This window comes from Fringilla coelebs (assembly GCF_963513975.1).
Source record: "Fringilla coelebs genome assembly, chromosome: 2".
In the NCBI taxonomy this organism is placed as follows: domain Eukaryota; kingdom Metazoa; phylum Chordata; class Aves; order Passeriformes; family Fringillidae; genus Fringilla; species Fringilla coelebs.
In genome coordinates, this window is record NC_140029.1 from 8,987,756 (window position 1) to 9,092,005 (window position 104,250).

Below are 104,250 nucleotides of genomic sequence, written 5' to 3' on the forward strand. Positions count from 1 at the left end.
GCTGTATAAGTTTCATCATGTGGTGCCCCTGGTGCTTGCTTAGGGAAAAAAAAAAAAAAAGAATATTCACTTCTTTAGCCAAAATTCTGCTTGGGGAATGAAGATCTAGGGGAGATAGGCACAGAATGAACCGGTTCCTTCTGGCTGTCTCTCTTTCTGCATCCAGGTCCATGGAAACAGCTCTATTCCAATTCCACAGCAACATCCCCCTGCACCAGCCCACAGGAATGTCATGCAGGAGGATAATGCTCACAATTCTCTATATTTTTGGTGTCACACAGGAGTGGGATTTGGAGGTTGGCTGGAGAACAGAAACAGGAGCCAGGGTGCCCAGGAGATGCCGACAGCCAAGGCGAACTGCAGCACTCCACACACACTTCCTGAGACCAGCAATTTAATTTTATGTCTGTCATATTGCTGCCTTTCCAAACAGAACTTTCCAAACAACATTAAGAGTGGTAAGATAAAAAGCAATTCTTTAATGAAAGCTTTCAGGTGCACGAAAATGGCTCTGTGCATGCGTGATACGGGATTTCTACAATTTTTCTAAAGTTAATTTATTAGTACATCTAGCAGGTACATCCAGTCAGAGATCAGTTGCCCCAGTAACCCCACCCTTGTGTCTGCACCTCTGGAGCTGGTCCAGGGGATTTTTTTGTCCTATATGTTGTTATGTCTCTCAAATACTGGTGAAAAACAAAATGTCCTTGTTAGAAATTCCCTTCTTGAGAATAAGACTAAACAGAATTTCAAGAATGTGTTAGAAAGGGTTAGCTTATTGTCCTAAAATGTGAGAGAGGGCAGGAAAAGCACTAGAAACTATACAACAATATATTGAAAATCTACAAAGCCACAAATACATGAAAAAGCTAAAAATCTTTAGGCATCAATATCACACAGTGCAAGCCCACCACACCTGCACTTAGACTGTACCATGCCTGTGCTGCTGGTAGATCCAACCCTTAAGGTACAACCTTAGAATGCTTTCCATGATGCTGATCCCCAAAAAGGAGGGTCAGCTTGGAGCATCCAGATGAAAAGCAGCTTCTGCAATGGTGTTTATTGTCTTGAACATTTTCAGAACTGTAATGTAATATTATACAGCTAACTATATGGTTTTATTAAAAAAATCACTCATTGCCTTGGTCCTTTCTGAAGAAGATCTATGTGTTTGCAGACCAGAATATTCTGCTGATGAGGAATATTTTTCTCCTGGCAGGAATCCAAGCATCAAAATGTGGGTTTTTGTAGCTGTGGTGAGTAATCTGTCAGCAGGGAAACCATGACAGCCTAGAGGAGGAAGAGAGGAAAAAATCCAATCACATTGGAAACAGATACTCCATAAAAATAAATAAGGGGGAAATATTTTCCAGCTCTGAAGCCTTGTGTTGAAAGTTATTATCCTGACAAAAATGGTACACTTAGATTTATTTGCTAGAATTTCTTATGATGAATCAGGCAAGAACTGAAAATCAGTTAGGATGTTCTGTATTGTAGCTGATAGATTTTCTCAGTGTGGACAAAATATATTAATGGACAGCTTAGGAGCAATTCACACAAGCATTTAGATCAAATGCTGAGGCCTTTTTGGCATGTTGTGATGTATTCTCTGCTGCTTCTAGGAGATGCTGTAGGTACCCAGGCATCACATGGGCTGGTTTGTGGATTCCAGCACTTTCCATTAGCATCAGTGAGAGCCACACTAGAACACGGACTCTGAAATTTCTCCCAGTTTAGCTGCACTTTATGTAGTGAAACATGGAAAATCCTCACTGAGTTAAGAGTGTGCCATCCACTGCTGCTGCCCTGCTGCCCAGCCTTAGGCACAGCTGTGAAGTGGCAGTGATTTAGTCAGCTAAATGAAATGTGGTGTGGCAGCAGCTCTGCTGTCCCTCCCATGCCTGTGCTCACAACAAAGCCCACGCCTGCCTGACCTTGACAAGGCTTTACCTGGTTCTTTACCTGGTGCTGTGATTTCACAGCAAGGTCTGACTGCACATTGTTATTCTGGCCCAGCACTGGGCTCGTGAGGGTTCTCCAGGGGCTATGGTCTTGCTGCCTGTCCTTCCTTTCCACTCATCACTGCCAGGTGTGGAAACCCAGGGCACTGGGAATATTTCTCTGTCTGCTCTGGGGTGCCCTGACCCCCAAGGGAGCGCTGACTTTGACCCTCATTCATGGAGAAAGTTTCCCAGACTTCAAGATAGACTAGAATCCGCTAAAGTGAGAAATAGATCATAGAGAGTAGTGTAGGTGTATCACTTGGTGAGAAATTTAGGTTTTGGGATTTTTAGTATGTTGTGGATGGAAGCAAGATGGAGGCTTTGGGTGGAGGCAGGTTGTTCTTCTCTACCTTCTTCTTCCTTCTTCTTCATGGGTTTGGTGATGTTTTGTAACTGGGCAGAAAAGTCCTCATTGTGGGCTTTGAGGGATCAGTTAGTGAGTTAAAAGGGAAAATAACCTAGGTGTCCTTTCTTAATTGGACAGTTTAGTCTTGAAAGACCTTGTAACAAGAGATTGCTGGCCATTTTGTGCCTTCTAATGAAAAGCTGCTGAACTCACAGCAGTGAGACTGCTTTACTGATAAGAAATAATAAACACCTGAGTCTGAACATAAACTACTGTCTCAAGTGCCTTCAATCCAAACCCAGAGAAACTGATGGCCAGGGCCAGCCAGGCACACAGAGGTGCCTGAATTACAGCTGTGCAGCCCCTCAGTGCTGCACTCAGCCCTGCTTGCATCTCCAGCTGAGCAAATAATCTATTCTTCAGTTTGCTCTCTGTGCTACAAGTGGTAGAAAATACTACATAAATAAGACCGTACATACATTATTTTTATAAGTTGATAAAAAACAAAGATGACATTTTCCTTTCAACCCCCCAGCCCCCCCCCAAAAATGTGCATCTGGAATCCAAAGTAAAGGGCTTATTTTCTTTTTAAAAAAATAATATTTAGGACAATTAGAAACATTGCAAAATTAAAACAAAAAATCCAAGCATTTTGTTGAATTTTAAGGACAAAACCATGAATTTAAGACAAATTTGTTAGTAATTTTGACTGTGTCCAATGGATGAGGTTTTAGCAAACCCAACACTAAACCCCTTATTTATTCATTTCGAGCACATCTAGACTTCATCTCAGAACTATGACAATGCAATCTCTGTTTTCCTTTTCACCTCTGAAAGTTTTCACTAGCTTTTGTCAGCTTGGTGGATCTAAAGCCAAAAATAAATAATAGGCTACTGAGATCTGGCAGTAATTTCCTGAAATTCCAGGAATGCTGAGAGGGGAGTTATGGTTTATATTAAATGCCAAGTGTCCCCTCATGGTTCCCGTGATCACACAGCATCACACACACAATTACTTCTCAGGATCTTTCAAATCTTTGCTCTTCCAGCATTTACTCAGGGAAAGTTCCCATTGGTGTCAGCAGCAGCTTTTCCTGAGAGAAAATAACTGGCTTTAAGTGTTTGGGAAACTGCAGTTTCTAAAACCAGACCCTGGGACCTCAGCAGTTAACATGTTTTAATTGAGAAGTTGAGTTAATCATTAGAGTAAATCCAGTGATTTAATTACCAAAAAAAAGTGGCAGTTTATATTGTAGATGTCACTTAGTGATAAAACCTGGGTCAAGCAACAGCAGAATATCACCAAAATAGACCACATTTGTGCCCAGAAGTATTTGTGCTACTAATGTCGACTATAGTCAAAATTGTGATGTGCTCTGGGGTAAATTTGAAACATATGTTTTAACATTCACTATTTATTGTGGAACCAGGTTGAATTCAAACCTGTTATGTAAGGCAGAACAGAATTGACCCTAACCTCCAAATAATGTTATCTTCTTTTCTGTTTTTTCTTACCATAATTGTCCATTTTCTGTTTTCAGCCTCCTGGAAGACCAATGACTGTGGAGAATAAAATACTTCATCATCAACTTCTTCAGGCTTTCTGGGTAAACAGTGTAAAAAAGTCCAGTTGGAAGCAGCAGATTTTGCAGTCTGTAGATTAAAAAGCACATAAAATACAGGCATATGTGAGGACATTACTAAAATCCTTAACTAGTTAAAAGGTTAACAAATTTTATATTAACTCGCACTCTGGTTACTTGGATGATGAACTCAGAAGAATTCCACAGACTTCAAAAGAATTCCTCATCTGTGAATAAGATGGGAATATCTCCATGCAAGTCTGTAAGAGTTCAGTGCTGACTTCACAAAAGTCAAAAAGTCACTCCAATTTCTCTGGGTTTAGAAGTGGAGTGAAAACCCCTCTGCTGCACATGTTCTGGAGCTGGATCTCATTGGGAAGCTCTGAAAGAGGCCAAGCCATGTGGAGTGTATGACATAAACTTTTTTATCAGTGAGTTTTCTAAGTTGGAGGGAGGTTTGCATGTGGCTTTTCCATGCCTCCACTTAAAATCCCCCCAAAATCATGCTTGGTTGATGTTGATTCTTATAAATGCAAAGTGTAAAAATGTAAGTAAAACCCAAAATCTCAGTTTTTACCTGCATTGTAATCTGATAACCTTGAAAGGCCTTTAGTCTTTCTTTCTTCTCCTCCTCTTGTCCCATGCTTATCCATGTGTCTGTGACTAAGACATTGGCACTGTCTGCAGCTTCCAAAGGGTCTGTGGTGAGAAGTAACTTGGTGCCATACTAAAGGTAATAAAATAAGGAAGATATCTAAGACAAGGAACTTAATTTATAATGAAAATAAACTCTATCCAAACTATTCTACTTGGCTGTTTCTTAGGCTCCTACCTCTTTGGAGTTCTGTTCAGTTATTTTAGTTATCCTGAGGTCTGGTTCAAAACCCTGACAAAAGAGATGATGGGTTAGACATCATGGAACATGTGTAAAATCTTCACTAATTAATAAGAATGGTTAGAAAAATACTTATTGAACCATTGGCCATGGAAGAAGAATACCTTTCAGAACTGTAAAACTTGAGGAAACTATGATGATTTTGTTGAAAGTTTATTTTGGAGATAAAGTGTTGAAAAGTATTCTAAAAACATAAGGAAAATGTATTTCAACAATTACAGACAAATGCATATACAACATTTAATTTTTTTGTTCTAAACTGATTTTTAAAAATATTTTCTATTGTATTACAATGCAACATTCTAAAATGCTGCACCACCAATTTACATGAAATGAGAGGCAACACTTCCACCTATCTGAAACAGGCTTTTTTTTTCTTTTAATGGAGAGTACATTGGATGGCTTTAAAAGGCTTTATCTGATGGAACTGTGATCCTCCATGATTTATACTCCTGTCATGTATTCCCATTTCTGATGCTGGACTCAGAAGAATCAATCCTGCTTTGCATCCCAATAACTGGATTTTGTACCTTGTCTCTGAAAACAGGTGCTCAAGATAGATGCAGGCACCTCCAGCTGGGCCCTTGAGCAATGCCTGAGTGTTTGAGACAAGCCTGGGTGCAGTTTGCCTTCCTTTCTCCACGGGTTTGCTGTTTCTTACCCTGGGAGTGGCAATCCTCAGGTGCATTCCCAGCTTTGCTGCGCTCATCATGAAGGAGTGCAGGACGTTGTTTCCATCCCCGATCCAGGCCATGGTGAGCCCCTTCAGCCCTCCATAGTGCTCCTGCCAAAGCAATCACAAGCCCTGGGGTTACATTCCAGAGGAGCTGAGCAGGCTGATGGACAGGAGGGAACGATCAGAAAGGTCTGTGCAAAGGCAGCTGGCTGCCTTCAAGCGCTGCCTGCATGGAGCACACCTGGAATTGCTGCTCCTACAGGATGGTCATGGAAGGAAAGCCCCCCTGTCATACAAGAAGGGCCAAGTGCTGCTGCTTCCCCTGGAGAAGGACACACTGGCACATGTGAGAAGGACACACTGGCACATGTGAGAAGGACACACTGGCACATGTGCCACGTGGTGAAGTTCAGGCTGAGATTCAGCAGCAGACACAAAATGATTTTAGCATCACTGATGTATAGCTGTTCTTTGGGCCTCATAGACATCAGTGAATGTTAGAAATTATTAATTTAGAGACAGTCCTAATGCCTGGAATGGAACTCCTTCCAGCTTTTCCCCAGATTGTGAAAATATCCCTTTTGAGGTTTGCTCTGGCTTGGTTGCCTCTGCACTCTGTTCCCTGTGGCCATGGCAGTGGCCAGGTCCTGGGAGTGCATCTTCACCCCCAGCTGCACAGGACAGCAAAGAGCAGCACTCTGAAAGCAGCTGTGCCACTCATGGTCTGCAGCATTTGGTCTCTGTTGTTCAGCCAAAGAGTGCAGGGATTTTTTAAAAAATGTGGATTACCCAAACGTGAAACAGCATTCCAGAGTGAACTGTGGCATTGCCTGATGGCACTTACAGCCTGGCCATGTGCAGTTACTCTGTCCCTCCACCCCAAGCAGATAAGCCCTAAGGAGGAACAAGAGCAACAGGGGTTACATACTTCCAGAGCAGGACAATTTGAGGCTCCTTAATGAGCCTTGTTTTAAATATGCATGTTTATAGGCACTTAAGCTGATACCAAAATTTTTGCAAAGACATAACCAGATTCTCCTATAAGCCTGCTCTGTAAAACTCTATCTCGTGACTTGAAACAATTTCTGGAGAGCCCTTTATTCTTAGTTCAAATCTGGGCCATGCTACAATTGCATTGTAGTAGCTGGAAGCCAGACCGTGTTTCAACACTTTGTGTGACATGATTCGATGTTGTCAGAGAGGATAAGTATCCACATTGTACTAAGTGGAAACCTTGCAGGCAGTTGCAGAAAAGATGCCAAAAGACTGGACAGGAAAAGAGCTGGGACCACCCCCTCCTCTCCTGGCAGCAGCTTCTCCTAAACAAATAGTTTGTGAAGTTGTTCTGGAACAAAGTTATTAGCATTTCTTTCAGTGACCACAATTTTGAGTCAAAAATAGTAGTACTTGAAAATTGAATGACATTAAAGTGCTGTAAATATCTAAACTGGATAGAGCCCTAGACTGTTCCTGTTCAGGTTTAAGGGCTAAAACTATGGTATTGCAAAAACATTCATTTTTCAGTCAAAGATTGTTAACAGCAGGCTCATTGGCAGAGGTTGGATGCAAGGGCATTTACAGGAGAACAAATCAGGACTTTGTGGACATAGAAGTTATTTCAGTATAACCATTCTGCAGGTCTCCAAGGATCTTTCTAAGTCCTTCCACATCTCCTAGCAATGGTGCTCCTAGGAGAAGGCCAAACATTTATTTAAGGTGTTGTTTCCATTTAGAGCTTAGTGATAGCTGAGACCAGAACCCACAGCCAGAAGCAAGTGAGACAGTCCTGAGTTCTTTTCATCTCACTGTTTAAAAATAGACATCTCAGCCTTAATACTCAAAGCATTGACTAGAGTCACAAATACACTGCTATGTTAAACAACTTCACCTTACTGCCAGCTGCTACTCTGAATTAAAAGAAGCACAGTGCATACTAAGTGCTTTCCTCTGTTTTCCCAAGCTACTGGCTGTTACAGATAAAATATGGAGTACTGGACGTGTCTGTATAATGATCCCTGATATGCAGTGCAAATTGCAAACCACATCTGCAGTGACTACTGTGTAGAGTGGACATAGATGAACTGATTTTCATGAAGATGTTTTGCTAATGGAAAGAGTTATAGCAAGGCAGAATCAAGCTGTGTGTATGCCAGTGAAGCCTGTTTTGTATCCTGTGCTAGGCTTTATGCTGCCACTGGTGCACTGCTGCTGTAATTCAAACCTCTTCATCTAAAGCCAGATCACTGTGACTGTACTGCTTATAAGCAAACACCCCCTCAGCTTCCAGCAAAGATGAGGTGACTGTGTTGGTCAGAACCAGAAAGCTTGGAGGTAATACAAAAGCTACAGTAAATGAGACACTCTCCCACTCACTCCCTCTTTTATAGTATGTGCTTACACAATCACACAGGTGAAATCCTGCTAAAAGTGTTCTGCCATGATAGTAAGACTCTAAATTAAATGAGAGCCTTTACAATACCTGTTGATCACCAGAACCTCTGAAGAAATTTCCCCTTTGCATTCCTCCCCAGTTTTTACAAATTATGTCATATTGATGTGGGATTTAATCCTGCATGGGTGTTCTGGAGTTTCACTCTACATTTGGAACATGACTCCTAGTAAAGCCACACAAAAAAATAACACATTTTGAAAGTCTAGAGCCCTTCTCCCTTATGAAGCCTCTTCAGCAAACTAGTAATTGCTGCTGTAGTGCCATAAAACTTGCCTGTGTTATTTTCATGAAAAATCCCAGCTAAATAAGTAATACCAATTTTACATTCAATTTTCTCACCCTCATGTTGCTTTTACAATGCTTCATTCTGTTCTTATCCATGGCTGCAGTGTATCAGTGTAGGAAACTCTGCGTAAAAATAAGTCTGCTCGGTGATTTGACCCTGCTGTATGTGTGGAGAAGACTGGGTTAACTAATTAGGACATTTGTGTCTGCCTCTGCCTGGACTTGCTTCCAGCGAGACTGAAACTCTGACACCATTATAGATTAATTCTGAAATGTTTGACCACAACTGTCATAACAGCCCTCAATTAAAACAAGCTTTTGAATAATGAATCAATAATCTGTCAAATTTTAAAATGGAATGCCAGGGACTAATCAAAGCTTTAGCCCTTTGGGAGACAGTGCAATCCAGTAAATGAGAAATGGGGCAAACTTGGATCTTCTGGTTCTCCAACTCGACTTAGGGCAGATGCTGGGCCAGTTATCTTTCTTATTTCCATGCTGGTTTTGGTCATGGTTATTGATACAGTATATTTTAGAGGTTCTGGACAGGTCTTAGTTGGGATTTCTAATTGTTAGAATAATAAGGATGATGATGGTGATGAATTTGAAAATTGTAATAATTTGAGGTCTTGGAATCACAGAACAAGGAGAATTTAAGAATGTATTGCAGCCCTTTTCTAGCTGGGCAGCATTGTTTGTTATGCTGTTTAAAAAGAAATCACCAATGTATTTCTTATGCCAACCGTTGCTTTCTGAAAAAGAAAATTCCCCCCAGACCAGTGACATAAAAAGCTAGTGGCATATGGATCCACTCTAATTACCAGTCTGGCCATCCTGCAGCCAGCCACAAGTGAGCTGATTTGGCCAGTGACATTAATATCAATTGAATCAATGTCAATACCCGGGCTGTCTCTGGAATACAGATTGTGTGATGCTGCCCTCCAGCCACGCTGAGCAGAGCAGAAGCTGAGCCAAGCTCCTGCCCAGGACACTGAGAGGCACTGGGTGGATTCAGCCTGTGGCTGTTAAAGAACAAGCAGGGGAGTTAAGGGGCTCAGTGTGTGCTCACAAACTCACAGTCTTTAAAGGCCAAATCCCCAAATCCTCAAAAATGGGTTCTTTACGTGTTTGCAACCATTTTGAGTGGGTTATAACTCAAGCACACTCCATTCAACACAACCTTTAAGAAGGAAGATAGTGTATATATAGGCTAAGAAAAACATTTTTCTTGGCTTAATAGAGGGCATTAACCCTGAGCACAATATTTAAGGTCAGGGCCAGCTTAGACTTCAAACACATGAGAGAATCCAGGCTGGTCAAGAAGAAGGCACTGGGCAGGAAGATGCTGAAGCTGAGGAATCTCACCCCAATATCCATAACAGAACCACACTGCATGATCTGAAAAGAACATTTCCAGGATGAGAATTTGCCCTGAATACAGAATGAGAATTGACAGCCCTGAAAATAAACCAGCTGCATTGTTTGGGGGATGCAATGGACCATACTAAAATAACAATAATAAAATGAACCTGTGAAAAGGGAATAGAAGCTATAAGCAAGAAAACATTTTTTCAAAACAAACCATGCAATTATGTAGTTTCAGAGCAAAGAGAAAGTTCTTGAGGAGGCACACAACAAAATTAATAGGATATAGAAAATAGAAGGAGAAAAATGTGCTAAGCATGAAGAGGGCCAGAGTGCATATAGAATTGCACTGGAAAACAGAAAAGAAAAAAAAAGAAAATAAAAAAGTACATTTTGGGTATGTGACAGCAGGGAGGAACAGATCCAGGCAGGAAAATATTTATGGGGATAGGGAAGAGACATTTTTTAAGGAGAAATAAACTGCACAAAATCTGTAGTTACATTTAAATATTAGGCTAGTTGTCTGTGTCACTACTGTAGTTTGCATATATGTATAAATCAAACAAATTACCTTTGCATTGCACAGAAACAGCCTAAATGTTATGTATGGTCTTTCAACTCATTTAAAGAATCAGTGGTACCATTCCACATCCCTGTATTAATCTTCTTCCAGACAGTACTTGGATGACATCTTGCTGAAAACCCCATAAGAAATTGACTGGGGTAAGTGGCAACCAGACCCTGTGGCTCACACCTCTTCAAGAGTTCATCTCACCTGGTATGGTTCATGATATGATTAAAACAGTGTTTCATTACATTCCACTCCAGCCTTCTCCAACTCTCTGTACAGTGCAAAGAGGAAAAAAAGGGAGCAGAGGAACAGAAAGGGAGAGTTCAGGCAGTGCCATCACCCACAGGGAGCTGCTGAGAGCTCTCCCCTGTCTGCCCCTCTCTCCTCCTTTCTCTCTGCATGAGAAAGCAGGAATGGAAAGTGAGTCAGCAAACAGCAGTGCAACATGCCCTTGCACAGCAGGGTGGCCACCCAGCTGCCCTATAAAGATCTCCTGACAAATTTTGGGCTAAGGAACATGCTGGAAAGAGTCAGGGAGAGATGGGCAGATGGAAGAAATGGTGCTCTGCTTATTGCGCTGAGTGTGAAAGTGCTGCAAATTTTGAAAAACCTTCCGTGTCCATATAAAAGCTGAGCCATTCCTTGTGATCTCTGTAAGTGCTCACTTTGTCATGACACCTCTCCACATCAAATATGGCTTTTGTTTGAGCACCAACTGCTATGGACCTGTTTCTTCATCACCAAAGATATTCTCCCTAGTGTTTGGTGCAGCAAAACAGCTGTTGGTGCTGCCCTTGGAATTCAAGCCAGGAAAAAGTGCAGCCTGGGCTCATATTCACCTGGAGCTTCTGCCACAGCTGCCCTATGCAAGGATGCAATGGAGGAGCAGTGGGTGATCAACAGGGCATGTTGTCATCCTGCAGATTTCCTCAGGCTTCCCCTTAAGATCAGTGCAGAAAGAGATGCATCCAGAAGGTGACTGGGATGCTCACTGGACTCTCTTCATTAGCTGGAGGTGGAGTACAGGGCAGCAGCACTGTGAGCCCGGGTGCTGGAGTCAGTGGCCGAGATAAAACCACGTTTAGGGGCAGAGATATCCATGGCTGCGTGGGCTGAGAGCCACAGATTGCTCTGAAGAATGTTACTCACAAGTGATAAAATGCTCATTTATAAGGTGTTTCCAAAACATAACACCCCACAAAACACAACCAGAAGATTCTCCTGACTTATGTTTGCACACAGTGTTTACAACAAAATGATGACATTCTCATTACAGCCTACTGTTTCTTATGCAATTTGAACATTGAGTCTGGCTCAATGTGATCTCACAAATCTCCCTTATCCTGAGATCTGTCAGCATTTTAGTCTCAAGTTCACCAGTTTTAGCTGGTCTCTTCACCATGAATATAAAAAAAAATTACAAAAGAATACTTAAAATAAAGAAGTGATTTTCACCAAACATGAGTCTTCCAGTATTTAAGGGCTAAAGCATGAATAATTTAATATTACTCTCACTTGATCTTTACCACACACTGAATGTCCCATAGCAAAGTCCCCAACAACTGAGAAACATAGCTGAATAAATCAGAAAATTATTCTGCCCTACTCTTTTCAAGCAGTGTGGTTTTTATTCCTTCAGAAAGTAAACAAGGTCAGAGGAGTTCATCATCATTGTCAACCAGCCCTGCAGTATATTAATCTTTTTTATAAGCCAGATCCTCAACTGATTGTAAAACCACATAGTCCTTCTGTTCACAGATAAACATCTGGTATTCTGTGTATAAAATATTATCCTGTTGTCAGATCCACTGTTACATTAGATAAAAAATAAAAAATACAATCTCTTACAACTGTTCTTTGATGTGAGAAAAGTTTAAACTGGTTACAGTGCCTGACCACTAAGCATTTGTACTGGTGATATTAACTGGCTTTTCAAAATAAATTTGTTCAACCAATTTCCTAATACATAAATAGTGATTCCTTTTAAGATGTCCACAGATTAGGAAGGAATCAAGAGCAAACTAGTGAGTGTTTTTAAGCCAACGGAAAAAATCTGCTGGCTTTGCCTGAGCCAGATTCTCATCTTTGTCTTAGTATGTACACCCCTCTGTACATTCTTTGAATTGCAGACCAATTCCAATGAAATACCTAATTTTTTGCTTAACTTCAATCCCACTACAGCTGATAGGACTATGTAATTGTTTTAAATTAAACAGGTCCTTAATTATATTGCTGTATGAAGATCTCCTTAAACAACAAGTGCTACATAATTGCTACTTTGAAAAACCTAGGGATAAATAGATTTGAAGATGACTTCCCTAAATACTTACTAAGAATTAGAAAAAAAAAAAAAAGTTTATTTTTTTACCTGGAGAGTTAGGTAATCAGCTAAAATCTGAAGAGGATGGTATAAATCAGACAATCCATTGATTATTGGGATCGTGGCTTCTTTTGCCATTAGGTCCAGATCATTATGGTTATAAACTCGAGCCAAGATTGCATTTGTCATGCTGGACAGCACCCTAGAGATGGCAGAAAATACTCAAGTCAAACATAATAAATATACCCCTCTTGCACTCTTCACCATGCAACACATAAATATTAATGAGAAATGGTAATGAATCAATATTTTTCAGCTATCTGAATAATTTATCATGCCTGCAGAACAGACTCAAATGTAGTCGTTTAACAAGCTGCTAATAAGTAAGAAGTTTCACTTCCTAACACTACTATAGTAAGTAAATGAAAACTGCTGCTCTATTTTATATTCTTTTCTCTTTAGCATTTCATTGTAGATGGATCATTGATACATATTAAGCTCTCTGAACTAAGATAAGAGATTGTGTGATACTGTAACAGCTGAAGAATTTGATAACCTCAGAAGAGATAAGGTGTATTTTTTTTCAGTCTTTTAGCAAAGAACAAATGTAGCATTGACGGAATATTATAGACTCTGCAGGGTAGCCTGACTTTGTGAGAGTCAGCAATACAGATCTGTCTTAGATTACCACAATTGTTTACTGATCTTAATAAACACAGAAACAGAACAGGCTGGGATTGTTGGTCTGCTTTCTCCTGCCTACACACCTGTGTATTGACTCACAGGGTATCAGCATTCAAGTAATACCCAAATTTCAGACTCAGAGCCAGGGAAGGGGTTGCAGAAGCCCCTGTGCCACTCTGGCACTAACTTCATTTCCTTAAGTGTGAAAGACACAGGGATTAGCATAGTATACTCTGAAATTTTTAGATAAATTAAATATGGATTGGAGCTCTTAATTTTTCTGCATTTCTGTGTTTTAATCAGGCCCTGAAGCCTGACTTTGAAGTAGCGTTTTGTGTGTTTTCATGTTATCTGAAATAGGACCTTAAAACAAAACAAGGGAGGACTGAATTAGAAATATGTGGAAAAAATCCTTGCAGTATCTGCCTTCCTGATTAGCCATGGCAAATTCTTGCATCTCCTCTTGTGGAAATAAGGCTGTTAGTACCATCATCAGCAAGGTCTCCTGATGAAGTCAGTTATAAGTATTTTCTACTGACACCAGACATTCCTCACACAAGCAAAGCTCTCATAAAATGTTACAAGATTACCTGTAGAGCTCTCTCTGAAGAAAAGACTGTCAATAGAAGCTACAGATGAAAAGGAGGAACTGAACAAGGTATTTACTGATTACAAAGTACTGGAACAGTTACTGTTGGTACCATTATTTCTTCTTAGCTCACCAGTTCCTTTCTCAGGGGGAAACCTGTTTTGTTCTCAACTGGTCATCAGGGATGTGATACATGGTTCCTTTTGTTAGCCATCTCACTGGTGGACACCCTAAACAAGACACAGCTAGTCCCCACCAGTCAGGGGAAGGGGGCAATCACATTGGGAAATTGCTCATTTTCCTTATAGCTTTTTTTTTTTTTTTTTAGGATGTCAGCTCAGCTGATTTCTATCTGACACAGCTGATCAAGAAATTAAAGATGGTTCCTTCATAGGGTATGCCATTAGGGAAAATTCAGTCATAATCACCAACTAGTGAAAACTGCTGGATTTTCATCTTTAGTCTGTTGGAAGTAGATTTCAGGTTTATTAGACACCTACCAGCAGGACATCAGAGAGTCCTTCTGCCATCATTTCTAGATGTCATGTTTTACAGTAGGAAAATCAGCTGTAAACTGGCTTTATTCTTTGTGAAACCAAACTGAAACTAAACTTGGGGGGAAAAAACCACAAATAACCCTCACCTATAGGTCTGTGTTTATGGGGGAATGATTAAGTCTCCAGTAATTTAATCAATTTAAAGGAAATTGTGTAAGGCTGGAATTGCATAGGGAAAAAAAAAAAGTCCTGAATATATAAGAGTCTTATCAAAGGTGAAGTTTTGGAAGCTGAGGGCTGTAAGCACAAGTTCATCAGGTGACAACATTTAATGTTCTTATTTTATCAACTACTAGGTCTTTCTCTCTTTTCATTCCTTTTCAAAACCATGAGACTATAAACTTCAAAATCCCAGTGCCTGGAAATATGTTATATTGGAACATCGCTGCATATCTCTCTTTTCAAAGTAATTTTTATTTCTACAGAGAAAACCTGACATTTTTTCCCTCAACTGTATCCTCTGAGGAATCCTAAATGAAACACAGAGTATGCCTTTTTGGTATGGCAGACCTTTGAATTTGAAAATGGGGTATTTGCATATGTTTTGTATAGAATACTGCAATGCAAGGTAGTTTTGCTTTTTTTTTGACAGTTTATATCCATTCAAAAGCTTTAAACTTCTCACAAAACTACTTCACTTTCACTCATAGTCTCACAGGGACAGACAATGGATGTGTTCTCAGCAAAATAAACCTGTTCCCCATAAATGCAGAGATTAATGCCCTAATAATTCCAGTGGACTGGTTAAATCACCCTATGAGCTCTTCAGGGCTGCCACTGAACCTGATGGCCACTGAGCTTTAGTGATGCCCAGTGGAACTGCTCTGCAGTGGGAAATACAGACACAGTACTTATATTTCATTTCAGGTAATAGATCAGACATGTTAAACAGCACTGAAAGGCTCAGAGCTCCTTAATGGGTGGTAACTTTTTGCCACAGTGTCAGCATAAATGTAAATGTCTTGTGAAGCATGGAGGAACTGATTTATGAGCAGGTAATAAGTCACTAAAAATATGTCCATAACAGCAATGCTTTCAACCCTTACCTGCAGCAGTTCTAATAAAACCTGTGACTTTTATGGATCTGTGCCCCTTTTGCTTTAAGTCTCAATCTCAAGTACTTCAAAGGCTTTCAGAGGCCCAGACACATACCTGTAAATATTTGAAATACCCCCTGGGTCTGCTACAGGCATTCTTTTTTCTATTCTTACATTATCTGAATCAGGTTGGGATGTCATCTTTCATTCAGAAGAAGCACCAAGGAATTAAAACTCCAGTTGTTCTTTTGGGTAAAATACTCAGCCTTGATTATGCAGTCAGTAGTATTTCTGCTAATGACAGCAGGAGTGGAGCAGAGCACTGGGACTGTAAGGATTTGGGAAAAGCCCCCTGTCCACTGTAGCAGGTGAGAGCTGTGACTGACCAGAGGAGCAAAATCCCCAGGTAAGAGTCATAAATAGAGGCTTGTGCTAGAAGAGCAAGCAGTGACAGACAAAAGGGGACTGAAGGTTTGCTTGGAAGTGGCTATTGTAGGAACTTTATCCACAGAATGGGGATGGTTTCAGAATGGCTGGAAGGTTTACTTGCTTCTATTTATTGCCTTGTTTCTTGTAGTTTTTTGTCTGTTTTTTTTTTCTTTTTTTTTTTCTTGTGCAAACAAAGGCCATTCAGGATGCTGTAAACAAAAGATTTAATGTCCCTTTACTGCACATTTAGGAAGAAGAAGAAATGAAAGCTAGCCTATATTAAGCATATCTGGTTTTGTGTCAGATTTGCTGTAGGGTTGGCATCTGACTGGCAGAGAGGCTCCAGGTGACAGTCCTGCATGGCTGGTGGGGCAATGCTTGAGTGGTTATTACAGGGAAGTGCTTTGGAAGGGCCCTGACTTCATCCTTACCCTTCCTGAAGGTTTGGCTGCTGGGGTTTACAGCCAGCTTTGCAGTAGAGCAGATGAGGGCTGCAAGGTGATCAGAGGGAGGGAGCACCTTGCCTACAAGGAAAGGCTGAGAGAACTGGCATTTTTCAGCCTGGAACAGAGAAGGCTCCAGACTGACCAAATTGCAGCCCTCCAGTACCTGAACAGAGCCCACAAAAAAGATGGAGAGGGACTATTTAGGGACTTCAAACTGACAGAGAGTAGGTTTAGATGATATTAGGAAAAATTCTTGACTGTGAGGATGGTGAGGCCTGTGTTTAAAGCCATGCTGGATGGGACTCTGAACAACCTGGTCCAGTGAAAAGTGTCCTTGTCCATGACAGGGGGGTTGGAACAAGAGGATATTTAAAGTCTCTTCCAACCCAAAATATTCTATGATTCTGTTGTTGCAACTCACTTTCTGGCAGATTTATGTGTCTAGCAGAGAGTGAGAGTAAAGTACTTCCAGGCCTCAAGGGACTGATTTTTACTTTCTACTATCAACACCATATGTCTTCCATTTCAGTAGTAAAAAAAACAAGGAAGGAAAATTTAGAATGTTCAAATGTTTGATCTCTTTTCTTTAGTTTTTGTTGGATGTCATCACAGAGAACAGCCACACAGTTCTCAAACAGTGGTATTCAACAAGAGAGCTGTGGTGCTCAGCAAAGGCAATGGAACCCATCTGCCTGATTTGCACATTTTGAATTGAGCCTGGTGACCTTGACACTGCATATATTTCACCAGAACAAAAAGGACCACTCAGACACTGCTAACCTTCCAACAGCTGGGCCTGACTGAATTGACCTGGGCTGCAAAAGGGCTGCCTAGAAAGCAGGATAAGGCTAAGGCTGGATGAAACTTTAATAGCTGGCATGCTGTGGAGAACAGCAGGAGCAACACATGACTTCATGTTCTGCCAGCTTTCTGCAACATCAGAGGCTGTAGAAAACCTCTGAGCTCAGGTCCTCCCTGCCACAGCAATGGAGACAGCCCCTGCATGTGGGACTGGGCATGACTGACATCTTCCAGGGATGCCATTGAGGGAAGGGAGCCACAGCCCAGCCTCCACAGCAGTCCTGGCAGTGGGTACAGCTGGGAAGAAGGGTGCAGGAAATCTGAAACTGGCTACAAAGTGTTGGTCCAGCTTCATGCTGCTGAAAGGCCCTCAGTGCCACCCTGTCACAATGGGGATGCCACTTCAGCAGGCTAAGGCCCACCAGCAGCTGGCATAACAAACATAAATTGTATCTTTGCTTTTTGGTTTTGCTCCAAGGGCAGCAGAACCAGAAGGTTTGACTCTTTTTAGAATATATGTGCTGTCATCAGTGGAATTACATGACTACTGAGGTTCATAAATTGTTCCATTTGTAAATGTAGCTCTAATTAACACTCTATATGCCAAAATAATTCTGTGTGGGAAGTGTAGGATAGCTTGAGAGGATGGAATAAAGGCTTACTGAGCTACAGATTCTCTGAGCTGATCTGTAAATATTTAAGAAATTTGGACTAGTTTCTGACATTTTCCAGAATGAAAATATCATCTTCCAAAATTCCGTAAGACAGGTGTCAGCCCAATCAACAACCAAATGCAGTGACCAATCATTTTACCAACCTTGCTGTATCTGTGAGACTCTCATTAGTGCCCAGATGTATATCTTGTGTTGTAAGGAAGGAAGCATGTCCTCCAAGGAGAGCAAATCCTACAGCGCGGAAAAATTAAAAAAAAAAAAACCAAACAAGAAATTAAACACCAGCGCTTCATATTTACAGCCAGGATTCAAAATCTTCTTGATATAAAATACATTTATAAAAATAAAAGTTGAAGTCATCAGGATATCAAAATGTTAAGATGATTAGCATTTGACACACAAAATTTCAAATAAATGTGCTTTGGAATAAACCCACTCAAATGTATTTGTTACTGAAATCCTTAGACATGAGCTCCTATCTGTGATCACAGGAACAGTGAGTCAAGTTCCAGGGCTACACATTGCCACAAGCATCACTGTTGCTCCCTGTTAAGAGCCAGGTAATCCATTCATCATGCTGCATTTCTGCTTCATGGGACTTTGCATCCTAGAAGGACCATCCAAGTCACCTGGTGCACTTCCACATCCTTGCAAGGATCAGCACTGTCTTTCATGTAAAGTCACTCAGATGGGAAAACCCTCCTCACACACTGTAACAAACTTGAATTTGTTCTCAAATGACCAAGTGCCTTAAAAATGATAATGTGAGACAGAGAAGAGGAAAGGTCTCAGGCCCTGCCAGCATCCCTCTACCTTGCAATAATTAGGAATTTGCAATAATTAGGAATTTGCACAGAGGTCCAAAGGACTGGATGGATTAGGTATGAAGATTAAAATCTACTCCTGAGCAGGAAACCATGGAAAGATTTGAGCATCATTTAAGAGTAGAAAACACTCTGGGAAACTTCAAAGGTGTCTGAAGAGTGTTTTGGATGAAGATAAATTACATGTTAAAGGCAACTCTCAGGTTCTCTGCTGCTTTATTTTAATGGCACCACCAGCAGAAAGTTATCACAAACAACCATCCGACACAGACAGGGAAGAAAATATTGTCTTTTCACCAACATCTGAGTCTCTTTGCCTGGTTTAAGTCTGAGGCCTCTTTCAACTGAGTCTGAGTGTAAAGTCCCTCATGGGACAATTTATATCCATCGCTCCCACACATTGGGAGGATGGGGCCTGATGGGGCTGTTTTATGAACTGTCACAGACAGTTTAGCATAATCCTAGCACGGGACACAAGGTCCCACAGCTGGGGATGTACAAAGTGTAGGATTTGAACTGGGCTGTATGTAGCCCTTGTAGGTATTTTCTGTGTGATAAGAACAACTCCCTTTCAGTAGAGATTTTCTGCAGGCAGATCCTGCCCTGTCACTAGCATTTCTGTTGGAGGAAATTTCCAGAGAATGTTAGTATGGACATACCAGCCTTGTTGAGACAGCACTGTGGGGGCATGGGTCTTTTATTGTGACAAAAATCTAGAAAGAAGCCCATCTTTATATTTCCAGGCAGAGAAAGGCTGCACACAGCACAGAAGAGTAGAGACCCCCACTTTGTTTACCAAACTATGATGTCGTGGAGATGCTGATGAATTTCGTTCTGTTAGAAAAGAACAACTTAAAAAGAGAGAAAAAAAGAGTGGAAAAGGAAGAAAAAACTAGAAGAAAAGGTCAAAAACTGCTCAAGCTGGCTGTATCCATTAGATGGCACTGCTGACAGATCCAGCACTGCAGCTTTAGCATGGTGGTTGTACAGGTCTGCCAAGGATTAAAAATTTCATCCCACAGCTACTCTTTAAAAGAAGATTAATCCAGGACTGAACACTGAAAACTTTCACAGATAAACCCAGCAGGTATAGGCAGCAGGTCTGGGCCCCACATCTGGGCTTACACAGAGCAAACCTAATTAACTTCCATCTCCTGCCAGCAGCAGGGTTGAGGGGAGGTCTTCTGCTTTGCATCAGTTCAGCCAGCCTCTGGACTTAAAAATACAATAGATAAAACAATACTGGCAAATCATTGTCTTTGGACTGCCTCAATTTCCTTAAATTTCAGAATAAAAGTAATGATGCTCCAGGTCCCACCTGAAGGGCAAATTTCTGCCCCCCTAACCAGTGTACACTCATTTTATTGAATGGGCCCTTTTAAATTGCTTGTTGTTTTCATTAAGGGTTGCTCCAAATCTCAACAATATTACAAGTCACACAGAGCAAACTTTTAAGAATGAAGCACCATTTATTCTACTGTTACTATTTTCACCTCTCCTCTGCAGCTCAGACACAAACACTGTATTTAAAGGACAGTGTATACAAACTACACATTACAGCCTGTTTATTCAGTGCAAAGTTTTAAGCCAAGACCTCACGGATGAACTGACATTAGCAGTGACTTTTCCTTCCCAAATTCTTGTGGATTTTTTTGGAGTCATTTACAATTATGTCAGTTATTTATTCTTGCAAGTTCTACACAATATAGCAGCTCTGCATTTTAGGATTCTAAATGCATACACTTTGGTGGATGATTTACAGTCCAGGCATGCTCCAATGGACATGTTCTGTTTTCTGGAAATGATGCCCAGGTAAAAAAACTGGAATCTGAACATTCATTCAGAATTGCCAGACGTCAGGCAGCCCAGTCAGAGCTGCCACCTGGAGTCTGTGTACATAGCAGAGCCCTGATGTGTTGGGCTTTCTGCTCATGAACTGGCCATCTGTGCAGGGCCTGGGAACATATTTCCATACAAAACTTTCCATCTGGAAATAAAGGAGCTCTGTGCTCTAGCTTTGTATATAGTCGCAGGGACAGAATCTTTATCAGATTCTTTCATCCAGACTACCAGTAGAAAATGAAAAAAAATGATGACTTTTGAAGGTATGCAGGCACCAGTTCAGCAAATAAACATTAGAGTGCTGTGTTAAACTGGGAGATCTAATCCTTTGTTGTCACAACCTGGTCATATCCAAGGCCACATGCTAAATATTTACATGAATTGTGATATCTTCAATAAACTGCTACATGTTCATACTGCAAATCCAGAACAGATTATTACCTCATGTCCGTACTGCTCACTACTGTTAGTTTTCAAAATACACAGTTTCAAGCCTCAGGCTGTGGCACATTATTGACCCCACTTATGCAGACTCTTTCAGACAGGACATGAGTGAAATCTCCATCCCAGGCTGTCCGTGCTGCATGGGGCAAGGGGACCAAAATGAATCCTGTAGTTCACAGGTTGGCTACACAGTTCTGGAGCTGTCACCAGGAGACACACATGTCTTCTCAGACTCAAAGGAAGGATCTTTTTCAGAATTTCAAGACATATGGATTTGCATTTATTAATTTCCTCATTGCCTGCCTGGACTTACAAAATAGAAAGCATTTTTCCATTTAGACTGATAACAAAGAACTCTCCTAGGCAGCAATTGCAGAACATCCTTAAAGCAGAAGCTAAAAACTGATAAGCAGTTTTAAAAAGTTATTTTGAAGCTACCCTTTTAAGTGAAGAGCAAATTGAGAGTGCATTTGGGCCCTCTGTAATGAGGCCAAGCTAAATAACAGCTACTTCAACAGAAAACAGACCCTGTACCATGTAATACCATCCCCACTACTTTAGTTCATGTGCTACAGTGCTACAATGCAATTATTTCTGTGACTCTGTGTAGCAGTCTTCAGGCATGGCCATCATGTTCCTCTAACTCCACTGTGTAGGAGGAGTGAGTTGGGAGTAATTCCACTAAAGCCAGTGGCACTAAAGCTCTGTAAGGCTCTTAAGATCTTGTATATTCCAGTGCACAACAAGAGAAGGTAGGCTGAGCTTTCCTACCTGCCCTGCTTCCTCTCTATTTCTGCCATGTGAAATATTGTCTGCATTTAGTGTCTGTGAAATGGTTGGATTTATTTATGACTTATTCACTGAAACATAACTGCAGCTGTATATTTTAAGAGCAACAGTGACAATCAGATTATTTTACTTCAAAGCTATAACAAAAACAGGGCATTCAACTTGTGCCATGCCTGAGGATGTTTATTTTACAAGTAATATATGACCATGTGAATAGTTCTGTTTTCAAAAAGTACACAAAATTTTATGCAGAATGGGTATGGGATTCTGACTGTGAAGAGCTGACTTTTCTAGTGTAATAGCAGATATGTCACATTTTCCAATAAAATAGCCAGTGATAGAAATAAATCTCCTAGGCTTACAGAACTGGATTTACTTTGCTACTACTCTATGGAAGTTACTTCTAGTTCTGCATTAAACTTTCAACATCACTACTTATCTTAGAAATTGTAAAATTATATGGGTTTCAGAAATACACATTAGGACAAGATTAAAGAGGTAATTAATTATACCCCAAGGAGAAGTATCTTATTCAGTACAGTTACAATGTCATTAGAATAAAACAGTTCAGAGAAACAGGATGCTGGAAAACTTTAAATATCAACTGATCTATTACAATGCATCATAACTTAATGTTTTGATAATCTTCAATTGATCTGGACAACTGGGAGAAATGCAAAAAGGTCACCCCTAAGTTACAGGAGAACCCAGAGAATACAGGCTAAGCTGCCTCCCCTCAATCCATGGGAAAGTGATGAAGCAACCAAGCCTGGAAACCATTTCTATGCAGATTAAGGACAAGAAAATTGTCAGGAATAGTCAGCATGGCTTCACCAAGAAGAAGTCATGCTTGAGCAGCTTGATCAACCTCTGTCATTCTACGACTAGCCTGGTAGATGATGGGAGGGCCTGGACTTCATTGTGTCCATCGACAGTGTCTCCCATGAGATCCTCCTAGCCAAGCTGAGGATGCCTGGCTGGATGAGCAGAGCATGGCATGGGTTCAGAACTGTCCAAATGTCCAGGTCTGAGAGTGGTGGCCACCAGCAAAAAGTCCAGTTGGGGGCCAGTGACCAGCAGTACCCTCAGGGTCCATTTGTGTCCAGTCCTGTTTAACACCTGTGTTAAGGGTCTCGCAGACTGAGTGTGGTTTCAGCAATTCTGCCGTTGACACAAAACAGGGAGGAGTGGCTAGTACATCATAGGGTCATGCTGCTGTCCTGAGGGATCTTGACAGGCTGGAAAAATGGTCTGACAGGAGCCCCATGAAGTTCAGCAAGGAGAGATGCAAAGTCCTGCACCTGAGGAAGAACAGCCCCTGCACCAGGATGTGATGGGGGCAGAAAAGGACTTGGGGGTCCTGGTGGACAGCAAATTGAACATGATCCAGCAGGGTGTGTACCTTTCCAGCAAGGGTGGTGAATGGTGTACTGGACTGCACCACACAAATACTGCCAGGAGGTGAAGGAAGATGATCTTTCCTCTTTGTACAGCACCGGTGACCTCGAGAGTCTGGATTTGGGGTCCTCAGTATGAGAAACATGGACATATGGGATACAGTTGGGATGTCCATGCTAACAAAGGGTTACAGAGATGGCTGAGGGACTGAAGCATATTTCATATGAGAAGAAAAGCTGAGAGAGCTGGGAAAGCACAGCCTAGAGAACAGAAGGTTCAGGGGTAATATTGCTAGTGTATGAAAGCACCTGAAGGGAGGAGGCAAAGAAGACAGAGCCAGGTGTTTATCAATAGTGCAATGGGCACAAACTGGGAAGATCCCTCTGAATAGTCAATTCTGTTTACTGAAAAGCTGACTAAGTGATGGCATAGGTTGCCACAGAAGACTGTGGAATCTTCATCCTTGGAGATATTCAAAAGGCTTCTGGACATGGTCCTGGACAACTGGCTCTAAAAGACCCTGCTTGAGCAGGTGATTGGACCACATAACCTTCAGAGATTTCTTCCAACTTCAACCATTCTGTTTATTTATTTTTCAATAATGTCATTCTTTATAGGCATAGGGACAGTAGGAATTCTGAAAAGACTTCCATGATGTCAGCATGTCCCAACAAACTCCTAGATACTGCACAAAGATTTTGTAATCGGTGCTTTCCAAGTCTCTGCTCTGTAATGAAATGCACTGATTTAGCTCTTCCTGAGGGTTGCAAAGTTTGTTTAGATTAATCTCATCCCCAGGACCTTGCCCTACAAGTGACCTCTCTCAAGTTATTGAAGGGGCAACTCTTGGGAAGAGCTATTTGAGATGACTCAGGAACTTTATAAATAAACACTTCAATCCACTGCAATTGTCCACTTTCATTAGACATTAGAAAATTGTATTAAATTATCTTGTTTAGCTAAAAGGAACACATGTGGCTCCACGTTTGTTTTGAGTTAGAAACTCCACGGAGGAAATCATTAAAAAAGCAGCTGAAATGTATAGAGTTTTTGTGGACAGAAAAAACTTGAGTCTGCTTTTGAAGCAAACTCTTAGGCTTAATAGACTTAAGACCAATTAACTGAAGGTGTGAAGTTAATGCACAGAAGCTAAACTGCATTAAACTCTCTTGTGGAAGCTCTCAGAAATAAATTTCACTGGAGCTTAATTCTCCCTTAGATGAATTTATGTGCATTAACTCCCATCCTTAAGTTAATTCATTTGAACTTTCCTGAGCTCTCCCCTTACATAAGCCTTGAAAAGCCAAGGACTAAGCAGTGTTTCCCTCAGAATACAGAAGAATGAAGGATAAACAGATCCAGAGAATTCATTACCTGGCCATACACCAGGATGGCAGGAAACAAGAAACTGGACTAAAAACTCAGGAATTAAAAGGTGGGTGGTCTTCACAGAGAGGGAATGTACATTGGTAAGTCCTCATTATCAGGAGAAAACAGAAAGCAACAACATGTTTGCTTAAAGAGCAGGATCAGCAGGCAAATGGCTGTGCCAGACAGTACAAAGGCAAATTCAGAAATGCTTGCAGTTAACGTATCTCCTTTTTACTTCCATTATTTTTACCTTCTCTCTTACAACTTGTAAAGAAATGTGAATACTCAACAGGTTTCCTGTTCCTTCACTAGGAAGAAGTGAGGGATGCTGGGTCAACTTAAATGAAAGAAGAGCAAGTTCTTCCTTGATGCATCACCAGTTCAGAGTTATTTCTTGCTATGAATCAAGAAATGGATCAATCAATGTATTGATGAGTGATTTATTTCAGCAGTGCCATTGAATTCAGAACAACCATGTAAATAAAGATACCATAGGTACATGTTTCAGTGTTTGCAGGACTGTAACCTAAAAGAAAAATGTTCCAGTGCCTGATATGATTAGGCTAATATCCTTGAGTCTCCATTAAGTTATCTTCCCCTGTAGGTAATCATGTTAATTTTTCCCTGAATTTATATCAAGGCATTACTGTGATTCCCAGTCTAAGCACTTATTTTGAATTGTAACAATGGTAATGCATATTACATTAGAAAAATATTTATTAGAGCTTGCAAAAAATTAAATTTGTGATGCTTACTGAAGTAGATGTTAGGAAATGTAAATCTTGCCAGTACAGCTGGGAGCTTACACTAGAAATGCTTATTTCTGCCTGTTACTTTATTACTGATCTACCATGTTTTGGAAGATTTTGACAAAATTTCAGTGACCAAAGCCATGTGCTTGTGAAATTAATATGCAAGGTGAAACACAAACCGCTACCATTCTTTTCTTATTTTTGCTTTCAAAGTTTAGGTTTCTCCTGAGTAGAAATTTCTAAATGCAAAATTATGCAGTATTTTTCAGTACATACTCAAGGTATACAGTTTCATATAAAGTCACACTGTGCCATTGCTCAGACCTACCTGTTTCTGCAGATAATCTTGTTCTTGTGCTTCTCTTCTCAAAAATCATGGCCAAAGATTTGCCTTGCATCAAAGGCAAATACTGAGACATGAAAAATGAAGTTATTTCAATTTTATAATTCTTATAGTCTTTAAAGTATGAAATACTTTAAAATATTTAATTTACCATTAGAAAAGTTGCAAAAGTGGGGTTTATTACCTGTGGTTTTGTTCTCCTGCCCTTCAATAAATTTATCAGCAGTGGAAAGGTTAAAGGCAAAGAAGTAATTCTAGGCCCAAAAGCAACTGCATTTTGGCACTCAATTTTAGCCAGCATTAAGGAGAATTCAGATACTAATTTAATCTCATGCAGGGAAGTGCCTTCTATTTCCTACATTTGGTGCTGCACGTATACTGTGTGTGGATGGATGGGGTTAGCTGACAACAGGGAGCTAGCTGCACAAACCTGTTTAACCTTTCCACTCACAAAGTCCTCTGAAGTGTTTGAAGAGTATCTCTGGATACTTTGCAGGAAGGTTCTTTGATTTGCAGCACATGATTTCCAGTATTTAAGAGCTCAGGAGATTTTGTTTAGGACAAGAAAGCTGAAAGGCTTTTTCAAAATACCCTTCAGAACAGTATTTATTTCAACATCTGAGGGACCTAAATGACAGTTAAATCATTTTACCTCTCCTTCATGCTTTATCCTTTGTTTCAAATCTGATGCCATCCACAGCAAGTACTTCAATTCATCAGCTGTGTAGTTCTGCAGAGTAAGGAGGTCCCGACCTTTCAGATCAACATTCATTTGAGCTGGTGTCCCATACCTGTGTCAAAAGAGCAAAAAACGTGTGATTTTTTGCCATTCAGTGCTAAATTATATATATTCAGTGCTAAATTATATATATAAGCACCTGAAATCTCTCCCACTCCCCTCACATGACCCAGCTGGATCATCCTGATAGACTGTGTTAATTAGTTTAAATAACTCCTGTCAGACCAGCACCACATGTCACTATGCACTATATCCATGGCCACTGTAACAATGTTTCAAATTGTGTTATAAAATGTATTTTAGATGTTATTTCTTCTGTCTTCTGAGATGCATATGGCAACTGTGTGCTTCCTGTCAAATAAAGGCATTCAGAACCTGGAAAAATGACTTATGTGCAGACCCCAAAGGTGCCCTTTCTGGGAACAGAACAACAGAAATGGATCTTGCTGCTGTTTCCCCCTCCTTTTTGCTGTGTGCAGGAGTAGACACTTGCCACATTCCAATCCCATGCTCACAAAAGGTGGCATTTCTATAAATGTGTATGAAATCTCTTCATTACAGTGGGGAAAAGGGTAAAAAAGCCCAACAAAACAGCCTTACTGTACCACACAAGAGATATTCTGGACATGTGGTGTTTATTTAGCATATTCTGGCCTCCATCCAGATTTAGGACTTCAGAATCACATGAAATTGGATGTTGATAATCACCCACAGAAGTTACATGATCAAATTTCCTCTGGATTAACTGAGGCATCTCATGAAAGTCTTGTCCAAGCCCACGTTTCACAGGCTAAAGGTTAACAGGGAGGTGTGGCACTTCAGCCCTTTTTCTGGCTCTGTACTTACAACCCTCCTGAGCACTACACAGTCCACACTGTACTCTTGCTAAGGTTTTGAAGGGTATGAGCTAAACATGTATTTTATTTAAAATCAACATTTTTAGACCGATCCAATGAAATGGAGACCAAAGCAGTGAAAAGAAGTGGACTGAGTGCAGCTAATACTTTTCTATTTCCAATTGTATTTGTGTTTTTTATTTCCCTTTAGCTCACCATTGAGACTAGGCTCAGATGCAGTGCCTGCTAATTCCCAAGCCCTGAAGTCCACAGCTAGGAAAAAATGCCCAGATATGCCCCCATGAGGCTTTGGACCCCATCCCACATGACATCCTGAGCCCTACATTGCAGAGCCCTGGCTTCAGAGGGTGGGCTAAACAGGGCACAAGGCATTGGCCAGAGGGACACAGCCAGGGACTTGTGGGCAGGGGCTCCATGTGCAGCTGCAGGCCAGGGATGAGGGCTGTCCCTCAGGGCTCTTGTTTCACTTGGGTTTAGGCCATTTCAGAGCTTTCCAAATTCTTTATTTCTGCCCCATTCCTTTTCAGTAGGTTCCACTTTGGTTTTCAGAGTGCCACCTTCCCAGCTTAGTGCTTTGTGTCCTCCTTTCTCTTCTGCCTTCCTTTGCCTGCTCTGCTTCTTTCACAGTGTCTGTCTTTACCCATGGCAGCTCAGCCTAAGAGCCTCACTGCATCATTTCCCCAGTCCATGTGCTGAAACAGCCCTGGGTTAAGTCATGAAGGCTGACAGTGAGATGTCATTGCAAGCTCTTGCTCCACTTGGGTCTCAGCCCTTTCAGAGCTTTGCCTTAGAGGGCAGGAACATCTTTTCCATGCTGGAAACTGGAATTCCAGACCATTGCAGTGTGTGCCATGGATCACTGAGGGGAATTACTGACGTTCCTGGGGTGTTGTTTCTGCCATGCCTCCCAAGGGAGCTGTGCAGGTGAAGGTGAGAAGGTCCCAAAGCCGTGTGGGCTCCCAGAGCAGGCAGCAAATGTTTGTCTGCTGGACATTTTCAATCACATTCACAGCTCAAAGCAGGAGGAAGAAAATGGAAGCAAGTGTAGGGGCATTCATGGGTCAGGTAGTTTCTACCACACCAGGAAAAACAGCCCACCAAGATAAGCTGCTGAAATCCACCCTTAAATAGCCAGAGTTTAAATACCAACAGTTTATAATCACGGGTTTTGCTTTGATTTTCATTGTGCATATTCTAAAGGAAAATAGTTTTATAACTGGGACTTCTTTAATTACTTTAAATTTTCAGAACAGGGATTTGCTTTTTTAACTTGTTTGTGGGGAAAAAACCAAACTTGTCCTGCTTTAAAATCCATGCAAATTCTTGCTGCTCCCTACTTTCCTTTACTTCCTTCTTTCCAGAACAGCTTTGCTCCTTGTTTTTCTCATTTCAGCCTGCAATTCCTTCCAGGGACTTAGAGATTATCTAATCTCAACTTGCCAAACAACAACTTCTGTTCATTGCTCTTGTTTCACCATCTGGCATGATTGAGAAGTGGACTGAGAAATATTCATCACTATTTTCTCCACTGGCAGATAGTGAAGCACTTCAGTTGGTTACTGGAGAGGATTTGGAATTACCATCCTTAAGTATTTTCAAGAGATGCCTAAGCAAAGGCATAGCTGCTCTCATATGGTGTTTGACAGGCTGCAAGCAGAAAGTTGGACTACAGATCTGCTCCTGACCTCTTGAAGATTCTGTTTTATTGCTATGACCTCCAAGAAATTTGCTCCCTTCCCTGTTACCCATATGTGAAAGAGGGGCAGAAATGGAAAAATTAATTTCAGAGCAGGAGCATGAGACAACATACCAAAGTTAAAATGTAACGGGCAGAATTGCAAGGTCAAGCAGTTTTGGCTTCTTCCTTTCTGAGCAGGGACAGCATAACTTTGGACTCTTAGCACAAACTCACAGACATTAGGTTATCCTGCAGTATCAAACAAAGTGTGTTTAGCTGGGAATACCCACAGACAGTGGATATATCTTATGCCAACATTATGCTATAATGTTAGAAAGACTCACCAAAAATAACAATACTGTGTGTGGAACTTAACAAATCAGATTACTTCCTTGGAAAACCAGCTTTACTACAGTTGTTTTCCAAACTTGCTTTTCCATCACCTCTGTTAACTGCAGAAATTTCCCAACTGGCTGCAGTAAAAATCCAAAATTTATAAGAAAATTAACACCCAGCTTTAGGACTGCTCTAAATCTGTAGCAAATAAATTATAGAATTTGGAAAACATTTGGTTTTCATATGATGTAATGTAGAAATTATAACAAAAATTACTTACTGCATATTAGGATTCCTGTGACTGTGAAATTTCGGCATACTGTTTTCTAGAACTAATCACTTGTCATATAACAAGTGTTAATTCTATTCTTATTGAAGATGACCTAAAACCATGAGAAAACCTGGAATTGACTTTCAGCTCTAAAATTTTAACCTGATTTTGGAGATGTGACAAACCTGAAAAGCAGCTTAGTGAAACACTGTCCTACAGGAACTTTCCTGAATTTGGGGGGACAGACACAGTTATTTGGGTGCAGAAAGAACCCAAAGCCAGGTCACAGAGGCAGGTCTGCCTGCTTGACTTTGAATTCCCCATCACATCATGCTTTTGCTGCATGCCTCCCGGGTATATAGAGACACAAAATAATGAGGCAGAGATTCACCTTGAAGCTTCAAGGAGAGAATTCCCCACCCAAGCTGACCACGATATATGTCTAAATGCAGATAGATTACCTTTATTCAGATAATTATTTACTGGTTACAGTAAATAATAACTAACCAGTAAATACCTGTACCTGCAGCATGCACTGACTTCAAGAATTTCTTCCTGACTTTGCAGCTAACTCCTGCAGAACAATTAATGGTATTCTACAAACACTAAAAACAGATCATCTTCTGAAGTCACAGTGAGGTAAAAGGACACTAAAATTGCAGGGAAAAGCCCCCCAGTGTTTCTCTAAAACACTCCTTCACAGGATTCTGCTGCTTTTGACTCCAGGTTTCTGACTAAACACCACAAATTAAAGGTAAAATTAAAGGATAAGCTCACCAAAACTGTCGTAGCAGCTGCTTGCTGGTCCTCGCTACTTTTGCAATACTGATGAAATTCCTCCTGTTAAACAGCATCTTCTGTTTGCATTAAGACCACAAATAAATTTATGAGAAAAGAAGGTGTAGGAAGCAGAGAGTGAGCTGCTCTGCTGTGCAAATGAGGGAAAACCAAGAACCAAGGTCCTTGTTTTGGCTGTCCCAGCCAGGGCTGGGCCAGGCTGGGTCTGACCCTGAACTTTTTCTTTGGTCAAACTCTACAGATCAGAGATTTCTCCCAGGGCCCATTGCACCACTTGCAGTTTGTGTTCTTCTGTGTGGGCTCATCATGTCATCTCACACCAGTGTCAATACTATTTCATAGCTATTTTGTGTTAAATATTTGAACAGGAGCATGTGCTGATGAAGAAAAAGGCAAAAGAAGACTTGCAGGACAAGCATGAGCAGGGTGCCCCCCTAGGGATGGGACTGTGGCCATGGGGGCTTTAGCACAGCCCAGGCAGGGACTGTTGGCCCCGAGCTGAGCCTAAGTGAGGGTTCTGGGTCCTTGGCTAAGGAACTGGGCAGGGCATGAAGACTTATTCATGCTTTTGGGGCCCAGACAATAATGAAGTAGTCTGCATTAAAGAATTCTTTTGGATTTTGTTGTTTTTGTGGCTTTTTTGTTGTTTTTTTTTTTTTTTGTTGTTTGTTTTTGTTTTTGATTTTTTGTTTTGGACCAAGTTTTCAATTATGCTGTGGTAGTGTTAAACAGTGGGGGGCCCAGAAAGTGAAATATTGCAGCCTGCCTACCTCCTTAGGCTAAACTGCTTGCTGTATAATCTGAAGTAGGTCAATTGCTAAATACTAAAGTGATTTAATTTAAGTTTCTACCTTCACATATAATTGTCAGATAAGATTTTATGCCACCTGCACTGTAGGTGGTTTTAAAATATGACCATTACTTTCTCATTTCCTCCTCCTTGTAAGGAGAGACGCACTATGCTAAATCAAGGTGATGGCATATCTGTCAGAGAGGGTGATACCTTGAAATTACAATGCAAGGAACTTATAAGTAAAGCATACAGAAGAAAAGTTTGACTCGTGGGAAAGACAGACAGCTGTGAAAACATCACGCAGGGTGATAGCTCCTAGTGGGATTTGCTCATGCTGAACCAACCCTGAGATGCTTGGGAAATGCAGCCGTTGCCAGGGGAAATGTCAAACAGAAATAAAATCCTAGAGAAATGAGTAGTGAGGGAATGGAAGAGAAGAAAGGAAAGAAAGGGAAGAAAGGGAAGAAAGGGAAGAAAGAGAAGAATTTCAGGCCATGGTTTCCCTCTTGGTTGTCTTCTGGCAAATGACTCCCATGACCTTCAAGCCCAGCCCCTGGAACTGAGCTTGTGTCATTGGTGATGCCCAGGAGAAAAGACAGCAGACAAAGCAAATGTGGTAGAGGTGCCAAGGCCCCCAGTCCATCCTGCAGCCTCCCAAGGAGGGGACAGTGCCAATGCCTCTTTGTCAGGTCACACCTTGTACCAGGTCTGGCTGAGCTGGACTCATTTTCCCACGGCAGCCCTCCCTCCCAGCCCTGGGCTCTGCACTGTTAGCTAGAAAGGTGCTGATGCCACACCAAGAGTTTTGGATACTGCTGAGCAGCACTGCCACAGCACCAACACTCTCTCTCCAGCTTCTCATCCCCCATCTGTAGGTTGGTGGTGGACAAGATCTTGGGAGGGAACACAGTTAGGACAGCTGACCCAAATTAACCAAAGGGATATTTTATACCATATAATGCCAGCTCAGATATAAAAGCTAAGAAAGGGAGGCAGAAGGGGGAACATTCATTATTTTACAATATGTGCCTTCTGGAGCAAAGATGAGGTGCTCAAGTCCTGCTTCCTGGTAATTGGCTGGGCATCACTTGCTGATGGGAAGAAGAGAAAAAGTCTTTTGTTTTTTTAATTTGCTTTTGTGCATGCAACCTTTCCTTTTGCTTTAGGAAACTGCCTTCTCTCAACCTATGCTTCCTGTCTTCTCCCCTCTGTTCAGCTGAGAAGGGGTAGAGATGAAGTGTCTTGGTGGGCACCTGGTGTCCAGTGAAGGCCAATCCACCACACCCCTGTACAGAGGCTGCCTGATCCCAATTCCCACATGGACCAATTTCATAGGAGGCTCCTGTGTGAATGAGTGTCACCTAAGAGGAAGGGAACAGCCAAGATTTACAGATGCCTGTGGTTGAAAAGGAACAGCAAATACCAGAGGGTCCAAAAAAACTTACAGAGTTTTATTAGTAAATTATACACGTGGCATGTTAATTGGTATAAGTTAGTTCCTCATCTCCTAGCAGCAAGAGAAATAAAAGAGTAATTTAAAAAAAATGTGGGAAGAGAGAGAAAAGGAGATCATCAGTCCTGGGTCCAGTATCCATCTGGCCAACAAGAGGTCCAGGGTCCTCAGGGGCACTGCCTGGGCACTGTGGGGGTCAATTTCATAAAGATGCTTTCCCCAGGAGCTCAGGGCCCTGTGCCAGGCCCCGTGCTGCCCCACCACCAGCTGCCCAGAGAGGTGCTGGAGCCACTGTCCCTGGAGGTGTTTAAGGAAAGACTTGATGTGGCACTGAGTGCCAAGGTGGCGTGGGTTGTAGGTTGTACCTGCTGATCCCAGAGGTCATTTCCAGTGCAGGTGTTCCTGTGATGCTGTGCCCACAGCCCTTTGCCAGCCTTTTCCCCCTGCCCAGCACAGCCCATCCTGTGGTGATGCTGTACCCACAGCCCTGTGCCAGACACAGCACAGCCCATCCTGCGGCGATGCCGTACCCACAGCCCTGTGCCACTCCAGCACAGCCCGTCCTGTGGCAATGCCGTACCCACAGCCCTGTGCCACCCCAGCACAGCCCATCTGTGGCGATGCCATACTCACAGCCCTGTGCCAGACACAGCACAGCCCATCCTGCGGCGATGCCGTGCCCACAGCCCTGTGCCACCCCAGCACAGCCCGTCCTGTGGCGATGCCGTGCCCACAGCCCTGTGCCACCCCAGCACAGCCCATCCTGCAGCGATGCCGTACCCACAGCCCTGTGCCAGACACAGCACAGCCCGTCCTGCGGTGATGCTGTACCCACAGCCCTGTGCCGGGCCCGGCACAGCCCGTCCTGTGGCGATGCCGTGCCCACAGCCCTGTGCCACAGCCGCACAGCCCGTCTGTGGCGATGCCGTGCCCACAGCCCTGTGCCGGGCCCAGCACAGCCCATCCTGCGGCGATGTTGTACCCATAGCCCTGTGCCGGGCCCAGCACAGCCCGTCCTGTGGCGATGCCGTGCCCACAGCCCTGTGCTACCCCAGCACAGCCCGTCCTGTGGCGATGCCGTGCCCACAGCCCTGGGCCAGGTGTTTCCCCCAGCCCGCCCTCAGGGCCCGGCCGGGCCCGGTGCCGCCCCCGCCGGCCGCCAGGCGGCGCTGCCCGCGGCCCGTCGCCCCCGGCCCGGCGGGGTTTCCTCCCGGCCGCCATGGCCGCGCCCGCCGCGGGGACCGAGCTGCCCGTGCCCGGTGAGTGCGGCCGCTCCTCGAGGCACCCGGGGGGAAAGTGCGTCTGCCTGTGCCGGCCCCTGCCCGCCTCACCCCCGCACGGCTCCCCCGGCTCAAGGCCCCGCGCCGGGCCGGCGCCTCGCGGCGTCTGGGGAGAAACGCGTCCGCTGCCGCCAGAGCTCGGACGGGGCAGCCCCCTCAGCGGCGGGGGCGGCGGGCAGCGCCGGGCACTCGGGGGGGCGCGGTTAATTCTGAGCATTAAGGGTTAGTTTGTGTCGCGGTTTGGCCCAGGGTAACGTTCAAACGCTGGCTCGTTGCTGGGATAACAAACGCCTTGTGTATGTCCTGTGGGATTTAATTTATCGAGTTGGTGGAGTTCCGTTTCCAAACTGGTCCAGCGCGGAAGCACAGAATGGGCCAGGCTGGAAGGGACCGCCGCGGGTTGTCTGGTCCCACCTCCTGCTCAAGCAGGGTCATCCCCCAGCACATGGCACGGGATTGTGTCCGGACGCTTCTGGGGTATGTCCGGTGAGGGAGACTCCACACCACGCCCGGTCACTGCACAGGAAATAATTTCTTCCTCTTGTTCAGATGGAACTTCCCGAGCATCAGTTTCTGCCCATTGCCTCTTGCCCTATTGCTCAGCACCACCGAGCGGAGCCTGACTGCATCTTCTTGGCACCCCATGAGTTCAGATATTTATACACATTAGTAAGGATCCCGGTAACCCGTCTCTTCTTGAGGCTGAGCAGGCCCGAATCCCTCAGCCTTTCCTCATGAGAGAGTTGCTCCAGTCGCCAAAATATCCTTGTTGCCCCTCCAGGACCCACTTTGTGAACTCCATGTCTCACTTGTACTGAGGAGCCCAGAACAGGCCACAGTGTTTGTGTCCAGTTGTGAAATGTTGTGGCTTAGTCAAATGAATGAGATACAAAAGGCATTGGAAAATGTATCGGCTTTTTGTATACATTGAATAAAGAACATAAAATGTTTTCATGTTAACCATTCTGAAGGGAAAATAAACAAACCAGAGAGCTCTCTATGTGCCGAAGAGATTGCTAAGAAAGTTCAAAAGTGCATGGCTGTCTGGCTGGAGATGAAAACTTCAAACAGTTTTCAGATGCTGCTTACCTTGTCTGTAGTTGTAGGTGAGTCTAGGTAAAATTAGGAAAAAACTCAAGTCTTTCTTTAAGAAGGCTTGAGTTTGTCTGCACAAAGCTTGTTGAGCAAGTGAAAGGGAAAACCACATCTAGTGAGGTAATAAGTGCAATTTATGCACGTCTGCTCCACCTGATATATAATATAAAATCTTTGGAAATAGGGGAAGCTTTTGCATTAAATAATTATTTTAAATGTAAATCAAATATACACTTTAAGAAAGAACTTATAGGTTTTGGAACTGGGGTGCATATTGTTGATGAGATTGTTTTCATTGAAAGTTAATGCATGAAGTTGTCTCAATGTAATTTTCAGCAACAGTCTACTGTTATTGTGTGTATTTCCTAACTCGTGTTACATGGTAACAAAATTTACAAGGAAAAGGTTTGGTTTATTCTTGGTTTTGTTTTTAAAAACATCCATGTTTTATAGCACAGGCTTTGACATTTTAAAATAGGAAGTCTAATTGAGCTTTTATATCTGAGCTGACATTGTCTGCAAGGATTTTGACAAATTATTTAACTTGTAAGTTCCTTTATTTTTCTGTAGGATTTCCTGTCAAACCACACACCTAACCAAAAGCTGAACAAATAGTTAACATTCTGTGTTTTAGCAACTATGTTGCTAACACATTTGAAAGTGTGAAGGATTTAGAAACCAGGCAGACTACAAAGCCTGAAGAGCTGTCTGGACTTTATTTTGGGGTGGTTTTGTTTGGATTTTTTAGATCATGGTCTTATCACTGAATCACAGAATGGTTGGGCTTGGAAGAAATCTCTGGAGACCATCTGGTCCAACCCCCTTGCTAAAGCAGGTTCACCCAGAGGAGGTTGCACTGCATTGTGTCCATGCAGGTTTTGAATATCTTCAGAAATGGAGACTCCACAGCTTCTCTGGGCAGCCTGTTCCACTGCTCTGCCACTCACACAGGAAAGTTCTTCCTCCTCTTTGGGCGAAAAGAGAGTTTTGCCAACCCGTGTTTTGAAGGCTGAGAGAAGGAAGAAGAGAAAGATAAAAACATAAAATGTGCCACTGAATTGATAGAGCATATCTGCTTCAAATTATGTGAGGCAAAATTTGCTTTCACTAAAATTGACATCTTTTGTGTTTCAGAGTCAGGTGCTGTTTTCACATTCGGGAAAAGCAAATTTGCAGAAGACATCCCTAGCAAGTTCTGGTTCAAAAATGACAACCCTGTACTTATATCATGTGGAGATGAACATACAGCTATTATTACAGGTCAGTATTGGAAATGGAGGATATCGAATCAGAATTGTTTAGGTTGGAAGAGACCTTTAAGATTATCAAGACCAACTATTAACCCAGCACTGCCAAATTCACCACCAAACCATGTCCCCACATGCCACATCTATACATCTTTTAAACACCTCCAGGGATGGTGACTCAGCCACTTCCCTGGGCATCCTGTTCCATGAAGAAATTTTTTCCAGTCTTTGGTCTAAACCTTCCCTGGCACAGCTTGAGGCCATTTCCTCTCATCCTCTTGCTTGTTACCTGGGAGAAGAGGCCAAACCACACCTGGCTACAATGTCCTTTCAGGAAGTTGTAGGGTGATAAGGTCTTCTCTGAGCCTCCTTTTCTCCCACAGCTTCCCTGACAGGACTTGTGCTCCAGCCCTTTCTGTGGATACATTCCAGCCCCTCAATGTCTTTCTTGTAGTGAAGCTGACCTATATGATATAGTGATATATTTGGACACCTTTGAAAGTTAAGAATCTTACTTGCATCCTGAGGTAATACATTAATTGTGGTTGGGGAGAGGAGAGAGGACTGCTTTGTGAGAACTGCTGGATGCCTTTGGAGTTAGTGTGAGATCACTCAGGGTTTTCACAGGACATGCCCAGGAACTGTTTGGAGGAAGTTTGTAACAACTGAGTGTATGACAGGATTTAAACTGACCATGACTTAGTTCAGGCTGAATGTTTCTCGTGAATCTGACAATGTTTAATATGTTACATGTATTGTATCATGGAAGTAACAGTAACTGCTGACCACCACAAGTTCACTAGAAATCTCCTTGAAACAATAAATGTCATTGTGCCTCTCAAATTAAGCTTGGAATTACTGTTAACTGTCAGATGAAAATAGCCCTTGAAAGAGCAACTCAGTAAAAGATTTCAGAAAATTCTACAAAAATCAGAAATAAATGGAAAAAGCATTCAAAGAAACTGGTGTAATAGAGGGAGCATCATTAATGGCTTTTTCCTTTCTTTGAAATGATGGAAACAATACTCATCTAAGAATTTGTTCATTTTATTTTACATGGAAGGGACTACTCTTCTGTTGATGAGCATGTGTGATGATTGTATTGACAATCAACTGCTGACAGATAATAAGACTTTGTTGTTGAAAAAAAAAATATGTGTATTTTCAGGACTTTTAAAATTGGAATGTAGTTATTGCTCATCAATATCCAATTGGTCATTGCCTATTAAATAATTTCCTGAGGGTTCCTTGCAATGTTCACAAGCAACAAGCAACATGAAGATGCTGAATTTTTAGAAAGAACTATTCCAGGCAAGATAAAAAAGACTATATAGATTTCATGGGCTGCAGAACACCCTGAGGTGAAATTACATGATGAATTTTTCAAGCATAACTTCATGGCAGATGAATTATACATTAATAGTTTATTTAGACCAAAGCTTGGCACTTTTTCTTGGATTGAACCAATAATATTAAATTACCTGTTGCATTGAATTAATCCGGATGTAACCTGGGGCACTGTGGCATTTTCCTTTTGCATTTCCTTTTTACATATACTTTTATATGCCCACACCCAGTTTGAAACAACACAGGCATAGTTCTATGTTTAAACCAGTAAATTTAAATTTAAACCATTAAATTTAAATGCCTGGGCCAGCACTGTTAACCCCAGTCAGCAACAATCCCCTAATTCCCACATCACTGTAATAGTGACCACTTAGATAAAGCTTTTGAAAAACTCATCTTGCAGAGATTTTCATGCAGCACCATTTCTGTATAATTTTCTCTTCTCTCCATTATTTTAGTGTATGCAGCTTGTTTCAAAAGTGTCTCTGTAGCTTGCCCTAGCTGTTGTAGTGGGCAGGTACATCACCAGGGAGGCTTCTAGATGATCAGATCTTTATTTCCTCAAAGCTTTTGCCCTCAAGGAACTGTAGAAGCATGAGAAAAAGACTTTTTTAGTAGCAAAAGGTTTTCTGGGTCATTGTAAAGTAAAGGCAAAAGTGAGAGTAAAGTGTGGATCAACAACAAGCAAAGGTAGAGAAACTTCAAGAGTCATACAAAAAAAGTGAAGATGGGAAGGAAAAAGCTCTTCTCCCTCATTTGTTCTTCACACCAGTGCATGGCCATGCACCTCACATTTCTGCAGTTAGATGGAATTGGATGATACAGCCCTTGGGAATGACCCTGAGCTTCAGTAACATGTGGAATAAATGGTTCAGAAGTTCATGCTGATAATGAGTTTACTGAGAAGGGTGCAGACCTTGTGGGAAACCAGGATCTTCTTCAGCTGAACCTGACCTGGAAGAGATAAAAGGCAAACATCACCAAGGAAGGAAAAGTATCTCAAGCAGGTGTGTGTTAATGCATGCTTCATTTTACTTTCAATCTTTAGTTGCAAGTCACAAAATTTCCCCCCTCCTTTTTTTTTCCCACACCTTGAAGTACGGAGTGTAGGGGACAGTAGGAATATGAGGGAGATGAAAATTTAGAAATATACCGATTTTACAGCTAACATGGCTCAACAATCGTAAGTAAATAAAACGATCAGCCAAACTGATACAAATTATTCCTTAGTGCTGGATTTGGGCAGGAGAGATGGCTACAACTAGCCCCAAATCTTGACTGAATACAAATGAAGAAAATGTACAAGAACTGATATTTAGCATTCAAACAAAATATTCAGAACCTTTCAAATACTTTCCTCTAATCCAGGATCAATATTCCCATATGACTTTTGTAAAGACAAGTGTAAAATAAATATAAAATGCTCTATCCTTTGCCTTTATTGGTCAGGAGTTAAGAGTCCAAAATTTTATTATTTACATGCTGCAGGTGCATGTTGGAATTGAAGGGACCAGTATAGTTCCTTGATGACTTTGAGTTGGCGTGCTGAGCTAGTTGAAGAAATGTTTTCTTGTCCAGGAAGGAAGTTTAGGATTGGAATTTGTGTTTCTTTATTCTTTTGCATATCATTGGCAAAAGCTTGATTAAAACATCCAAGCAGGATTTTTTTTTAAGCAGTGGTCTTCTTTAGGTCTTTAATGCAGTCATGAGCAATATGTATTCCAGCATCACTTAAAACGTGTTTCATAATGGTTCTTGCCTCATTTCTGTATTTTTTTGGCCCAAGCATACTGATAGTCCCCTGCATCTTCTATAACTGCAGGCTTTGGAAAGCAATTAATTAATCCTCATGGGAGCTGGTGTGAAGAAGTATGAATATGCATACTTTTAAGAATCTTCTTCCAATGCCTGTGTATTAAATTTTGTTTCCTACAAAGCTCTTAAACTTAACAGCTGTCTTATTGTTTATTTGCCTTGATTAGAGTGTCCTAGGCAGCTTAACCACATTTAATCAAAGAGACTGATCCTGTTCACAAGGGGGAAAGGGCTGATGAATGAAGACACCTTTTCTGAACTCAGAGCCTTGGAGAGAATTGAAGGCCCCAACACAAGAAGGCAGAAGGAAAGGAAGAAGTATCAGTTGTGAAAGTGGGAGTGAAAAGTGCATATGGAACCACAAGAAGATAGTATACTCATAATTTCAGGTTTTGTAAGGCATTAAGCATTCAACAGAGATCTTGGAATCCCTCCAGGTGTTTTGTCACGAGTTTCCCTCTATTCTTTCTGCTTACCAGAGGTTGTCAGAACATGGCACAATATCTTTTGCATCAACTGCAAGGGAAGGATGAGAAAGATTAGTACACATTTGTGTTGATGTATGTGAGCAAGCAATGTTCTGTGCTGGTTTTGCTTGTGTGGTGCCAAATGTCCTAAGCATGAACATGCTTGTTGTTTAATAAAGTTTCTGAAAATATCATGACTTGTCTAACAAAACTGATGCCACTCTTATTTTCCTGGGATTTATTTGACTTCTATATAAGTTTTAAATCAACTGTTAACCTAATTTATTCACTAAATAGCTCAAATAAAAATAATTTAAAAAATAATCATGGTTCCTTGGCATTTGCTACTTTGTACAAAATACTACCTTTTATGTTTTATTCATATACAGTTTCTCAGAAGGATCTTGTAGTAAATATTCAGGCTCTGTACATCACCTCCCTGTCTTATTTCTCTCCCACACTCATATAATTCAAAAAGAAAAGGGGGGAATATGTAAAACATGCCTTTAAACATAGGTGATTAGAGTGCTTGGCTGCCTGCTATGACAAAACATGTGGGATTTCAGCTGATATTTCCCAGCTGCCCAATGATTGCCTTTAAAAGCACTTCATGAACCAGAAGTGCACATGACTGATGGGGTTGCCAGGAATCACAGTTGTGATAGCAACTGTTCATGAGAAATGAGGGGGGGAGACAATCTCTTACTGAAGTGTCCCACAAAACCTCTGTTGCTACACTTGGAAGTATCTTGTGGCTTCCCTGGTAGCCCTGAATTGCTGTTGGTGAAACATCTGCTGGTGCAGCTGCCAGGGAACACATGCTTGGGAGAAATACTTCAGTTTTGCATCAGGATAAAGGTGGAGACTTCTGTTGGAAGTGTGTTTTCATCACCAAAACAGTCTGGGTAGGCCTTTTCATTGCATCCTGTTGTTTCCCTCCTTCCCAGAGTCATAGTCTTACTCTGTCTTGTGCCAGCCATTCCACCTGGCAGGTGGTACCAAAGTGGAAGCAAAAAAACCAAGAGCAATCTGAGTTTACAGAATTTTGAAATTTGATCCTTGTCTATTTGTCTGCTGTTGGATTCAGTGCATCTGTATGATGGCTGGGATATCTCAGTATGCAGTTATGAAAATTGTGCCTTTTGCATGCAAAATTATATTGGTTTTCTTGGCCAGCTTAGATTGAATCATGTCTCTTCCAAAACTTGATTAACTGTACAGACTGAGAAATGTTGCTTCATTACAAGCATTTGTTTAGGTTCCTCTGTAGTGCCTATTAATTCTCATTCTCTTTCTAAATTAACTGCTTCCCAGATTTCTTCTTTTCTGTTATACTCCTAGGAAACCTGAAATTATAAAAGGCTGTCACTCAGTTGTAAAAGAATGTGGAAAAATTCCTCTCATCTATTAAGCTGCATGACTTACAAAGCAATGCCTGAGAATTTAAAAGACTGATATAAAACCCAACAGATTATAGGATGAAAAGCATGACCTTGTTTGAATTTTGCATGGATAAAAGAGAATGTGCTTAAATTGAATTAGGGCAGCTTGACATCATACTCCCACAAAAGTACTGCTGTCTTAGGAAAGCAGTTGGAAAGTGTAAAGCAAGGATACAAGGAAGCCATACCAATATAGGATAGATGTCATTTGCTGATAAAAATCCTTTCTGTTTAAGGTGTGTTTGCTGTCAGGGACAGCTCTGCATGTGTTTGACATGATTGCATTATCAAAATTAGGATGGAGATATAAATGCTGTTAGTAGAACACTGTGAGCATGAATTTGACCTCTGTCTTTCTTCCCTTCCAGCTTTCTTGGAAAGACATAATATTGATACATAGTCCCACGTGCCAAGAATTGTAAAATCTAACAATCAGGATTTTAGATACTAGTTATAGTTAAGCATTGGTGTGGTTTTTTTTTCTTTTTAACTATGTGGTTATATTTAAGAAAATGAATGGATATTTTTATTAGAATATAATTTTTTGGTAATATTTAAAACATTACAATATCATATTTCAAAGTTGCTGTAAATCACAATCAGAACCTTCACTGGAAACAGCCATATTTTTTTGGCATTATTATATGGAATTGCAATTATGGATTGTGGTTGTGGTAATTGTAGATGATAAGGGTGACAAGCTCTATGACCAAATTTCTGTCTAGGGTGAAAACATTATGATGGAGTCTAATGCACAAAACTCTGCAGACCTTCAGAAGTAAACAAAGTCCTTTTAATTGTTGTGAAAGGGTGGGAGTTAGAGGAGAGGATGTTGGTTTCTTGTTGGGTTTTTTTTCTAAATCAGTTTCTATTGTTTTGCAAAGATTTCTGTTGTGGTTTTATTTTCCAGTGGGAACTTTACAGCTTTACAAGGTGTGATAGTTTAAAAAAAATGAAATTAAATGAATTCATTTTAAGGTCTTGTCAGTAGTCAGTTTTGGCTAATTTTCATCCCACATGACAAATCTCTCATGTGTTCGTGTACCATCCTTAGAAAAAGCACTGGTTTTTTTCAGAATTATAACAGTTCATTGTTTGCAATGGTCAAACATGCAAGTCCAATGACACATCATAGGAATTTCTGAAAGGTGATTCTAGCATTGTCCCTGTTGAACATTTGTAACCTAATGTCTGCATTTAGGTTTACAAAACTCTCTGACTGCATGGTGGGTTTATATATTCTGTCTTTATATGCAAAATAACAAGTTAATAGAGTTTATGAAAATTTATCAGAAACTACATTTGATAGAAATGCATATTTGTAAATAATTTTAAGACATTTAGCAGTAAAAGAAATATCCTGCCCTAAACAATCAAAGAAGTCAAATCTTACAAATCTGTACTTGTATATATCAAATAGCTGCATTATTCATTTGTGTCTTTGGAGTAAAAGGTGTGGGTGCTCAGTTAGATGTGCTGTTATAGATACTGGGGTTTCTGGAGTGCAGAAAACAAGATGTACTTTTGGGCAGACCCAAAATACATCTTGTTTTCTGAAGAGCACTTCATCTGTGCTGTAATTAAAGATGAGGATGTTTCTTCTTCTGGCTGGAGATTTCTCTACTTAAACAATGCAATTACTATTTTTGAACTGTAAAATCACAAGGATATAAATTATTGCTTACACGTATGTACTGAATTGCCTAAACTTAAACTTTACATTAGAAAGGAAGTAATATGTTCATTGTGAGTGAGCAACCATCTTGTCTCCAATGAGGTGTTCAAGCCCTTGTATGGATTCTGTCTGTGATTTTTTTCAGGGAAAGGTAAACTGTACATGTTCGGCAGTAACGACTGGGGCCAGTTAGGACTAGGATCAAAGAACACTGTCAGCAAACCAACCTGTGTTAAAGGTTTGTGGGATTTTTCTTTTTTCTTTTTTTTTGTCTTTTTGACAAGAGACCCTTGTGAAAAGGTACTTCATAGGATGCAATTCCAAAATAACTGATCCTTAAATTTTTCATTACATGTGCACATTAGTGCACATGATCATGAAGGTAGCTCTAAAGGATCCCTTATTGATTTTCTATTACTTCAGATTCTGTGTCCTTTTGCATCTGAGGATTACTTCAGATACATAAAATCCTGTCATTTTTGAGGGCTCTGACTTCATGTAGTACTTGCCTATTCTCTCAAACCACATCTTCATTTTTTACTGCAGACAATAATCAGATGCTTGGCGTCTGCATGGTCTATGTGTTAGAAGCCATAGTTCCAACAGCATTGTGTAACCTCTGTGTCACTATTTTCTTAGCAACTTTGTAAATGAAAAAAATCTATCAGAAACTTTTCACAAGTACTGTTACATTTTTAACAAGTGTAAGAAATGCCCCAGGGGACATATATGTTAATACATTTTTATGAGGCAGTAAAATAAATTCCTGTATCCTTTCACGTGTTGGAAAATATGTTTTCATTGCACTGTGATCTTTTTGCTCTTTCCTAGCTGTTTTTATCTTGTCAAACAAAGCTGAGTCAATACTTTTCCTTATCCCTTTACTTATGTCAAGTCAGATCTATCCCATTAACACATTTCTTTTCGCTATTAAATGTTTATCTTCACTCTTTCTGCCAGCAGATCGATCTGTTAGCTTATTGTTAAAAACAAATTATCCTGCTTGTTCAAACTCTGTTCTTCCTGATTTAGTTTATTCTACTGTCCTTTATTTGCTCCTGCCTCCATCTCTCTTCAGATTGAAAATGCAGCTACTCCCAGGTACACATCTTCTGTCAGCCATGTGAGAGATTGATTCCTACCTTGGCTGAAGTAGATTTGGTTTCAAGTTTTGAGTTTGATGTTGAATTGCAATGGAGAATAAAAGATGAAGAGAAGATGACAGCAATTCAAATCAGACCTGGTGTCCATAGAAAAAAGTCACAAGGGGGGTGTCTTTTTTCTTGGCAGTAGACAGCAGGAGGAATTCCTGGAGCTTTTCTCACTAGCCTTTGGTCATCACTTGGCTTTGGGAATGGGATTGCAAGGACACTTTTAATTTTCTGCTTGGAGCCAAATGCTTATATCTGCATGTTTATGAAAAAACATATTTTCTGGGACTTGGTTAGAGATTAATGACATTGGTTATGAAAATTCACCAGCAACATTGTAAATATAGCATGTCTCATAACATACAATTAGCTAGCCTAAGTGGCAGGAAGTTTAGGGAGCACAGGCTTCTGAAGAGCTGGAATTTTATGGTTCCACCCTGATGGTAGTGGTAGGTGTTGGATAGAAGAGGCAGGAACCTGAATTTGGACAAATTAAGTTTGTTGTTTGTGTTACAGACCAGGAGCAGTTCATGCTTAAGTTGATAGATTTGTTTGGTGATTTGGTAGAAGGCACCTTAATCTGAGTGTGAAAGAGCTGATGAAAGCTGATCTGGAAGGGCTGAAAAAGGGTTTGTGAAAGGGATGATTGTGATTGGCTTTGTTATGGACTAGTGCAGTGGAAAAGCAATTAAAAATTTATTATGTAAAAATAATCCTGGTCTAGAGCATTGTATAGGGTACATGGACATGACTAAGAGAAGATAATTTGTTGACAATGAACAGTAACTGGAGCAAGGATGGAAAAGTCAGGGAGACATTTTTCCTCTCTATTTCTGAAATGGAGGACACTTTTCATAGGAGAAAAGGAACCTCTGTATTCTCTCTTTCCCACCAAAATAACTCCTGACTCCCCTTACATATATTCCCAGTCTTTCAAAGTGACCAAATTGTAGAGACGTGCATGCCATGGCACTCTCATTGGTGCTAACTCAGCTGAAATTGAGACAGGATGACACAAGCAAAAAATGTAGGCACCAGTCCAGGAAGGGCTGCCCTTGGCAGTTGAGATCAGTGATCAGGAAGTGATCAGAGCACAGCAGAAAAGGGACGTGAGCACAACAAAGGGAGGTAGGGATGGTAAGACAAAGGAACAGGATGGTTTGAAAGATTTAAAATAGTGGGAAAAAAAAGTCTAAGAGGGAACAATAGCACTGTTAATGAAAACTGAAGACTGTTTAAATCATTAATTTTATCCTGCAACTTAATATATTCTTTGAGGCATATCCCATAAATGGCAAATTCCAGGGACTGTGGCACTGGGGTGAAGTAACCATCATCAAGTTAACTTGAGTGTTTTAGGTTTTTAAGGTCTGACCTATTTTCTTATCTTGGGGGAATACTGATTTGATAAGTCATGTGCTAGATTCAAATGGGCAATGAATTTTGTAATAATTCTGTTCGTAAAAATGTGAAAAGAAGAAATCAGAGCTCCCTCTAGAGCACAGAACATTTTGTTGTTGAACCAGCTCTCAGTTTGTTTATAACATCCCTTCCTCTTTGGTTTTAATTCTTAGCTTTAAAACCAGAAAAACCAAAACTTGCTGTTTGTGGAAGAAACCACACTTTAGTTTACACAGGTATGTAACCTCTATTTCATACATATTGCATTTCTTCCTTTGCTTTCGACAAAATTACAATAGGAACCCCAGAAGTGTTGAAGAAGAAAAAAAAAAAAAGAAAATGGGCTTCTAAAACTCAGAGGTTTGACATCCAGTTCTTAGAATTCAGAATTTTTTAGAATTTTAAAATTTATTCTGAGCAAATGCATTTATAAACTAATGTTAGATAGTAGTTTCCTAGTAATAGTCATAGGGAAAATTTTTTTGCTGGCATTTGAGGTGTGGTTGACAATTATGAATATTTCCTTTAAGCCCTGTAAAGATACATTGTTAATTTTATATACATCTGTACTGAAATTTACCTTTGATGAATAATCTTTGTTAGTGTGAAGTTATATATTTGAATAAATATAATAGAATTGAATGTTTTCAAGCCTTCAAATTTTCCTGCATTTTTGGTTACACACCATAGTCTGCTATTTCAAAGACAAGTTGCTTTATTAAGCTATAAATAAATAAACTGTAAATTTAAACTTAAAAATAAATTTGTAGGGACACAGCATACAGAGAATTTATGAAGGTTCTTGTCATGCATCTATAATTTATGTAATGGAATAGCCCAACCAACTCTGTGGTTGCAATCCTTTAGCTTTCAGTAGTGTTGTAAAGGGGATTGTTTGATTATTTGGAGGTTTATATACGTGGAGACCCTGAACACTGTAAATAAGATTGTTAGAATAAAATAGAACATATTGATAACAATCGAATATGCAAGTCTGCACAGGGTAAATATTAGTCACCTTTGGTGTATGCACTGGCTAGATAATCTGTGGCCATTATGTGTCAGTTTATTAATCACATTTCTGTCTGGGTTTCTGTTAAAAACAGGATGTATCTGTTTCTTCATAGATGAGCACTTTAGATGTGAAATACACTAAAATTAAAAGTATAAATCTTAAAGTTCTCTAAAGTTGAAGATATCTGTCATCAGTGTTAAATTCAAGATTCTAAAAAAAAGTACCTGGTTAATTAAATTGGAAGTTATTTAAATATTAAAATAAGTAAAATATTTCTAATAAAAAAACTAAGTAGAAATATATTTCATTCACAGTACTCAAAACTATCAAGTTATTAATTTCTTTAATTGACGTACTAATACAGCTTCAGTTTTTCTTGTGTGTGACCTCATGCACCCTTTTCCTCCCACTTTATCTCAAAATATACATTATTTGTGGAAGGAGCTGCTTCTGGTTGCCAGGGATACTGGTAGTCATTTTCTCAGAGCTCTTGCAGAACTTCCAATCACATTTATTTTTACATCAGTCTCCAGAATAGTGGGATATGCAGCAAGGTCTTTAGGAAGTTCTGCTCCAAGTGTGTGCAGGAAAACATTTCTAGCTACAACAGAAACTGCTAATTTCAGCTGGAGGGTATTTCAGGGCAACAGACCCTAATGTTTTTGTGAAGTTTTTTCCATTGAAAATTAAATCACTTGTTCTGGTTTCTTCTTTCTCTGTATTACTTGTGCTTTTCTGTATGCAGAAAAAGGAAATGTCTATGCTGCTGGAGGTAACAGTGAAGGCCAGTTGGGATTAGGTGACACAGAGGAAAGGACCACGTTTCATTTAATTAGGTTTTTCACCAACCAACACAAGATCAAGCAACTATCAGCTGGGTCATACACCTCAGCAGCAGTAACTGGTGAGAACAAATGCTAATAAAATCTATTTATGTGTGTCCAGCCTGGTTCCAGGAAGACACTTAATCCAGCATTCTGTCTGCATATGTGGGTGCATTTTCTATCCTCTCTGTCTTCTTTCCTTGGTAGCCACAGTCATTTTTTGGGACTCAGTTTCCTATTTTAACATTCTGGTAAGGGGTGTGTGTCTCAAGAACTTCTTAGAGTTTTTGTGAAAGTTTAGTAGAAATTCTTACAGAGGAGGAATGGTATGAATACACTCAAAATGGAAAAAAAACCCCTTCAGTTTATTTCCAGGGAAAGCAGCTACAAAACATGAATCCTATGAAAACTAAACATCTCTAATTCCACCTGTTACTGCAGCTATTGTGGTCCATTGGTTCAGGCTGCACAGCTGTGTCATTCCTCACTAATTCTGGGAGAGGCTGAGCCTCTCACCTGTTCCTCAGGTGGCAGAATTATACCAATTGTACATCACAACATGCTGAAATCCACACAGCTCTAATACTTCCAGTCACTGGATGGGTGGTCCTTTATTACCCTATAATGCAATTTTTCATGTCTTGCTGTAAAGCAGTTTTTTCTGTACTTGTTTAGGGTAAGTTATTGAGGCTGTAATTTCAGAACTTGAGAGAGATGCTAGCCAGCTTGTTTGGTTTTGGGGTTTTTTTATGCCAATTGCTGACATTCTCCTGAGTTTTTTAGCTTTTTGGGATAATTTTGAATTATTTTTAACTCCTAACACCACCTCAGTAGCACTATAGGTGGTACTTTTTTATTCACACTTATTTCCCACCAATAAGAAATACGCATAGAGAAGCCTTTATCTCTTCTAGAAGGATCTACAGACTTTTCATGTTATTCACTGCTTTTTTTTTTTTTTTGTTTTATGATTGCCATTGGTCTTTGTTTCAATAGAAGCTGGTCTTCATAAACCTGGAACATCTTCTATTGTCCTTTAAGGAAAGCAAAATGAAGCTGGTCAGTATAACCACCTGTGAGGAGAGCAGAAAGATAAGGCATGAATAAGTGGGATGCCTACCATAGTTAGAAGAGAGAATAAGTCTGGAAGAATGAGAAAGGGGTGACTTACACCTAGGAATGAGAAAATGCCTTAAATTCATTGTAATATTTACATACTGACCTCTGGCAACTGAATTGTCTCACTCAGTCTCTTCCTCTTTCTGAAGGAATGTTTTTTACACAGTATTTTTTCTGTTGGTATTTATGGCCTAACATTAATTGATGTGTAAGTGTTCTGGGTCACTTTTGAAAAGCTTCAGGAAAACCCTCTTATTTCCTACTCCTTTTTGCATTGAGCTAAATTATCATTTATATCCTTGAGATCATGACATTCAGTAGTATCAAATATAGAGTTTCTGAAGTACTCTTCAATAAATAGATTAAATTTTTATTAGTTTTGGTTTTGAATTTATTAACTATCTGTGTCTTCATTTTAGAAGATGGGCAGCTCTTTGTGTGGGGTGATAATTCAGAAGGGCAGATTGGCCTGGCCAGTGAAGCCTCTGTCTGTGTCCCCTGCAAAGTGGATATTGGAAAACCTGTGTCCTTTGTATCCTGTGGATATTATCATTCTGCTTTGATTACAGGTAAGAGAATGGGAATAGAGGTTAGTGAAGAGAAGACAGTGGTTTGAAACTCGATACCCTATAGTTGTTAAAAACTGCCATGGGACAGAAAGGCTCCTATGTAGTTTTGTATCACACAGAGAAAAAACTTGCAGTTAATTTTCTGCATTTGCACATTGTTGTGTAAAAGTATATTAGAAAGAATGAAATATCTTATTACAGTTTGTTTTCATAAAGGTTATTGCATATATTGTGGATTAAAACTGTGGTTTCAAAAATCCAACTTTTTTGAGTTTTTTTTTTGTTTGTTTTGATGATCAAATAATAAACTTTATCTTCTCTAGAAATACCAATATTGAACTGAGATGCCATGTTATGAGAAAAAAACAATCTTGTTAGAAGTAAAAGATTGTTGCCCAAGTTTGTTTTTCAGTCTTAAAATGTAAGTTTTGAAGACAGTTAAACTGGCAGTACATGATATGAGGAGAAGCAATCTTGCAGTGAGCTGTTGTCTGCTCCCCAAACCAAACTGCCTCCCTATTGCTTTCCACCTCTCTCTTCCCAACTCTCCATTGGTTTCCAAAGTGAAGATTCCACTCATCTTTTAATAATGCCAGTATGGATGAATTATCAGCCAGTATTGATGGCATTATGTATGAGCAGCTATGAATTCCTCTCAGCCGTATAGATTTACATTATTAAACTTTACTGTTTGGTCCCCTTAGAGTAATTAAAGATTTCAAAGGATCGATAGTTTTGATTGTAAAGCTTTTAATGGGTACCCAGGAGCTATTCCATCAGATACCTTTCCCAGATTACTTGATAAATGTTACTTTTCCACATACAATATTTTTATTGCTCTCTCAGAACATGCTGTTAACAGAATGAGAGCTTGCTACGGTGGACAAATATTAATTAGGTGTTAGGCTGGTAGTGTGCAACTTTTTTTTACAGTAAATGAGTTAAGTATCTGGGACTGATCAGGACCTCAGCATCTGTTAGAAAAAAAACAGCTTCCTGGACTCAGAATAAATGGGGGGAAAAAAAAGATACTTGCTTCAAAGTTGTAATAGTAATGTGTGCATCTCTGCCTTTGAGCCAAGAGCTGAAGGTCCAGGAGTGCAGCGGGATATCACAAAAGTTCTTATTAGTAGAAGAGTTGAGGACAAACATCTGAGAGTAAAGAGAGAACAGTGTGTGCCAAGTGCCCTAAGGAAGTGGAAACTTTTGATGGAAGGGGATAAGAAAAAAAGACTTAGGCTTGTACCTGGCTAAGAAAAATGAAGCTTCTTAAAATATTGATAGGAAGAATGAACTGGTTATCACCTGTGAAAATGAGGAGTTGGTGAACCTATTACTACTTAAACAGGCCTGAGTATGAGGTCAAAAATCTTAATTTTTAGCCTTAATATCTGCAAGTCCTGCATGAATTCAGTCTATGTTGCTGAGCCTACTGACACACACATGGCATTCTTTGTGGTGAAGGCATAAATTTTTTTATTACTTTCCTTGGGCCCCTTGCCATCAGTTTTATTTGACTGATACTTCAGCTGCCATAAAAATTTAATATTGGGCATCCAAGTACTTTTGCAGAATTGATTTTCTGTTGCACTACTGTCAGTGTGCCGCTACACAGTGTTTAAAAATTAGCTTTGTGCATTTTTTCTGAGTATACCACAGGATGTGTTACTTACCAGTTACTAGAATACTATAGAATTACCACATTTTGATTTTTAAACATGAAATAATACACTCTCTTTAGTAGTGTAACATGCTTGCAGGATTTCAGACTTGGTAGATGCTGTCAGACTGAACTGATGAGCATGGTACCATATGGCTCCCTTTCTTAATATGTTTATGTTTGACATAAGGTGTGTGCTGGCTGAAAAACCTGTTGGGAACACAGGCTTATCTGGGTTAAAACTAAAAGGTGGCTTATGAGGACATTGGAAAACATAGTGTGGACAGAGAGTGCCCTCTCCAGGGCAGGATGTTCATTAAGAAGGGAGTATTGAATAAAAAAGTGGTGAAGTACAGATGCCAGCTTTTTTTCCCTTTAAAAATGAAGTTCTTATTTTTTTTGACATTGCTGAGTTTCAGATTTTTTTAGTAGACTTTTAACTGATACCAAAGTGGCTGTAAAATAGAAGAACAGAATAAATTCTGAATATTTTAAATTAAAAAAAAAAACCACTTCTGAAATTTAGACTAGGCACATGCAGAGGCAATGGCTAACTCAATTCCATATGCAAATGAGGAACTAGTCTGATTAATCAGTTCATATTTGAAAGATTATTTTTTCCCTCTTCTTTGCATTTGTCAAAGAGTTCCACTGAAAAGAAGTTCTTAGTCTGTAGCTTCCAGCTCTCTTCAGGATTTCTTCAGTGTGCTTTCTTTCCTTCCTTTTTGCAGGCTTTGGACATTGTGTCCCAGTATCAGGGTTATGCCTCAAGCAAATCAACAAGAGAAATAAACTGCTGGGAGAGTGTAGCAACAATTTTGAGCACTTATACAGATCTTTCCCTGAGTTTCCTTTGATCACACACTGAGAAGGGGACAATTTTTCAGGAAGCATTAAGCTTGGCGAGCATGTACAGCTCATTTGTCCGCTGCAGGAGATGGAGGGCAAGAAAAGCTGGTTCATCTCACCACTGCTCTGGCTTCTACAGCAGAATTAGATGTGTGGAGACAGAAAGGAATTGAATATGTTAGACCCCTTCTAGTGCTTCCCCTGCCTGAATTGTAACTGTAATCAAGGTCAAGATAGATTCTTACTGAGAAGATGTCTTTTCATAAAGAGTTTTGCAGGTTCCTTGAATTCTTTTTTTTAAGATATTTGTCATTATTTTTAAGGACTGGTTTAAGAATCATTCATCCCACAAACACTTCCATGCTCTGAATTTCAGTGTTTGAGACAGTTTAAACCAATTTGGTCTTAATAAATATTTCTTTTCTTTTTCTTCATCATTTATTCAAGAAACGTTAGAGTTATCCAATTTTTTTGTCCACTCATTTTTGTCCCTCATTTGCCACCAACCAGGTCTCTTATCTATGCACTCAAATGCACATTTTCCTTTGAGGGACATTTTCCATCCACTTGTCCATTTTCTTGATATGCTCCTGTGATTTTAAGTTTAGTGATACAGAAAATCACATTAGGGAAAGTTCAACATGTGCGAGTGTGACTCATATGAGAGGAACAAATTAAGTAACAGGTTTGGTTGTGACCAGAGTGTCCTTAAATTCAGGTGTACTCCACACAGTACATCATGTCCTCAGCATGCAGATGTACTGCACTCAAAATTTATCTGGGTTTGACTGGGTTCTGTTCATGCTTGATTGCTGTTTTTCATAGTTTTTAGACCACTATTTGCCTAAAAGGGATGTGTAATGTATTCAAAAATTGCTTTGGTAAATGGTTTTATCTTTGTTAGCTGGATTATTAAGTGGAAAAAATGTAATAAACTTGGTGAGTTTGGGAGGCTTGGCCATTTGAATCTCTAATCCTCTTAATTAGATAGTGATTGGATTAATTTTTTCAGTGTAATAGTGTTTAAAAAGAACTGCTGGTCTCTTCAAAGGGAACTGCATAAGTAGTTATCTCCCAAGTGCTTTTGGGGTTTTTTTTACAGTTGTTTTTAGAAATGTATGGCTGATCTAAGAGTACTGAAAAAATACTTACCTTCCAAAAAATGCAACATTCTTTTTGTTACCTTTTTTTTCTTTCCACTTAGAATGCTTAAAATCTCTTTTTGTCAGCAGAATGTTTTGATTACAGAAAACCTCACATTGCAGTTGATTTTTATCTTTTTAATTGGGCTACTGTTTTAGAACAGAATATTAATGCTGGTGCAAATAAGAGCAAAGTATTTCTGCACATAGATATAAGAATAAAATTAGAATTAAAACAGGAAATCAAACTCAACAGAGAAGTCTAAACACAGTTCATAGGTTTCAAATGTAATGAAATTTACTTTTTTGCAGCTGAGGTAATTTGCTGGTTCTTAAGAAGCACAGACAGATTGAAATGACTGCAAAAAATTCTTAGAAAAGAGGTATAGAAGAATGTAAGAGAGCCTTGAGAAGATGAGGCTGAGGGATCTCATCCTTGTCTGTCAGGGAGGGCTCAGGGGATGGACCAGGCTCTGCTCTGTGGTGCCCAGCAGTGGGACAGGAGGAATGGGCAGGAACTGATGGCCAGGAAGTTCCACCTGAACATGAGGAAGAATTCCTTCACTTTGCAGTGACCGAGCACTGAGACAGACACCCAGAGGGGGTGTGGAGCCTCCCTCACTGGAGATATTCCAGAAATGTCTGGACACAATCCTGTGCCGGTGCTCAGGGATGACCCTGCTTGAGCAGGTTTATTTTCCAACAAAATTATTTTCTGTTTCAGTTCAGATTCTTAGCAGCAATTCTTCAATTGACTTAAATACTGATTACAAAGAGAATTACCACCTCTCAGAAGCAGGATGTAAATGGCTTTGTTTTTCCTGTGGCTACATTCATTGCAGGCTAAATATTGTGATTTGAAATTTGCAGGGGACTCAAAACTAGAACCTTTGTGTCCCATCAAAGCAGAGTGAGGGTGAGGAGCTTGGAGCAGAAGCCCTGTGAGGAACAACTGAGGGAGCTGGGGGTGTTCAGCCTGGAGAAACAGGTCACATCAAAGGTGACCTTATCCCTCTCTACAGCTCCCTGAAAGGTGGCTGCAGTCAGGTGGGGCTGGGCTCTTTCTCCAGCAGCACTGACAGAACCAGAGGACACACTCTCAAGCTGTGCCAAGGGAAATATAGGTTGGGTATTAGGAAAAAGTTTTTTACAGAAAGAGTGATAAAATTCTGGAATGGTCTGCCTGGGGAGCTGGTGGAATCACCATTCCTGGATGTGTTTAAAAAAGACTGGATGTGGCACTGGGTGCCAGGGTTTAGTTGAGGTGTTAGGGATGGGTTGGGCTCAGTGATCTTGAAGGTCTCTTCCAACCTAGTCATTCTGTGAATTCTGTGCTTTTCACAGCTGTTTAGGCATTATACAAATATGTCCCCTATCCTGTAATGTTCATACACTTTTCTGTCTTTATAGTTTGTGTCTGCAGCAGTCTCGACAACCCATTTTTGCTCCTGAGTGTGTGCTAGAAACCATAATCTCTTCTGTATTTTTACAGGAGATGGTGAGCTCTATACTTTTGGAGAAGCTGTGAATGGAAAACTGGGATTATTCCCTGAACAGCTGAAGAACAATAGAGTCCCACAGCCTGTACTGGGAATTATGGAAAAGGTTAATAAGGTTGCTTGTGGTGGAGAGCACACTGTTGTGCTGACAGGTATGCAATTTAACTGGCTCTTCTTACAGCCCTGTAATTGAAACTCCATTAAATCTAAAGAATTTACATCCCACTGAAATGCTGGATGCTGATCCTAACTGAAGGCCATTGTACACCAAGGAGGTAGAAATCCATGTACCACCCAGCTAAGGCAGGCCTGTGCTGCACTGCTCGTCCCTTGGCTACAGGGTGAACTTGGCAAGGTGATTTTAACAGAGGGGCTTCCAGGCAGCTCCTGGTTGACACCACTTGCCTGTCCTTGCTTCATCTGAAACTTCAGCAATGTGAATGTCCTTTTTATTCAGTATAAAATGCTGAATTTGTCAGTATAAATGATGTGTAGAGTGGTTTTGGATGTAAGAAAATCCTGTAAGAGCTCAAACTGAGGTAACCTTCCAAGGATAGGATCTGCACAGTATGCTGGGGTCCTTTTCAATTCCATACAGCTCAGGACTCCCAGCCTCTGAAGGGACAGAAGATTATTGATTCTGTTTTCTTTTTCTTTATAGTCTTAGCTCCAATAAATACAATTTTAAGAGAACTTTACATAGGCTGAGTGCCTTTTTTACTGGAATTGTAATAAGCCAGCACCACCTGGTGCAACACAGATGATTGATGTTTCTTTCCTCTAAGGAAATTGTTATTGCAGTGAGAGGGAAATTCTAGAGGAAAGCTTCCATTCTGTAGTACATTTAAATGCTCTTGAATATTTAGGAAGGTATGTAGGAAGTCACTTTTCAAGCAGCCTCACTATCTACTGCATGCTTGAATGGATTAAATATCTCTTATTGTGATACAGAATTTGCTTGTGCCTTTGAGCAGAATCTTTAGCATAAATATGAAACTAGTACAGACATATACATCTGACATATTGTGCAGTTTATGAAAATCAGCAAATACAAATGTTACATATTAATTCACAGGGCCACATATATAGTACTTGGAAAATGCTGTGTGTTACTGAACTGTTAAATGGTTGTCTGCCAGTGGTGACTGAGCTTTTCCAAGGCATACATGCAAAGCAGTGACAGTCATTTCTTTCCACAAATCCTATCCTGACCTAAAGTGGTGTAGAAGCAGGAAAGGTAAGTTTGACTTTGCCTGAGGATAGTTCAAAAAATATCAGCTTTAGCTTGTAATGAATATAATATGTGTAAAACTGTATAGATTGTAATTTTTTTCCTGCCAGAATGAAAAAACTGTAAAACCAAGTTGGATATATAGCTATCAGTCCTTAAATCTGCCTTCTGAAGGTTCTCTGTGGTTGTCTCTTGACAGTCTTGTGGTGTGCATTCAAGGTTATGTAGCCAAACTTTCTAAAATATAAACTGAAAATCTGACTGAGGGAGATTGTGAGTGGGGTTGTGCTGCAAGCTATTGGAAAGAGTACAGGTGGAAGTGAAATGTTGGGAAAGATTATGTGTAGTGACTCAAGCTGCAAGATTCTGGGTAGGTTAAAATTCCTTTGGGAAAACTATAAAGAGGAAATAGCAGTAGCTAATCCAGGAAGTAATGTAAATATTTGTCTACATTTGTCTGCCTTCTTCCACCAACATGCAGTCTTACCCTGGCAGTATTTTATGTCACAAATTCATGTCACAAATTTATGTCACATAAATTTCTTTATGTGAAATCAGATTATCATTATTAGTGAAAAAACTGCCATAAATTTGGGACCAACAAGTGAAGTTTTGTAGAAAAAAAAATTCATTATCATCACTGATTATTTCTTTAACCATAAATCTGAATTCAACCAATAGATATTTTGACTTAATGGTGTTTCATGTGATAAAAATAATCATTATAACCCATGACTGTTAATTTCGAAGAAAGATACAGACCTGGATGCCGTCGTCATTATAGTGAAATCTGTATAAGAGCTAGAACAAAGAGGGAAATATAAATGCCATAGAAAAAATGCAATGAAGAAAATACTGTAATAAGTATACATATATGTAAGACTTGCTTGCTTGTGGAAATAAATTCTTTAGTAGAAGTAAGTAAGAAATTCAAAGCTGGCTGACCTGGCAGTTGATCATCAGAGTGTTGAGTGCTAGAGGACCTAGTTGAGTCACAAAAAGAGGAAAACTATATCCTCCAACAAAATACATTTCCTGAAGATTAATAGTTGTGATAAGAGTAAAAAATCAGATTTTTTTTTTTACTTGTGATAAGAGTAAAAAAATCAGATTTTTTTTAGTGTGATTCATCTGTTATTAACTGAGTGACAAATGTGAACTTCTGACTGAGACACTTTGAGTGAAACAGTAGAGAATAGTGGCAATACTGTCTCAAATGAAAGATACTTAGTCAGAAGTGTTAACATAGAGAACATTTTATGACTCAAAGCAAAATTTGAGCAAAAAGTTGCGAAAAGAGGTAGATACAGATACTAAAAATTTCAAGGGACTGTGACATACATACGTCAATGGCTTTGCACCAGAAACTTCACTTGAAATTGGTCCTAAATTACGTCTTGAGGTGGTGTGACCAGAAACTGAGAATTATGATGAGATATCTTTAGAGAAGGGCAGAAACATTTACACCACTTTTAAGCTCATTTTCATAAATTAAGAAAGTAGTACAATTTTGAAGAAAACTCTGAATTTCAAGTGTCATCCTCCATGAAAATGGGTGCTGCTTGCCTTTAGTAACACAATATGTACTGGTGTGGTTTTCATCCTTTCAGGGTCTTTCCAGTTTTTAAGGATGTGACCTTTCAGTTTCAGGAAATGAGAATTGAGTGTGTGACTATTGAATATTCCCTTGCTTCATCTATCTCATTTGACATAGCAAAAGCACAAGAGAAAATATCATATGGAAAAATTGTTGCTCATCTTGGCTCATTTCTTGGCATCATTTCTACTTAGAGTTTATCAAATTAGAAGAAAGCATAATTCAGTTATCTTACAGAGTATAAGGCAAGTTTCTTCCTGACTCTCATGTGTAATTAGTCTATTCCAAAACACTTCATATGATTTCTTTTTTATGACTGTTGTCTATTCTATTGGCAATTTTGTGTGGTGAGAACCACTGTTATCTGGGTTATTAAATCAAGGTACTGCTTGGAATCTCTACAAGCATCAGAGTAAAAGATAGAAAGTATATATTAAAATAATTCTTTGGGTTTTTTTTTCATCTGAAATTCTAAATTGAGAAACTCAATTATTTTTCCCAGAGAACAAGAATTAAATTGTTGAGAGCAATAATTTAGGAAAAAGCCCAATTTTTAGAAGATTGGTTTTAGAAATGTTGAGTGTGGTATTGGAAACCATCATCTTTACAAGCTCTATTGTTACCTCTGCCTTTAATATTTGCAATTTTTCTAGACAATAAGCAGAATTGCATTTAAAAATTCTATCATGCAAAATCTTGATAGCACAAAGCTTTTAATTTCATGGCAGTCAGTCAGCCAGTCTGAGAAGATCCTGTCCTCATCTCAGATTCATTCTCTCAGAGACTGAAAAAATTGCACTGAGTACCCCAATGCTTGCAGGCACTTCCTGCTGCAAATGAAAGCTGTTGGTGTCATCACCTTCAAATGAAATATGGGAGAGCAGCAATCCCAGTTTGTGTGCTTTTTTTCAATAATGTGTTTTAAAAGGTAGAAAAATAATGAATCTGAATCTAGAAATTGGAAAAGAAAAAACAGATTATTTGGAGAGGCCTTAATATGTTTCAGGTTTTTTTCAGATGAGGACAGATCCTCTGGGAATATTTTTTTTTATAGAAGGATATATTACTTCCTTTCATTCTCTGAAAGGAAGGAAAGCAAAGATAGCTCTTCAAAGGAATAAGTGAAGCAGACCTTTGAGAATAGAATGTTTGACATAAGAACATTAGTGCATTAGTATGTAAAATGTTGGATTTTTCATCTTCTGTTTCAAGGTCTTTTAAAAAGAAAAGAAAGCAAAGGCACCCTTTTGAAAGAGGACAAAAAGGATGTAAAAACTCTACCTTTTCCTGTCAGAACTCACAATTCAGACCATATAGGATTATTAGATTTTTCAAACCATTCTTAAGTCTGTGTACTATTTATACTGAAATCCCCAAATCCAGTTACTAATTCTGAATACTGAGCATTGTGTTGACAGTTGATTTTTTGCAGTAACATTTATCAGCATAAGCTGTTTAAAAATAAAGCTATTGTGAGAGTGAATAGTTCATTGGCATAATATTTATAGTAGTAAAAATAATAATAGTAATGGTAATATTCACGGGGAATGAATTTATGTGGACAGGCCACCAGGATGATTAGAGGGATGGAGTACCTCCCCTGTGAGGAAAGGCTGAGAGAATTGGGGTTGTTCTGCCTGGAAAAGAGAAGGTTCTGGGCTGATCTAGTGGCAGTCTTCCAGTACATGAACGGTGCCTACAAGAAATATGGAGAAACACTAAATATTTACAAGAGCCTGGAGTGACAGGACAAGGGGGAATGGCAAACTGACAGAGAGTAGGTTTAGGTTGGATATTAGCAAGAAATTCTTTACTGTGAGAGTGTTGAAGCACAGGTTGCCCAGAGAAGTTGTGGATGTCCCATCCCTGGCTGTGTTCAAGGCCATGCTGGATGGGCGTGACCTGGTCTAGTTGAGAGTATCCCTGCCCGTTGCAAGAGGTTGGAACCAGATGATCTTTATGGTCTCTTCCAAACCAAACCATTCTATGTTGCTATGATATAAGCTTACCTGTCTGCTTCCTTTTTAGTTCTGTGGACTTTTTAGCTTCATCTGTAGCCTTCGATACATAGCAGGGAATACATGATTCTGAAAAACATCCTTTGAGCTCATACAGTTCTGTCAGCAAATGGCATGTTGTAAAAAATAATATGAAAACTATATAGCCTTTTGCCTAGGACTGTTTTAGTGATAGTGCAAATGATCACAGAAATTACAAAGGATGCCTGCAAAGATGGAAGATAACACAGCTACAGGGAAATATCCTCTTTCTTCCAAAGAGGGAAATAGGAAGTAAAGAAGCAGCTCTTCCAGCATTCAGGTGCTGGAGGTCACTTGGAACAGCAAAGCCATTGTCTTCTGTGCAACCTCTGAAACCATTTCTCTTTATCCTTCAAGGGTTCTCTCATGGGCTGCTGCTGTGTTCAGAATGATGAAATTCACCCCTGTCATTTTATCAAGAAGTGTGTGAGCTTGCTTTTCCATACTCTTCTCATTCCATGCATCTATAAAGACAGATGGGAGGAAATACCTAATTTCTATTGAAGGGGGTTATTAGTGAGGTGTGACCTCACTTCTGCACCAGAGTGGTAAATCATTTAAGAGAGGTGCAAGGTTTTTTTCTTCCTCTACCTTGACAATTCACTAAGAAGCAAATTCTTGTGAAAGAGGAGCAACATTTAGGTGCCCCTGGTCTATGAGGGCAGCAGAAGAAATTTTTCATCATATAAAGGCACTCTGACCTGTCTTGGGATTGGCCTTTTTCCTCATTTTCAGTAGAAACACTGAAAGAAAAGAAAGAAAAAATTCCCTGCACTTTTAAAGTTAACATTTGAGAACATCTTCCTCTCAACACAAATGCAGATTTTGCATGTTTCATGCTAGGATTAAAGAAAAAAACTTGTAGTTCATTCAAAGAATTATGTTAATCAGATAAAGCCATGTAGTTAAAATATCTGCCAGTTTCCAAATAATTGTTTAAAGAAATGCAGTACTTCTAAACAGAATTTTGTGAATCAGCCATCCTGAGAAAGCAGTTTACTAAAATAAAGATGAGACTTTTTTTTGCTTAGAGAAAGCTCCTGTCTTTTTCAGGTGTAGTTTCTTGATTCTTATGCAGGAAGTCTAAATATCACCGGAAAATTCTTGCTACTACTTTTACTTTATAAAGCTCCCAGGAAGGTTTTACTTTCTTGCACTAAAATTTCCAGCAGAGGGAGCTTTACCATTATGTTTAGTAAAAAAACAGGCTTCCTCAAAACTACAATTTATAAAAAATGAGAGACCATTGTGCTTTTTTGTTTATGGTGTGAATTCATAGCATCTTATTATGGAACAATTTATAAGGAACAGAAAGGAAAAGACTTTCCTAGAAAGAACATTTCCATATGTAGTGTTACTATTTCATCACAGTTTCTTTGAAATGGGAAAGTTCTTTTAACTTAACATGGAGTATTTTTTGTCAATTCATAATCTTTCTCATTTTTTCATAAGTGCTTTAAGTAGAATTTCTCTCACTTTCCCTTTGTTGCCTACATGCAAAAGAAAAAGGGTCAGGAAACAAAATTCTAGGAAAACTTCTACTTTTTTCCCAAAGAACTTCTCTGTTCAAGCATGATCTCATCAAGATTTCCAAGCTTCACAATCTTCCCCTGGAATGCCAGGGATGGACACACCAGGAATCTTTATTGCTTTGGAGAAGCTCTCATTCTTTTTCCTGGCACACACAGTCCATTAACCAGACAAAATGCAAATGTGGAAAGATGATTATTTTGTCACAAGATAACACAATTATAGTGTTCTCTGTGTTTATTGAAGGGCTGATTTGGTAGCTGAACAGAATACTGAAACCTATTCTGTTACTGTTCCAGTCACTTTTTGCATAAAAATTATGAGGTCTTGTCTTTTATATTTAGGGCCATACAGTGTTCATGGAGCTAATGAGTAATTAAGAGGAGGCTATTGTGAAAATGTATATAAATGTATAAACATTGTAATCTTGAAGTGATTGCAGTATGTAAATTTCCAAACATTTTTTAAACTTTGTTTTGTGTACATATGATCAGTGGATTATTTTGCATATACGTTAGAAAATATATCACATATTGAGCCATTTAAAATTCTTATCTGTGAAGAGAATTCTTCAGTGCTTCAATTCCTGGTTTTTTTTATTTTGTTGTATATTAATAATTGATAAATGTAATTGATTATGTAATGCCACATTTTCAATGGATTAAACATTTTTAATGATGTTTCTGTCAGTGGCCTTCCATTTGGAGAATGTAGGCTATTATATTAATAAATAAATGTATAATTAATAAATACATTTTTATAAATAAATAAATAAAATATATTTATAAATAATATAATACCATTATAAATAATATATAATATTATATCTAATAATAAGTACAATATTATATTATATCATATTATATTATATCATATCATATATCATATCATATTATATATATAATATATGTATAAATAATATATGTATCAGCATATTTGTTGTTAACTTTGCCTGTATCATTTCAGAGACAGATGTTTATACTTTTGGACTTGGGCAGTATGGGCAGCTGGGACATGGAACTTTTGTGTTTGAAAGTTCAGTACCGAAGCCTGTGAAACACTTGAAGAGGCATAAAGTTTGTAACATTGCATGTGGGGAAAATCACACTGCTGTGATAGCAGGTATGGGAGTGCAAAATTCTGGAACCACTTCTAGCAACTCTTTTATGCTGTAAAAGCTTTCCCTATACAATGAGCAGTAGCAGACATATCCATTACTGATTCTAAGGGTGGAATGAACCAGTGAGAAAGGTGAATTCAACAGGAATTTCTGACTCACAGCCGTGCCATGCATAACTCTGTATCTCTTGGGAAATTATAACCTCCTAATTATGCCTTGCTAACAAATATTCTTGTTTAGAAGCCATTGCTTTTCTGTATAGTTTAAATCTTACTATTTTGTCAGTGTAGTTTTTTTTACAAATTGTCTAGACCAACATCTCAGACAGTACTTTGTCTGAAAACATGCATATTTTTTAATAATATTCATCTGTTGAAGATCTAAAAATAACTGTTCAAATTTTGCTTTTGGAAAGGAAGTATTTCTTACTTTCGTAGCCTGTTACTTTTTAATGGTTCTCTCCTGGTTTTCTATTGAATCTTTGTTTTAACCTCCTTTTTATTCCCATATGCAGAGAATGGCCTGATGTTTACTTTTGGAGATGGACGACATGGCAAGTTAGGCTTTGGAGAAGAGAGTTTTACAAATCTGTTTGATCCCACTCTGTGTTACAATTTCTTGAAGTTCACAGTCCTTTTGGTAAAACTTTTGTTCATTCTTCTCAGACATCATAATATTTATCTTTTTATGAAACACATTATTAATCAGAGCTGAGATATCATTATAGAATTGTTTCTTTCTCTAACATTTAATTAGTGGACAACAGAAACTGAAGGAAAGAGGATATTATATATGCTTATTACGGTGTTTATTTAGTTTAGAATGTCTTTGACTTGGGCTACACATATAGATTGCTCTATAGGATTTTATTCAGTAGTCTTGTGCTATGGTGTTTTGGTTTTCAGAGCTGAGGTAGCTTATAAACTGAATGATTTATTACTCTTAAATGGTTGGAAAAATGGGGAAATTGATATCTTTTCTATAAACACCTGAGAGCAATCTTTTCAATTTTGACAATTTTTGGTTATTTTTAAACCTGAAGAAAATGTAAGGGTTTCTTTTAATCCAAACTGGACAAGAAAGCAAGAATAGTCTTTTCTTTTGAGAATTGTGTTAGGGAAATTTTACATCTGCTTCTTGAGGTGTGGAAGAAATGTCAGAGAATTGTCAGCATCAAAAATATTAACATGACTCAAGATTGAACAAAATTTGCAATAAAAGTCTATTGATCACTTCTGTTTGTTTACTGGAATTAGAGATGAAGGAAGTTTTATTGGAAGCAGTGAATGTTTTAAACCTTTTTAAAAGTGAAACTTCTGATCTTTTTGTAATAATATTGTGTCTACTGGAGGGTGTTGAATTTATTTTACATTTTGCTGATTTTGTGATAAAACATTTAGGTTTGAAACTCTCAGTATTGCTCTCAAGTGACTTGTATCAAAATAAATAGCTAAAGTCTCTTGAAAGTCAGTGGAAATATCTTTGCTATCTTTTATATTAAAAATTTGATAGTCCTGTCTTGTTCTGTTCAGTACAAATACATTGTATTTAACTAAGAAGTAGTGAACATAGATCATTAGTGATTAATAAATGTAATTAAGTACTTTTATTTTGCTGGTGTAATTGGGAACTAGATTTGAAGCCATTGGCTGTGTCTTACTTCTAATACATTTCTTTCTTTTCATCTAAGTCCCTAGAGATAATTGTAAGAAAAGTGAATCCTTGATACTTGCAAATGAAGTAATCAGACCTTTTTTGAGCTGTAGGTTGCTTGTGGGGGTTGTCACATGCTGGTTTTTGCTGCTCCAAGACCTAAAGGATCTGAAATACCATTGGAAGATTTATGTGAGCCTCGTTTGGCTGCTGCTACCTCTCAAAGCAGAGGGAACTTTGTACTGGCAAACACTTTACAGTTATCAGCAGCACGAATGCGACGTCGAGAGAGGGTAAGCTCAGAGATATTTAGAGTTGCCATATTTCTTTCAGGAATCAAAAGCACTTTTAAAGCTAAAATCACAACATATGCCAAGCAGTTAAATATATTTTTTTAAACTAAGCATTTAATTTTAATGTATAATATGAAAAATAGACATTTACCCTGGTCCCAAAAATTGATGCAGGAGAAAAACAAGTAGATTTTGCTTAATTACTTCTGTGAAAGAGATTAAAATTGGGGTTGTAATTTCTTTTGTTCTGAAATGTAGAACCTATTCCTTTGCATTTTTTAAACTATCTTAGAAATATTTTAAAAGAACTAGCAAGAACCCTTACTATTCTGCTGTTCCCTCTGAATCCTTGAATATATTAAACAATTTCATAGTTTATAAAATATCAAAGGATAATATTAGATGTAGCTACCTAAAATATTACTTTCTGCTCTTTTAGCTCCACTACTCATTCCATGTGATTTCCTTACACAGCACAATGAATTGGATCATTTCACTTACCTGTCTGAGAACTAACTCTACCAAAACCTGAATTTATTCTATAAAGATGTATTGACGTTGTGGATTAAATACCTTGATGTTATTTGAGAGACTAGTTTTTCATTTTAGATAAAAAGAAAAAAGTTCTTTTTCTCCCTTGTTTATAAATTAGGATTACTTGAAATCATTGCATAGACATGATCTTAAAAATCCCACTATGTACCTGCCCACTTTCTAGGACTATAAATAATTAAAATTTTTAAAGATATTTGTTTCTGCTTATTAAGTTGCAACACTGTATCCCAAGCTAACAGCAAATACCACTGATAAGGATGAGAGATTGCTTTCATTTTGTTCTTCTACCCTTCTTCTCAATTTATTGTTTTTCAATCTTCTAAAGGAAAGATCTCCAGAGCAGTTTGCTCGAATGGCACAAACTCTGCCTGCAATGGGGAAAGGCTTCTTAAAATCTTCATTGCCTGTGGCAAGCAACACCAGCCCATTCTGGTTTTCTGCAACAAGTTATCCTAAAGCTGAATCTGGGAGGGATAGAGACCATGAAAAAGGTGAAGTGTCCTCACATCTTGGTGTTGTTTTCTGATAAGAATGGTTTGACTCTCATAATTCATAAACAAATGTGCAGTTGGAACCTGAAAGAAGGTTCAGGTTCAGTCTTACCTCAGGAGGGTCTGGCAGCATACAGGCATGAAAGCAGAGAAATGCAGACAAAAATTGCCTCACACTGTTCATGTTTGCAAAACAAGTTTAAAGATTAAGAGAAGGCTTGCATGAAATAAAAACAATTTGTTGATTTCACCTGTGGTTCCTTTAGCCTTTAGAAATAAGATTCACAAAAATACTGTAAGAACATTAACTACTTACTTTGTTTTTACACACACACAAAAAAGGAATTACAGAAAAATAAAAAGTTAGAAACAATGTTAAGGACATAGGTAATCCTACAAGGAACTTGGATAAGAAAACATAAGAAAAGAGGTCTACTAATTCTTACAGTATCTTTCTTCTTTACTTGGAAATACAGATGTACTCGTCATTCTTTGTTATCTAAGACTATAAGAATTTGTAATATTCTAGCTGATGGAGAAGTCTGGATAACCATAATACAGCACTGGACTTTGGCAGAGATTCTCTAGAGCAGTTCTGGACTTGTCTGGCATCCTGGGCCTCTGTGATTTCCTAGAAAGAGCAATGCTGAAGAGTGCAGGATGCAGAGCTTCTGTGTAATTGTTAATTCAGATTTACTGGACAGCCAAATCTAATTTAAAAAGAATTCATTCATAGAATGAAGATGGTTATTTTTAAATCTGCCAGCATGTCCATTAGCATTTCTGGTTCCAGGAAAGCAATGCAGTGAAATTTGAATTTTTGTTTAGAGTTTTCTTAGACCTAAAACCTTTTGTGCTGTACAAAATGGTCATAGACCTGGTGAGCTTCATGATGTAGGAACATTTTTATAGTGCTGCATTAAACTCACTGTCTCTCCATCCATTACATAGATAATGTGCAATGGAGATAACACGACTGCAACTACTTTGGTGAAATTTTTACACTATTATTAAAGAGATTATCCAAAAGAATCTTTGTTCTAGGCTATATTTAGGCTTTGAAAGCCTGCAGAAATGGTCAGAGATCTACCATGCACTGAGACCAGATTGCTGAATTCCTTCTGTTTTTAATGATAAAAAGAGATAGAAGTGATTTTGCTGTGTCTTGGGCTGGGGGAATGAAAAATCTGAGGACTTCAGTTCTATGTTAGTAAAATAAGAATAATCTCTATTTTATAAGAGTGGTGTGTTCTGTTTGCTATATAGTGCTTGTTCCTATAACATTTGTTTATTTGCCCCTATTTTACCTTGTAGAAAATAATCATCAAAAAGATAAACCTAGTGAAGTCTCTTCAGAACAAGATTCAGATAATGAAAATATTGACAGAAACCTTGGGGATACCACTGACATCCTAAATATGGTAATATATTCCAGTAATGGATCTATAATTCAGTAATTTTTTTGCAGGGGGAGACAAAGAATCTGAATTGTGTTTCAGGTTCTAATGCAGAATTCCTGACTACCAAAACATCATATGTGACACACATCATACTGACACACTGTTAGATGAGCATGCATTTTGTATCATCATCACCCAATGCTAAAATATGTTTTAATTTTCAAAGTAGCACTGTGATATGAAGCAGTCCAAGTAGTGCAGTGCCTCCCCACACTTTAGCTCTGGAAATCAGAAAGGAAAGGAAAAGGATGCTGGAGGCCACATGGTGATCTTTATCTCTGACCTTGCTTTTCTTGATGATTTCCAACAGAGAAATGCAGGAAATTAGGCAGAAGAGCATCTTTTCCTGTTTGAGAAGAGGTTTTTTAATACAGGTGGATCATATTAAAGGGAAGGCCAAAATCCAGACATTTTTATTATTTGGTGATCCCCCAGTTTGTTCCTACATATTTCTTTTATTTAAAAAACATGTTCACCTTATCACTTGTACAACTTTCCTAAACATTTTGTTCTCTCAGCAGAAGGGACATGTCCTAGCCTTAATGCAGCCACAGTTATGCTGGAGGGATTGAACATCTACAGGAGTTATTATTTGTTTGCATTTAAAAATACTTAGTAATTTAACAGTCTGTTTGTCCATGCCATTTATTTAACATTATAAAACTTCATTTTGATTTACAAGAAAAAAATGTGATCAGATCCAATGCACAGCATGGCCTCCATTAATTTACTGAAGCATTATTTGCATATTGCACAGTTTATGTGCTAGACTTCCTTCTCCTTTTTAGTTTTATACCTGTCCTGAATCAATTTTAAAACATTTAAAAAAATTTCAACATAAATTTGAAAAAAAGCCTATCAGGCAAACATGTCAAAATACAAGATAAATGGTTGCTCTTTTTGGATCTGTAAGAAAACAATCTGCTACAGCATAGTTTTTTCAATTTTTCTAGGCTGTGGCAACATACATCTTATTGACACATGTGACAAGAGGAGGAAAAACCTTTAATGTTATATTGATGATACAAATTATTGGGAGTCTGAAACCAGAACTGTCCATGATCACTGTGTTGAAAAAGAATATAGTTAAACCATGAGCAGTTAACAATCAACAGCAGACAATATTATTATATTGTCATTTGGAATATGTGGCAAGAGATGAGCAAAATTTCATTATATATTCCCACTTAGTAGTATTTTATGTTGCCTTTTGGTTTCTTGCTTTATGTGGAAGAGACAAAGGCATTAGATTCCAAGGAAAAATTCTTCTGTGCAACATTTCTTTGAAGACATTCTTTCAAGGCTGTGGTGCCAAACTGGGTGTTGATTTAGGTTTGTGATGATAATGGAGTAAGGTTCTATTTGTAACCTCACAGGGAAGGTGGATCTCAAACATGCCTGTGGGCTCTAAGAAAGGTCAGGGTTGTGCTCAGTCTCTACAGACAGTTTAGGAGTTGACATTTGTTCACCACACTCTTTATAAGCAGAAAATGTTGGAGTGGAAGTGAAACAGGTGAGCTGAATGATCATACAGGTTTGTCTCACCCTGACTGTGCAATAATATTGAAATGTTCATAAACTAGCTCTGTTTAGTAAAACTGGGCTTTGATGCTACTTTCTGTATTAAATATATTTATTTTTTTTAATAGAGATCTTATTTTTTTTGCAGACACATGCAATGAAGTTGAATCCTGGTGACTGGTCCTTAAAATTATCACCACTCCAAAAACAGAAGGTACTGTAAATAATTGCATATTTTATATTGATACTGATGTTTAAAAAATCTGCAATTCTTGTATTATCCTAGTACTTCATTATTTTGCTTTGAGTTTTTAAAAAGTTGGGCAAATTTTATAGACCTCCTTTTGCTAATTTTCTGAATATGCATGACCTAAAATTCAAAGAAGCTGCATGAAGGCAGAGAGAATTAGGTCAGGCACCTAGAACTCCACGTGTCCAGTGCAGTTTGAGATGAGTGTGTAATATTTCACCAATTTAAGAAGCAAGAGGCTATTATATACACCTTGTAACTTTATGTGATAACATAAATTCCTGCTGGTTTGTTGCTTAGAAAATATTTTGGGACACAGTGTAAATACAGATTTTGTTTACAGATATTCACCATGAAGTATATTTAGAGGAGCAAGAATACTGTCTTAATTATGAAATTGAAGTACTTTGTAGTACTTTCTATTTCACTCCTAAAGTGATCCCAGCTTTTCAGCACTTTGCTATATTTAATTGAAATTTTATTTTAGATTTTTAAATCCATAATTTGTTAAATAAGTGTAAAATTTGAAGCAGAAAGACAACAGATTTTCAAACTTCTTAGAAAGAGCATAAACAGTGAGTGCATCAGGAGATTTACAAAGGAGGAAGGTGTAAGAGAACTGTATGAATTTCCTTCTGCTTGCACAGCCTCATGCATTGCCCCTGCTCTGGTTTATGGGATGTGGCACTGGCTGCACAATTCCTACTGCATTTCCTTGGGTAGTGAGAAAGGTGTAGCACTTCACTGATCATTACCAGGATCTTACATTCTTCTAATATGTGCACTTGCAAATTCATTTCATGTGAAATACTCTACCTTTTATGCTGTCTTTTAATCCCCTCTCACAAATTGTTTCTCTTTTTGTTCTGATGCTTTTGTAACCTTTTTCTTTCGCTGCCATTTGTCTTTAATGCTTTTTTTCTTTCTCTTTAATTTTCTGCTTCTCATGTGGAATAGAAGAACAATAAAAATGTGAAACTGAAAAGAGATGGTAAGGGTGGGCTGAAAAACAAGGATTCTGATTTCACAAAGGAGGGCTCAAAATTAGAGCCTGGCTCTTTACAAAAGCAGTCTTCACTTTCAGAGTCAACTGGACAAGATTTAGAAAAGGGTAGTGCATTTTTAGGGAAGCCTGTGGCCAGAAAAAGTGTAAAGAAAGGTAAATCTGAGCATGCACAAAGTGATAGTACTTTGAAAAGTGGTGCTCAGGAAATTACTGAGGACAAAAGCATGTTAGTGAAAAGGGAAAAAGAGTGTGTGGAAAATCCTGAGTTTTTCAGAGAGGATGCAACATATAATCTTCCCACTGAAAATCAAATTCTGACTGAAAAAATAAATTCTTCCAATAAAAAGCCAAAAGCTGTTAAACCTAAGCAATCCCTTAAAATAGAGGTACTTCCTTCTGCTCCCAGGGATCAGCCCCAGGCTGATTCATTAACTGTACAAGAATATAGTCCTGTTAAAAAGCAAGGGAGTCAAAAAACAGCAGATAGTCAAAACAAACTAAAGGATGGTGTTGAAAAATCTGACAAGTGTGAAAGAATAAATGTCACAGTAGAAGAAAGTAGTGCAGAACAGAAGGAGCTTAAAAAAAAGCATCAGTTTTTGAAACAAGTATCTGTAACTTCATCATCATCATCAACTGAGGAAAGTACTAATGATCTCCAAAAATATATACTTAAGGAAGAGGCATTCTATGAACACAGGCTTGTGCAGAGGGCAAGGAGGACAGTGACACATCTGGACTTAGAAAAAGACAGTGAGATTGAGGAGATGCAAACTACAAACAATGAGAAAGAACATGTAGAACAGACTGATTTAAAAAGCCTGAATGAGGAAGAAACAAGCTCTGATTCTAAACCTGATGAAGATAGGGTATTAGAAATTAAGAATGAGAAGGAATCTGATCAGGAGCAGGAGAATGAAAGCAATGAAAAGGGTGAAAGTGAAAAAGAAAAACTGGATGAAGCAATTGACAGTGAAGGTAAACTAGGGGAGGAGGAAGAGAGTGAGGTTAAAAAAGACAGAGATGAAGTTTCAGTAGAAAAAGATGAAGAGGGAAAAGATAATGAGGAAGAAAATGAACAGGAAGAATCACAGGCTGAAAGAGACAGTGGGAATGAGGGTGCAGAGGAGGCTGAGGAGGTCAGTCAGCAAGATGGCAAAGAGCAAAGAGATGAGCAAGGCAGGTTGGTGGAGGAAGAAGAAATGGGGAGTGAGGGAGAAAAGGAGGATATGGAGGAGAAGTATGAGAAAGAGGAAGGCACTGAAAAAGAAAAAGAGCAGGTTAAAAGTGAGGGAAGAGATGAGAGTGAGGAAGGAGGAGAAGATACAGAAGAAGAGGAAGAAAAAGAGGTAGAGGCAGAAGAGGAAGGAGAAGATGAGAAGGAAGATGAAGAAAAAGAGCAGGAAAATGAAAAAGACAAAGAGGGTGGAGAGGAGGAGTTGGGAGAATCATTGGCAGGAAGGGAAGAAGAGGTATCTGAAGAAGAGCAGATTGAGAAAGATGCAAGTACAAAAACTAAGGAAGTGGGTGAGGATGGAGTGGAAGAAGGAAAAGATGGAGAGGATGAAATGGAAGAGGAAAGAGGAGATGAGAAAGAGGAAGGAACAGGGGCAGAAGCAGAAGGGGACAAGGGGGAAGAAGATGAAAAGGAAGAGGAGGGGGAAAATGAAGAGAAAAGGGAAGATAAAGAAGAGGGAGAAGGAGTGGAAGAAGATGAGGGAGTAGGAGAGGAAGAAGAGAGTGTTGGAGAAGATGAGGGAAAAGAGGGAGTGGAAGAAGAAGAAGAGGAAGATGAGGAGGAAGAAGAAGGAGTGGAAGAAGGGGGAGATGAGGAAACAGGAGAGGAAGAAGAAGAGGTAGAGGAGGGGGGAGAGGCAGGACAGGAAGAGGGAGAAGAAGAAGATGAAGGAAAAGGGGAAGAAGAGGAAGAGGAAAAAGAGGAAGAGGGTGAGGAGGAAGAGGAAAAAGGGGAAGAGGAGGAAGAGGAAAAAGAGGAAGAGGATGAGGAGGAAGAGGAAAAAGAGGAAGAGGGGGAAGAGGAAGAGGAAAAAGAGGAAGAGGGTGAAGAGGAAGAAGAAGAAGAGGAAGAAGGGGAAGAGGGTGAGGAGGAAGAAGAAGAGGAGGAAGAAGAAAAAGGGGAAGAGGCTGAGGAGGAAGAAGGGCAAGAGGAAGAGGAGGGAGAAGGTGAAGAGGAAGAGGGGGAAGAAGGAGATGAGGAGGAAGGGAATTTAGGAGAGGAGGAAGAAGAGTATGAAGGAGAAGATGAGGATGAGGAGGAAGAAGAAGAGGAAAAAGCAAAAGATAAAAGGAAAAATTATAGTAGTAAACTTCCAGAAAAGAAAAGCAAACCCAGGAAACCAGAAAAGACAGAAAGGGCTGCTTTACCGAACAGCTCTAAACAAAACGTGAAATCCAAACATCATGTAGCGAATGGTTTACATAATCCAGAACAATTTTGGAACAATGTGCTACCTCATTATTTAACACTAAAGTAGCATAGACTGCTGCAGATGAATTTTAAGCCTATTCAGGAAACAGACTGATTTTTATTACTTGAAAGAAACTTTTCATGAGCAAACTATTATGCATGTAATTTAAGTGCCAATTTCTTGAAAAAGACTGAAGAAAATGTTTAAATTTAGGATACTTTTATGAGAGAAATCATACTTTATTGTTACAATCATTTTCACAACCATGATTATCATGTTTGATATATGAAACATTAATTGCTGAGGAGGTAAAACTGTGTTTGCCTCTTAATCAAAGTGTAATGTCATGGTGACAAATCAATTATACATTGTAACAGTGTAATCTTTGCCTTTGAATCAGCAACACACCAATTTTAGTTGCAGGGCAGTTTACTTGATAATGTGCCTTACATGAAAGGAGTTTCAGTAAATTAGCAAAGATAACTTTAAAATTTTGGTATCACTCTGTCATAATTGAGTGACAATGCAAAGCAACACACTCCATTTTAAGAAGGCATCAAACCTGTTTTTATTAAAGCATGCATGCTTTTTACACATTCTTACAAATCTCATAAGTTTACACTTTACTCACTGGTCATGAGAGACAAAGAAAGGGCTTATTAGAATAGGCAGTTGCAAGTTTCACTCATTATAGTTTCACTTATTTATCCTTCTTTCTTCCTCATTTGCTATGTCAATAGCCTTGGTAGAAAATTCTTTCAGGGTCAAACATGGATCCTCTTATCAAATTTCTCTCTGGCTCCCAGAAGTGGCTGTAAGACCTCTTCCACATTGCTCCATAATTTATTCCCCCTACTTTTATTCTGTTCATACATTGGTAAAATGTTCAAGTACCTAAATTAAAGAAAGGACAAGTTGCCAAATTTATGTGTGTCAGGGGATGGGAGGTAAATGGAAATGCAGGCCTGGGTAAGTGATGGCCTGGGACTTTCCAAGGGCCTTAAGGCTGACTTCTTATTTAGGTGTCAGCACATAACTCTGTGCAAAAAGACACACACAGATTTCAGAATCTGGCCTAGTTTACATTAGAGTTAGGGATAATTTTTGAATATCATACTTGGTGATTGGAGAGAACTAAGAATTTGAAATACACACCTCTAAAACATTTTTTTTGGTTGTTTATGCTGTGGATTACACAAAAGATCCTATATCTGCCTACAAAAGACTACATTACATTAGTCCTCTAACTCTGAGGTACTTCAGGAGGGGGAATATATGTTCTTGCTGTGTGAAATACATATATGTTTCCAGGATCAGAGCCAAAGCTTCTCTTCATTAGAGAATATTTATGGTTTTAAAAAACCCTATCTGTAATCTCCAAAAAGAGGCAAACCAACCATCCAGATGGAATAGTAAAGGAAGTGGTAAGAAAGTCTGATTTTTTTTTTTTTTAAAGATGAAGTTAATAATTTTAGAATTTCCTTAAAATACACAAACAAATTTTGCAAATTATTTTTGTAAGATAATGCATCACTCTTTCAACCCTTAGGGACTGAACTGGCAAATGAAGAGACAGGGACTAATCATGCAGCATTGTTACTTGAATATTATGCCAATGGGTGGTCTGGGAAATTTTTGCAAACAGATCTGAATATTGACATTCTCTAGAAAAATAGTTGTTTAAGCCCTACTTGAAAATGAGGAGAGAAGAAGAAAGGAATCAAAATGAGTAAATGTCATTCAATAAAAACATGAATGGAATCAATACTTATGTTGATATTATGAAACATTTTAATATTGTTTTTTAAGATGCTGGCATTAAACAATCTTTGACACGATGTCTCCAGAATTTATTTTCTACAAAGCCTGTAGTAGATCAGTAGTTTCCTAGTAAATCCTAGTCTAGGTCCAACCTTCTTGCCTTGCTCACCCCTTCTATAGGCTGCACTTGAAGGTAAGATCACTTCAGTCACATGCTGTGCCTAACTACAGCAAAAAGTTACCCCAGTGGCTGTATTTTGTCCCTGTAAAATTTGTTTCAAACTTTGGAATTCTCTGGAGCACATTGTCTTGACATCAGCATGTGTCTTTGGAGCAGGGTAAGTATTCTCTTACTCTGTTAGAGAATATTTTATCAGTTTAATGCCCTTCCCAAGCTCTCTCTAACAATGGAGTCATTGGATATTTTGCCAGTGTGCTGTGCTATCACTGAACTCCTCTGAAAACTCTTCCCTTTGAAACTAAGTGAGCTGTGATGTGTTATTTTATCTTTCTTAGAAAGATTAGGATGTTACTGTGATTAAACTTAGAAAGTTTAGTAGTATTGAAAAGTATTTTTATAGGCCTAAACCTGCATTTCTTGGATATGACATCTACTTTGTGGTTCTAGAATTCATCGTTGGAAGAAAACTGGGCTGTGAAAAACAAAGCAATGCTGTTATTTCTAGTGAAAAGTATTTCCTAGAGAGAGAGAAAAAAAAAAAGAGAGAATTTTAAAGCAAGTGATTTCCAATTCTACATAGGAATAGCCCTTCATTTACTGTTTGGTTGCACCATTTAATGTAAATTCTTAGGAAAATGGGGATTATTTGTTGTTGCTCTCTTAACATATGAAAGCTCTCTTAACACAGAAAGCTTTCCAAGAGAGTGAAGGAAGGCAGCTTATGGGCATCTCTTCTTCTTTGTTTTGTCTAGATTAAAATGTATTGATTTGAGAACTGATTTTATGTAGTTTTGTGGATCATTCCTGTGGTGGGGGAAAAGCAGAGCTTTACTCCAGCACTTCTAAGGGTTTTCCACAGACTCGTTACATAAATTGCGCTCTGTGCCAGCATTTCTGGGCTTTGAGGGGACTTTGGAACTCCACTAGCATAATGAGTGGAATTTTATTTAGTTTGATCATTCTGGTTTATGAAGTTTGCTACTTGTGGTTTTGTGAAAATTCAGTATATCCTTCATATTTATTATGGCATACAAGGAGATTTATATGCAGTACTGAAGAAACATGACAGAAATAGTCCTGAGTTAGTTTTTAATAGAGAAAAGAAATCCTGCATTAGAGAGAGAAAACAATAGACAATTTCCCAGACCAAAGATCTATCCATCTTTTTTCTACCAGTGGATGCTGGTGAGTGCCTGGAAAAAAAAAAAACCTAGAATATTAGAGTAGCACAAACATGTAGTTTTACTTTGCCCCCGTAATCATTCAGTATAATGAATATATTCAGCAGTTTCAATAATTTGTAGTTTAGCAGATACATGTATTACATTTAACATCCATTTTCTTCACATTAATTTCTTTCAATCAATTTTTAACCTGTGTAGCATGTTTTGGAAAATAATTCTTAGATTTATTTACACATTGTCTGGAGAAGTAACTCTTCTTTTTTATTTGCATCATTTGATGTCTTTGTATTCTTGTACTAGAAAAAAGAGCACTTATTCCCTCTTCATTATTTATTCCCTAATGACCATCACATGGAAAAAGTGTTCAATTCTGTGGTTTAAGTCAAGAAGAAGTGGTTTATTGATTTATTAATTACAGTTAACCAGCAATCAACCACCTACATGTCTAATTCAAGAGCAGCAACACAACAGTTGACAGCAATACTGGACATCCTCAAGATGTTAATAAGCACGTGGAAATTTCTAGGCATCCCCTGCAGCTCATCTCAGAGGTTTTAATCCCCTGCACAGTCTCACAGACATTCACAGAATTACAGATGCTGCCTTTTACAGTGGGTATGCAATACAAGCACCTCTGGCACTTTCAGAGGGTGGGGGGCAGGTCTGTTGCTGCCTCACAGCTCTGCTTAGAGGTGGGGGATGTTCTGGGTGACCTTGGAATATTCTGTAGCACAGCTCTTCTCTTGTGCCTGCAAAATTTCAGCAGATAAGTTTTTCCATTATAGCAGAACATATCAAACCATTTATTCAGATAGTAGATCTCTTTGCATAATTGATGCTGAATAACAAAAATGTCCTTCTCCAAGCTGCAAAAAATGTCTGGGTTTCACTCATTATTTTCTGTTCTAGTTTCTTATCTGGATGACCACATGGATATTCTTTAGAACAGGGCCTTTCAGAATTATGCTGAAAGGACATCCAGTTTTTATTTTCATTGCTCTTAGGTTTTTTGCCCTCCTAGTTTTTCTTACCTTTAGTCATCTTTTAATATAAATTTTAGCTTATTTTCTCCCAAGATGGCACTACCTTTTAGATCTCTCATATAACATTAAGGATCTGTAAAAAGGCCAAAAAAGGGCAAAGTAAATGTGAAAGGGTAATTTTTCATCTAATTCTGGAAGTGACAGTGTTTAGTACTGTGGCATTCTATGAGCAACTTAGTAAACTCTTTACTTGCAGAAATGGCAAACCCATGGTATTGTGCTCAGTAAAGTTCTGACCGTGTTTGGGATCCAAAGTCACTCACTGAGCTGTAGCATTCTTATACACTTATCTATGTTTTAATGGAGACAGGAGAGGGTTGAAAGGATATTGAAAGGATTTGGGAGAGACAGCTTTGGCATCAGAAAATTGCATTGCAGACAGCGACAGAGGTTTTATTTTTCTATTGCCAAAAGAAGAAGCAAGTACACTTAATCGCTCTGTTTTTTTAAGGATTTATGATAGTGCTTGTTGCTTTTCTGCTTGTCAACCTATGCTATAATAATTTAACCAAATATTAATACTGTTATCTCAAACCCCATGCTTAGTTATGAAAATAGGTCTTACCAGGGCCCTAAAATGTCTGGTGTAAAAATATTTACCATTCTGGTTTTCTTATTTCTTCAGCATTGAAAATCAGAAATGACTCTTTTGGTCTGTGGTGGGTTGTAGGGCTGTCTGCTGGAGTATCCCAGGTTCAATGGATTTAGAGCCTCATAATTTGTCATGACTGGCACACCTTTCACACAGAGCCTCATTTGTGGTTTGTGTGAAGTTTAAAGTATTTGTGCTGTCATATGGAGAGTGTGAGAGAGAGAAACAAAGGTGGCTCTAAGTATTTTATGTTAAACAAAGCCTTTATCTGCACCTCTTTTGTAAGGATATAGATCACACTAGTATGGAAGAGTAAGATTTCAACCCCCCTGTGCACTGTTGTTAGTGCAAGTCAAGATGCACAAGAGCCTGTGCTGTTTGACTGGGAAATGAACAATAAATACCAACCTAAAAGGAGCTTGTGTGCCAGCCTGGCAGGGCCTGGCTTTCTTACAGAAAGAGTAAAATACTTCACTTCCATTCCATCCAGCATCTATCCAAGGCACAAAACTACTTTCATAATTAGAAACACAGCAGCAGAACTGCTGCAAAATTTAACCTCTTTTAGAAGGCACTTCATTATCATCTGTGTGGAGAAAAAGAACAAAGCAAACCTGAACGTGTCCTGTATCAAGGGTACACAAAGGAGCCAAGCTGTGCTTTAAAGCCAGCCTTGCAGTGGCTGAGGGAGAGCTGCCACAAGTGCTAGCAGGATGTGGAGAGCAATTCCATGGGGAAGCTGGTGGCACTTGCATTACTGAGCTGGGTGTGCCTTGAAAAATCTATAAAATGAGAATGGGCTTAAAGATTAGTGATGGTTGTGCAAAAGTTACCAATTTATATCAGATACTTTTGAAGTGGGGGCTCTTCCCTGGGACCCAGTCTTGCAGTCTGTGGAGGTTTTAGCAGTGGCTCATGGACCAGCTCTGATGAATATACAAAGTCAGAGAATGTCTAAAAGCCTTCCTGCCTGCTATGGTGCTTTGGCAAAAATTTGCCTTTACCAGTATTTTTATCAAAGCACTGAATAAAAACCAGCATGATTATGGCAGGATTTTAATGAAAAGTACAGGATTTGGGAGAGACATGCAGTACCTAAGCTGTGTGCACAATAAAAGCAGAAGTAGGGACTGTCCTCATTCACTTGCAATATGTGGGAGCTGCATGACAAACTCCAGACACTACAATTTTTTCTATAAGGATTTGGAAAATATGCACAATCTGCATCCAAGTGTGGGCCAATATTCCCAAGTAGTTTTTTTTCTCTGTGTCTGTTAGCATTAAGAATTCATTTTTTACTGCATAATATCTTCCAGAGACACAGTAAGTTTTTTCAGATAACACCAAGATATTCTGGAGTTGCTCATTATATTTCTCCTGTTTTGCTCAAGTACCCAGGAGTTATTTTGGTGTGCTATTTCTGAGTGACTGAATATTAGAGGGTATTTATGTTACTATGTAAAATACTTCATAAGAGATTATACTTGATGTAAACAGTCTCTAACTTGTTTTATGGTTTTCACAAAACACCTTAAAAATTCTTTCTAGTTCTACAGAAGTTTTTTTTTCCCTTTTTGCTTGGAAATTTATATTTTCTGTTTGTTGCCCAAAGAAAGAAAACTTTTATGAGAAGGTAACTCTTTTGTATGTGAAAGTTGTGGTACATCTGAGCTATTTCAGATGTTGATTTATCTTGGGGAATAAACAAAAAATATCTTTTGAGTTGCTGGGAACATAAAACTTCAGATAACTCTATTTAAATGTCTAGTGAAAAACTCAAAGTACAAATACTTCTTCAGAATGTAGTTTTAAATTAGAATTTTGTACATTGTTAAGTAGTTATTTTTATTCACAGAAGAATGCAGAGATACATCTTTCTCCAGGTACACCTACAGCAGCAAGCTGGCAAACCACAGAATAATAACACCAAAGCCAACTGAAATAATCTTTAAGAGAGTACCCTCAAAAATTACTGGCTACTCTGTGTAATCTATGCCAGTGTTCAGTCTCAGGATGACACCTAAAGCCTTGGTTAATGAATGTAATCTCATTAATCCTCCTAATGCAAAGTATGTGCACTGCCAGCCTGTGACAGAAGTGCACAGGTCTGGGGAGACCTGTAGGTTGTTGTGTTCAGCTTTTAGTAAATAAAATATGTTGGGTAGCAAAGTATGGGCTGAAAAAACTTAATGGAACATGAAACTGTTCAGTCAATCTCCACCAACATTATTTTCAGCTGTGTATTCACTATTTTATCCCAGGGTGATGCCATCCTGTTGGAGGGCACTGTTGTGGCAATTAGTCACCACAGGACCAGGGTAATCAGCGTATCACTACAGGGCAACTGCTACTTCAATATGTTTTCTTCCATCATATTTAAGGCATAACTATCTTTATAGTTCAGTTTTTGACATTTAACAGTGGAAACTCCCATCTGACATAAACTGGTTTCCAATGGTTTCACTGCACAGTGTGCCTGAAATTACAAGTGCAGCATTGCCTTCATTTTCCAGGACACTCATACAACAGCAGCATTAAAGGGAGTGTTATAAGTATCAGGTAATCCATGTTAAGTGCTCTTAATATAAAATTATTTAATTGGGAAACCAATATAACCTAGTAGAAACCTAGGTGTTAGCTTTAGACAAGTTATGGTGGCAAGCTCAGCTTTTTGCAGGAAATTCTTCTAAGTGTATTTAGCTGAACTTTTCTGTTTGTCTCTGTGACAATATATAAGGAAAGCTTAGTTTGGCTCCTTACTGCTTGTAAGTGGAAGGATAAGCTGCTAAATCTCTGTTTGAGTACTCATGTCTTTGAATTTTGTCAGTCTTTAAACTGGACAGCTTTCTTTAATAATCATTAAAGTAAGGGATATTTCTCTAAGGCTTAGAGTAGCTGAGCTAATAACTCCTCTATATTAATAGCTACAAAATGAAAGCCAATTCAAATACCTGATGACAAGTGGCTAACACTGTGTGGACTTTAAGGTGTTAAGCTGTCTCTGGAACTGTTTAGTAAGAAACAACACAGTATGAATCTTAGCTTTTCCATCAGTTTTGTCAGGCAGTATTTCCAGTCACTTCACATCAGATGCCTTGACACCCTGATCAGTATCAAGAAAATTTTACATGTCTACCCATCCATGTACCTCCAACCCACAGATGGTAAATTGAGCTGTTTGGTTTTGGTTTTTTTTCACTCATCTGTACATAAGATCAGGGTTGGTGTTACTTTCAGTGCTGTTTTAGTAAAATGTTAACCCAGTGCGTTTTCTCAAGATGGACAGCTCAGGAGTGATGTGCACTAGGTTTTTGGAGAGCAGAATGACAGCTAGCATAGGATTTGATTCCTTTACCTATTCCTTTTCAATCCTGCATCAAAGCAAGAAGATAGTCTGTAGAATGTGTTCTGTATTTGTCTTTACTAGTGCTCCAGAAAGTTCAGGCCAATATGAAGCATTATGCCCAACCTCCTTGGACCTAACACCCACCTACTCAGAGTCTTCTGCTTCAGAGGGAGAATCCTGTTAGGTATTTATACATTGATTTACCCTGTAGACATGTAAAAGGGCCATGAGATTGCTTTTGGGCATGTCAAGCTAATGAGCTGGGCTGGTAATGGAGAAACCTGTTCCTTAAATGATTAAAAACTCTGCTAAGTAATTGCTGGTTTATGGCTGCTTGGCAGAACACGACACAGCAACAGACATGTAGCTACCTACCTCATTCTCAACTCTCTTTAATAACCTTCTCTGTGGATTTTTAACAGTTTCCAAGGCAACTGGAAACAGAAACATCTCTGTAAACCCGAGCTTCCTAGAACTCTCCACTTCAAGTGGTACACACAGTAATTACAACTTTCTCTTCATCACGGAGTTTTCACCAGATTTTTAAAAAATCTGCAACTAAATTTGTCCCATCAGGGGGAGATTTTGAGATTTTCTTCTCTAAAAATATAAAAGAATCATGGCAAACATTATTTTGACTTCTTGAGAAGATGTGGAAAGATACCATAAGCCTTCCCTTCTGAAATGCTAATTATGAGCAGCCCATCTGCCAGAGTTGTTTCCATAAACTAAGCAGGAGGGGTCCACAGTGAAACAATTACAGAAATACAGAGAAACCTAGTTGGCAGCTGTTGTTTGAGCAAGATCTACCATGAGATGTGTCTCAGTCTTCAGTGAGACTTTTAGCCAGAGCATGGCACCAGGTGAGACAACAGTACGGACAGAGTGAAGTTTTTTTCCCTCTCTCCTGTGGACATAGGACCACATTTTTATAGAACATTCTGAAAAGAAATGTCTTTATTCCATATTAATCTGCCCAAAGAAAAGCCAGCTGCAGCTATTTTAGCAGAAGACAGCTATACACCCTGAGTTATACCCTAACTAAAGCAATTCTTTTGCCCAAACCAGTGCAAGTAAAATCATTTGTCCCCATAAGCTTGGAAACAGCATATTTATGTTTAAGGATGTCTAGTTATGAAGGTCTGGATTTACAGGAAAACCAGAATAAATGCATGAAAATAAATCAGCAAAGACAGCTCTACAAAAATATGTGTATTGTGTTAAATCTGCAAGGTTATATTTTCTAGATTGCTGTTCTGCTGTACTGATTTATTATACTATAGGTACAAAATGTTTAAACATTTCATAGTAACAACCACAGTTTTGTCCTTGAAAAAACTGGAACCTCAAGCCTAAATGAAATCAGTTTGAAATATTTCACTGGTATGCTCTCTACTACTTTTGACTTTCTGTGCATGACCTTGGCCCAGACAGCTTCTCTCTGTCTCAACTTTAAAGATATTGAAGGTATTCTTTCAGCATTACCTTTCTATGAAAAAGGAATTTAGAGTGAAATAAAAAAATAAACCCCCTAAAGCATGATGAAAGAGAATAATGAAGAGATTATAGGGATATATATTTTTTGCATATAACATATACATATGTATACATATATATGCACTTTAATTAGTAGCCTTGATTCTTAGATTATTAAATTCTTCAGGTGTCGCTGTAGGACACGAAAGAACGCACACACGCACCGTTCTCCAGGTGAGAAGGAAAAGAGAGCGTTTATTCTCTGACTCCATAATTTATAGTTTTACAAAGGTAACAGTGGATTGGAGGATGACAGTGCCACCTCTCCACAGACACTGGTTTAACCAACAGTCCGTCAACCGTGTCCGTTTTTCACAAGAATGTAAATTATGAGTTGTTTACAGGAAAGTGTGTGGGAAAGTTCTTTACAAGAATGTCAATATCAGAAGGCTTTTCTAGAAATCTCAAAAACCCAGGGTGACATCTCACCCTTTTTTGTTTAAAAGAAAAAAAAGAAAAGAAAAATGAACAATGCTCAGTGTTCGCTTGCGGAGGAATCATCGGAGTGACCGCTCTCATCATCTGCATCAGAGTCATCACTCAATGATTCACCCGCTTGCTGCCTTTCAGGTTGGTCACGGTTTCCATCTTGTTCATTGGCTGGATTCTGTCTCTGCGGTCGTAGGTCAGGGCGAACACATTTTGAAGGTACCCAGCGTACCCCAGTATCTGTGGATACACAAGCATACCCGCGCCCCGAAGCGATCAGGTCATAGGGACCTTCCCACTGTTTGGTGACTAAATTCCGCACCCGAACCTTCGCCCGAGGCTGATGTGCCTCGTCCGCAGCCTGCAACGAGAGATGGTGATTCAAAATGACAGGATTATTTGAGTTCTGCGGCACTGTGAGATGATTGATTGTGCACAAAGCTTTTGCCAACCGACTGTGCGGGGTTTCACCCTGCATTCCCCGTTTTTGTTTTTGTAGAACCTGCTTCAGAGTACCATGAGCGCGTTCTACAATAGCTTGACCAGTTGGAGAATGTGGGATACCAAACCTATGCGAGACCCCCCACAATTGCAGGAACTGCCGCACCTTTTGTGATGCATAAGCAGGACCATTGTCGGTTTTCACAGCAGAAGGTATGCCCAGAACAGCAAAGGCCTGCCTCCAGTGGGCAAGGACATCACGGGCCTTCTCCCCAGTGTGAGCTGAAGCCCACATCGCAGAGGAGAACGTGTCCACCGTGACATGCACATACTTGAGCCGGCCAAACTCGGCAATCTGGGTGACATCAGTCTGCCACAGCTCCAAGGCCCTAAGGCCTCTGGGGTTTACCCCTGCTGGCAAAGGCGGAGCAAGTGCATGGCAGTCATCACATGACTCAACAATGTCACGAGCCTCCGTCGGCGTCAGGTGAAACTGCTTCTGCAGAGTATGTGCGTTTTGGTGGAAAAACCCATGCGATGCCTTGGCCTGCGCGAGTGTGTCAGGCTGAGGCGCTACCCACGCCGGGTTAGCCAACTTGTCAGCCCTCGCGTTACCTTCCACTATAAAGCCTGGCAAATTGGTGTGACTCCTCACATGCAGAACATAGAATGGATGAACCCGAGCCTGAATGGCACACCACAGGGTCTTCAGTAAATGAAACAAGGCAGGATTACTGACCTCCTTCAAAACCGAATGACCCAGCCGTTGTGCAATATCTGCCACATAGGCGGAATCCGTGACCAAGTTGAAAGGTTCCTGGGAAAATTTCTCAAATGCCATGACAGCAGCCCTCAGTTCAACCAATTGGGCTGACCCTTCCTCATGGCCTACCAACACCTGCCACTCAGATCCGTCCCTCCAGGTAACGATGGCCTTTCCTGTCCTTCCTGAACCGTCAGTGAAGACGGTGGGTCCTTGCACGGGGTCCTGGCTATGTTTAGGCCGCAAAGAGATCTGTGTGCATTTTGCCATATGCAGTAGCCTATGGCTGGGCAGATGATAAGAAATCTGCCCTGAAAAATTTTCCAGAGCACTCTGCAGGGACACACTGTTTGCAAAGCTCCAGTCAAAATCCTCCCGTGACACCGGGAGTATGATCTTTGCAGGATCCGCACCCATCAATTGCAAACACCGTTGCCGGCATTTGAGTATCAAATGAGCAATCAGCTCAAACAACGCAGTTGCCGTCTTCCGCGGCTGATGGGGCAGGAAAACCCATTCCAGAACGTGCAAGGGATCAGACCATTCGTCACTCCATTGGCCAATAATGCCTGTGGGGTACGAATCTGGAGTGGTGACAAACACAGTGATATCAACGGAGGGATCAATGCGATAGACCTGGCAAGCCGAAACAGCCTGCTGAACCACCTCCAACGCCTTATGCGCCTCAGGGGTCAATGTGCGAGGTGACTTTAGATCAGAGTCTCCCTTCAACAAATCGTACAGAGGAGACAGCTGTGCATCGGTCAGTCCCAAGTACGGACGCAACCAAGTGATGACGCCTACTAGTTTCTGAGCATCATTCAGCGTCTTCACGGAATGCACAAATTGTACCTCCTGGTGACAGATCGTTCGTTCCAGAATCTTGACCCCCAGGTACTTCCAAGGTGGTTGTTGTTGAACCTTCTCTGGAGCTACCTGCAGTCCATGAGCATGCAAGGCATCGAGCAGCCGAGGCTGAATCCTCAGCAGCTCACCCTGGGTGGACGCGGCCACCAAAATGTCGTCCATATAATGATACAGACGTGCATCAGGGAACTGCTTGCGAACTCCAGACAAGGCACGAGCCACATACCACTGGCATATGGCCGGGCTGTTCCGCATGCCCTGAGGCAATGTCGTCCATTGATATCTCTGTGCGGGCTCAGCCTCATTAATTGCTGGCACCGAAAAGGCAAATTTCGGCCTGTCATTAGGATGCAAAGGAATTGAAAAGAAACAGTCCTTTAGGTCGACAATAAGGACCGGCCAGTCTGCGGGAAGCATGGTAGGTGACGGCATGCCTGTTTGCAACGTCCCCATGCTTTCCATCACGGCATTGACCTTTCGGAGATCTTGTAACAACCTCCATTTACCAGATTTCTTTTTTATACAAAAGACAGGAGTGTTCCAGGGACTGGTGGAAGGCTCCAGATGACCCTGGTCCAACTGCTCCTGCACCAGATTCCGAAGGGCGTCCAGTTTATCTCGAGGAAGGGGCCACTGCTTTTCCCAAATAGGTTTGTCCACCAGCCACCGTATAGGAGGCGTGGGACACCCTGCGCCCTTCACTGCAGTGGCCCCCATCAAAAATCCGTCCCGATGCGCACCCCCCAGACAGACAGAACATCCCTCCCCCAAAGGTTGGCAGGAGTAGAAGTAACATGAGGCCTAACCCAGGCCGTCTGTCCCTCCGGGTTCACGACAAGTACCGGCCGCTGGCTCACATAACATTGCGCCGTCCCTCCCAGGCCCGCGACAGATGTCCCCACCGGGTCCAAAGGCCACTCCGGGGGCCATGCAGCAAGGGAGAGAACCGTGACATCAGCACCGCTGTCAAGAAGCCCGCGGAGGTGGATTTCCGACGGTGTTGCGCCAGGAACAGACAGGGTACACAGCATCTCAGGACGGTCCTTGGTCAGAACAGCAGTCCAGTGAACTTGAGGCGGCCCAGTGGATCCAAAGCCACCAGCTCCACGTGACTGGTCAGCCGTCCTGCGAACAGAGGACTTAAAAGGTACAAGTTGAGCAATCCGTGTCCCCTTCGGGATCGTGACAGGGGGGGTGGGTGTGGAAACCATGGCACAAATCTGCCCTGTAAAATCCGCATCAATGAGCCCCAGGTGAACAATGATGCCCTGAAGGGTGGCACTAGACCTCCCCATAAGGAGAGCACTCATGCCCCCACCCAAAGGACCAAAGGCATCCAGGGGAACCTTGTGTATCTCAGAAGACTCTAAGACAACTGTTGCTGCGGTGCAGACATCCACGCCTGCGGATCCGCGGGTGCTGGCTGCAAGCCGGCAAAGGAGACCTCCATCGGCTCGAGGGTCTGGGGAGGAACTTGTGTCTGAGCGCGCCCCCCCTTCTGCGCGCTGTGCTGGGGGTTTAACGAGCCCGGTAAAGCCTGGCCGTTAACATGAACCGTCGCCTTACACACGTTGGACATGTGATTCGGCCTACCACACCGACCGCACAAGAACATGGGGAATTTGGCCTTCTGCGCTTTCTTCCCCTTCTTCTTCCCAGCCTGCGCAGTCCCCTGCTGTGGCTGCCTGCCTTGTGGCGATGCCCAAACCGGCTGCGTAGCAGCAGCCACGGCAGCCAGCTTCCGACTCGGAGGAACGACTCTAGCACAGGCCTCCGCCATCTCCCAAACGGTAGGATCACCAGGCATGGCTGCTATGACCTTCTTACAAGCCTCATTGCAATTGTACCTTACAAGGTTTGCAATCGTAGCAGTCCTTACCACAGGATCAGGCAACTGCCTCTCTATGGATGCAGTCAGCCTTGCCGCAAACGTCATGAAAGGCTCATCGTCCCCCTGGACAATGGTCGAAAACGGCTGCCTTGGAGCAGCCATTTCCATAGTTTGAACAATTGCCGCCATGCCCAGTGTGCGGCACTGATCCAGCACAAGGGGATCATATCCAACTTGCCCTTGAACATTGTCATACCGTCCTGTTCCCATCAGCATATCAGCTTCAACTCTGTGCCTGGGGTCCTGTGGGCTCAGCGTTGCGTTCTGTGCCACTGCTTGAGCCGCCAACCGGCCCCACTTGGTCTCGAAAACACCAAACTGCACAGGGTCAAAGAGAGAATGTGCCACACAACGAAGATCATGAGGTGTCAACACATCTGAAACAATCCTGCGAAGAGTCTGCATAACTTCTGCAGATCCCAAGCCATGCTTAGCAACTGCCTCCCGGAGCTCCTTTTCCAGCTTATATGAAATGGGCTCATAGGTGTTCTGAGCAACACCCCTGAGCACAGGGAAAACCTGGGGAGCCCCTGGCAAAGCCATTGCACCTGTTGTGTCCCGGTCAGGGACAAGAGAGGACGAGCGGCCGAAAGCCAAGTCAACGTCTCTCATCCCCGCACCCCCTGCAGCACCGGCAGAGCCAAAAGGGTCCACTGGGTGACCCTGCCAATGCCGTGCAGAGGCAGGTTCGGTCATCTCATCGGCTTTTGCTTTTGTATCACGCCAAAAACGCTCGGGGTGCCTTGGACGAACTGTCACCTGACATTCAGGAAGGGTCCAAAGGTTCGACGAGGAAACACCCCGGCTCCTGGCCCCCACCGGTCTCCCACCAGCCGTGTCAGCAGTTGCACCAAAGGTAAACACCCCAGCGCCCTGCTGTGCCACAGCCCCACTAGGAGTCGCTGCGCTGCACACGGGGGCCGGCACAGCCCTCACCTCTGTCTCTGACCAGGATGCACCCCGCGCGGGGCCCCCCTCCCCTGGCACGGGAGGGGGGCAGGGCGCCGAGAATGATGCAACCTGTGAGACATTTCCCTCGGGGGGTGGCACAAGGGAACCAGGCAGGCCGCCTATGAGCGTCCATTTCGGTCCACCGGAGTCCACAGTGGGTAATGCCCCCACCGTGCGGAGTGGGACGGGCCGCCCGCTCCCCGGAGCGGGGCCGGGCACAGCCCCGATCGGCGTCCCGCCCCCTGCTGGGAGAGGGGCGGGCCGCCCGCCCCCTGCTGGGAGAGGGGCCGAGCCGGGCGGAGCGCTGACTGACACTCCGCCCCCGGCCGGGAGAGGGGGAGCCTGCCCGCCCCGCGGGGCCGAGCCGGGCGGAGCGCCGACTGGCACTCCGCCCCCGTCCATCTCCACCGACTGCGCATGCCCAGCCGGCTCAGAGACGGGGGGAACCTCCCCCTGCTCCGAAGGGTCCGATCCGGGGGCGGGAGAGCCCGTCCCCATCACACTCGGGGAAAACCTCACAGAGACACCGCAGTTAGGGCATAGAGCCGTCACCGTTCCCGATCCAGGCGGGGGTGAGTCTTGGCTCTCGAGAGCCGGGAAGGCATAGAGAGAGGGCGTCCCGCCCCCCTCCCCGCCGCCCGCGCAGGGCGGGGTGGGGCGAGGACAGACCGCCAACTCCCCAGAAGCCCCCAAACCCGAGACCAGCTGGCCAGGAGCCCAGTCCACCCCGGGGGAGCAACCACCACCCCCGAGGACACCGTCCCGCGGCAGGGAGGGGGGGGGGGCCACCTCAGGCAAAAACTCAAACTCCTCGTCATCCACGTCTGAGACAGAGGGGGACCCCTGCAGTCTACAAGGACTACAAGAACCGGAACCGAGCCAAACAGTTTGGCATATTTTCCACTGTATTAACAGCGGCGCCACATCGGTGGTACAATCATCGAGGAGAGCCTCCATAAGGCGATCCCCCAGGAAAGACCACTCCTGCCTGGAAAACGCCTTCGTAGGGACCGAAAAAAACCCTTGTTCCCGGGCCCATAAAAACAACCTCACAAGACTATCCCAGGAAACAGAAATCTGTTTCCATTCCAGGAGAGACTTCCATAGATCTAGAACGAGGAAGTCTTCCTTAGAAGGCACAGAGGTCGCCATCACCCCAAAAAACAGTAAGCTAACACCGAAAGGGAAGACACAACCTCACCACAGTATCTTATCCCAGCCCGGGCTGCAGTACACTCGGCGGTCACCAGATGTCGCTGTAGGACACGAAAGAACGCACACACGCACCGTTCTCCAGGTGAGAAGGAAAAGAGAGCGTTTATTCTCTGACTCCATAATTTATAGTTTTACAAAGGTAACAGTGGATTGGAGGATGACAGTGCCACCTCTCCACAGACACTGGTTTAACCAACAGTCCGTCAACCGTGTCCGTTTTTCACAAGAATGTAAATTATGAGTTGTTTACAGGAAAGTGTGTGGGAAAGTTCTTTACAAGAATGTCAATATCAGAAGGCTTTTCTAGAAATCTCAAAAACCCAGGGTGACATTCAGGTATAAGTTTGAATGGTCAGATAATTCATCCTTTAAGGTAGAAGTATATCTGTAGTATGACATTGTCAAATCATTCCCTACCATTGGTAAAATCTCTAAACCATACCTGTAAATGGGCAAGCAGAAGTAACAGTAGCAGAACTGTGCTATCAGAGTTACGGTGCCAGATTTGCTATTTTAGGAGTACCAGATGAGGTGAGAGCCAGAGACACCTGTGAAAAGCTGCAGTAAATGGAAATGGGGTCAGTCTGGGAAGCTGTTCACTTAAACAGGTGGCTTCCTTGGAGTAAAAGGAGTGTCTCTCTCCTCTGCCTTTTTTATTTTGGATGAAGAGCATGGCTCAAATAAATTCATCCAGTGTGATTTTAGATGCTGTTGGCTGTGAGCTGGGCTCCAGAATGATGCAGGTCTCCATAGGTTCCCTGCAAGGATGTCTCAAGATTCCTGGGATATGTGAGCTGGGCTTAGCAAAGGAGTTCCACCAAAGGTCCCTGTGTTCAAACTTCAGTTGTGGTTTCCTCCTCACCAGCAAGTAGCCTTCTAATGACCATGAAAGCAGCTGGGGAGACAACAGGCAAAAATCCAAAGAAGTAAGAGAGAACAGGGAAAACATTAACAACAAATGGGAGACAACATTTGGAACCAGCTGTAGGAAGGAGTTCAATGTCAGACTCTTTACCACACTTCCAAAAGGGTGTGCAGATACCTCCCCCCAGTTTCCACTGTGACACTGGCTGCAGTGGAGCAGAAATGTTCTCCTCTGGGCTGTGATGTGCCTTCACTTGAGTTGACCTTGGAAGCCCTTGGTTTAAGCCCTTATACTTCTGCAATGGGAAGGAGAATGCTTCTTATTTATGTATTACATTTTATGCTGTTATAAGTACATACTGGCATAATAATGACAATCTGATTGAAGGGAGTAAGAAGGATATAATTGATTATTTTTTCTACACATTTTACAAAAATAGCAATCATGCTTTTAAATATTTATTTTATAATGCCTTTGCCATTTTATTTTTACTATATTGAAGTTTTCAGCTAAAAATAATTTAAATTCAAATTACAATGTCTGTACTGAATCACATGAATCAAGGCTTTGTATCTGGCATTTCTTCATTAATTTTCTTGAGAAACATTTTTTTTTTGGTTTTGGATGTTGGAATTACTACTGCTTGTGTCAATTATGCTCATTTAAAAAAGAAATATTTTCTTTCCAAAAAGAAGTTATTGTCGTTGCTTTTTCTTTAAGGAGGCACATGTTGGAAAAACATAAGTCAGCTGCATTCCTAATATTCCCTGGAGGTCAGTTTTTTAAAAACAGATTAAAATTAGCAAACTTTGATTGAAGTCTCCTATGTCTGTTCTTACTCTATCTCCTTAGAACATTCCCTTTTGAGTTTTCTTGTTCTTAGTCAAATTCTGATGTGTGATGAACTGGTGTGGGATGAGGATCATGATCATTGTACACCTTGAGTTTCAAAATTATGTTTTGGCAATTTTGTTCAAGGAACAAAACTTGTATGGAGATGAAGAAATAGATGATGAGGAGGAAGAAGAAGAAATAGAAGAAGTTGAAGAAGTAGAAGAAATAGAAGAAGTAGAAGGAAAAGAAGAAACAGAAGGAGATGAAACAAAAGAAGGAACAAAGAAAAAAGAGGAAAAAGAGGAAAAAAATGAAAAAGAAAAGGATCGTAAATCACCTGAGGGAGAGACAAGCAGTAGTAGCAGCACAGTGGAAACTGGAGAGGTAAAGGCCTTTACTCCTCTTAAGTTACTGGTCTCTGAAAGAATTTGGTTCTGTAACTAACTTTAGTTTGATACATGTGTACCTATCCTGTAAATGCAAAGTTCTTGTTTGGGGTGGTTTTGGTAGAGGAAGAAACACATATAGGTGTCAATAGTTAAACTTTTTTTTTTTTTTAACAATTTTGAAAGACTTTTTTTGTTTTGTTTTGTTTTTTTTTTTTGTCTATAGACAGAGGAGACTACTCAGAAAGAGACCATCATTCAGCAGGGTAAGAATACAATTCCCAAGAACTGTACATTCTAAAGACAGATAAAAGTTTTCTAAACAATATTATAAAAATACTGGACAACACAGTTCTTGTTCATAGTTGGTAGAGCAATTCTTGAGAGGTAATGAAATTTGAGGGGCAAACCCCTTTTATTAATTGCTAATGATTTAAAAGAAATAAGTACTTTTCCCAGTCCCATGTTGCAGGAAGTCCATGAGGACTTTCTCTTAGCAGGACTGAATCCTGTGCAGTGCCAAAGTCATGGTAATTTTATTATCCCTCAGGCAACTTCTTTAGGTGCCCTGTGCCTCGCTTCAATCAAGAACCTGCTCAGAATTCTTCCCCATCTTTTCCAGCCAGCATTTCTTCATTCTATACACAGAGAGGTTATTTTAGATGAAATGTGATAGTTGCTGAACACTGTTCAGGATGCTGAAGATGTAAGTCTAGAGACTCCTTGCAGTTTTTATGGCAGTTTATGGGAACTCAGTATTCCTTTAGAAAATTTGGGGAACATGAAATTGGGTGCCCTATATGTATAGAACTTCTTTTATTTTAGAAATTTGGAATAATCTAGAATGGTGTTCTTGAAAGAAAATAACAAGTGTGGTATAAAACAGACCACAGCCTTAATAATGAAGAAGCTATGCCATTTATTTTCAATATTATAATGGAAATAGCTTGTACAGGAGGGATGCTTAAATATTTTTCCATTATTCAGGGATCTGGAAGTTTTGGTATTAAGTTTGAAATGTATATGATTCATAGAGGGAGTATAGGAAAATTTAAACATAGGAACATCAACTGAGATGGAAAGTTTTTCCTTTCCCAGAATTGTTTCTATGGAATAAAATTCATGCTGAACCGTAACTCATGTCCTAAAATCAGCTTTGCCAAATTAGAATATACTTGCAAATAAGTGTGCAAGGCATTGTCTCCTGTCAGCAAGAGGAAACCGTCAAGTAAAAATCTTTTATATTTTGTCACTGCTGTAAGTGTCCTGTTCCTAAAAATTGAGCATCTGGACAGTAATATCAGGACATTATATGGAGAGATTAAAAAATAAAAAGTCTTTTCAAGCTGAGCATCAAGTTTTACTGAATATTCTGATTGTTTTTTCAGTTTTACTTAGTAACCTCTACTTAAAAAATAATCTGAAGAGTAAATTTTTTCTGGTTTTCTGTGATATTTTTCTGATTTGCATGAATCAGAAGAAAGTTAACCTAAACATTTATATTATCGTAGAGAAGGAAAGCACTGACAATCACACTGTGAACAATTCTTCAGAGAACACTGATGACCAAAAAACTGGAGGAATTGTGGGGAGAAAAAAGGTTTGTGGCCGGATGTTTCTTTCTAGTTTTGCCAGTGACCAAGAAGCCAGTGGGCAGTTACCAAAGCAAATACCTCAACTTATATGATCTACACAGATAATTAAATTGCTGAGCAACCTGTTCCTTCTGTTTAAGACTTGATTTTTTTTTTTTATAAAATAACTTTAAATTGTCCAAATAATAGAAATGAGTTAAAGCCCATTATAACCTCTTAATGGATGGCATGTCCCTGAGAGAGATTGTTCATCACATCATGAACTGGTGATGTGAAAACTTAGGACTTGATTTCTATGGGACATTATCTAAAAAGGTTTCCCCCCCTATTTGTCTCTGAAAGCAGCAGCTGAGCTCATTGACCCTGCATCTATTTGCAGCATACACTGATTTTGTCATCAAATATATCTCTCTATATAGGTGCATGAGCATGTTGAGGAGTACCTGATACAGAATTTCTTCCAGGTTGTAGCATCCAGAGGCTCCTGCAGAGGCTGCTGAGTTTCCTGTTGACCAAAGGCCCTAAGCAGTAGTTAACTTGACACCAGTGTGGTCTCAGTGAGCACAAGCTCTGTCATTTATGGCAGTACACACGTTTATCAGCAGGCATAGTAAGCACTTTCTGTTCTGGGGCTTCATGTTTGGACCTTGCCTCAGGCTCTTATTTGAAAGAAACCCAAATAAATGCACCACTTATAGCATTTTATACAAACTGTACAATATGTAATTTGACAAGCACTGTCATTTATGGCAGTACACACGTTTATCAGCAGGCATAGTAAGCACTTTCTGTTCTGGGGCTTCATGTCTGGTCCTTGCTTCAGGCTCTTCTTTGAAAGAAACCCAAATAAATGCACCACTTACAGCATTTTGTACAAACTGTACAATATGTAATTTGACTAAATGTAATCACTTAAACTTTTCTGATTCCCATGTGCTATTTTAACACATTTTAAATATTACAAATGTTTCTCAACATTTTTTAGTGATTTTGTTTTAAAAAAAGAATTATTTTACCACGGAGAAATCTGCCAACCTCATTTAACTTCGGTTTATACACGGGGGTTTGTGGTTTTTTATCTTGAATTTCACTGCTAGCTGTTTCAGCCATATCATTTACCTGTTTTTTTCAATCCAGTTTTCCCTCTTTAAGCGAAAGCCACTGACGAGCCAGAAGAATGTATGTAGCAGAAAGGAAGACAGCTCTGAAAAGCCATTGCAGAGTGAAGAAAAGGAAAAGGAAGATTTAACTGGGGAAGGCAGTAAGGATGAAAATCAGAATCATACACTGGAGAATTCCAGTGAAACTGTGGCTAACCAGGACAGAAGGATGAAAGTTAATACATGTATATTGCTGTAGCACTGTTATATGAGAATGTGACAGTCTTAAAGCATACAGTGCAATTTTTACTTGAAAACAGTATGACTCAAGATGTTGATGGCTGCTTTTTTTTATTGATTGGATTGCTGTAATTTTAAATAGGCAGATGATTTTCTTGGTATTTATTGGTAATTTTAATAGTTCAAAATTATATGCTTATCAGCACCTTGCTGGAGTTCTATGGCCTTACCTGTTGATGTTCTAAAGCAAAATATGGGGGGGTTTTATGTGAAAAGTTGAATACAGGCATTTTATTGTTTTTGCTAAATAATTTTCTTCTGTTTCAGGCTACAGTGTACCACTTTCAGCATGACACTCTTCCAAGATTGTAATATTTGATACATTACTTGGTTTAACAACCTAGTTAAGAATATTTAAGGTGCTCAGAAATATACATATTTCTTTCTGTTTTGGCATAGAAAAAATAGCAGCAAAACTTTCAAGTTGACTTGTAGGCCATTATGGAAGAGGTTACTTGAGCATGTGCCTAATTTCACTCATGGCAGCAGTCCCAGTGGAAACAGTGTAAGGATGGAAGTATCCTGCCAAACTGGGACAGGGAGAAAGCTTTTATTTCTGAGAGGTGCTGAAAACCTTTGCTCCTGCTGAAATTGGCATAAGCTGATGGCCTCTCTCCTACTGAATCAGGCCCAGTGAAAACTGGACTCCCTCACTCTTGTTTCACTTGGATTCTAATCCTGTATTCTCTAAACATACACAGTGAAGATTTTCTCACAGGAAAATAATGTAACCAGAGGTACTGTGGCATCAGTATGACAGACTGATCATTATGGGGTAAATATTCATGTTTTTCTCAGGCAGACTGGCTTTTCTTCAGATGGACACTTAGCAGGAGGAGCCAAAAATCAGTACAAATAAAAACTGCTTAACACCACTGTAGCATTAAGAAGCAGGAATTCTTTATTCAGCCAGATGCTCAAGGGGATATCTCCTCCAAAATATTGTGCAGGCTGAGTACAGAAAAAGCTCCTGTTTAGATACTGTATTTTTCATACATTGATTTTCCCAGAATAAACATACACACAATAAATAATTTCCCTGAAATCAATAATAAATTTTCCCTTCCATTTACACACATCCTTCTGTCCTGGAAGTCCCTTTGCTGGTCCTGGTGGTCAGTGACCCCAAAGTGATTGAGCCCTGACCACACAGTGAACTGGCAAAAGGTGGGACAATTGGGCTGGTTGCTTTCCAGTTCTTCCTTCAATTTTTTCTAGCTTAAATTTTATATAATAGGTCAGAAGTGTCCAGAATTGATTTCATCCTAGGAGTTGGTTCACCTGCATGCTTTGTCCTTATAGTTATGGCAGGTGCCCAGATTCTTCCACGGTGCTTCCTCTGTGCTACTACAATCATCATACTAAAAACCTGGATGATTGGGTCATCTTTTGCCAGAGTTAATTAGGATCCTTTGGTGTCTTTTATTTTCCTTTGGGCTACTCTGGGGTACTGCAGTGAGCCTTACATGAGGGTTTTTTTTTTTCTCCATTATATTAACGTATTTTCTTATTTTTCTGAATGCACATGTGGTTTCTGTTCTCCTTGGATATGGTTGAGAAGAGTAAAGTGGAAAAGGAGAAATAAAGTAAATGGCGCCCTCATGAATTTAAATAAGCTTTAATTAATTTTTAAGGGGAGATTAGTCACAGAAATTGTTACTGTAAGAGCAATTTCTTTTTTAAAGGTGAACTAATTTAGTGAGAAATATTACTTTAAAATGGGAATTACCCTCAAATCTAACACTACAGAAGTTTATGTAATGGACTGTACACTGCTGTATGTCTGAGCAGTTTCAGGGACTGGTACATTTATCTTGTCCACATACTTTGCTCAACAAGAAGCAGGAACATATGAACGCACTCCAATGTCTTTTCTACATGTCTTAATTTTTAATAAAAAAGATTTAACAAATAAAACAATTTACATGTGCATGTGTATTAACTTATAGGGTTTTTTAATAAGTTCACAATATTTATGATAAAAATGTGAAGATTTTTTATTACTGAATTGTTTTCATAAACAGATGAGTAGCAAAACATTCTATAAACATTTCTAGTACATCTTTCTCTGTTTTCTTCTTACTTTTCCAAAAATTGAGTCAAGTCTTTATTTCTCATTTTTATAGTCCTGCCATACAAGCGAGATTGAGCTTTAGAATTATTTGGTTTCTAAAATTTCACCACTAAACCTATCACTAGGTGGAATTTGTGCTCTTCCAAGATGTAACCAACCCCTGGAGCCAGAAATTCTCCTTCTCCTGGCCCCTGAAAGAAGTCAAAGATACTCATTCTGTATCAAATTTTCTGTTTCCAAATTCTCAGAAAACTTTATGTTTTCTGGCATATTGCTTTTGGCATTAAAGTACTCTGCTACCTCAGTGTATTTATACAGTGCATTTTGAAAGTTTGAAACTGTGTGTCTTTGTAAAAATATAAAGATTAAAAAATACAGTTACTCATTTATTTCTAAGTATACATAGAGGGACAGTGGTCAAGTTCTGATAACTAAATGTAAATCAGACATACGTGTTTGATTTAAATTGAAGTGGTATTAGTGCACCTTGCATACACAGATATACATGTATGTGCACTGAGACATATATGTGTATATTTATAGACAGAGACAGATATACAGATATATGTGTGCACGTGTGTGTGTGCACATGGATGATCAAATGTGTGCCTGACCTCCTGAAACTTCCATTTATTTACATATCCAAGTTTACTGATTTCCAGAAGCACAGGATTCATTTATGCAGCTGCTGTTCCTATGCAAGTTTGTGGTAATTGAAATTAAAAAAGGAGAGAACATGAAAGAAAGCTTATTTAGACACTATTTTATATACCCAAAGTTAATAATCATAATCAACTTTGTGCAATTTTTTCCTTTTTATTCCACATCTTACTTGTACAATATGCAAAATACATCCAGTTTTGTCCTTGAGGAATATTTTGTGTCATGTTTTGACATTAGGTTAGTTGAAGTAAACTGTATTCCTCTCATGATGGTAAACCACTGTAAGTCCTGATAATCAAGAATACAGAAGCTAATCTTGATGATTATGGAGAGACTAAGTATGGGTTCACTTAAAACACACTCATGTACCCAAACTACTTTAGCTCTTTAAAATAGGAATAGCAATCTAAACATAACCATAAATATAAATATACTATCTCTAAATTCCCTCACAGTGCTTTTAGGAGCTTTATTGTTTATACCACTCACTACTTAGGGGAGTTTACAACATTTGCACACTCTGTTATGTCTAAATTCCTTTAAGGACCTAAATAATGTTCTGATTAAGTGTAATGAGACTACCATCAGTGGTGAGAATTGGAAATTGGAGATATTAATGCTTTGGTAGTAAGTCTACTTTGCTCAGTATCTCATAGTGATGAGCTCTAAAGTTCACACCTATCTGCCTTTCAAGACTGTTCTGGAATTACATTTTATTCATGCTATGTAATTACCACTTTCTTTTTCAGGACCAGATTGTAATGACCTAGCAAAAGCCTTGCAAAATCTAAATCTGGCTGAACTGTAGTTCTTTGATTTGTACACAAAGAAGCCTTTTATTTTTGAGTCCATTCTCATTGAATGTCAAAACAGTTTAGACACAGCTGTTTCCAATTACACTCATCAAAAACTGAAGAAATATTAAGTTAGAATTTTAAGGGATGTTAACAGAATCAAGAAAATAAAAAATACAGGGATTTTGTTCTTCAGCACATCTATTACACAAGACCATGATTAACCATTTACCATGTTGATTTCCCACATACTGATGCATCAGTCAATGTCTAACTGGGAATGCAATACTGTCTTTCCCCAAAACTTTTCTGTTTTGCTGGCTGCCTAAGACACAAGACACTATTCCAGATGGAATAGAAAAAGAAAACTGGTATTCTCCAAGACTGAATACATGTGTACTCCATGTATGTGCTTTCTGTGTGCCTGACCCAGACCTTCATATTGAAATTTTCCACAGCAAGGGTTTTGGCAGTGGAAAAATTGAGGGTAAGTTACTCTTGCCATCTCCTTTGTGCCATTTTTAGGAGGCCACCTTTAATTGGGAAGAGCCAAGGAGATTTCTTCAGATCACTGGTATAGGGAGCAGGAAAGTGCTCAGGGATGGGACACAGCCAGAGACTGCTGCCTTGAAGAACATTTCACTTCCCTAAAATATGCTATTTTTACAGTCAGGGCAGTAATTTCTTTTATATTTTTGATAAGGAGTGTGCTATTGAGGTTTAGGTGTGACCTAGGAAAGAAAGTTATTACGATATAACTGAAGAAACTGTGTGGTCATCATCTGTTATTTTAAGCTCCCAGAACAAGAATTTCCATTGGTGTACATCTTCCTGACATTTTTAGCCAATGCTGTCCTCTCCTAGGCTGGCCTCTAGTGTTTCTTTTCTGTCTGTCATTTTAGGAAGAGCAGTTTCCTATAAACAAACATGAATATGCCACTTAAAATGCAAAGTGAGCGTAGTGCCTTTGACATGCATGCCCATGGGCAGGGGAGATGCCTTGTGAAAACTGCACTGAGTGAAGAACCAGCTCTGCATGAAGGGATGATCTTGGGCTAGCAGTGGTGTTTCTTGGCTAGCACTGGGTTCCATGGGCTAGCACTGGGGTTCCTCTCATGAGCTGACAGCAGTGACACAGCATGTGAGGAATTTTGTCAATCATTCCTCAGAGAGCACCCTACGTGACACTCACCCACCTCCCTCTTTCTGCCCATGTCTTCCTCTGAATAGTTTTGCCTTTTTCCTCTTCATGCCTTCACCACAGCACCTATGGAAGATCTGTTCTTCCTGCCTGCTATCTCCACAGGTCAACCCCAATCTTTGCTTCCATTTCAGCCTCCCTCTCCCAGATTCTTTCAGAGTTTCTGTGTCATTATCACAGTAATGAAGGGATGGGACAATTTTCAAGCTAAGAATGATTTATTGCTCAGATAAACATCGGTCTCAGTGAGATTTTAAAGGAGCAAGTATCTGGCCATAGCTCAAGAGCAGTCACAAATTATTTGTTACAAGACAATACAGAATTTTCTAATCCAATGGACAGTCACTACAAGGTTTATTTTGCTTTTCTAACCTATCACCTTTACTCACTTCTACTGCACTGTGGGTATTTTTACCCAATAGGTTATTACCACATGTATGCACATATGCTTCTATTATAACTTTTAAATTCTTAACTTATTTTATACAGTGTCATGGCTTGAGCCTGGCGCAATGCCAGTGCCCCCATGAAAATGCTTCCTCCCTGGTGTCTGCGGTGAGATATGATCAGGAATAGAGCAAAGCAGGTTCCAGCTTAGGAATAAAAAAGGGAAAACTTTATTAACCTATAGCTATACATAAAGAGAAACACACACAATTTGGAATGAAAACCTTACATGTCTCATTCCTCCTCCTCCCCCCCCCCACCAAATTTCCCATACATCCACCCTTCAGATCATCCACTTTCGATCTAATACCACCCTTTAGATAATCAATTCTCAAATCATCAAGGAGAACGGAGTCTCTCTTGCACCATGGGCTTCCCCTGGAAACACAGTTGAAACTTCTTGTGTTTCCCTGTCACATGTGGCACCGCCCGGAGATCATCTGCCAGCGTGACCTCCTCCTTCCATGCCCAGTGCTCTCACCACTGCGCATGGACCAGAGCTGCTTCTAGGGTTTTCCTTTTAAAGGATGCTTCGCCCAGTTCCAAAAAGTACAGTCCCTCACTTTTGGGACACATGTCCTGTTATGAACAAGAAAAAGGTTATCCATTTTTTTAGATTGCAAAGTTTACAACTAGAACCCAGAACTGCCAAGTGGGAGTCCGATTGAAAGTTTGTAATTTCAAGTTGTTGTAATGTTCTGTAACAATGTACTTTTTTGCTGCCTGTTCTCAGTGACTGCGGGGCCGCCCAGCAGTGGTGGGGCCCGACCCCCCACCTTCGGCACGGTCCCGCCGGGCCGGGGATGATGTGGGAGCGGCTCCTCCCCAGCGCGGGTCCCGGTGGGGCCGGGGGAGCCCCCGCGAGTGGTGTCAGCGGGGAGCAGCCCGTCCGGGAGCATCCCGGGAGCGGCGGGCTGCCCCCCATGGGGCACGGGTACCAAGGGGGAGGGGGCACTCCGGGGGTGACAAAGGGGGGGGAAGAGACTCGCCCCAAGTCCCTTCCCTGCAGGGACAGTTGCAGGGCGTAGCCCGCTGTCTCCCAAGTGCTGGCACCCTGACAGATTGATATGCTAATATAGTCGTTAACGCTGTATTGTACCAGTATCACCTTGCCTGAGACGACTGTTTCTCGAGGGGATGGGAGGAGGATATCCAAACATGTAAATGAATCCTAGACCCAAGGTGCAACGGGGGTGAAAACCCCCAAACTCGTCTTAATAAACCCCCAAAAACAACGAGCCAACTCAATTAAGAGTAGAGCGGGGTCGGGATATCAAGGACAGAGTCCCAAGCCTGCAGGAATGCTGGAAGCCTCGGTCGCCCCTCACCCTAGTTGAAGAAGACCACAGCGCGGGTGAGGATCCCGGGACTGGCCGGCAAAAAGGACGGGTAATGCCCTAGCGCTATTGTGAGCACGGGACCCCCAGCTCTGCCCCTCAGGGAACAGAGCTGCTGCACGATTCCTCCTCCTCTGAGTCACCCGGGAAACATTGACAAGAACTGCAGACCTGCCGAATGCCCCTATCCTGAGCTGATCACTTTTAATAAAGGCATCAAAAGGAGAACTGTTTCCTGCCCATTTATTACATCTCCCCAAAATTTCACCCCCTGGGGCCCCCTGAAGAGGGAGGGCACCGCCACCACCCACGCACTCCATTACATCACTGCATTCTCTTGGCTCTGAGTCACTGCCTCCCCCTAAATGGAGTCTTTGCGTCACAGGAAAAGTGTCCATGGCTATCCAAAAAAAGTACAGCCAAAGGCCACTCCATCAGCTCCTTCCACCTAAGATTCCTTTTGACTTCTCTCATGGTCCTCTTATTTTATCTATATCTCTCTTCTCATTCGACTCCAGGAGGAATCAGAATTTGTAAGGTTCCCATCATCCAAAAAAGGGTTAAAAGTCTCAGGCACTGCCTGTGCAGAAATCCCACAGCTGCCCTGCCGGGCATGTTCTCAGCAGCAGGGGAGATCCAAGCTCTTTCACGGACCAGAACCAAGAGAATTATCCCCCGGGAGTTCTCAGCTTTTAACCCCGTGTTCTCAGAGGCGTATCCATATCCTCAGTGGCCACACCAGGTGTCAATATTCAAATCTGAGCACCTATTGGTTTGACCACAGCATCCCAAAAAAAACCTACTTCCTCTCAAACCACGACATAACAGTTACATTACCCTTCACCATCTTACCCAATACAGATTGTTACTTACTTAAGGTAAATTCTTACTTACAACTATAGAAACATAAGTTTAAGATGTTTCTACTTGATGTCTGTGCATTGAATTTTTACATCAATCCAATCTTCTTCTAAGGCTGCAGATCAAACTCTTCAGTGTCTGTGGAAGTTTCTGTTTTTCCAATTCCCACATTTCTGAAATGTCCCAACACTGGAGTGCACCCCACAGAATGTCTCTGAGTGGGATCCCAAACAGAGGAGTGTCTCAGCACAGCCAGTGTGCAACAGGCTGACATCCAGAGGGGAAAATTCAGCCAGAGGAGTTGGCAGTGACCAGCAGCTGGAAGGAGGGTCTGGTAACAGCAAATGTTGAGTTACAAATCAAAATGTTGAGTATTTTTAAGTGTCACTGCCGCTAAAAAGGATGGTAAAGTAATGATAAGCTCCAAGAATTCTAGGAATTGTACAGAAGAAGGGCATTATTATGATTAATATTTTATTTTAAGACTGTCTATTTCTGCCGATATTTACAAGAGTAAGTATCAGAGCATTTGCATTCAGTCAGGCAATTCACTGGACTAAAACTGTGTGGTTTGGATTGGGGCCATGTTTGTCATCCTCTTATGATGAATTAGACCTTACTCAACAAAAACTTCATTATACACATATGGGTTGTTTGGGTATCGTTTTTATTTCCTTATCATTCTTTTACTATTTGGAGAAAAAAAATTAGGTTGTTAAACATTATTAAAATTTGATTTTAATTAATTTCTCCTCTCCATCAAAAGCTGTATTTTTATTATCACTGTAACTGCAGTTGTTACAGCTATTCTGGCGCAGAGTAACAAAATTATACTTCTGAACTGCTATTAAAAAAAGCAGAAAAGAAAACTTATGTCTTTATATTAAATATTTGACATAACAAGAATAATTTTTTAAGCCTCCAAGAGCATTTAACTTTGCTTTGGGATTTATTTTTCTTTTCATCCAAGATATTTTTACACATTTCAGTCCTCTAGTGCTGCTTGATTTCAGTCTTGAAAATTTTCTTTCAACCCTGAAAGTCAAAACCTGAATTTTCCATGAAAAGCAGACTGGTTAATTCTTGTGTAATACCAGGAGTGCCAGGAACTCCAGCTAACCAAAAGTTTAAAGAGTTAGAATTTTTGTCTACAAAAATTAAAAGCTGAACTGGGAGAAAAAAAATGGACTGTGCCTTCAAATTCAATATATGTGACATTTATTTAATTCATTCATAGTTCCACATGCTTCCTCCTATTAAAAGGTCGCTTAAGAAAACTACAAAAATCTAATTTATTAGGAATTCAATATTTTGTTAAAGTTGCCTTGAATTTGCCTTTCAAACCCCAGTCTTTTGGGTGATTTCACATTGCTGTCATTCTATCTAACATGAAGAATGAGTGTTAGATTGCTCAGAGTAAACTGGAATCCAGATGAAGGCACATCTTGGCACTGGCGTTTTCCCAAGGTTCATTTTGAACAGGCCATGAAGGATGCATTCCCACTGCTACTGATGCTCACACTTGTGTCTAAATTTGAGCTCTAAGTTGCAGACTGCAGCTCTTAAATCTCTTGCCTTTCTCAGGGCACTTGGGACACTCCAGGAGCTGGATGTCAGAGGAAAAGCAGCACTGCAGGCACGCTCGCTCACAATGCCCACTGCAAAAATCCTGTTCAGTGGACAGGCAAGAGAAGGAAAAATTCTGCAAACACCAGTGGTCATGTTGTTTGAGCAGGTGGAATTGCCCACGCACAATCAGGAGTAACAGGAGAGCAGTTTGAGGGAATCAAACAGGATTCTTGCCTGTACTAATTCAGACACCACAGCTACAGTCACTGACAGCATCTACTACTGAGACCTTCGTCTCTCACTCTGAGGAGACAACCCAGCAAGAAGGGTTTGTCACCACAATCACCACATTTCTGCACCCTGAAAAGGCTCAAAAATTTGACTGCCCAGGAGAGAGGTTCTGGGCAGGGTGGTGTTGGGACACCTGATGGAGAAGCTGCAGCTGCATTCACACTTCTGCTGGCAGTGGCTTCTTGAACAATGCTCTCATGCCAGTAAAGATCTTGTGGTCACAGAAATGTCTAAACGAAGGCCAGTCTTTTGGAAATGGGCAGCTACAAGGACAATACACAGAGGGAAAGCAAGAGATACCTGACCCATTAAGATCTGCTTCAGGTACCTTTATTATTCCATTATATCAGAATGCTGAACTCTTAGCAAAGCCTTGCAGCACAGATAAACTGATTAAAGCACTCCTTTTCCTGATGCTCTTCTTTAAACAGAGTAATGTTAGTATTTTAATCTCTTCACATGTGGAAATCTAAGAATATCTTAGGCTGTTAAATTGCAGTTGCTCCGATGAAACTGCCATTGGTTTTGTTACCATCTTTCTTTTTCATTTTTTGGCCAACAAGTTCAAGACAGATTATTGAGCCCAAGCATACTCAGATGTCGCTGTCGAGGCGGTCATGACACAAAGCAGAAACCACAAGCAGTCTCAGTTGGCAACTCTTTATTCTTGAACATGGCTGATCTTTTATACACTTTCCAGTTGTTTATGCTTCTTCTACCTGTACTATTGGTCACAACAAGTCAACATAATTCTGTTGGTGTAACTTATGGTGACTTAACCAACTTTCTAAAAATACTTCGTCCAGCTGCAAGGGTCTTAACTTTCTTCCTCACTTCTCTCGGTCTCCTTGGTGACAGCCTTGGAGAGAGCTCCTTATCAGCTTCTTCTTGCTTCTTCTCGCTCCTTTAGATGAACAGGCCCGCTGTCAGCCCCTTCCACACTCAGAGACCACCAGTACTGAGCAGAGCAACTTGGAGAACAGTTTGTGCTGAGGCCCCAGTGCCCACCCAGCCGCCCCAGAGGAGCTCTAGCTTGGCCCTGGGGATGCAGGAGGTGCACTCACTCCTGTGCACATGTCAGTCTCACACAGCAAATTAGGGGACCCAAGTGGGGAGATATCCAGGGGCATTCCTGATCCAAAGGAAAATTCAGACGAAAAGAAAATGCTTTGGAGAAATCTGCCAAACACAGCACCCACACAGATTTTTACTTTATTTACCAGCAAGACTACATTTTTCTTAGGCCACTTTGGTATAGCCAGCCTCAAAGTGTGGCATAATTGTCACCTTCTGTTTCCAGACTAACATTTCCCTTTGAGATGACTCTCCTTCCTCTGCAATTCCATGTCCCTTATTTTTAAAGAAGTATTCCTTTCCTGACTAGATGGTATTTCCCTATTTGTTCAGGAAACAGCAGAGAATGTGGGAGGGACCCTCGGAACTCCCTGGGCTCACTCACCTCTACCACCTCAGCACACAAACTCTGTCTGAAGCTGCTTTCCCACACCTTTGTGGGCTTTTCCCACATCTTTGCCAGTTTAGATTGCACATTAAATACTCATGGTAGGAAGTGCAAAAAGAAAGAAATCCCAAATCTACTTGTCGTCAAGCTGCAGGGTTGACAGATGTCAAATCAAAAGTGTTGGAACATATGGTGCTCTACCTGAAGCCTCCACCTCCGTGGGCTTGGAGTGTCTGGGGAATTTGCTTTCATGTGAAAGGCTGTAAGAAAAGCCTCTAGTCTTTATAGTTATGGAACAAAGCCTGAAAATGTAACTCCACAACACCCTGGCAGCTCAAAAACCTAACGAGAAATGTGATGACTCCAAACTTTCTTTCCTCACTCTCATGACTTAGGGATTTTTTTTTAAACATTTAAAGCTGGCCATCTGCAAACTGCTGAGCAACAAGAGCAGTTAATCTTGAAGTCTGTTTCCTTGCACTGCTGCCTACAAAACCCCAGGCCTGTGTGGGAAGGGCACTGCGACCTGGGACGGGACAGGATGGGATGGGATGGGATGGGATGGGATGGGATGGGATGGGATGGGATGGGATGGGATGGGATGGGATGGGATGGGATGGGAGCCGGCAGCATGACACCTCCCCAGAGAGGTGCTACCATGCCAGAAATGTTACTGGAGGGAGCAGAAGGGGCTCATCCTCCCCATCCTGCCCTTGTTCACTGGGAGCCTCCCTGTCTCACTCCCTGCCTTGGAAGGACAGATGGGAGGACATCGGTGCCGGACACACTGTCCCGGCCAGCTCGGTGCCCTGGTTGAGCTGGGGGCTCCTGGCACCGAGCAGGGACCCCACTCCCGGGCTGCCTCACCAGCAGCGAGGGCAGCAGGCGCAGGGAGGGGATTCTGCCCCTCCGCTCGGCTCGGCCCCCGCCCTGGCCGGTGCGTCCAGCTGAGAACCCCCGCACAGGCAGGCCGGGAACCGGCTGTAGTGAGCGCAGAGGAGGCAGTGCGGGTGGAACGAGGTGATTTTAAGGTCCCTTCCAACACAAACCGTTCTGATCCTATGATTCTGTGACTCCTCTCCAGGCCAGGGCACCACC

General features: G+C 40.4%; 2 protein-coding genes across 5 annotated transcripts; one reads left to right on the forward strand and one right to left on the reverse strand.

Moving 5' to 3' along the window:
* Positions 1-1,230: 1,230 nt before the first annotated feature.
* Positions 1,231-26,248, reverse strand: OTC (ornithine transcarbamylase; the record flags this gene model as incomplete). The annotated part of the gene is made up of 9 exons (XM_084226815.1): positions 1,231-1,290; positions 3,865-4,002; positions 4,510-4,659; positions 4,765-4,818; positions 5,489-5,611; positions 12,545-12,698; positions 17,857-17,944; positions 25,462-25,543; positions 26,129-26,248. The coding sequence occupies 9 exons, from the start codon at positions 26,246-26,248 to the stop codon at positions 1,231-1,233; spliced, it is 969 nt and encodes a 322-aa protein (XP_084082941.1).
* Positions 26,249-33,606: 7,358 nt separating this feature from the next.
* RPGR (retinitis pigmentosa GTPase regulator) lies at positions 33,607-94,265 on the forward strand. Of its 4 annotated transcripts, none has more exons than XM_084201379.1 (17): positions 33,607-33,660; positions 35,911-36,036; positions 42,915-43,007; positions 45,495-45,557; positions 47,082-47,240; positions 48,699-48,848; positions 53,992-54,150; positions 61,362-61,517; positions 62,030-62,154; positions 63,282-63,461; positions 64,342-64,507; positions 65,822-65,928; positions 67,637-67,702; positions 89,217-89,456; positions 89,685-89,724; positions 90,970-91,058; positions 92,191-94,265. In XM_084201379.1, the coding sequence occupies exons 1-17, from the start codon at positions 33,621-33,623 to the stop codon at positions 92,410-92,412; spliced, it is 2,181 nt and encodes a 726-aa protein (XP_084057505.1). In that variant the 5' UTR covers positions 33,607-33,620; the 3' UTR covers positions 92,413-94,265. The 4 variants fall into 4 exon arrangements, with proteins under 4 accessions (XP_084057505.1, XP_084057506.1, XP_084057507.1 ...); XM_084201380.1 differs by having other exon boundaries at positions 92,206-94,265; XM_084201381.1 differs by lacking the exon at positions 92,191-94,265 and adding an exon at positions 91,518-91,654.
* Positions 94,266-104,250: the final 9,985 nt, after the last annotated feature.

What these genes read in the sequence shown, in the direction of transcription:
- RPGR (XM_084201379.1), top strand. Translation starts at nt 33,621, where the DNA reads ATGGCCGCGCCCGCCGCGGGGACCGAGCTGCCCGTGCCCG. An exon ending in GCACACTGTTGTGCTGACAG is followed by an intron (nt 54,151 to 61,361) that starts GTATGCAATTTA and finishes GTATCATTTCAG; the next exon opens with AGACAGATGTTTATACTTTT. An exon ending in GCACAGTGGAAACTGGAGAG is followed by an intron (nt 89,457 to 89,684) that starts GTAAAGGCCTTT and finishes TTTTGTCTATAG; the next exon opens with ACAGAGGAGACTACTCAGAA.